Raw genomic sequence first — 125,237 nt, forward strand, 5'->3', positions numbered from 1 at the left:
AAGTTGAGGGTGGGGAAGTGACAAATTATTGTTTTCTCTCCAATTATTGGCTATCAATCAAGCATAAAGGTGGGGCACGCTGATGGGGTTCTCTTTATTTTTTCTTGTATGACTGAAAGAATCTGCTAAAGAAAGAATGTTACCCCCCTTTTTTCCCCGCCTCCTAAATATTACATGGTCAGGGGAAGAATGAATGTTTCTCAAGGACATGTATCCTTTTAGACCTATTCAAATGTTCCATTTTGACTCCCCCTCCACGTTAATGCTTGCAGCGTTTACCCTTTTCTTTCAATAAAAAGTTTCCAGGAAATGCCTCTTTTACTAACCAGCTGCATAGGAAAAGAGAGGGGAAGGGAGGCAGTTGCAGTCTTTTGAAAACAAATCTCCCTCTTTTCCTGCATTACAGAGTAGGAGCGTTGCTGACGGTCACTCAATGGTCTTGGTAGATCTTCTCTTCTTCCCCTTTGTGATTTATGGGTTCAAGGCATAAACCAAGGGTTCAGTGCAAGCTAGAAGAGAAAACGTGTCAAAAGACCTTTTTTTTTTTTTTTTTTTTGAAAGAAAAGGGAAGATGAAGAGATGTTTGTTTATTTTGATTGTTAAAAAGAGTCCAGGAAATCAATCCTTCCGGAAAAAGGACGTCCAGATATGAGACGTTACGCTGTACTATGAAGTTAGATGTTTTAATTGGAAAAGTGGCTTAAAGTAAAGTAAAAGTGACTCTAGTTAACGGTAGGCTACGAGTCATAATTTTTTAGTTTGTTTCTTCATATCATTATAATGTATGCTCTAAAAATCCATCTAATTTTCTTTTTGGACCATTATTAGACTTGTTATATATAAGTGTGTAAAACTTATATGCATCTATTTTCTAAAATTTTTATGAATAATTTTATTATTCTACAAAAATATTTTTTAAAATTTATATTTTCATGAGTTATATTATTGAGTAAATTTATTTTAAATGAAATATTACCATATATATATTTCTAATGATACATAATTAGAAATGAAAACTGGAATTACAAAATGTCGAAACTAGTATTTATTTTAATGATAATGTTAATACTTTTCATTCAGTAAGAATTTTAATGTCAAATAAGTTGGAGTGGAAGAGTAAACTAATCTATCTAACATACTGTAATTATAAATCTCCACAGTTGAACACTTTTAACTACTAACTAAACACCTCTGCTTTTAGCCATAAGACTTACAGTCTAACCTCGCTTTTATGAAACCCATATATAATGAACACTTGGTTGTAGTGAACTTCCACCTGAGTTGCTGTTTAACTAATGTTATTTCATGCACTTATAGTGAACTGCTGAGAAACTGGTAGTTCATTTATAGTGAACTTCCAGTGAGTAATAGTGAAATTTACTTTTTGCTGCTATTTGAATAAATGTTATAAAATTTTTTAGTCTATATGATAAGTTCAAAATATATACTTAACGACTTTTAGTAATAATGAAGTTATATTATAAGGAGAGCTTTAAAATAGTTATTTTGTTTAAATGAATAATGTGAATGATTCTCCAAAAACTTGCACTTGGGAGATGGAATCGGTTGTTCAAAAATTTCAGCTTTTAAATGCAACTTCTTTCAAAAATGATGAGAATAAGAAAGATAAACATCTGAAGAATGTTATAAAGAGACTACCATTTCGTTACGTGGAGACTATTTTAAATGTTTTGAATGTAGAAATTCAAAATTTTGTTATAGGAAGAAATTTACTGTATAAAGAAACCATGTTGCAAGGAGACTGTATATATATATTTAGTTAATAATTCATAAAGCAAATTATGTACTATTGCAATCGCTATTTCCAAAAATACTATTGCAATCACTATTTCCAAAAATACTATTGCAATATGCTAAAAATATTTTTTTTAAATATTTTGAATGTAGTGAACCATTGCTTACATACTTGTTGGGTGTTGCAGATGGTTCAGTATTACTGAGTTTCACTATATTTGACTTATTAAATAGCTTTGTCTATGAAATGGATTTTGGAGAAAGGTTTTTTTTTTTTAATATAAATGCCATGCAGTTAATAATAAACTAATAATTTTTTAATTATGCATTACAAATATATTTTTCCAGGCTTTATCTTTAATAGTAACCTATCTATAGTATACTCAGGTCATTTTGACCAATAAGTAGCTATTAAAGGTTAATTAATACCTTTTATATAAAAGATAATTTTTTTACAATTTTAAAATGTATAACTGTTGCATTTTATTTTCAGTGAAATTAATATGTTCTAATTTGTGTTTTTCTAAATAGGTGAATGATCCCAGTTGTTTCTTTAAAGTATGTGAAACTCCAAAGAAATCATACTCAAGTATTTCTGACTGCCTTAAAGCGAGGGTATATATAAATTTACAATAGAATGAATTTACAGTTAAGATATTTACAGTTTAATGCATGATAGATCTGTATCATATCCACTTTTCAATCTTACACTGAAACTCTAAGAACACAATATTACATTAAAGAAATCTAGTGTCTAATTCTTAGCAAATCAGAACTTTACTGTAAGATTAGCTATGTATCTGCAGATCTATCTCCAGGCTTCTCTGTTATAAAAAATTTTTGTTCGATCAAATTTTAAGTTATTTTATAAGAACTTTAGTCGCACACTTTAATACATTTTGTGGGTCTTATTGTATATCATTTACTTTTTTTGCACTAGCAACTTATTCAACTGTAATGAAGGTTCTCAGAATCTATAGAAGTCTTTTATTTTTAACCTTAAATCTTGATAATACCCACAACAACTGTAAAATTGCAAAGTTTATTTCTACATGAGAAAGAAAAACTGCATGAATCTATAACTCATTGCAGAAAATGATATTTTTGTCTGTGTTTGATATTGATATTTTCTTTGTGTTATTTTTTTTTCATCATATTTAAAGGAATCATATTTAATCTCATCAAATTTAAAGGAATGTTGCACTTTGATTGACGTGTTTTAGTAGTAGTTCTATCTGGACCAGGATATATAGTTTTATCGACCCTGGTCAAAACATTGAGGCCTTTTATCAGATTTGATAAAAAGTTTATTTTGTTTTGTTATTTAAATTTGTTTTGTTTAACAAATATATATTAAACATTGGATTTTTTTTTATTTGAAGCAAATTTTTTTTTATATTCATTTTGCACCAAATGATAAAAAATCTGATTAAATGTATAAATAATATTCTCTATATTATTTACTGCAACTTAAATTGTTAATACCAATAATAATAAAAATGTTAATATTATCATTTAATTATTGCAAACTAGTAGCAGAATGAATAAAGTCTTTTTTTTTATCAGACTCTGAACAAGTCTTTATTTACTGGTAGATATACTAACTACATATTTAATAAGTTTTTTAATTGTTTCTATTTAAATAAATGTGCATAAAATTAAATGGGTATAATTGAAATACATTTATTGATAGTAAAACAGCAAATTATTTTACATACTACAATGAGCACATTAAAATATGAAATAAATAATGCAAAATGGTATAATTTGAAAGTTACATTCTTATCTACTTTTAAGCTCTTAAGCAAATAAATAAATAAACAATAATAATTTTTTTAATTAATTAACTCATCCCTCATTCTATGAATAAAACAATTATTGTCAATGAGATTTGACATCAATGATTTATTATCACAGCTTTAAGTATATGCATATTAAATAATGCAGTATTGTGTAAATAGTATTTCCTAAATAGTTCTATTATTTAAAAAAATCACATGATTTAAATCTATAATTTTTTTACTTAAATGTATTTAAATCATTCCAACCCTGTTTTTTTTATTTTTCTTGACATTTTCCATTGCAGTTCTAAGGGATTGCCCTCCTCACACACTCGCAAATGTGCAATAATTGAAATTTTTAATATAATTAATTTATATAATATAATAGTTGAATTCGTGTTATTTTAAAGATTTCACTTCTGACAAAAAGGAACATTAATTGAAATGAAATTAGAAACATTTCAAAAATAAATTAAAATAATTTGCATGAATTGTGGAAAAGGAATAGGAAAAATATATCCAAGATTTAATTAATGTAAAGAAAAACTTACATATAAGTATTAACCTGTCCAGAATTTTTGACAGCCTTGGGCAGTCGTCCAGTTCATCCACCCATAAGCTCAGCCCCATCTGGCTTGACAAAGTGGTCTTCTTCCTAATACATTCGACATATTTCTTGCTTTAAACACCACCACTATTTCTTAGGTTTAATTGAACAACAGTATGCATTTACATTTAGAGAAAAATAAATCCTCAAAAAGCAACTTATGAAACAGGAATTTCTAGTTTCAAACCATATTACGTATTTACATAGATATAGTTCAGATATTATTGAAATTAATCGTGTTAAATTTTTATAACATATGCCTTGTTTACAAAGCTTCATTTTAAGACCATTTCATTAAAAAAATCTAATCTTTTCAGAGAGACTTTTGTTTTCTCATTTCTAGTAATAATGAAAAAATAAAAATTATATATTCTCTATAATATTCTAAAATTATGAAATATTTTCCTAATTCTCAACATCTTCAATGTTATTGTTTGTTTTAAAATAAAATTTGTGTGTAAATACGTGATTTTATGTAAAACTTCTCTGAAAATATTGCACAATTTTGTAATAAATATTTACTTATTACTTTATAAATTCCAATATTTTAGCTTTTCTTATTGCCATTTTATGTCTGAAAATGTGCTGCCATCTTTGGACATACATGGCAGCACATCAAATATATATATACAAAGAGAGAGAAAGAGAATAAGAGCAAATACTCGGAATATGTATTATATAATTATAAAAGGTTCTGATAAATGCTTTCAAATGACTAATCCCTTGCACCCTTTTTAAAAATAAAAATAAAAACTTCCCTGAGTTTTAAATATTGGCACTTGAACCCTATTAATTTTTTGTTCTTTGTTGTTTCTAATCCCCAAGAGATCCATCCTAATTAGACCAATTCCATAAGTCCAGAAAGTCTAAAAACAGATGAGGTTTTGAAAAAACCTCGTCGATCTTAAAATCGATGCAGTTTAGAATATGCTCTGGCGAAGCCTGAGCAGTCTTACATTTAGTGCAAAGTCAAAAGTCTTTTGCCCCTGAACATACGAGAGACACCTCAAGTGACCGCTTGCAAAGCGAGACAAACAAGTCTGCTGGCTTCTAGGTCCCCCAAAAAGCAAGGCACTTTTTGTTCTTTTTTTCATAATAACAGTTTTTAATTTTACCTGCAGATTTTCTTATTAAGGTGGCACTATTTATAAGATAGTTGTTGAAGAATTGATGAACAAAGCTCAAATTTGGCAATAAAAAGTTTCATGAAATGTATAGTTGTCTAATTTTATAAAAAATTTCAAAGCAAACTTGCAACAATTTACTGAAAATAATTCTGTGGGTGATACTTTTTTTTTTAATTTTGAGATACTTAACTCTTTTAAAATTTCCTACTGATATTTTATCAATTACATTTTTATCTACAAATTGTCTTTTTTAATGTGTGAAATAATTATAACTATATCTCCCTAAGTCACTTTAAAGCTTTTAATTTACATGCTGAAGTCACATGTTTTTTAAATGTTGATCAAATATGTTATAATTAATAAAATGTCATTATGCAGGCCATACTAGTTGACATGGAAGAAAGTGTAGTTTCCAGAATCCTACGAGGGCCATTTCGAAACCTTTTTGATAAAGCAAAACTAGTAACCGATGTTTCAGGTTGTGGAAATAATTGGTAAGGGCATATAATGACAAATACTTAGAATTTCATAGTTGTTTTTGTGTGATAAGTCAATTTTATCACTAGTTTACTTCTTACAAAAAGCTATTCTAGGAAATAGGTTTATGTTTTTCATAGCAAATAATATGCAGAAAAGATATGCCGCTTAGTTTATTTGTAGTAAAATTCAGTGCAAAAGGTATTGAAAATAGTATAAAAAGGCCTTGTTTTGGCTCAGTCATGACTTCTACAAATTTTTTATACTCTTTGCATCTTTCTGTAGGATATTATTTCTAAATTTTTATAATGAAGCTCTAATCTCTAAAAGAATTTTTAGCCTGCATTGTTAACTTTTAAAATTCTGAACATTATTTTCTCACAAACGCATTTTTCAAACAGGTCTCCATATTCTAACAAATTTTCTACAAGCCAATTAAATATTATTAATGAATGAGTGTGTTTCTTGTGCATGAAATCAATTTCCCGATTGTGCTATCCCCTCTACGGACAGGAATAGAAATGCATAACAGGAAAAACAACCTTCAATCGAAAAATTTTGTTCCACTATCGTCGGTTATGCGAGCGGGGCTTAAGAATTTCCTTCAAAGGAGTTCTCGTCATAAATGCAACTCAACTTTTAGTGTGTTTTTTAGATCGTGCTAATTGAGAACATTGCTTTTAAAATTAAATTTTGAATTTTTTTTTCACTTATGATAAAAGTGATAGTGGAGAACAAAAAGTCTTATTGCTAAACCTCGGATGCAAAATATTTTAAGAAATTTCCATTTTTAAAACATGTGAACTTGGAGAAAAGTATACATTCTGTCAGATTTGCCATAGTGATTTTACCATTTCTCAGAGTGGCAAGTTTATTAATTTATATCATTCATCTATTAAGCAATGAAAACGTGCAGAATCAGTTCACACCTGTTCAAAATCTTAATTTTATTTAAGATGCTTGAAAGACTTAGAATAGTGCAATTTTAAGTGATAAATTGAATGCAATCATAATATAAAGAGTGCACTTACAAAATTGTAAGATAATTTTTGTGTTAATTAAATTGAATTGAAGTTAGTTATTTTATAATGTGTATGTAATAGTTTTAAATGTATAATTTTATAATATTTATTTATCGTTGGAAAATATTCTGTAATTACTTTCGTAAGAAAGTGTATTGTTTATCCTGATTTGTTACTGAAATTTTTAAAATTTTCTGTCCTTCATTCGTCAATAAAATCTAGGATTTCTTTACTGCTTGCTGAAACTAAAAAGATATATTAATATTTATTTCCTTATAAGTAACACTTAATAAAACAACATTTTTGTGTTAGACTGAAAATTTTCTATTTCTGTAGATACATAAGTGAAATGTTGGCTGTTCGTTATTTTACATATTGAGTTTTTTTTTTTTTTTAACACATTTTTTTACTCTTTTAAATTAGCAGCTATGTTAAACTTGAGAGAGCTTTTTTTCAACTTGCCCTAAAGGGCCTTTTTAAAAATTGACATAACTTTATAAAATGCACAAAATTTTAAAAATTAAATGCAAACAATCAAATTTCACTAACAAATTATGATGAAATGATGCTTTAATCTTACATTGTTTACAATGTCAAAACTTATTTATAATGAGCATACAAAAGCAATTAAAAACAGGTTGAAACATCAAAAGAAAAAGTAATGTAACTTAATATGGATATTGGTACTTTTTCTTTTTTACAAATTGCATTAAAAAAATAGAACAATTCTTAAAGAATTAGAAATTTTAAAGGAAACAAAAAATTTATTTCATGTTTGCTGTTCAACTTAGCATTATGTATTAGTATTTTTTAATAATACATATTTTTATTAATTTGCCTAACTTAAATTAATTCCCATCATTAAATACCAATTTCTCTCGTGTCTATTTTATTTTCAAATATTTTTAGATATTTTTAAATATTTATCATTTCAGGGCAGTTGGAAATAAATTTTATGGTACAAAATACAAGAGGGAACTTATTGACTTGTTTAGAAAAGAAGCTGAAGAATGCAATAATCTTCAGTGTTTCTTTGTAATTCATTCACTTGGTGGTGGTAAGATTTTAATACTAATTCTTACTTTTTTTATTTCTTTTGTACTGCTAACAATAACATTTCTAAATTTGTTCGATGTTAACTATTTTAGCTGCATTGTATTCTTCATCTTATTATAAATATTATTTTTATAGATAAAAAAACCAATTAAAATATACTGGAAATTGAAATTTTTATTAAAATTCACTGTCTAATTTTTATTTATTTGAATTGTTTAATAAAAAAAAATTTACAAAGTGTTTCAATAGGAAAAAGAGTTTAGCTTTATACCATTTAATTTTAAGNCAATTAAAATATACTGGAAATTGAAATTTTTATTAAAATTCACTGTCTAATTTTTATTTATTTGAATTGTTTAATTTACATTTCCTCAATGCCAGCCATAATAATAAAAAAAATGTTACAAAGTGTTTCAATGGGAAAAAGAGTTTAGCTTTATACCATTTAATTTTAAGAAGCTTATTTTATGGACAACCTCCTAGTAATATGATAAAATATGTATAATTAATTAATTATTATAAGGACTTGAAATATTTTCATTCTATTTCTTGAATTGTTTCACAAACTTTTCTTTAGGTACTGGCTCTGGTCTTGGTACTGCTATTGTTGAGTACTTATGTGATGAATTTCCTAAAATTCCTAAGTATGTTTATATTTTTTAATATATCCTCAATGTTGAATTTCTTTAAACATGAACATCTAGTGTTATATAAATATATATTTTCTGTATTGTGCCTCATTTTATAATTGTATTAGATTAATATATTAATTTTCAAAATTGTTTAAGATGTGAATGAACAATTGCCGTTTATTTTTTAGTTTCATTTTATTTTATTCAGAATAGCTTAAAATCCTCAGAAAATATTTTATTACCTCTCATAGTGCTAATTATTAATCTTTTCTTAGTTAGAAAAGGCTGTATTTCATTTTGAGCTGAAAGGGAAACTATGTGTTTTCTATCATATTACATGTTAAAATTTATACATGTTTTAATGGAAAACTGCATGTTCAGGCTTCAGAAAACAGCTCTTTTTTTTCTCTTTTTTTTTTTACTGATTCTGCCTATGACGGTCTTTCTTTTATCTGTGTGTAAAATTATCACACATTGCTTTTTCCCATCTTCACTGACGTTCAGTTGAAAGTTTGAAATTCTTCTTGAACATTCTAATTGTAAGAATATTCAAAGTCATCCCAAGATCATCCACACCCATTATTCATCAAATATTCATGTATTTTTAACAACCAGCTGAAGAAAAAGGGGGAGTGGAGAGGCATCCCATGACAGAAGCCATGACATATTTCCTGGAAAAAACAGGGGGAAAGTGTTTGTTTTGCTGCTGATTTTATTGCTGGCACCACCCTGATTAAAATTCATTCATTCCTTTCTTTCCTTTACCTCATTCTTTTCTTTCATTCATTTCTTTACCTACACTCAACAGCTGTTCATATGGCAGAAGGGAAAGAGAGACTTTGTTCTCTTGTTTACTACAGTCTCCAGAAAGTGATGCCAAGAAAGAATGGAGGAGGGGAAAATTCCAGGTGCCTTGACCATTCTTTGGAGTAACATTAAGCATGAAAAAATAAATAAAAACCACTAGTAACAGGTGGAAAAAATTGTGATGAAATTTCCAGTGGAGCTTCTAAAAAGCAAAAATTTCTAAAGAAGAAAAAAAAAAGTAATTCTATGTAGGCCACCCTGTTAGGTACGCCTTTCTGCTAAATTTTAAAGTTTTAAATCAATAACGCCATGGCATATTTCCGCAAAATTACGGTATCTTTTTCCATGTTTTCTCTATATTTTTAAGTTTCATATCTATGTAAAGTAAGAAATTATTTCAAAGGATTTTAAGTAAAAAGTGAATAGACTACAAAAAGAAAACTATTGCATGCTTTTGCATATGACAATTTTGTCATATGCGCTAAATGAATCTTTCTAACAAACACACTCTTCTACTTTTTCATATTAATGATAGCCATACAAATATAAGTTAACAGGGTTCACAGTGTAATTAGAACTCTGTCAAAAGTGACAATTTAAGTTTAATTTTGAATGAAAAATACTTTAATAAACATTTCAATACTAAACCATTGATTAAAAGATTTCCTTTTCTCTCTTCAGAATAATATTTATTGGCTTCAAAATCTTATGAGCATCTTTTTTCTCTTTGATTTGATCTTGTGGGAGCTAAAATAAGTAAATATGCACTAAAAAGTTTTTAGATAACTTATACTTTGTCACTGGCTTTCAAAACTCTATTTTTGATATGTTTAAGAAAATCCCACTTAAACCGTTTTTCTAGCACATCAAAATAATTCTGTCTCCATAAAGCTTCGCACAAACTTGTTCTGAATTTCTTTTTCTTTTTTTTAGTCTTTAAAATAAGGAACTTATTCAGTAGCTTTTCTGACATCCTTTTTATTCTTTCTAATTGCTCTTTTATCTGTGAAAAAGGAATTCCTCCTTGATTCAAAATCAGAAGGGTGGTGGGGTGGGCAAAGCAGGGAAATGGTTGTTAAAGGAAGTATGGGAGCTTAAATTGTAAAATTTATGAGTGGAATTATTTATCAATTTTAAAATTATCCAATCATTTAAAGAATGTTACACTACACAACTGGTTAGTTATTCATTTTTCTTTTTCTTGATTCCGGTGAGCTGCAAGATGCTTCTAAATCACAAATAACAAAAAGTCTGGATATTCTGAATTTGATTTTTGGAGCAGTGGACAGTGTCAATTAAAATGCCTTACAAACTTCTCGGGATTAACTGCTTCTCATAATCTAACAGTAGCATTGACCCTTTGGAATAAAATTGCGTGCCTGAATTTCTTCCAGAGTCAATGGCGTGTATATTGACCGTAACTCACATTCCTTTACTTTCAATTCCTTCAATATCTGATTAAAGGCCTACTCCCAATGATAGTAATGAAAATAATGGAGATAAGCAAAATATAAAAATCATTGTATGTATTAGTATTAAAAACTAGTAAAAAATTCGCAAACAGTAGTAAGTATTGAGAGGGATATTGTTGAAATTCTATTTAAGATACAAAAACCATGTAAAAATTACACATTTTCTTAATAGTTCATCTCATGTCAATTTTTTCGAAAAAATATACTTTTTTTCCCCTGATTTTACGGTATCCTACTTTGTGTATTTTTTAATGCTAGTCTGATGAAAACCTAAAAAAAGGGTTCCACTGTGTATATATATATGTATTTATATACACACACATACATGCATATTACTCATTCTTAAAATAAATAATTCATTAAATATTATTAACATTCTTATTTATTTTGAATGAATGTATTTTAAATTTTTCTTCATTCTTTTCTTTATTTATTTTTGAAGCTCCTGCAATAAACATCATATTCTGTAAATTATTATAATATGTTGCACGTAAGTTATTTTTTGTTATTTTATTGCCTTTTTTTAGTTTATTTCCATTTTTATACTTATGACAAATAGTAACACAAAAATAATCATGGACACAATGTGTATACTATATTAATATAATGTGCATACTATATTATGTATGTATATATCTAAATGACTACTATTATGACTAAAGTAAATTAATTTAAAAATATATATTTTTTCATTACAAACATTTATCTAGGTATTTAATAAAATTTGTTTCAGTATCTTATGAAATTAAATATAAATATTATTAGATAATAGTTTCCTATTTGTTAGTCATGTTCATATTTTTTATAGTTTTGAAATTTTAATTATTACAAGAACCTAAAGTTACAAATTATTTTTTTTTATTCAGACCAGTTAATATCAGAATTTTATTTTCTAAAGCAAATAAAATACTGATTTTACTTATAATGTTAATTTACAATCAGCATTATAAGCTCCAAATTTCAATAAATGTTGTAACTTACTTTGTAAATTTTATATTACAAAATAAGCAATTAAGTTTTATAAATGCATATAAAAAATTCCTACAGTGCATGAAAGCATTATCGTGTCAAAAGATACATTTCATAATTCAAAGTTTAAAATTTTGACAGTTTATTCATTTGATCATTTATCATTATACCATTTATACAAATTATTTTAAATAAAGATGCACAGTAAAAAGGTTCAATACTTATTTAGCATAGCACTTAAAATTCAAAAGAAGTTGTAACAGTTTTAATTTAGTTGACTTTATTCAGCACCATGAGCAACAATATCAGCGATTAAAAATTTGTTTGTAGATATTGTAAAACTTAAATCCTGCAATTTTATAACCTTAAGGCAACCAGTATTCTATTTCTGGATTAGGTTATTTTGAAAAATTAAAAATAATTTTCATCCTAGTTAAAGAAGTTATCTCTAAATGATTCCAGTGGTTATATTTTAGTGGCATTTGGTTTTTAAGAGATTTAGAAAAGAAATATTGATGAGATGTCTTAAAAAAATAATAATTGTTGAAAATAATAATTATTTAGTGTCACCTTTTAAATTAAAATACATTACAAATAAAGTAAAATTACACAAATTTGAATGAAAAAATTATGAATATGTAATAATTTCTTGTATTTTCCCAGTTGAGACACTACCATGCGCTGAAAGTTTAATTGAGTAAGTTAGAATGTTTGGAAAAAATTAATAGCCTAATAATTCACTAGATTTATAACCCGCAAACTACAAGCTGCTATGAATCATTGTAAAAGTTTAATTTGCACACTCAATGTGCCGTTTCAAATAATTTTATCACATCATGTTAGCATGTTATATAATGTTAAAATATGTGTCTTAAATCTCAAAATTTGTAAACTAAATTTAAGATTGTTAAAACACATTTTTTTTGTGTGTGTGTATTTAAAGTAGTTTCCTCGTCAATGATATCTTTAAACCTTATTTAGATTTGTTTTTGCGGCTTTTCCTTCCTATCAAGATGATGTGATAACGTCCCCTTACAATGCCCTGCTTGCAAACAGTCAACTAATTAAGTATGCTGATTGTGTTTTCCCGTTTGATAATAAGGTACACATTTTTCTAGAATATTTGCTGGAGTGTAAGATGTTCCCAAAATTTAAGCAATAAATAGTGACATGATTAGTTTTTATTTTTGTTAGTTTTTATTATACTAAAAGGAATAGTCACAAATAACCTCTTTTGCCGTTTGAATACCCAACTTTTTTATTGTTTAAATAATTATTTTCATAATTCAAACAATAATTTTTTGAACAATAGTTCTTTCCTCTTTTTTTTTCAGTTAATGTTGATTGTATTTCATGTTTTATTTGTTAAAGAGCATTGTTCATTTTTTTTTAAATTGTTGTCATTTAAACTCAAGTTATTAATCTCTTTCTTTTACTAGTTTATCATTCATAAAACAACACTAACAAAAAACTTACATAAATAGTGTTTTTATATTTTTTATGTTTACTTGTTTTTATTTATTAATATTAAACTAATTTCATTAAAAACTTGAATAATTGTAAATTTTTTTTAGTATTTAACTCTTATTTATGAATTAAAATTTTAATTTATTACTTCAAATAGCTAGATACAAAAATATAATTCTTCTTCAAAAGTTTTAACCTAAAACTAAAATGGTGCACATTAAAATTGAAATGTAACTAAGGTTGTTTTTTTTTTTTTAAATTATAGTTTCTTTTTTTGACATGTTTTCAAATTTCAGTAAACTATTGGACGGCAAAAAAAATTCCTTTTTTTCTATATGTTTAGCATTTTTACTTCTGTTATTAACACTAAAACTAGTTACCCGTTTACTTACTTTACACTTTATGATAATTTGTGTTGAAAATTCCCAATATGTTACAAAATAATGTTTTGGTCTAGTATTTTGATTTCCAGTAAGTAAAGAATGTGCTAGTTTAGTCCAGTTTAATAAAGAAGGCAATGATTTTTTTGATAGTTATTAAATATTTAAACTAAATATTACTGTAATATTGATGAACTTCTGAAAACAGACTAATTGCTTTCAAAAATTATGAATTAAGTTTTACAAACCATCTATATAAATTTTGTAACTGTCTGCATTCATGAATTTGCCCACTGGTGAATCGTCTCNCTGGGGCAGGTTTACCGTGACACCAATTTTGTAACTGTCTACATTCATGAATTTGCCCACTGGTGAATCGTCTTGGAGAGTTTACAAGTAACAAGGAATATCCTCAAGTTATAACAACAAGTATTCTTTAAGTAAATGGTTTTTAAATTTCTTCAGAAATGAAAAACAAACATTCCAAACCTTAACATCTAGTTCTGTATTTTTTAACTTCAGTTAAGGCGGTTTCTCAAAGATTCTTTTGTCCCATGGTATAGTACTTTTTAGTAAGTAACATGCTATTTTTATAACTGTTATGAATTCATAACAATTGTTATGCTTGTTAGGTTAAGCTTGTCTATTTCTGCCCAGCTCTCTATATTCTTAATGAAAAGATTACAAACTTCTAGTGTAAAGAAGATCCACATTTTTTAAGGATAAAAATGATTGTTATCCAGTTTCTTATATTTGAATATTATTTATTGTTTTTTATCTAAACAAAAATTTCTTACCAATCTGGCAATTTTTAAAAGTAAGTTAAATATGTTTGAAACCTTTCAAATTTTTGTCTATTTTTAAGTTCAATCAATCCTTTTTTTGCTTAAAATAGTATGTACAGTATTTTACTTTACTTTAAGAATAAATCATTCAAACTAAGGTATTTATTTGATATTCATTTATTGACCAAAAAAACTTAAATAACCTGAAAAATAAATATGCACTCAATTCAAAAACAATTGGTTCTCCCAATAATAGCCCTTCTCTCTCCGATTTTCACCGAAAGTAACAGAGATTGTTTGGACAATAATCATATTCAAAATATGAGATCAGTCTATTGGAATCAGTGAGTTTCTTAACAACTTAAAAATTTGCTTACAGTCTAAATATCAGCACTAAGTGCCCCCAAATTATTCCTAGATGAATAATGTTTATTAAAATAATAGATTGGCTACCTTTGATTTAATTTCTTGAAAGTAAAAATTACCTCTTATAAGTTTAACTTATAGAAAGATGTCTTTCCTTGATTTGTGGCCATCCTGAAAAATTAAATGTGTCTAAACTGTTGAATATACTCAAATTATATTAGATAAATGTTTTGAGAAAAAAAAAATCTTGTTTATATAATATTTCTTGTTAGCATAGTCAATATTAAGTTGAAGAAGTTTGTTTCTTTTGAATAATTACTGGGATTCAGTATCCTTAGTTTCTGTTGTGACTCTGTCAAGGGACAGCAATAAGCCTGACTATTATTATTGTCTATTATTATTACTGTCATTATTATTGTCATATACTGTCATTATTAAGTAACAAAATTGCAAATATTAAGAATGCTTCTTCTATTATTTTTTTCTTTTTGTCATTAAACCATTCCATTTCAGCACTATATTGCAATTATTGTTCATATGGTGTACTATGAAGGGTTCAATCCAGGATTATTATCTTAATGTCTATTTTCTTGTATAATTTTACTGAATTTTGAGAATAATTTTATGCAATGATAATGATTCAAAATAATTTGATTTTAAGTTTTAAAAAAGCAACAAGGTGTGGCATATTTATATAATATTTTAGACCAATATCTTCTAAGCTGCCCAAAAATTGAAAATAGGTAAAAGAATTTCATTAAAAATATAATGAAGTAACTATATTTTGATATAAAACATTAAACCATTTTTTTGTTGCACTATAGCTTTATAGCAACATCTAATCACGATGTAAAATTATAATATACCTAAATGATTAATACTACTTGAAATTTTTTTATTATATTTTATTCTAGAAGGATTTTAGTTTAAAACGGCTTTTATTCATTCTTAAAATATATCAATAAAGCTTATATTAGTTTGTAAGCATTTTTGAGAGAATACAAGTACTACCCGTTTCTTAATGTTTTGAAATCTAATACTTTTGACTTTTCGAATTTTCAATGTCAACTGCAGAATGCAAAAATTCAAAATATGTCATGTTAATATGGTAGTAAGTCTTTAAAAAAATTCAGAGGTGTATTTTACTTTATGTGATTTCTGACAAATTTCAGAGATGATTGTGCTCCGGAAATCCAAGGTTCAGAAGTTTCAAAAAATCATCGATCACATTAATGTATAAAACTTCTTGTATATTTTATTTAAAAATATTAGAACTCGAATTTATGCTTGGCATTTCTTTCATTTGTTAATATTTTTTTCTGGTAGAGTAATAAATGTGATTAGAGATAAAAGTAAACTTATTTATAATTATTAATTTAAATTTTGCTGCATATAATTTATTTAGAATTACATGTTGTGAAATATCAATGATTTAAATTTATAAGGACATTAATTTTTTTTGAAATGCCTCATTAATGATTTTACTCTAGAAATTTGCCGGATTTTTGAGTTGGGCTCACAATTACCCCTGAAATTTTAAAATATGAAATTAAAATTATTTAATACAATGTGAATTATATTAAATAAAAATGAATTATGTATAAAAAAATGTTATCCTTTCAGACTTTAACAGAAATGTGTTTTAAATTTTCAAAAATAAGGAATTCACAATCTCACCTGAATGCTGCAAAATCTCGTCCATTCTCTGCTAACACTAGTGGTAAAGATGCAAGACCTTTTGAAGATATGAATGATATAGTTTCTAATGCTATCCTAAACCTCACATGGTATACCATTTTATCTTTATCCACTCTAACTACTTTTAATTATTTTAGAGTTTGCATGTTTTTTTAATCTAGCTTTGTAGTTTTCATAATTATTTCTCATTACTTTGTAGTTACATATTTACAACTGTTTCAATATTTTAAAAAAATATCAAAAGATGCTGTATGCGTTTATAATTAATTGCCTTTTGCTCACTGAAAATCTCTTTAAGAAATTTATAGATTAAATTTTTAAATTCTTAATGAATTTATAAACCTCCAAAAATATTCAGTATTTCAAATCCTTAATGCTTTTATTGCCTTCTCTGGTACTCTTTGATTAATTTTTTTGTCGAAAATTTTATTCTTTCATAGGTTATTTGTAAGTAATGATTTGATAACAAGAAAAATTGTAACTTTAAGATGATTTCATTTTATATACAGTTAAAAGTTTGGTATATTTTATCACAGAAACTTTTCCATGCATAAAAAATAAACACTCTGGGCTTGCACTGCCACATAATCCAGAGTTCTCCCTAAGAATAAAAAAAAGGGCATGGTGCTTCCTCTTTGAAAAGGGCACCCACTTAAGACTGTAAAAAAATTTTAATATTGTGTAAGAACTGAATTTTATCCTCAACAGTTTTTAAACTACCCTCTTATACTATTTTAGTTGTATATTTCAAAGAAGAGAAATTTTTAATTAATGAAAATAATTAAAGACATGCTAAAAGACAATCTTAGAGCATAATTTTTTTTCACAAAAAAGTAAAGTAACAAAATAATGATTAATTGATAAACTACTTGAAAGCTTTTTTCTATAATTGAAACTGAAAATTATTAGAAAATTAACATTTAAATGTTTATTTTCTTTTAATAAAAAAAGGTATTTATTGAAAAAATAGTTTTAAAATTTAAAATCACTTTAATTTATGAATATCTCAACCCCTCCTCCCTCCAAAAAAAGAGACTTATAAAAATTTTACCTGTTGCTAATAATCCTAACAAAGTAAATATTTGTGATAGTAATCAGAATTAAACTAAAAACACAGAGAATTATAACAGTGTGTAATTATTATTTAAATAGTGAGTTAATTTTTTTTTCAAAATGGTGTATGAAAAAAGGCAGTGTTTTTAAGGGATGACTGCTTGTTTTTACACAAAGGGCATAGAGGGTGCATTTATTGTTATCAAAGGGCAGGCAGGGTGGGTGGGCTTTCAAAAAAAGCTTATGGGGAACACTGTGTAAACTATAAACTGAATTGAACTCTCTGTTGTCAAATTCTTTTTTCAGTTACTAATGTACTCTTAGTACCTGTTTTCATCTTTCTTCATACAAATATTATAACAAGAAATAGCTAAAGTAAAAATGTACAAAACCCATTGAGGCAGGGTCACGTTATGTTACAAATTAACATTAAAAAATCCTTAAACAACAGATACAAACATAAATGTCACAACTTTATTTATGCAAATGGATAATACACCTACCTGTTTTTGATGCAAAAGTACAGAGAGCAATAAAAAAAAATTTATGCAAAATCTAGGTTATTAATAAGCAAAAATGATTCTTGTCTACTTAAACTGCATTAAAATTTCACGATGTGTTTAACATTTTGTAAAAACATAAATATGGCTGTTATCTTTTTTTGTTTAAGATAAAATTATAATTTTGAGTAATAATTTTGATTCAAATAATCAATAACAAAATGTATACCTAAATATTTTTATCTTGGTTTAACAAAGTTGATTTATAATGACTTTGACTACAACTGCATACATATAATTTAAATAAAAATATACATATCCCTAACAATGTTCTTCAAAATCAAAAGTACTGAGTTAAAAAAAATTACTGCTCACAATTGTAAATTTAATCGTTATATCACTACTAAAATATATAAATTAGAAAGCAACTTCAGGCAAGCACCAAACTTAAACTTACAAAACAATAAAAATAAATTATAAAATTTTTATGAAATTATTATTACTTTTTACAGGAAATAAAAACTATACCCATGATGAAATGTAAAAAAGATATGTCATTACAAAATTCTTTATTTTTCTCTTTAAAATTTTTTTTATAATTTATTATATTTCCATTTTTATCGCTTTTCTATTATTCTATATTATTTATAAATTGCCTATTTACGTTTATATATTATCATTACTATTATATATTTACATTTATAGTTTATCTAGATCACTATTTCATATTTTATTCTGTGTAGTTTGCAAGGAATCTAAAAAAACGAATTTAAAAATAAAGGCCGAACCTCATATAGCAGAATCATTTTTTGAAACTAATGTTATAGTTACATTGTTCAGTTTTCCTTTGACCATATGTCATGTCATGTGACGATGACACAGTGTAGTTGGCCCTCTATCATATATCACTGTCATTTTGACATTATTCTTACAATTATCCCCTCTTTAAAGACAATGTTTCCTAAGTGTTAATTAATTTAAATTTCTTCTCTAGGTACTGGGTCCTCTTAAGCAGTATTCAATCTTTTAAATAATAACAAGAAATAATCTTGATGTATAACATTGTTTACTTTGATTTTTTCGTATTCTATAAAATATTTTTGATGAAGGATTCTATCAAATTTTTATTCTCTTGCTAATAAAAAGAGATTGTTATGGCATGTAACACTAATGAAAGATAGTGCACACAGAATTTAACATTGTTTTCAATAATGACCCATTTTACAAATAAATATCTCTGTGGTGACAATATATAAGGAACTAGATCATGTATAGTGGAATAAAATAATTAAGAATAGTGTTGTGAATTATCTTTAATGAAGGGTAGCATAATAAAATTGACTACAAATAAGTTTTAGAATAGTTATCTAACTAAAGCCTTGCCCAGATCACCAGCAACAACGCATGCATACACAAAAATAAACACATTGTGTAGTATAAAAATCATAAAGAATTACTAATTTATTTTACATCACTTTAATGCTAAGAAATTTGTCTACTTTTCATCAGGGCTAAAGAAGGGCTAGTTTATTCCTTACTCAAAGCTGAAGCTTCGATTCCCCACCTTGTGACGCCACGCCGCACACAAATCTCAAAAATCGCAACTAAACTTATATGAAAACTTTGCTGTTTACACTTTCCTTAAGAAATAAATTGCATATTTGAGACCTTTCTGGCAATAGCTATCAAACTTTACATTGCTAGCAAATTATTTCTGTTCAAAACTATAGTATTCATCCATTTTCTTGGTATTCCTCAAATTATTAAAAAATAACATTTTAAGTCAGAAAAAATTTTCTATGGTCGTCGTCATCGTTTCTTTATCTTTTTCTAATTTCAGTTTTTAACTTTTGCTGTTAAATAAAAAAACGTGTAGAAAGGCACTTTTATAGTTACATATTGTCCGATAGCAATAGTTTATTAATCAGGGTGCCTAATTTTGATATATTTTCATATATATATGTAATAGCAATTTTTTTTATACATTACCACTAAGAAACAAAAACCTCAAATGCTAATTACTAAAAAAATATAATAATCCTTGATCATATAATAATGGAAATATTACACTTGGTCATAAGTATTTAAAATTAAGGCGTTAAAACACATAAATATTTTGAATAATGACATTAAAAAATGCATTATGAAATTGGAAGTGTTAATAATTTTTAGTTTTAAAGTTCAGGATTTTTCTTTCTTTGACCTTTTTCTATTCTGTTTAAAGTTACGAGATAGTATCAATTTCAATGACCTAATAAAAGTTCTTAAACGTCTAAACAAAAAACATACTGCTTTTTTATTCACTGAAATTTTTCTAGTACATTTTATAGTAATTTACGTTTGTGTTTTATAATAATTCAATTATTTTGTGTTTTATAATAATTCTTGCCAGTGATATTTGACTGTTAAATTTTTGCAATCAGATGCGAGAATTGTCTCAAAATAAAAAATTATGGACAACAATGAATGTATTGAAATAAATTTAAGAGAAGTTACACTTGAAACAATTTATTTTTAAAGCGAGAGGTTGATGCTGCGCTGCCGTGACGTCACTGACTGAAATCAGAAGCTTAGATCGGCACGAGTCTCTTCAAAGGAGTGACACCTAGCCCTTCTATTCTCTCTTTAGCCCTGACTATTCATACCGCCATTGTATATATTTGACCATGTGGGAAAAGTAATATTATATATCAAGTCAAGCAAGGTAATTCATATATAGCAAGCAAATTAGAAGGATCACGTAAATTTAGAATTATAAAAGTTCATTGCACTGCAATGAAAATTAACAAAAGTCATATGAAATTGAATGAATATTTAAATCTTATCTCTCATTGTAGGCCCACTTCTTCTCCTACTCCCTTTCCTCACTCCCTCCAAAACCCTCTTCTGTTGTCTCGTTGGCTAATCCATTATCAAAACATTCAGTAGACAAGTACTGCCTATTTTTTTTTAAAGAAGAACATCTCAAAACTAACTTCCAAGGCGGAAAGAAGCAGGCTAAGACTCATGAAAAAGGAACTATGCAATTTTGTTTTAATATAGCCGTGCAGCCAGGGGAAAAACTGTGTATGTAAATTGTAGTAGAATTTAAATAAAAAGGGTGTTTTAGAAACACTACACTCCTTTTTAAACTTAATTAAATGATTTTGTGAATCCAGCCACAAATCACTTATGTTTATTTTAAAAGATATAAAGTTTGCTGATTACTAGGTATAAATTGATTGAGAAAACTTTGGTGATTTCAAGCTACAAACAAAAAGGAAAATGTTAAATGTTTTATGTCACATGTATATGACATTTTTAGGAAATTAGACCAGCCAGCATGAAAATTTTAAAATATTTGTCTTAAAAGTTTTTTATAATATTTGTATGAAACCTCTGTTTTAAAACTAAAATATTTGCCCTACTAGCTTCTGAAGTAGCACCCCTTAACTGACTAGTACCCATTATTAGCTATTCCTCTTAGCTTTTGCTCATCAATGTTAAATTTTCTGAACTAAGTTTGCTTATTGTGCAGTCTAAAATGTGTGACATTTCATGAACTTCTGTAAATTTATTTATGCTATAAATTTTTTTTTTTTTTAAGTTTAATGCAAAGAAAAAGAACTTTTATTATTTCATTGAAATTCAGTTTATTTCAGCTATTCCAGGTTTCCTGGTGGCCTAAATATTGACATTAATGAAATTGTAATGAATATGGCACCTTATCCTCGTCTGCACTATCTTATACCAAGTGTTTCTCCAGTATTTTATTTTGAAGACTTATGTCAGTAAGTATTAAATTTATGCTAACTATAAAAATTATTGTTTACATAAAAATGTACATTATTATCAACATTTTAACTTTTCCATTTTCACTACTAAAAAACATTTTGAATTATCAATAACCACTATTCTGTTAACTTTTATCTGTTACTGTTTAAGGTAGAGGGAAGCAACACTTTGACAGATTGATTAATATCTGTATAAACTTGCATTGATTTTAGTGGGATTTTAATTAATTGATTAATCAATATAATTTGCTTGTGCTAAAAATATGTAAATTAAGTTAAAAGTATCTATAAACTGCATTTGATTGTGGTTTATTTTTATTTAAATGTTTTGCTTCATTTAAAGGACTAAATAATTTTTGTGGGACTGAATTATAATCTAATTTTAGCTGTAAACTCTACATTTTTACTTTTTTATTCTGTAATAGTATTTATACTTAAATCTCTTTGAAAACATACATATTTCTTCAATTTAAAACAAAAACTTTCTTTAAAATTATTTAGTCCCATTACTTGCTTAATATATAATTTGACATTAGTGAAGTCAAAAGCTTAAGCATCAAGACATGTTTATCTGAAATTTTCTTTTTAAACAACCCTTTTAAATTGAATAACATTGGTAAATACAATTTTGTTGTTCACAGAATCAATCGGGTATATAATGAGAAATTCCAAAGCATGCTTATAGTTCAAAAATAAACTGAAACGAATTACATTTTGTAGTTGAGTCATAGAGTAATTACAAAATTTTAATTGTTTTCTCCTTTGTGATAATTATTTTATTTCTTAGAAAGCCTGATGAAATGTTCAGTGAAGCCTTTTCAATGTCACATCAGTTATTTCAGTGCCCTTTGAGAGAAGGAGTTTTACTTGGGTGTGCCATTCTTTGCCGAGGTCGAATTTCCATGTCTGATACATTAAGCAATGTTGAAAGGTGAGATAATTGTAATCTTCTTACAGCATAATACTCATTTGAAATATATGGGTAAAAGGGGCACGATGCTCTTGAAAAATGTATTATAGTTTTTTTCTGAATACAGGTATCTATATTTTTTGCTAATATGGAGTTCTTCGACTATAGTATATATAACAACCTACTACAGTCTAGATGTAATAACTCAAAATATGATAACTCTAATATCACTTTAAACACTATCTTTTTCTGTCCCAACCCCTTTATTTTTAAATCCATGTTCTTGATTGTTATGTCAATCTCGCCAGTCACAAAACCATTCTTTTATGGAATTCTGATTACACATGAACATTTACAATCATTTGACATTTTTTTTTTCATATTTCTTTTTATTACTACAAGTATTATTTTTGATTTGGGACTTAGATTTAATCATGAAAATCTGAATTATGTCACTTTTTTATTTATGTGATTTTTATTTCTACATGCCATTTGGGCTTCATTTATTCACAATGATTGATATGCTATATTTCCAGTGATACATACTTTGCAATAAACTTATGAGATTTCCATGGTAATTTACAAGTGTGAGGCACAAATATTTTATATTTGCTAAAAAATTTTAATAATTTTCAAAAGAGCTGTAGCAGGTAGTTCGTATTTTGCTTCAATTACTGATTTTTTCAAAAAACCTATCACTTACATTATATCAAATCTTCTGCTTAATTTCTAAGCTAAGAGGCTATTTTCACAATCAAGGATCTAATAAAACTAGAATCAACCACAGGCTTGCAACCAAATGAAATTCTCACAAAAGAATTACATCAGCAAGAGGAAAACAATGCAATTCATATCTCTTTTCCTGCATCACCATCAATGTCACTCACTTCATTGTCAAAAGTCCACACCGCCTCCAAAGTTTAGTTGGTCGCATCACCAACTGCAGATTGGTGTAAACTAACTGTGACTCCCCACCTCAGTTCCAAGGACAAAGGTGCTATCCTCACATCTTTAATTCAGGAAAAGGAGTAAGGTTGTTTCAACAGAGAAGGTTACTGCAAAGTTTGCCATAAGGAACACAGTTATATTAAATTTAAATATTGTAAAATTTTCAGCATTTTCCTTTTATAAAAATAATTTTAAAACCTAATATTTAGTCATTCTTTGTTGTACTATGTTAAAATACAATAAACTCTAATAGAATAGCAATTAGATTGGTAAAAAAATGAATAATTATTCAAATTTTTGTTAAATAATGGTTAAAACCTTACTAGTAAAAAAAGTTTCTTGAAAGATATTTTTCTATGCATTTATGTCTTAGTTAATAGAATTTTTTTTATTTAATTACACTTTTTGATCATTTTAGATTAAAAAATACTCAAAAATTTGTACCTTGGAATGAAGATGGTTTTAAGATAGGATTTTGTGATGTACCTCATATTAATTCTCATCACTCACTTCTCATGCTTTCGAATACATCATCAATATCAAAACCATTGAATTTATTGAAAGAAAACTTCATGAAAATGTATCGTAAAAAGGTATGTAATCAATATTTTGCAAACTTTTGTATGTTATTGCTGTTGTGACACAAAAAATTAAAAAACGTGAAAAATTCAGAAACATGCAATTTTGTAATCATAGTTACTTAAAATAATGAAATTTTGTTGAGAGTACTTTTATGCACCTTATGGGTAGAATTGAAGCTTACTCTCTATCTCTCTCTGTAAGTATTTATAAAAATTTTAAGAAATTTAGAATGATTCTAATGGAGGAATGTGAAAAATATTTATTTAAAAAAATGTAATATTATGTACTACAAATTTATGCAAGCAGCTTTGTGGTTGTATTAAACTTCGAAAAATATTCACTGAAGAGAAAAGACTGCAAATTGGAAACAAAAAATATTAAGTAATTCAAAGAAATGGATTCAAGCACACCGCGTTCAATGCGGCTATTGTTTCACAAAGAACTTTGCAACTATTGGTACTGCGACCGGGAGAAATAAATTCAGGCAAGGAGAAATGTTTTTTTGCTTAGGTAGTAAGGATGTTGCATTGAGCAAAAATAATGGTACTTTAAACTTCATGTCTACCAGTGCTTCATTTACTGCATTAAAGATTTTTGCTAAATGTCTTAAGTGACTTTTTATTCAGAAGCAACACTTCCAATTATTTCACTGAGGTACATTAAACTAAGATTAGAATTCTTTAGAATAGTCTAATTCTTTGTCAGAAATCTAATGATAATAACAATTAAAAATCTGATACCCCTTTACTGAGTTATTCAGTTTTTTTTTCTTTTTTTTTATATAAAACACTAGCTACCTTGTTATTAGTTATCATTAAATATATTGCACAGATATAAGAGCAATAATGAAGAAAATTTCTCATACTACTAATGAAATGCGGTGAAAAATGCGCATGACTTTTAAAATTTATATTGGATTAATTGGGAATTATTGTATGCTATGATGTAGTTTAACTAATTTTGTTCTTTTGTATGCGTTATTTTAATTGAAATTTTAAGTTTTTTTAAAATGTTAATTTTTTTTAATAGGCTCATTTACATCATTTCCTGGAAGTAGAGTCAATGGAGAATGATAACTTCAAATCATCACTTGCTGATTTAAAAGATCTTATCGAAGAATACAAATCAATGGAAAATGTTTCTCAGAAAACAGAATTACAACGCTTAAATGTTTTACTATAAATTAAATGTTATATTTTTTAATTGTGATCTCTATTATGTGTTCTGTGATATTTTTTCACTGTGATAACTAGTAAGGTAATTTCAAACTTTATACAAAAGATAAGTTATTTAAGTACAATATTGGGGATTTTCATTGTCAACTCTTTTATTAAGATCATTGATCACACTACATAAGTTATATTTACATTTATATTGAGTGGAAATTTTAACTTTAAAAAAAAAATCCTGAAATAAAAGAGTTCAATTTTTAAATTGTCATTTTTTGAAATATTTGACACAATAAAGAACATAATTTAAAATTATTCAAATTACTTACTTCAAATATTTTCTTCTTTTATCACTGAAATTAAATGGAGAAATACTACGTAACTTTATTCTTTTAGTATCTGAAATTTTACTTAGCAGAACCTAAGCACAATGTAGAAATTTTTCCAGAGAATGGAACCAGGAAAGCATCTAATGATATGAAAATTGCTAATAATTTCTTATAATGTAAAAATAACTTTACATGGGCACATCAGATAATTATTTTTTTGATAATTATTTAAAGGTGCTATGTACTAAACCAACAATCTTGCCAAAAAAGTTACAGAGCACTTTAATTTCAAGACCAAAAAATGCAGTAAATATTATATTTTATCTAAATTAAATTTGCACAAACGTATAATTGCATGCAAGAATGAGACTAAAAGATATAAAATTTTTACATCTCTTAAAAGCTGCCTTAGTGTGAATGATCAAAATTTTACTACAATCAATTACTATAACAAAATAGATTTTTGTTGAAAACAATTCCATTGCTTGTATTTTGCTGATTATAGATTATGCATTATGAACATAAATAAGTTTTAAAAAAGGTAGATGTAATATGTTAACATTTTAAACAGAGCTTTTTAAAGAAAAGAAATTCAAGAAATGTACCAGATGCTGGAGTCAAGTTTCTGGTATTTATGAACTAGCCATATAAAAAACCTATATAATGCATTTAAAAAGCTTGTTTTCTCAAAGAGTATACACAACCTTACAGATGAAAATATAAACAAAATTCTTCTGTACATTGGTTTAAATTTTTTGTTTTGACAATAATATAAATGTTCTTCAACTAAATTTTAAATATTAGGCAAAGAAATTTTTACTATTATATTATTTTAAACGTGATGAAAATATCTATATACTTCTCAAATTTCAATCGAATAATTCAAAATTAAAGTAATAATTACAATACTAGTAGCATAACTACTCATAAGCTAGAGTTAATGTGGACTTCTCAACTGTTAAGTGTTGAAAAAGTTTTTTAGCATTCGCGAACTGACTTTGCTTTCACTAATATTTTCTTGTGTTTTCTGGCATAAAATTGCATCGGCTGAAAAGGATATTTTACAAATTTTTTCGTTTAACCTTCAACTTTTTATGACTTTTTGAAAGAAATGCTAGGAAATTATCACTAGGAATCATTTTGTTAAATGATTAATGCTCTTTTATTTTCCCAAAGAAATAAAGTACATTAAAAATTATAAAGTAAAATCTGTCCCCTTCCATTGGAATAACATGCTTGTGTTCTATTAGTGTTTCAGGAGTAAACAGGGCGCAAAAAAAAAATTATGTACCACTCTGAATAACTTTTAATCCAATAACTGGATCTTCAGTCCCGCAGTGGACTGATCGTTAAGACACGGTTCCCAGCAGATCACCGAAGTCAAGCATCACTGGCTACGGTCAGTGTGCGGGTGGGTGACCACTTGGATCAGTCTGCGTAGGGACCGAGGGTGTGCGGTATTGGTCCTCGTTAAACTGTTCTATCGTAAAGTGCTCGACTTCGCGTGCAGGTCGTCGGGCTACCGAAGCGGGGGTGCCATCCCCTCTCTGCAGAGGATCAAAATTGTGATGGCATGTCTTCGGATCATCCTCAGGGGTGTTTCCCAGACCGTCGCCAATAGCCCATCGTGCAGCTCTAGTGCGACGTAAATTAACTACGACAACAACTGGATTTTCGCGTTCTAAGTCTCAATCAAAATGGTTAGAAGGGATGATTTCAAATATGCTAATTAATTTTAAGATACAAAATTATACAGACAAACACTTCTCTGTATAAACATGCCTTATATTCAATGGATTCGGATTTCTGACCCAAAAATGCAGATGATTCCGGGAAATATGTTCCCAATAGTTTGGTTAGGAAAGTGTTCCAAAGTTTAGACCTCTTAATATTAATTTTATTCTGTGAGTATTTCAATCTCGAGAACATTTTAAGCGAATTGAAGAAAATTTTGCACACAATTATCAAATTCATTTATCCAAATATAATTCCTTGAAGAAAAAAAAAACTTGTCGTGAGTTATTATTTTATTTAAAAACAGTCGGGGGCGTTAATAAAATCCTAAGCGAGAGGATCGGTGGATTTTTATTAAAGAGATAGTGAAATATGATTGATAACTACTTTTGTTGTGTAGAAAAAATCAAAAGTACCATTAGAATTAGATTATGATTATCCCATTTATCCTCAATCTTGTCATCTCACTTTCCGATTTTGATGTAGCTAAAATAAGACAAAATCATTTTAATAGTACATGTGTTCCGTAATGCCCTTTCTTAATATATATTTTTCTCTTGATGATAAATGTCATATTCTTCAATACAAAAAAAAAACTAAATGGTATTTTTACTTATTAGTGATTAAAAAAATTCGTGGTTTTTAGTCAAATTTTTTTTAAGATGATATTACTAACTTTCCTGATCTCAATCAAAATATTAAATACCCTATTTATTTGAAAAATTTAATGTTATGAAAAAAAAGTTGAGGTCAAGAAACTGATTGCTTGTTTTTAAAAATAACGGAATTTTTCGGCTAAGAGCCACTTATTATTTTTTAATATCAAAAAACAACTTGATTTTTTATGTTTAAAAGTATGATATTTAACATTGGGCAAAAAATTTTTAAAAAAAGAGGTAGTAAAGGACGTGATTTATTCCTTGTAAAAAATTTTCCCAAAAATTATTTCAATAACTTTTTTTAAATTCTTTATTCATTTGGAATGAACCATCTAAATAATTATCTAAAGATATGAAGAAGACAAAAGAAAAATGAACGAAAAGCAGAGCGCTCGTTAGTATCACCATCATAAAGTTTTTAGACAACGTGTACTTAACATTTTACTTGATAATCGATTTTGAACAGCCGACCCATTTCTGAGTTTACGACTATCAATGTTCAACTCCGTAGCCTTGTAATTTCGAACCCAATCCAGAGGAAAAATGAACTCCTGAATCAAACATTGGCACAAACTAACCTTTATAGAGGACTTTTTTGATGGAACTACTCAGCATTTGCGTTACATGGAGAGGAAAATCTCCCACAGTTAGCCAGGCGGCAAGAAGACTAACCCAAGATCCTTCTACTCTTGAGGATGTTTTACGTCAGCACTATGTTTTCGAAGCAAGGCGGGTGAGGAATTCATATCGACCACCCATCACTGGGAATCGAACCTGGATCATCATATATATAAGCCGCGCTCAATCCCCTGAACCATCACGGCTCTCTACAACATGTACTGTGATTTGAGAGTCAGCCCCCTTGTAGCATACACCCTACCCTAAGCTACAATCACTCTTAAAAACTCTACGTCCAAGCGCCGGAATATTTCAGAAAATTTTATACGTGTTGCATTTCTGACCAAACTACGGACAAGCAAGTTATATTATTCTACATTCTTTACAATATAGATATCCCATTTATTGTTAAAACAAATATTCCCCCTCAGACACGAAGCTAATGTTGGAAAGAGAATGGCAATTTGAAACCGTGAACATTTCCCGAAGTAAAATAGATTGAACATGCTCTGATATCGATTTACCTCACTGACCTTATAGTATTGCGCTTTTAAGTAATGAAAGAACAATTGTTTTACATTTTTTGAATGGAAAAACAGACTTTTATCGACATGGTAAAAGAAGCTTTTAAGTGTTTTTTTTTTTTTTTACCTAATAAGAGTTTCAGCTTTTTTTTTCAAAAACTAGTAGTTAGAGAAAATCAAAAATTATCATGCATGATGGGGATGTTTGAACCCCTTCCTTACCTACCTCCATGAGAATCATTCGTGAAGGATAACTTGAAGGCACAAAAAATTAGAGAGAATTTTACATCGAAATTGTTTCACTTTATAATAAGTGCCTAAACAGTCATGATGACAGTATTGTAAATTAAAGTAAGGTACTATGACTTTGTAAATAAACTTTTGCGTTGTCTCTTTTAACTTAGCTTTGCTGATGAGTTCTTTGCTTTCTAAATGACCTTCGTGAGTTCTTTGCTTTCTAAATGACCTTCGCCTTACAGAAAAGAGGTACAGAACCCGTTATCCGGAAATCGGAAAACCAAAAAACCGGAACGAAATTCGATAAAGTTTCCCCGCCATTTTTTAAAAAAAAAATTTTTTTTCCTCATAAGATTTTTGGATTTTTCTTTCTTTTTCGAAAGATGTTTACCGTACCATCATTTTAGAAATAATCATTACTGTATTACTTCATCGTTTTTTCTTCTTTTTGAGATTATTTCCTAACATTTTTTTTTTAGTTGGGTTTAACAATAAAAAAAAACGGCTTTTTGTAGCGATTCAGAAAACCGGAAAAATCAGTTATCCGAAATAGCGATGGTCCCGACTGTTCCGGATAATCGATTCCCTACTGTACTTTCAAATTAAATGGTGGTCTGAACAGGGCCGGTCCGAGGAATAAAGCTGGCAACAGTTATGTATGGCTCCAAAGTGTGGTAAGGTTAGATAATAGGCAAAAGCTTTTTACGATCTTATTTTTTCCCTTTTTAAAAGCTTTTTTTCCTTGCCAGCATGTTAAAAATAACAGATAAAACGCACTTATTTTCCTAAAATGAAATGTTGAAAATAGTTTTGCAACCAAATAACCCTGCAAACCGTGTACATCCCTTGTTTTAACAGTGTCGATGACATCCTGCCTTGTGACAATTGACCATCTGCAAATACAGATGGTCCCGCAGTGGACTGATCGTTAAGACACGGTTCCCAGCAGATCACCGAAGTCAAGCATCACTGGCTGCGGTCAGTGTGCGGGTGGGTGACCACTTGGATCAGTCTGCGTAGGGACCGAGGGTGTGCGGTATTGGTCCTCGTTAAACTGTGCTACCGTAAAGTGCTCGACTTCGCGCGCAGGTCGTCGGGCTACCGAAGCGGAGGTGCCATCCCCTCTGCAGAGGATTAAAATTGTGATGGCTTGTCTTCGGATCATCCTCAGGGATGTTTCCCAGTCCGTCGCCAATAGCCCATTGTGCAGCTCTAGTGCGACGTAAAATAACAATAACAACAACAGCAAATACAGATGACAATTGAGTTAAATACTATCGAGTTTTTTTTATTTTTAACATTTCTTCAAGAAAACCCTTTTGGGGAGGGAGAAAATTGATCTACCTTTAATAATGCCCCGCTATGTTCTAGGAAAAACTTGTTTTCTTAAGGTAGGTAAAATAGGAAGTTGTGATTATTGGTGTAATATTGACCTATCCATAAAAATTATTAATACAAAATTTATAAGAAAAAAGAATTAAAAGTGGTTTTTAATTTGTCAAAAAAATTAAAAAATTGCTTTGTTAGAAAAAGGGAATAACAGACACATTTTGAATTTCCTGCAGCACAATGCTTTTTGAGAAATCATCTATCTAAAATTTTTACTTGTTTCTCAAATTCTAAAAGTACACTGGTGTTGTTGTAGTTAATTTACGTCGCACTAGAGCTGCACAATGGGTTATTGGCGACGGTCTGGGAAACATCCCTGAGGATGATCCGAAGACATGCCATCACAATTTTGATCCTCTGCAGAGGGGATAGCACCCCCGCTTCGGTAGCCCGAGGACCTGCACGCGAAGTCGAGCACTTTACGGTAGAACAGTTTAACGTGGACCAATACCGCACACCCTCGGTCCCTATACAGACTGATCCAAGTGGTCACCCATCCGCACACTGACCGCAGCCAGTGATGCGGTGTTCGGTGTGCAGTGATCGGTGTTCTTCTGGGAACCGTGTCTTAGCGACCAGTCCACTGTGGGACACACTGTAAGAAATATAGAGAATTTGCAGACTTGGTGGATTATCACTGGAACTACTGGACCGATTTTAACTAAATTTGATCTGTACATACATTGATACAATATAAAACAAATAACCATTCAACATATACACACGCATTATCGTGTGTAATACTCGTTGGAGTTGGAAGGTATGAGATAACAGTTGCAGTATAAACAAAAAAAAATGTGTTAATAGGGAGTATAGTCCCCTCTTACAGATATACTAGCATTGCAGCGTGATTTCATACTTGAAATAAGGCAGTTTATCGTTTCCTATGGCAAATGATCCCACTCGTTCAGCAAGACTGTTTTCATTCCCTGGCAGGTTCTCGGAGGGGTAGCGAGCTGCAATTGCCCTCACCCACCAGAGATTCCAAGACATGCTCCATAGGACTGATGTCTGGAGATCTGGCAGGCCAATCCATCCGACAAATTTCCTCACTCTCTAGAAATTCGTCTAGTAGAAGAGCTCTATGTTGCCTCGCGTTATCGTCCATTAAAAAGAACTCAAGGCCAACTGTACCCCTAAAAGAGTGAAGAGCGACATAGAGCTCCAAGACCTCATCCTTATACCTTACACCAGTCACAAAGCCTCTTTCAAAGACATGGAGGATGCGCGGGCCATCCAGTATGATTCCTGCCCGGACCATTAAACCTGCTCCGCCACATAATGGTCGATTTCACGGACATTAGAGGATAAGTAACGGGTCCCTGGTTCTCTCCATCTGAACGTACGGCGAGATTCGGTGTTTAGGCTGGACCTGGACTCATCAGCGAAGAGAACCGTCACCCACTGATCCATACTCCGATCTCTATGCTTTCTGCACCATGTTGAACGGACTCTCCTGTTCGTATAAGTGAGAGGGACGCAAACAGCAGGTCTTCTTCTTCTTGTAAACAACCCTCTCTCATGAAGCCGTTGAAAACAGTCACCTTTGGTACAAGGGCTCCTGTGACTGCATGCAAGTCACGAGAGAGTTGAGAAGCTGTAGCTCCTCCGTTACGCCTTGCTGTAATGGACATATGGCTATCTTCTCTGGCAGTCGTGGCTCTTGGATGACCTTGCCCAGGCATTTTCTTGATAGATCCGGTATCCTGGAACTGTTTCCATAAGTTACACACGACGCTGAGCGCTAAATTGAATTCGCTACAAACCTGGATCTGAGATTGACCTGGTTCTAGCCTCCTCACAATTCCCCACCTCATTATATCATCTAAACGTTGGTGGTTACTCATTTTTACTGTTACAATTTGAATTTAACCTATTGCTACAAAATAACACTAAGAAATTCACCAAAGTGTGCTAGCGAACGAAATGCGTCTTAACTTACGCGCACTTATAAAGCATGTTTGTCTACTGGCTTCGCCTACACACACGTGCACGCTTACGTATTTGACGTACAAGATTTGCATTTTTGTCTAGAAGCAGAGGTTTTACATTCAGTTCAGTTCTTTTCATGAAACTCGATAAAATATGCAAATTCTCTTAATTTATATTACCAGTGTATATCAGCAATTGTAGGTTCAAGTTGTTTTTAAATTCATCTTTATTGTAAATACAAAATTTAATACTCTCTTTCAGTTATTGTAACAATAATTCATTTAAATGTTTTATTATCATTTTGCTTTCTTTTATTTTTTTAGTGCGTGATTTCATCAAAACTCTTCCATTTTAGTTTTAAAAAAATTAAAAAACATACATTTGTTTTCTTTTTAATGAATATAAAATATAATATGAACTGTAAGATTTTCATCGATTTTTTTTTCTTCGAAATATGCCATTCTATTNGTTTATGTCGTTTTATAGTGTCGTGTCCCGTCACTTTCTTCCAGTATATATATATATATATATATATATAAATACTGCTTTTTTTTATAATACTAATTATTTTAAAATATTGAAAAAATAAAAATTTGTATCACTGAATTTAGTTCTTTTTTCTAATGATGAATAAAAATTTTGAAATATTTTTCAAAGTGTCAAGTTTTTATTCCAGTTTTAAGCATTAAATTTACATTTATTTTTAATTTTCAATTTTTAGTGATTAATTGAATCTTTCTTACAAATATATTAGGTGAACCGGAAAACAATATCTTTTTTGATGCATTATATAAAAATATATTTTAACAACTTTTTATTTTAGTCAATGATGTAAATATCCACGTTTTAAGAAATCTTTTGCATCAAGCTTACAAAATTTAAATCAGTTGATAAACATCAGTTGTAGTTTTAAAAAGTCTAAAAAAAATTATGAATTAGGGGGGGGGGATTCTCCAATCACCCACCATATTTGCCCAACATTGCACCATCAGATTTCTATATATTCTGACCGCTACATTTTTTTCGTGACAAAAAAAAAAAGAGAAAAAAAAGGAATATATGGATGGTATTCAAAATGCCATCTTTTATTATTTTGCTCAAGAAACGATTGGTTTTTATTAAATAGGCATCTAAACGTGCTGACAAAAGACTTCTGATGACGTAGATAATGCATAATTAATAATTAAAACCTGTTAATTCATTAAAATAGGTGCTCAGAAAATGGGCGCCTATTTTTAAGCGCTTGAAACATGTCGATTGTTATTTCCAATTTGTAATTTTTTTTCATGATGTTTTTAATCAAGTAAATATCTTACAGTTTTAGTTTCTTAAGATTATTTGACAAACTAACTGAATAAATTAATTAATAACGAAATAAATTTTTCTCAATTTCTATGAAGTTTGTTGCAAGAGCATAGCACACATTTATTTCGATCCTAGTTTTCCCTCTCAAAATTATGTATACTTAATGACTTTTGTTTTTGAGAGAAATGTATTGATTTCATGTACAAACCACAATAAATAAATGGACCACCCTGCATAACTTTTGACCTAATGATTGGATCTTCTCGTTCTAGGACTCAATCTTAACAAATTATTAATATGCTAATTAATTAGTGCAAACAATATTTTAAGTTACGAAATCAGATACAAAAACGTACTTTCTTTGAATAAACAGACCGTTTCTTTCTGTGGATTTGGATTTCTGACCCCCAAAATATACGGGGTAACCGCAATTTGGGAAGTATGGTTTCCATGGTTTCATCAGGAGAGCAATTCAAAGCTTGGACCCCTAAAGTTAATTTTACTTTTTGTGTATTTTGCCATGTCTCGAGAACTTTTAAAAAGTATTGAAAAACTTGTGCACACAATTGTAAAATTTGTTTACCCAAAGATAATTCCATGCAAACATAAATTTTAGTATATATTTATTTATTTTTTTATTTAATAATAGTCAAAACAACTTTTGAATTGTAAGGTATGCATTTTTTATATCATTTTAAAGACTACAAATTTTAAGAGCAAAATACATAAATTGAGCGAAATCGATTCAGTGGATCCTAAGAAATAGAATTTTGAAAAAGTCGTATTTTTAAAATTTGCTTTCTCAGGAATTATTCGACCGATTTTCAACTATTATTAAATAAAACTGTACAAAATAATAAATATCTTCTTACAGTTATATCTTGCATAGTATTATTTTTGGATAAATGAATTTTATAACTGTGTACAAAAGTTTAAAATTTGATTATTATCGAGATATGATGGAATACGCAAAATGTAAAATTAACATTAAGGAGGTTCAAAATTTGGATCGCTCTCCTGACCTTACTATTGGGACCATATTTCGTCGGAAGAAAAGGAATTATTCAGAGATATTACTTTTTTGTGACTGATTTCGTAACTTAAAATATCGTCTGCATTTATTAATTAGCATATTTGAGATCACCCTCCCTCATCACATCCACTCTGAGCCCAGAACGTGAAGATCCGATCATCCCGCATTTTGCGTACTGTACGCATTTATGTCTTACTAATCATTACAGACCTTAATAATTCCATTATTTTGCTCTGTGGAATTTAGAATAAAAATACATTATATAATTAGTTAAAATTAGTTAATGCCGCATTTTTATTAAAATATAAAAACTGCCGATTTTGACTTATTTTTAAAATTGTAAATAACATATATTTTCCTTCGTTCATATTTATAATCCTTAATGGGGGGGGAAGCCAAAAATATTCTTGCTTACACTTGAAAATTAGCTCTGGCCGGCCTGGGTCTAAAGAGTTATTTTATTATTAGTAAAAATTATTCGTTACAGCAGTATTTCAAACGAAATTTTTAAATTTATTTAGATTTTCCTATTACTAGGGCAGCAGAAAAAAAATCTATTTTCTTTTAAAAGACATCCCAAATAAATCATTTAGCTGTTAGTGTAGTACATCGAAAGAAACAATTGCTCCCTCTAGTCTTTTGACAAGTCTAGGATTCGGTGACAGTTTCCAGAGCACGAAGAAGCTCCAGGACAAAGTGGAGACGATTCGTGACAGACGAGTTTCTCACATTATATCTTTTACAAAGACCGCCAAATGAAACGTTAAAAAGGATGCGTCGCAGTATTAGAGAGCCTTTTAGAGAATAAGAGCAAGACTCTACACCTTTTGTAGTAAATAAGAGGATAGCTTTTATGCGATTTCAATAGGACCACTTGAAAAGCGTCGCTTTAATATTAAATGAGGCGGTCGGAGTAAGTGCTGGGTCGCGTGTCAATAAATGGAAAGGGCTCTATGTCACAGATACAATGGTCCGCAATCTTCGCCACTGACAAAGTTGAAAAGCTGAATATTTAATGTAGTCGACAAGCTCCCGAATCAGCGGGTACCTGTTGGCAAGCGTGGCAGCGTCAATTCATCTTTTTTTATCTAATACCTGTTCAAAGAAGGCGTTATTTTGAAAAATAAGGGGTTGTACTAATATAAATTTAACACTTAATTGAAATAAGCACTTCACAATTAATTAGATATAGGGTAATTTTTTTTCACTTTAAGGACAATCGGAAATAGTAATCTTTCATTCTTTAATGCATGTTCTTATATACACATATAAATGTGTCTCTCATAAATGTTATGGGATTAAATATAATTAATTCAAGATTTATTTTTACACCTTGAAATGAAATGATACATCGTATTAAAGACTAATGAATGAGCCATCAATATAGATTTATTTTCAAGGTTTTAAATCTTTTTCTTTTAATATTTGAACTCCGTAGAAGATACAACTGGATATCTAAAACCGATCTAAAATGAAAATTTATTAAATGAATATATACATACATACATACATATATATATATATATATAAATATTNCACGAATAGAGTAAATACATTTTATATAAGAGATTAGAATTAAAAGGATTTTGTTCACGTAAATAATTTAGCATAAACAAATCATGTCGTTCTGATAAAAATTCTGTTTGTTCCAAAAATTTCTGTCTTAGTTTACTAGTCTGTATAAGTCTGTTACAGTACTAGTGTGATGCAGTATTTAGTCTGAAAAAAAAAGATTATATGTATCACAAAAATATCAAATTTTGAAGGGTATGTATATAGTTCAATTCTGAACTTTTTTCTGTTTTTTAATTTTTTAAAATTTTCTTTTTATTTTGTTGAAATTCACAAACACTGATCTGGATGAAATTGTAAGTCCATGAACGTAAATTGAGCGAAAATTCATCCATTTTTTTAAACTGGCAAATTATACTAAATTATCTTAATGAAAATGCACAATGCAAAATTTTATTTTCGTAAATTTTTCCAAAAAAAAAAAAAATAACTATCCTTTGAATTTCTAAAATAAATTGTCCATAATAATAATAATATGCCCTCAGTAATAATAATATGTCCATAAAAGGGGTAGATAAATCTTGAAAATGCAATTATTATTAAATGCATTTTTAAGATGTTACACTCCATTCATATGTCTCTTACGGTTGAGTTCAGCTGCTAGTAAAAGATACTTTCATGAATAAGTGTGAAGAATGTGCATTGTTTTGTAACTTCAACATTTTATTAAAATTCTAAAAATACTTATTAAGAGCTGTCTTTGCAAAACACCCTGTAAATGTTTTACTAAATTTAATGCTTTTTTATAATCAAATTGTAGAATAGTAATGTTAGAATAAATATCTTAATAGTGATAATTATTGTAGTCGTCAGATAATTATCATAGGAGATTCTAGAATATATTCATTTATTTATTTTTTTCATTTACTGAGAGAGAAAGAGAGAGAGAGAGAGAGAAGGGGGGGGGGCTGCGGCTCCCAAGCATTTAACTAAAGGGGACATCTAATTGACGACTAAAACTTAAAATCTATTGTCATTTTTTGTTCTGAAATTAATTATTTTCAGGCAAATACTTGTTTTAAGAAAATTTTCATGAAAAATGAAATATGATTTTCAAACAAATTTATTAATGAAGATTTAGATCTTTAGACATTCCTTGCATTAACGAAACACAAATTAAGAATAATTTATTGATAATAATCCATCTTATAACTTAGAATAATTTCCATTTATATTACATAAAAAGGAATATGAAATACGGATTTGGATAATTTTTTTAATTAAAATGGTTTTTTCCCTTTAAGTGGTTCCACACCTCCTTTCAAAGGCATCCAAATAACTACTGAATTTATAACACCGTTTGATTTCGTTACCTTCAGTGCATTTTAGGTCAATCTCTTCGTTTTAACTTTAAATCAATTAGAAAATAATTTTAAATTTCAAACCTTATTCTAATTGCTTTCGAAACTGTTAATGTAAGGTGTGCAAACAAATAAACACCTGGAATAACTTTTGGTTGAATGATTGGATTTTCACATGCCAAGACTCAAACTTAATGGTGCACGGGATAACGTCAAATATGCTAATGAAGTTGTGTTGATGATATTTTAAGCTACGAAATCAGACGCAAAAATGAACTTGCATTGAATAATGATACCTTTTTTCTATAAATTTGGATTCCTTATTATACTCAAAATATAGAATGGCCCCAGATTGTAGTTAATTTGCTAATTATGCTTTTTAATTTTGCGGATTGTTTGATCCCCTTAATGTTAATTTTACTTATCACATCTTTCGTTATAACTGGAGAACTTTTAAAGCGAAATTAGAAATGTTTGTTTATAATTATAAAATTCGTTTATCCAAAGAAAATTCTTTGTGAAAGAATAATTTTATTATAATTTATTATTTTTATTACTTTATTTAATAATAGACGATAAAAATTTTAATTCTAAGATATAGGGTAAACCAATCAGTGAAGGAACACACTCGAGTGAATGAACATTTCATAAATATTTTAAAAAAAAAAAATTTTTTTAAGTTTTTATTCAGATTTATTGGTAACAGTAACTTACTACCTAACAATAGAAAGTCATCTAATAATGCATTGGGTTACCTGATCATATTGTCTTCTCTGGAAAGTTTTTTGAACTTTTTAGCATCTGGGTAACACTTTGTCTCTTTGACAAAATTATAAGGTTAGTGTTTGTAGTTATGCTTTTAAAGTGCAATTAATTGCAGGTAATTGTTTTATTTTTCTCACTGTGAAGAAGAGAATTCAAAATATGGCTATTGAAGTTACGTTTTATTTATTTTAATCATCATAGCAGAAGCAAGTACTGAGATTAGTGGGTGATTATTAACTGGATTACCAAACGATGAATGAACAAGTGCTAATTTACTGGGATTTTCCTATGTTAATGAATATAAAAGAATAAATTTTATTTTCTTAAACCTTTAGTCATATTTCAAAATCTGTTAGAAAATTCTGTTAGAAATGCAAGACACATCTTCTAACTAGTAAAGGAACAGGCATGTTCCTTCACTGGTAATAGATTTTCCAGTGAATGAACAGTGTGTGTGAAATATGATTTTACATTTACTTATCTTTGTAAATGTAGTGGTTAGTTAATCATAAGTTAGGCAGCTTAATAAACTATATTTACTAATCGAAAACTAAATAAATATAATAATAAAAACTTGAATAGAGAATTTATTTGCTGGCTTTTGTGCTAATAATTAGCTAAATTATTTTCCTAATGCGGTCTCTATTAAAATCTATTTAAAGGCAATCATCCAGATGAAAAATTAGTGAAGCTTTTTTAAGGCGAAATCTACTGATAACTCAGAGCAATACTAAGATAATTTCAAAAAGCAAAGCTTCCCTTACAGAGAATAATATTTGAAAGTGGGTTAAAGAACTTTAGAGAAATCTTGAAGAAAAAAGTAGCCCTGACATCTTTTTAGAAAGTAATCGCATCTACAATGCGAACGAAACAGGAGTTGAATACTGCCCTTAAACAGGAAAAATCTTAGGCCCTAAAAGTTACAAGGATTTATATTCTATAGTACTTAGGAATGAGAAAGAAAGAACAACAGATTTGACCAACATTTCTGCTAGTGGAAAAAAAGTAGCTCCAATGGTAGTTTTTCCTCACTGAAGAATTTCTCAAAGTATTACAAAATCAGTCCCTGCTACACTGTAAAAAAAACTCGGTAAATATTTAACCAATACTTGATGAAAAGTTTCTAATTGCACCATAGATTGGTTAAATGAAAAATTGCTTTATTTAGGTTGCACCATAAATGAGTAAATATGATCGAGAAATACATTCATGACGCAATCGATTGCACCAAACTTTCGTACTATGAGAAGCACAAGCTTTAACTGTGACCGATAACTTATTTTTTAACTGTTGACTGATGGACGATTTTGATATTGAAGCTTGCAATCATCGCATACAAGTTGTCGTTGAAATTGTCAATTTCTTTTGCAGGTAAGTAAACCTTTCTTATTTTTTTGCATTAATCACAGTTCATTTCTTTCATAGCGTCTTTAAAAATTTTGTTATCTGTTCTGAGAGACTTAATTTCAAATTTCTTCTAGGAAACTACATTCGTTGCATGAATAATTAAATATTAAAAAATCTATATTAGCTCTTTTTCAGTAAATAAGGAGATACATCCGTTTCATGAGCACAGAAAGTGCAATACTAGTGACAAATAAACGGTAAATACGGCAATCATAAGCAGCATAGCTTTCCACCAAATTAACAGCGGGTGAAACTTTTCTAGCTCCATGTTTTACTTGCATTCTACAAAAAAAAGAAAAAAGAAAAAGCGAGTTTCTGTTAGGATTAAAATTTTTATCAATATCTGTGCTTTTGTTTTAAATTTCATGTTCTATATTGCTCATCTTTGTTTGTAATGTCACATAATTACACGAATTTTTGTCTATGCATTCTTAACTGCCTTTGTAGTAAAATTTTCAAGGCGAATTACACTCCGTTTCACCTCAAGTTGGCACTGGAGAGAAAGGCAGGAAAGCCGTTGTCATGGAAACTGGGTTTCTCTTTAAGTTGGTTGGGTGCACGAGGTAGGAAAAAGCAAAAGAAAGTGGTCAATATTGGAGCTAAAAGAACAAAGTGCTAAATTTCTTTATCCGCCAAGTGTCTTACTGAAAATTTGAACTAAATACCGACAGGAACAAGATTTGTTTAGAGCATTTAGAAATAAGCTGAATTCTTATTATGATTTTTTAAAAAACGGATTTTCTTATTGATATTTTTTAACTAAGCTAAACAAATTTTAAATGAAACAAAATATCGTATTTAAAACGTTAAAAAAAATATTTTTTTTTTTTATTAAGTCTAAGTTTAAAAAAATAACTAGATGCTCATAAATACTCTGCCTTAGATACTTATTTTTTATGCATTTTTTTAAATTTTATTTTATTGTAGATTGATGTATATTAAATTAGCCCACATTGGGGTTTTGTGAGGGAGGGTAAAGTCAACATAAGCATGAAATCGAGCGTTTTCATTGATCATGGAAAAGGTCATATGTATTCTTTATAATATTAACAATTGTTCTTTTTTCTTTTTTTTTAAAAATAATAACTATTTTAAGAGATTTTTTTTAATTATAAAGGTAATTATTTTTATTCTGAAATATATCTGCTTCTATGAAGCAAAAGAACTTTAGTAAAAACGACAATCATCACAAAAAGTATACTTGTGGAGTTTTAATACCATCCATATGAATACTGCTTGTGTGTTTATCAGCTGCCATATCCCGCCCTCTTAGACTCAACATGAACTCTTTGACCTATCCAAGTGATGATCATGTTGTTCATTTAATATTTTAACAGTTGACAATTCCTCTCGCAATTTTTTGCGGGGTCCCCCTGAATAAAATTTAATTCACAAATTCTCATGAGGAGAAATTCAACTTGGGTGCTTAGGCACATTTTATCAATAAAAAATAATTATAATAATATTTAAAATATCAGAACCTTCCTTTCCTTTCCAGGATCTTCGTGAGCAAAAAGAGGCTTAAGATAAAATTCCCCCCCCCCGCCCATATGAACAGTTGGTCATGAAATATTTTTTCAGATTTTTCTATAAAATTTTGTTATAACCAGTGCAAAGCTTATTGATAAAAATATTTATTCTGTTGAAATTACCAGAATTCTAGAAGGTTATTAACAGTTTTTTCCAAACTTCAAAAGCACAAGTTCCAAGAATAGCTTGCAAACAAGGAATGTGTGTGGTTTCAAGTTTTGAAAATGAAGAACCTGTGTTTGGAAAAATAATTATTATTTTGTGAAAAGGCTGAAAAAGTTTTTTTTTTTTGTGTGTGTGTAATCTTTTATTGTGTTTTTCTCGTAAGGGGTTAGCAACTGAAAAAATATGATGTAGTTAAAATAATAGTTCCAGAAAACCTTTTAAATTATTATCCTCTGTCAGATTATAAATATTGGAAAGACAGTGTCAGCATTCCAGAACATTTATTATTTGATCATGAATAAATATTTAAATATGAATTAAATATGAATAAAATTTTTGTGTATATAACATACTATAACAAACTATAACATATATATATATATATATATATGTAATAGTTGGAATCTGAAATTGCAAAGCTGTAAAGCCCTTTTAACTGTGTACCTTTTATGTTAAAGCAGTCTATATCATCAGCTCAAAAAACATTTTTAATATATATATTACACAACAAATCTAAATTAAAAAAAGTTTTTTTTATTTTTACAGATTTAAATAATTAAATTATAATTTGATTTATATAAATTCTTTGCTCTACTTGCTTATTAAATAATAAGGAAAAGTTACACTATAGTGTAACTTTCCTAGCACCTTTTTTTATTGGGTTTCAAAATAATTTGGGATTAATAAAATACCAATTTATAATGCAATCTTCTCCTCGTTTTTATTAAAAATACGTAATGACGGTGCAACGGTACCCTACTTTTTATCACTTTAAAAATACCTAATAATGGTGCAGCGTTCCTTTGTTTTTAGGCCCTTTCAAATTACCCATTTTTGGTGCAACCTTCTCCCGATATTTGGAGCAGTTAGTGAAAGCGCCATAGTAAAACTGAGCACCACTTTATGCATCCAGCAATTGAATACCAATATTTGGTGCAACATTGCTCGAAATTTTTTACAGTGCATGTAGTTCATAGGAAAGAGTGATTGAGAATGGATGGCATTTTACGAATTTATTGCAAACTGCTTCTACCCATGACTAATTGAAAATGATATCAAATTCCAGATTTTGCTTCTGGCATAAATCTTATATCAATTGGGCATAAATCTTATATCACTTTGAAACTGAGCAAGTTTTGTTCATCAAAACAAATTCTCTGTTTTATATCTCTACCTAATGCTACTAATGTATTCCAACCTTGTGATGTAGGCTTATTTCGAGCTTTGAAAGCTTCATGAAAATCTTCCTTTAGATCTTGAAAGCAAAAGAGTAGCTATAAGACAATATGTAGAGAGAATTTTTCACCCATTTTTAAATAAGTTTTTGAGGCATCAATTGATGAAGTTAAAGTTTAAAATGTTTTTAAAAAATGTGATATTTCTCCATTTGATGTTGAAAATGTTGACTTAAACAAATGCATGCAAGACAGGCACAAAGAGTTACTGAGCGAGAAGGCTTATCAACGAAAAACATACTTCGAAAATAATGCACAATTTCTTCAAGAGCTTGAGAATAAAATCTCATAGGTTGCAAATTTTTAAAGCAACATTGACAGAAGAGTCTAATCTCCCAAACAACCAATAGCCTGATTTTTCTAAATATGAAAGAATTTATTGCAAAAAGAACATTTGGTTAAGTCAAACTTTGACACCGAAGCTGAAACAGCTAACATTGATAATGAATAATATCTTGAAAACTGATTTTATTGATTCTTGAAACTGTCATTTTACTTCATAAAGAAACAAATAGTAATCTGGAAAAATATTTTTTTAGATATTAAAGAATATAAAGGAAAATAAGAACGATTTATCGGAATGTGCGATGTAACGAGGGGATACAGTTAAAATTTAAGTAATAAGGCTGATATCAAAATACGCGCTGTATTGAGAGGATTGCTGCAAAATAAAAATTCAGAACTTTGAAGACATGTGTGTCCTGAAGGTTTTCAAAAACTACAAGTTTTGCTTAAATTAAGTTGTGTATAGATATATGTGTGCCCAAATTATTTATAAATAAGAATAAAAATGTATCATACTTGGAAACGTAAAAGGTAACAAGTTGCGCGAAACGAAATATTTTTTTTATTTATATACCGTCCCTAATTTACTGGAGCGATGCTTTTCGTTTTTTATTGATCGCACGCATTACTATGACAAGTCGCTAAGAACTTTTGCTTTCATACCGGGAAAGAGACTTTTATCGTTTTTCTCCTTTTTTAAACGACGGCTCTTAACTGTTTATAAAATATTCAACCGTTAAAACGTATGCGTGATGATGTGTGTTAGTGTCGACCTAAATTACCATTTGCTTTTTTGAAAATTGTTTAAGTCATTTTGTCAATTAAATATGCTGAAAGTTACAAAACGAAATACTTATATTCAGAATAAAAAAACAAAAAGGTATTCGTTTAAGAGGTATGAGCTTCATAAAGATAATCTATGTATATGTATACTTTAAAATAGTATTTATTGTTACGACTAAGGATTTATAAATTTTGCACTTTTCCAATTTTTCCTGCATTATTTATTATTGCGTATTTAATTTTGTATGCCACGAAAGGGAAGGCGAACGGAAAAATATCATTTAATTTTGTAAAAAGCATTCCCGCATTAGCCTGTTGTGTGCTACACAATTAAGGCTACACAATTTTGGAACCAACGGCATGAGGGTGGAAAAGTGGTCAGCATTACTCACCAACCGCCTTTACTTCCCAGAAAAGCTACACATCGATCTGAAGCTGGATGGGCTTAGAGCTGCCCCTCGAGATCGAACCTAATCCTGCATAATGACAGCTCAGTTCAGTATCTTTAATCACTAAGCCACTGAGGTCCCTAATGTAAATAACCGCTTACTATTAAATATATTTCGACCCAGTGCAATTTATTTAAAATTCAGAGCTAAAGCCATTTTGGTAGATTCAATCCATTCAATCTAATCATTATTAATTAGAGATAATCCTTATTATAACATTTTCTCATACTTCAAAATATTAGTTTCTGCACATCAGTCTAGCTTTTAACTCACAGCCTAATTTTATGATATAAACCAAGTTTCAAGTGTGATATAGCCGAACTCCAGGCTAACAAATTAACTTAGCATCGTGGTTTTATTCTAATTTGCATGTAACGAAAAAAATTCCTAACCCCACTACTTTTTACTTTTGGAGAATAAAGTCATATTCTAACGGAAAAATTCGTATGCAAAAAATTTAACGCCTCAAACAGTTTGAAAGACAAAATAACCAAAATTAGCGAACAAAAAAAGTAAAGCTCTGAACAGTCAGTTGGTGGGGCCAAGATGGTCATAGAAAATTAGGCTCTACAATCTCGAGACCAAATGCATGATAGGGACACCAGCCGCTTTTGCTTCCTTCACAAGCTGGTATCTATTTTATTTTATAACCGTCGTTGAACAGCCGACCCAGTTTTGGGATTACGATTACTAATGTTCAGCTAGGTAGCCTTGTAATTTTGAACTCAAACCAGAAGACAAGGGTACCTGGATCAAATATTGGGAAAAAATTTGTCTTCGAGGAGGACTTTTAGACGGAACTAATCCCACATTTGCGCTACATGGTGAGGAAAACCACAAAAACTTCTCACGGTTAGTGTCGGTATGTGGACTCTAACAGCTGATCCGTCTACCACTGAGGATATTTTACGCCAGCACTGTGATCAGTGCGAGCCGTGTGAGGAATTCGTATCGACCAACCATCACTGGGATTCGAACCGGGTTCACCTGATTGAAAGGCGAACGCTCTACCCCCTGATCCCATCACGGCTCGCTGGTACCTATTGATCGAAAGCTGAGTGGGCTTTAAGTCACCACCCGGAACAGAACCCCAGTTCTTCGCAATGACAGCCCATTACCTAAACCACAGTACCATAGAGGCAATAGTTAATGAACAAGCTTAAACAATATGTTAAAGCTTGCTCCATAACTAATTAGGTCAATTAAAATTTAAATAATAAAGTGAAGAGTATGAATAACTTGGGACGAATTGTGCATTATTTGTTTCTGCAAAGATGAACTTTAAAAATTAAAATAATTGAAACTTATCAATAACGCCTCGCGTTTATATTCGCATGTTCTGAGGAACCTGATCTTACTCGAACAACTGCACATGTAAGGAAGTTTAATTATCGTTATTTAGTGTTTACAGAGTTTATTTAAAAAATTTATTCAACCGATGGGTAGCTTATATTTGCTCAAAACACGTTTACATAGCTTTTTTACATTTTAAATTTGTCACAAATATTTTAAAAATAGACATAACTTTGTCAAAAATCTGCAGCTAACAAATGAATTCAAAACAGTCATTCACTGACAATTCAAAGTTCGCAAGAAAAGAAAAAAAACATTGATTGACAACGAATTCAATCAAAGAAGAAGAAGACCCGTTATGTTTTTCAGAAATATTCAGCAAGTGGTGATTTTTTCCCTTCAAATTTTTGCTCTAAAATATTCACCAAAATGGTAGCAACTACTTTTCACTAAGTGGTGTTCCACTACAGCAGGAACCAATAATAGTTCCTGGAGTAGTGAAACGCCAAGAATATTCTTTTACACTAATTAATGCAAAGTAGCCGCCCCCCTTTTTGTTATTCAGCAACACTAAATTTTATAATTATTGTAAGATGTGATACTCATAAGAGACAGTAAAAAAATTTATGATACAATATAAAGTAAGAATCATTAACTTAGGATGAATACATACAATATTTCTTAAAATAAAACTAGTTCGTTAATTAAACATACACACAGTACCAAGAGAATATTAATATGAATTCGAACTGGACTTAAAAAAAACCGAAGTTAAATGTTATAAAACTATTTAACACATTTCACAGATTTATGTTAATCTTATGAGAACAAAAATATCTTTATTATGCAACTGAGTCCCTTTTATAAAAGTTTACATGAATAGTATTTCAAGTCAATCCGACGAGAAAATTGAAATTACTTGACAATTAATCAACCTCAATCAATATTCTTGATAAATCAGTCAAGAGGATTGAAACTTACTTGGTATTAAATAAGCTATGATCTTATCAACCTAATCCGAAAAGGAGGTTGAAATTATTTACTAATCGATTATAATTGTGGAATTAGCTCTCTCGTAGGTAGTGGGGTTGGCAGCTAAGCCTAGTTAGGCTTCCATATCTGCCACAAATAAAACCACAGTTTAGCTTTATTTTCCGAAATTTATGGAGCATTCAAAAATGACAACAACACATCCTCCAGCCTGTTGCCAATCATTAATGGGATAAAAATATCCGAGTTTATTGTAAGCTTAATCAATTATTGGTGTTGAGGTATAACTACACCCTGTAAAGTGTGAATAAACGCTCGATTTGATACATAAACTTGAAATAAAGCTATAATTCACACAATTTTTGGAGATTTTAAGCACCAAATTTGGATAGATATCACACCACAGTTTTATATTTCACTTTAAGCAAGCTCCCGATAAAAAAAATTAAAAAAATTCTTTAAAAAGCTGCCATTTAGAATTTATTTGAGGAACAGAAGCGAAACTTAAACTTTGCTGTCAAGACAAGTAAGATTTTGTTACTAATATATTTTTTTACGTTTAATCGAATGAAACCAAATTCAAGTTGGTAGGACTACGATTTTAAAAATTAAGCTTTTGTATAAATACTATAAAATGTTAGACTTTTAGCAATATACGCGTCTAACACATGAGAAATAAGGAAATGCATTTATGCTGCAAGTAAAAATAGCTAATATTTTTTGTAACAGTTCTTTCTATTTGTAATAGATTTGTCCTTTGTATAAATAACAAGCTGCGTTTATAAAATAACTATAGCAGTAGCAATATTACTTTATAATAGTTGTGATGATGTAAATTAATAAATAGCTTATATTCTGAGATTGCCATCTAAGCATATAAAATATTCTTTCCTTCTTCTTTATTTTCATTGAACTAATTGAGACCAGAATATAGACGAATATAATTCATAAATAATAAAAGTTTTTATCTATAAAAAGTAAAGTTTTATACTTACACCTAGTCACTTGTTTGACATTGTTACATATTTGTTTTAGGTCATATAGTATAGTAGGTCTATAGATATGTGAAGAGTTTGACCTTATGTTTTGTTTTACACTGAATAGAATAAAACAAAATCCAAGCCGTTAAGACTAATAATTTTGATATATAAGGCTTTTATTTACGAAATCTATAATTTTTCTATATTCTTTTACGCATAAAACTCTCTTCAAACTACAGAACTATTCGTTTTATCAACTTAATTAACTAAAAAAAGGACCATTGTATCCGTGACATAACTTAAAATTAACTAAGAAAACTATCAAAAAATTAACTTTACCCGTCTGGTTCTAATATATTTCAAGCAAACGTGAAAAAATTTACAGCATTCAATAACGCGTATGACACTCTATTTCATTGACAATTCGATTGTCAATAAAATAAAGTGTCATACGCTTTAATAGGTTAAAGTATAAGACTACTTTTTATGTATGAAATATTTTATAACTTTTGTACGACTTTTGAATAATTAGTTCTATAAACTTTAATTTGGTCTCATTTTATTCAACATAAAAACACACGAAGGAAACAATACCACACTTGTCTATATACTAAATTAGTAGCAATGTCTAAGGTTCGCCCCTTTTAAACTCATCTTCCCAGTAAATTCGAGACAGCAACTATTGCTCACTTCGGGTGAGGGAGCAAACTTGAGATATTCATATTGGGCTTGAACTACAACTTTTAAATCAGTTTTTTCAGCTTTTCCCTAATTATTTCCGTATTCAACTATTTAGGAACTTTTTGTTTCTTTTTTTATGAATTACGTGCAAGGTTACGTGCCAGACATTTTTAGTGCATTTACTTATAAAATGAGCTTCAATAAATTTTTAATTTTTAAAAAATATAAATTTTTTGTTTTTATGAATTGCGTTTGATTCTTCAATTTTTAAGAGTAATGCCTTTTTTAAAAGACTAAAAATGAAATATATATAGCAATTAAATCAAGTGATACATGCAAAACGGAGCTGAAAATTTATAAGTGTATTTTTGGAAATAAATACATGAATTAAGCTAACTAAAAAATAATAATAATAATAATAATAATCTTTCTTTTCTTCATAAAATATAAACGTTTGCAAATGCTTCGCTGCTTTGCAGTCGTTTTACTAATGTTATAAGCCATTGTAATATTGCAGTTATTTTTTAAATTTGTCATTGGTTCGTCATAGGTGGGACACGGAGGAAAAACAGGCAGTGTCCCGCATGGGACAGTTCATAAGGAATCACCTTTAAACTTACTTGAGCTCATTGTAAACCTTCATTTGTAAAGATTTACATCGTATTAAAACATTTTAACATTAAAATTATTTTTAACGGTAACTTATTTAATAAAGATAGCAAAAGTCAATCTTTATTCCTTGTTTCAATGCAATATGAAACAAAAAAGTAAAACCAAAGTTCTCCCCCAAGACTTACGATATATTTTTTTCCTTAAATCTGAATTAATCGCGGTTATTGTCATATATCAGAGTGGAAGTTTTTTTTTACTATCATTTGTTTCAAGTGTGATACGTCGTCATTTATAAATTCCAGATGTACTATTTAATACATTGATGTTTGACCGATATCTGGACTTTTTATACGTATTATTTTCCAAAATAATTAAAAACAAACAAAAAAATTACCCCCATTTTGAGTGATTATTTTTTTATCATTGGAAATTATTTCGATATCATTAGATCGGCATTGAATTTGCAATTAATTTAATCGTCGTCCCACTGCATAATGTATAACTTTATTTCGGGAAGATTTAATACTGTCTACCCCCTTACATTTCAATTTAATTTTAAATTTATTTCTCAACTAGAAAAATACTTTTTTAATTTTTCACATGAGTATATGGTAATTCAGCAAACTCTCTTTCCAACTGAACTACATTCCATTTTGTGTGATCATTTTAAGTCGAATTAGGTGGTCCATATTTTGACCAGCATCACCTCTTTGGTATGATGTAGCAATGCCTTTACACCTACTTTTGCAGTAAAGTTCCTTATAGTAAGATTTCCTTTGTCAGTAAATAAAATAATTTTCTTATCAAATTGTACTTATGCTTCGATCAAAGCCAATCAGCCCATGATATCTTCTTTTTTTGTCATATATTCTGAGTAGGTATACATAAAAACTTTATCGGATAGGAATTAAATGTAATAAAGTATCATGTCAGTACATTTGGCTTAAATATCCATGCAAATTACGTAAGTTGTGTACAAACTTTTTTAAAAAAATGAAAAATAATATCCTACCTTGAATAGCAGAGTTGCAGTTCTACTCCAGAGGGAACTTCACCTTACGTACGTTGTAAAATCTAGGGCTTTTCTTTTTTTTTTTCAATTTCAGCGTGTAGAACTCTTGTTGTTGTTGTCATCGTAAGCTTGTTAAGGCAGTACGAATGCGATTGCTCTTGTTTTCCAATGGAGCCATCTATGGCCAAGAATTTGACTTCTGCCACTCTCATACGTCACACCCGTTTATATTACGGACTCATTCATACATTCATTCATTCCTCCACAGATCGTTATTTTGACCTGAACCAGAGAGCGATCAATCTCCAATTCCCTATCCCCAGAGGAATTGATTTGTTACAGGAACATGGAGGACTTTGTGACTCGACAGATTCAGCGTGCACCAGTCACCATTTACTACACGGGAAATCTTCTGCCGGTTGGATTCAAACTCCCGTCCTCACAAACGTGAGTCCAGCGTCCTGCCAATCATGCTATCCCGGCCTTGTAGAACTCTTTTGATGTTTGAAATGTTTCATGATTAATGGTAATATTCTATCATTTTGTCATGCTATTGATTATGCTTTAAATTATTATTCATCTTCCCCCAAACTACATATGCAGTTGGCTCACATAGTTTGAGTAAGAATTAACTATTCAAAATATGCGTGTTTTTCTCTCTCTAACACACACACTTTTTTTTTGGTATAAAGTGCTAAATTTGTGTTCTGTCACGTTCATATATTTCCATTCCTACCTTTTGAATCATTTATTTGCTTCTTCCTTTAATATATTAAACCATGAAATTTAATTTTCTCCATTTTGGAATTTTAGAAAATACTGATTTTTTTCCTTTTATCCTTGATTCCATTGGCCTTTCCTCTTTTTCTTTGGGTTTTTTTTCCCTACTTGTGATTTATAAATTGTAAGGAAACAAAAATACATTGAGCAATTATAATTTCTCATCTTCTTTTATTTGAACATATAAAAAACATAATTTTAAAAAACTTGAAATAACTAGCAAAAAAAATCGAAATATTACTCTCTGAAGTTTTAGAATCGATGTCCTGTGCAAAATTTAGTTAACAAAAGAGCTAATAATTATTATTATTGGTTATCTCCCAGTGGTCTGTCAAAATATGATAGTAAAATTCGTATCCTGAAATTTAATTCTTATTTTCATAAATGTATCATAAAACATCCTTAATAGCCACAGTAATCCTTATACTCATGAACAACATCGCTTACATAAACACGCTTAACGTGAATTTCATTTAACGTGAGCTAATTGTCAAATCCTAAGCAAATAGCAAACGGGCTAATGCTTACTTTAACGTATAAAAGTACTTAAGCATTAAGTACTTTTAATTCACGCTTGACGTAAAATATCTTTTAAGGTGAACTCAAATTACAATACGCTTTGAACTTTTTTATTTTATTTAATTTGAAAAGAAGATTTATTTACCATGTTAAATGAAGGAAAACATGAATCACAGTTCTTTACCTATAACAGAGAGTATTTGCGGAAAATATTCCATGTTTTGTTTTACAATGTAGATAATTGTAAATCTGATACATTCATCCGAAAACTCATTACGACCAAAGATAAGGGTTTCTTTTCCAAGATAATAGATAAAATTGTTAAAAAAATATGTTTATAATCCTAAATATGAATATGTCAAGTCCGACACAAATAATAGGGTTCTGCCTCCACTTTTTCCAAAAATTATCGTCCGAATATCAAAAATTCATTCAAACATAAATTTCAAATTATCTTTTCTTCGAACAATAAAACTGCTTTCTCGTATTTCAAACAATCGACTGATTGTTTTAACAGAGAAAATTTACAAAATTTCATGTCAATGTGGACTTTCATGCGTTAGGAAACTAAAAGTGCCCTCAAATATAGTCTGAACGAACATCAAAGCTACATCAAGAATAAAGAACTCCACTGCTCAACTATTGCAAAACACTGCTAGACAAAAGGCTATAGGTTCGATTTTTCCTCACCTTATATCATTCATAACTGGATTTCATATATTGATCTAGATTTCTGGGAGAGTTTCAAATTTATCAAAAATTAAAAATTATAGTGTTAATGATCTTACTGCTATATCATATATGTCAGAGAGTTGGAAATCATTTATTTTTTAACTCTTACTGTCAGTTTATTATTGTTACCTTTAACTGTATATTTTTCTTTTTAGCATGTCGTAACCTTTGGCGAAGGATATCAACTCTGTTTTATCACCACTGTCATTTATCATACTGATGATGGTGTGTGTATCAATGTGAAACCGAATTCTGCATGAGTTTTAATAAATAAATAAAATTTTATTTGTTGTTTTAAGCGTTGTTTTTAATGAAACACAAATTTTCCTTATTTCGGATTACGTTGTGAGCAGGTTAAAAGAAGAAAATAAATTATTTTTAAAAATTGTGTTTTTTTTAACTCTTACTGTGAATTTATTATTGTTGATTATGCTGTGTGCTGGTTAAGAGAAGAAAATAAAATTTAAGAAAAATATAAAAGCAGCAAAAAATATCTTTATAATCTAATAAAAAATCTTTCGACAAATAAATGATAGACTTTCTAAAAGGAAAGGTGTAAATATTTCGACCTCTGATTCGCTAGTTCATATGATCTTACCTTTCTGAGATCAACCAATGGTAAATGCCGTGGGCGGGGTAACTCAGGAAGTCCCACCTGTAGGAAAGTTACTTGCTCACGGCAAAAGTGGTTCTATAATCAAATAAATCAGCTTTCCGCCTAAAATGGGTAAGTTTTCTAGTCGTTTAATTTGATTATGATCTATTAGTCAAATATATATTCCAAAAATAGATATTTACTACATGATCCTCACAAGAATATCGTTAAATGTCGAATAATATTTCACTTATAGCTAATTGCAATGATTAAATTCAAACCTAAAATTATATTCCACTTTTAAAAGAATTTTTTGTTAAAAATGGTAGAAAATTATTACTATAAATAATTACGCAACTAAGAACAAACACAATTAACTGTTATTATTGAATATTACAGTTAGCCAAAGTACAAATTTTCTCAAATTGTGTCTGTGTTTTTTTTAAATCCAGTATCATGTTTAAAAAATAGTAAGTAATTAAATTCGACTATTTTACATTCCATAAACTACGCAAATTATCATTCGTTTCATTGATATAATGTTTTTGAAGCTTGTTTATGATTAATTAGATTATTGGATGAAAAAGTAGAGGGTGTCAGTTAAATATTTAAAGGAAAAAAATACAAAAAAAGTTATCATATCTGACGAAGCATCAAGACATATCATATGAAATGTGAAAATGAAATAATAAAAGATCAGTATATTTGTCGGAGGAAAGTGAAAGATGTTCCTAATAAACTTTATTAACTTGGAGTATAATTATTAGGAAATATCATTTTAGTTTCATTGGTCAAATAAACTTGTTTCGTTAATTAAATTTCATCTTTTCTGTAATTGACGTTGGTAATGCTTCTTCATATTTTGATAACATATTTGTCTTCTTATCACTAACGTATTAATTTCAGACAACTTTTTTGGAAGTGATTTGTGCTAATAAAGCCCACACAATTTATAGTTCTTCAATGATTTTTTTTAATTTTTAAATTAAAGTTTATTCTATCTATATCTTAAATTTACTTTTTGAATGAATATTCGCTTAAATAAATTTAACAAAATCTTTAGTTTTTGAATTTTCTATTTTCCAAAATTGAAACAAATAAGATTATCTAAAAATTAAGTTATTCGGATTTTTACAGTTCAATCATTTTCAAAGATGTAAAACGAAACAAAAATGACATAATAAATAAATATTTTAGTTCAAGAAAGTAACAAATCGACGATCTCAAACAAAAGTGCGTTGATTCAATTTGGAACAATTGATTTACGTTAATTGTTGCAGTAAATGCTCGATTTATCGAGTTCGGCATCTAACGAAAACACTGTAAAATATGAATTTTCAAAGTTCACGAAACTTTTTTTGTTTCTGACGAAACCGTTTCCTGGTATATGCTGCGACCAAAAATTTCGTCAAAGTGACGTCAAAGAAACATTTCCTCAATCTATTATTTCCAAAAAAAGAAGAAGAAAAAACGTCGCAGTGCCTTATGTATCTAATTTTTCCAATAATCACTTGATCGTGGGCACCATATAGGTGGACCAATGACACCCAAAACAACACAAGAAGTACAGCTAGAAGACTGCTCGAAGCGGGATTCGAACCTGGGATTTTCTTGGTATGAGGCAAACTCCTTGATCACCATACAGACGGTCGGTTTATTTCATCACTTTATTTTTGATGATGTAGTAGTCTTCATTCCAGTTTCGTCATTCTAGTTAGCAATCTCTCTAATGCACTGCGTTGAGGTTCCGAAAAAAGAAAACATTTTTGTCATAGATTTGAAAGTTCACATTTTGTCACAAATCGATTGATTTCATGACGAAATTATTCCTAAAATTAACGTAATACAGTTCAAGGATTGCTGTATCGTCAAAAGTGAGAGTTTTATTTCTGAGAGTGAAGTCCGCTATTACGACAAGCTTCTAAGTCATCTTCAAAATGCTAATGATAAAGACGAAAGAAAAAAATCGCATGCATTAACAAGTTAAAATTACTAGCCTTCCTCTATTACGATATTTCCCCCCCCCCTTTTATGAGGGAAGTTCTTTTTTCTGCTGCAATGTCGTTCGGGAATACTGAAAGGGGAAAAACAAAGATATAGTTACCCCTTATTTCGTTATTACAATCTTAATCTTTAATGTTAATGAAACAAACGTGCATTGGTTATCCTTCAAGTCTATCAAGTTATCTTAATCCTGAGAAAAGAAAAATTCTTTTGTTATTTTAGGAATCCCGTTATCCATGGTCTTTTGGCCCACGGTGGGCTGGTGTGAAAATAAATTAGAAATACGAAAATCTCCATGTTTTAATCACCATTAATACCACCTTAGTTCAGCTATGTATCATCGATATTTTTAGAGTAATAAAAATTTGTGAATTTATTTAATTCATTGACTACTTCGTTTCTTCTTTGAAAATAAATAAAAAATAATCTTATCAAACACCCATGTTCCAAAAATAGAACATCATTAAACACATTCAAAAAAAATTTCGTTAATTTTTTTCTTTTTGTTTTATTGTCTTGAGATATTCTTTAATAGTGCACTTATCAAATTCTAAGCTAATTAAATGATCCCTTTTTAATTCAGTATTTAAATGGAAAATATATACAAAATTTTTGTCAGAAATTAAGTTAAAAAAACCTACACATGAAGGTTATTAAATTAATATTTTAACGAGGAAAAACACTTTCAAAATTTGACGAATTAAGAGTGAAATAGGCAGAAGAGAAAAAAAAATAGTTGAAATACCTGTTTAAGCATGAAACTTTTCATTAATTGCTTTTCACAATTAATCTCAACTCACTGACTGTTATAAATAGATTTGGTTGTTTTCAATCTCGCCTTTCTCGTTAATGATTTGTCCTGTTATGGCTTTTTTTGTTTTTCTCTGTCCTAAATAATAACTTGCGACTCCCTTGTGTATTTCGTTACTTCAATTTTTACGAAAATTCTGAATATATACATTAAAGACAGTGATTACGTCTTACCCGCATCTGAAACACCATTTAGTGATTAATTAATATAATTACTTTTTCAGGGCGAACATTACCTGTTCCTGTATCTTGTTTAGTGTGTGGAGATAAATCTTATGGAAAACATTATGGTGTATTTTGCTGCGATGGGTGCAGTTGCTTCTTTAAACGCAGTATAAGAAGAGGCATTGTTTATAGCTGTATTGGTAAATAGACATTCTTTACCACTTGCAAAAAATTTTAATAATGCTTTAACATAGTCAAGCTGTAATAATAAAAATAATAGTAGTAAAAGCAATATAACCACTTACGACCCTCATCTGGTGCTGAGGTGGCCAATATTATTGGAGGAAAGTAACTTATCTAAAATGAAAAAAAGGAAAAATATGGGTGCCATTTTAAACTTTTTTAAGGAGCCAAATTTTTTTTTAGAAATAGAGTGAAAGAGCTGTGAAAGCTGAGGGATAGAGCGTTCGCCTTCCAATGAGGTGAACTGGGTTCGAATCCCAACGATGGCTGGCGGATACGAATTCCGCATCTGGCTGGCACAAACCACAGTGCTGACGTAAATTATCCTCAGTGGTAGACAGATCATGGGTTAGAGTCCCCTTGTTGTCAAGCTAATCGTGGGAGGTTTTCGAGGTTTTCCTCTCTATGTAACGCAAATGTGGTTTAGTTTCATCAAGAAGTCCTCCATGAAAGTAAATTTCTCCCAAAACGTGATTCAAGAAATCCCTTGTTTTCTGCATTGGGTTCGAAATTACAAAGTGACGGAGTTGAACATTAGCAGTCGTAAACCCAAAAAATTGGCTGTTCAACGACGGTTATTAAAATAAAATAAAGTGAAAAATTCTCTTTATAATCTGATCATATGATTTTCGCACAAATAGTACATTTTGTTTAAATTATTCAGAGTAATAGAAATTTAAAAACTAATATAATAAATAAAACAACTGTTTAAATTTTGGGTTTAACGTTAATAAACATTTTAAAACGTTGAACGTTGGTTATGTAAAAAACAAAAATTAATATCTTGATATCTTGAAAATTAAATTTTAAACAGTTAATTTATTAGAACTGCATCAGAATTAGTTCTTGAAAATGTTAACAAAATTAGGTGTTTTAGACAAATATCAATTAACGTTATTTGATTTTATTGAACTATATTTTGATTTTATTATGGTCATAACAGAAAATCAACACAAAATATCGGGCTCACCTTAGAATCGTCTTAAAGATAGCAACAAAAAAAAATTAAGTCTACTAAGTTTTCTTAGTTTCAAAGATAGCAAATTTAGTTTCAAAGATAGCAAATAAAAAAAAATAATAAATAAATAGAATAAAGTTTAGTAGACCAAGTTTTCTTCCGCTATCCTTACTCTGTTGTAATTCATATTTTCTACTTACGAGATAAGAGCATTGATACAGAATTTAGCTACTAAATCATGGATGGCCAAGCTACGGCACGCACCATAGTATAGCATGGTGGAGTTTCAGCAGTGCCACGCGAAGACCTAAAGAAAAAGTTTAAAAAATTGAAGAAAAAAAATTTCTTCAAGAACTTTTTTAAAATCTGTAAAAACGTTACTCATGAGCTACTGAATACAGCCGTGGCAGAAAGCGGTGCTGACGCCAGTACAATGATACGATAAAACAACGTTGCGTTCCGCTGCTAAAAGCATACCGTGCCATAGCCTGATCATCCATGATTTAGTAGCTAAATTCTATAACAATGCTATCGTCTCGCGTGTAGAAAATATCAATTACAACAGAGTAAGGACAACGGTACGAAACTTGGTCGACTTAATTTTTTTATCTTTTTTGCTTTCTTTGAAACTAAATGCGAAGTTTGGAAACTAAGCTAGTCTGCTAAATTCTATCTACTTTAACTTAAATAAATTTAACTGCATAGCTGACCATAATCATAGAAAATGAGGAACACCAAATTAATATTCCATAAAATATTAAATATAAACTTTCAGTCTAAGTTTAAAAATTTATAGCTCCAATAAAAAAAATAAAAAACTAAAAAAAATTTTAAAAAATGCTTCTTAGACCAGTCACTGCCGCACAGCTGTTCTCGAAAAAATCTTTACGAACTTATCTTAATTATTAAGTAAACTTTAATTAATTACAATTCTCATTTGACTTTTCCTTTTTTTCCTTCTTTAGCAATGATAAATAAAAAAATTTCATTAAGAGCATTATTCCTCCGAAAACTTGCTACCTTGAACAACTTTTTAGTTAGTACAATTTTTAAAAAAAATCGAAAGAACATGTCAATTATATTTTGGAGGGAGACATTTGAAAAAGCCCTTTAATCAATCGGATGACAAATATATTCTGAGATAAACTCTAATATGTAGTAAATATGGTTTAGCATTTTAAATTTTCTTTTAAAAGTAACGTCTAATAAAATTTTTTTATTGTATTAATGTTAATTAAAACTATCAATTTAAGATAAAGTGTTGAAGAAAAACCTATTTAAAGTAGGATTGGTTGAGAGAAGTGGACCACTGGGGTAAGTGGATTAAACCCCCCAAATTGAAATATGCATGTAAATTTTTTCTGTTAATCATGTCACATTTTACTAAAGTGATTGGTTTTGCTTCATGTATTTTTATTCCTGATTGTAAAATCAATGTAAGATAAATTTCCAGAAAAATATTTTTTTGGAAAGATTTCAGGCAACATTTTTCCTGGTTAGTTCTTATTATCTTTTTAATGTTTATTATACTTTTAAATATAGTTTAACCTAAAGTACATACTGTAATTTTTTTTCGAAGCATTATTAAGTGTTTAAAAGTAGGGGTTCCACTTAGGCCGTAATTTTTCAGTACCAGAAGCAAACGGGTTTAAGGAATCCCAGTTACCCCAAGAAGTAAATTTGAATAAATTTTTCCATTATGGCTTAAATAAGGTGCCTTAAATTACTATAATGCAAAATTACTATAGCTTTCAATAAATTTCATACACGCAATTGTTTTGTTTTTTATTCTATAAATACCCGTCATTCAGATTTAATGTCCATAGATAACTAATAAATGAATATATTTACAAATAAATTTTTCACACTAAAAATTTATAAACTTTATCAAGTAAAACTCACGTATCCTTTTTTTAGATATGCTTCTTTAATTTAAATAAAGAGTTAACCGCCCTCTTACCCCTTCTTGTGTAGTAAGTGGGACTTCCATCTGATTTTTTTTCTTAAAAAATAATAATTAAAAATATTTAAGCGTTATTTTAAGAAAAAATGATAAAATTTAGTTTATTAATGAAGTCTAAAGTAAAATAAGTTAATAAATAAATTTTTTCATTCAAAATTTTCTTATAAGGCTTCAAAAATGAACTGTTCGAAAAACGTTCGACATACCTCAACCAGCTCTAATATTTTGTTTTCCAGAAGAACGTAATTTTATTGCCAACTTAGTTAAATTCGTACGGATTTTGTACACTACAGTATATCATAAACATATTACTTTTAATAAATATTATTAATATAAAATGGTGCAGCGGAAACGTTAATTTTTATTTTTTTTTTTTTTTATTTTGGTAGCTCGGTGGTATAAATAAAGCTTTGACATAATGAGCATGCAAAAAACAGTAAAAAGAAATTGGAAGAAAAAAAAAAGAAATTTGTATAAGACTATAACGCAATGAAGAAATAAATTTTTAAAAAAATATTTCTGACGAAAAATAAGAAAAGTAAACAAGATAATTTGAATTTATTTTAGTATTTTTCTTGAAAGACCGTAATAAACAAAAGTTTCTTTCATTTCTGGCGAATATTCTTGGTGCGAATGTGATCGTAAATCACGTAATCATGTAATCGCAAATGTGAATAAGTGATCAGAAAATGATAATAAGTGATCCTGATCACGATCATGAATGAGAATGTGATCATAAATAATCAGGTAGAACATTTATCTGAAAACGTTCTACCTGATGATTTAAAGAGAGAGGGATGGGCGCGAGGTTTTGAGCGTAATTCTAAAACTCATGTCAAGAATGGATTAGATATTCGAAGCGCAATTGAGTATGCTTTAGAAAACCACTAGGACGATTCAATATCACAGCATGTTTTTGAGTCACGCGTGGTATATAACACCATTATTTTGTTGCATAGAATATCGTTTGTATATGGAGCAATTAAATATAGCTTCCAGTTCTTGCGACATGAATCTCAACATTCTTCCGACTCCTATTTTTTCAAAAAAATACGATTAGATTATAACCGTATGTTTCATTAAGAGTAGAAAATTTAACTCTTTATAAATAGGTTATATTTAGTTATAAAAAAACTCATTGCAATTTTTTAATGTGACCATTTAACCAAAATTTAGTTTGAATTCGAACATGGTGAAGCTAATTTTAATTTAAGAAAAAGTCAAACGTTTATGCTAATGAACTCGCGATCACTTAAAAGTCTAGAAAGTCTTATTAGTCACAATTCTGATGTGATTTAAATTTCAATGATAAGAATGAATAATGATAATATGTAGCAAATGAGTACAAATCTGAAGTGGGCAAGTGTGTTTACGGGCATTTTCCAATATTTTAGTTTAAAAAAAAAAAAGAAAAATTCTTTGTTAACGAACACGTGATCACCTGGAATCTAGAAGAAAGTTATACTGTATCATGGAGATCCGGTCAAAATTGTGTTAAACTATAATTAGAAATTCCATTAAAATAATGCATAATGTAGGAAGTCCGAAATGCATATTTTCCAGAGGTGTATACGGGTACATTTAATATATAGAAAAAAATCTTTATTTAGAACTTAAAGTTTTCGTTTTTATTTGAGCACCCTAAAGTCTTATATGCATTTTGTATTTAAGCTTTTTCTGTATTGATAAGAATGCTATTTAATGTTTGAAAACTAACTTTTCCAATTTTTACAGCTGGTACGGGAAATTGTGTCGTTGACAAAGCACGACGAAACTGGTGTCCATTTTGTCGCCTCCAAAAATGTTTCCGTGTCAGTATGAACAGAAATGGTAATTATTATACTTTATAATTTAATGAAAGGCTATGAAATGAGAAATCATGATTCTTTTAGACCAGGGGTTACCAACTGGCTTCCCGGGAGCCGCCTCCGGCCCACGAAGCCTTTTTTTGTAGCCCTCGAACTAAAATATATTAGTTGTCCTTTTTTTGCGGACAATTTTCGTAAAAAATCTACATTTGTTTAAAATACTTTTCTCGTTAATTAAAACCTAATTTCTTCGTTAAATTTTAACTCTGTGAAATTTAATATACCAACGGTACAAACAAATTTATTTCTCAGGTTTTGCATCCAAGAAAATACTTATTCAAATACAAAAATAATCGCGTATGTTGCTCTTTTCTATTTAATTTTTTTTCGTATTTTGTGAATATAATATAACATGTGCGTATCAGAAATTTTCTCGAAGAAATTCCCCGTTTTTACTTTTTGAAACCATTCACTTTGGACGAAAATATTTACACACACATTTGTAAATTTTAAATTTAAAATGTAAATACCTATTTTCTGGTGGTTGCAGCAGACAAACCTCAATTTTTACATTGAATATTTTGTGTGCTACTATATAAGTTTTAATACCAACCTTTTTAAAGTTTTCTATCTTAACAATTTGATATCTGTTGCACATTAATTGTTTAATACATCGGTGCACANGCCTCCAAAAATGTTTCCGTGTCAGTATGAACAGAAATGGTAATTATTATACTTTATAATTTAATGAAAGGCAATGAAATGAGAAATCATGATTCTTTTAGACCAGGGGTTACCAACTGGCTTCCCGGGAGCCGCCTCCGGCCCACGAAGCCTTTTTTTGTAACCCGCGAACTAAAATATATTAGTTGTCATTTTTTTGCGGACAATTTTCGTAAAAAATCTACATGGGTTTAAAATACTTTTCTCGTTAATAAAAACCTAATTTCTTCGTTAAATTTTAACTCTGTGAAATTTAACATACCAACGGTACAAAAAAATTTATTTCTCAGGTTTTGCATCCAAGAAAATACTTATTCAAATGCAAAAATAATCGCGTATGTTGCTCTTTTCTATTTAATTTTTTTTCGTATTTTGTGAATATAATATAACATGTGCGTATCAGAAATTTTCTCGAAGAAATTCTCCGATTTAACTTTTTGAAACCATTCACTTTGGACAAAAATATTTACACACACATTTGCAAATTTTAAATTTAAAATGTAAATACCTATTTTCTGGTGGTTGCAGCAGATAAACCTCAATTTTTACATTGAATATTTTGTGTGCTACTATATAAGTTTTAATATCAACCTTTTTAAAGTTTTCTATCTTAACAATTTGATATCTGTTGCACATTAATTGTTTAATACATCGGTGCACATTAAAGTTATTGTAGCCTGAATTTTTATTATTTATTTAATATTTTTAAAAATATTATTAATAACAATTAAATATTTTTAAAAATCTACTTCTTATTTTAATTTGTAATTCAATACTTTTGCTTTGTACAGCTTGGTAAAAATCTGACAGTAAAAAATATAAAATGTTAGCAATTTATCCCTCATTGTTTCAACCATATTAATGCTCTTTACGTAGCATGATTTGGACTAAACAAACGCTTCTTAAAAATTTTAGTTTTTTTATTTCTTCATATTCATGAATATTTTTGAAAAATTTGACACTTACTTTGTAATCTGAAACCTCTTTCAAATTAATTCCTTATTGGCAAAAGTTATAAAAAATTCACAAACCATCCTTCACTATGTTAACAATAAATATGCTTTTAACGTGTAATATTGTTTGGAGTAAACAAATCCTTCTTAAAACTTTGAGTACTTATTTCTTCTCAAATATGGGTATCTTTGAAAGAATTGACGCTCACTTTCTAATCTGAAAAAGTTTCAAAAAATTTTCGCATTGCAAAAATTTTAAAATTCCCAAAATAAATTTTATTATGATTAATAAATTAATAAATTTAGGCTCATTCAATAGCATGGCTTGGAATAAACAAATGTTTCTTAAAAATTTTCAGTGCTTATTTCTTCACAGCTATGGGTATTTCTTTAAAAAATTTACACTTTCTTTTTATCTGAAACAAGTTTTAAATGAATTTCTCATTGTAAGAAATTATAAAATTTTAACAAAGTGCTCTCCATTATGTTAACAATATACTTAACGTGACATGGTTTAATCCAAACAATATCTATATTTATCATTATATTTATTATTTTTATTATACTTATATTATATTCATTATTATAGTATTAGTATTTATATTTCTTCACATATATGGGTATTTTTGAAAAATTTTAATGCTTACTTTGTAATCTGATGCAAAATTTCAAATTAATTTCTCATAGGAAAAGTTACAAAAAATTCGCAAAATGTACTCCATTATGTTAGTTATATACATGCTCTTAACGTAGCATTGTTTGAACTCAAAATTGCTTCTTAAAAATTTAGGGTACATATTTCTTCCGATCAATGGGTATTTTTGAAAAAGTTAACGCTCAATTTTTAATGTGACTTTAAAGGAATTCAAAAAATTTGCGAAATGTCTTCCATTTTTTTTAACTATATAACAGTATTTTACGTAGCATGGTTTAGACTAAGCAAATGCCTCTTTAAAATTTTGGGTATTCATTTTTTACACATCTATGAATATTTTTTAAGCATTAGACGCTTTCTGGAGCTTGCCAGCAACTAAACCATGCATCGTTACGAACATATATATGGTGTTAATATAATATAATATATAATATAATATAATATAATATATATTATAATATAATATTTATTAATATAATAAATGACAAATAAAAGGCATTTATAGTTAAGGAAAGATTTGAGTTTTAATTAGCTTTCATAAAATGTATTCGTTGAAATGCTTCATTNTCATACGTCATTTTTTTTTTCAAAAATGCCAATATGTTTCAAAAAATAAGTACTCAGAATTTTTAGAAATTTTTTACTCACAGTATGAGCATATTTATCGATACCATAATGGAAGACACTTTGCGAATTTTTTTATAATTTTTTGCAATGAGAAACTTATTTCAGATTGCAAAGTAAGCGTCAAGTTTTTCAAAAATGCACATAGATGTGAAAAAATAAATACCCAAAATTCTTAAGAAGAATTTATTTACTCCAAGTCATGCTACGTTAAAAGTACTAATATAATAAACATAAAAAAGGATAATTTGCAAATTTTTTATAATTTTTGCAATGAGGAATTCACTTGAAACTTGTTTCACATTAGAAAATAAGTGTCAAATGTTTCAAAAACACCAATAGAAGTGAAAAAATAAACACTGAAACTTTTTAAGAAGCATTTGTTAAGAACCATGCGACGTTAAGAGCGAATATGTGGTTAACATAATTGAGGACACTTTGCTTAGTTTTATAATTAATTGCAAAGAGGAAATCATTTGAAACTTGTTTCAGATTTAATAGTTAGTGCCAATTTTTTTAAATATGCCCATAGTTTTGTGGAAATAGATACCCAAAATTTTTAAGAAGCATTTGCTTAGTGCTACGTAAAAAGCCATGGTGCGTCATCCCTACTAAGTTTATCAGTGGAGTTGAACTCTCATCCATACTGAGTGAGTGGGGAGAAGCGCTCATCCTATAGACGAGAAGTCATCGATCCGAAGTGGGTGAAGCGCTCATCCTATATCACTATAGTAAGAGAGGTTATCAACCCCAAAAGTGGAGTGTAGCGCTCATTTCCCCCCTACTTATAACTTTGCACAAAACAAAATTTACGTTTAGATTCCTTTTATAAAATTTTTTGTAAAATATTTTTTAAATATCTTTTGCGATTTCCACAGTGATCAAAACTCTAGACCACTGAAACACTTTTTTAAATTATTTCTTTCTCCGAATTTATTGAAAATGCATTGCATTTCATTTTGAATCGTAACACTGGGACCCTTCTTTAATCTGTCTTTCTGTTTACATATTTCGTGTTTGTCTGCGTATTGATTACAGTTAAATAACATTAATCACGGATGAAGTTATGTGACACTATTTTCTGCATATTAGTCAGTCTACTTGAAAAAAGTGATTTTTTTTATAAAAAAAATTATGTTAATATTTTGCCAAATGTTGATTTTTGACAATTTAAAATTAATTTCAGCGGTGCAAGAAGAGAGAGGACCACGCAGCAACAAGAAAACATCGAAGGATAGCTCAGTAGTAAGACGTCATTCTGAACCAGATTCTACACAAATAGTAAACAAGACATCAAGCATTTCGAACGGATGTGATGCTCCAATGAGTGCATTTCGACCAGTTTTACCAGGTCCTAGGTTTTTAGAAATGACTCACACTCCTCTTCAAACTAGATTCATGATTGGTAAGAGGCTATACATTTGATGTCGAAGCTTCTTAGGAGTAATGATATGATAAATTTTAAAACAAACCAAAAGTTGTAATAAATAAATAAACAAATAACAATAATAATCAATTTTGAGCCCTCCACGAATGTCAGAAATGAGACATCACAAATTTTGGTTAAATTTAGAACATTCGAATCCAACAGACCAAATATTTTCATATTTTTTAAATTTTTTTCATCAAAATTAGTATACATATAATCATTGTTGGGTTGAAATATTCATTGGTTCAGGATCAGCGAAGGGGAAAATAAGTGTTTCCTAGCTTCCTCCAAAAGCCGAAGAACACACGCACGTACGGGACCGGGTGATTTTTCCCGCTAAGCCTAATTTCTCTCAGAAAATCTTATAAAATCCTTACCGCAATTGAATACGCTAAAATTTAAAAAAATTTTATAAGTGGTAGTCCCTGAATATACTGTAATAAAATGTACACGTTATTTCAAAAACTGTCTCAAATCAAAACATACAAAATACTATCTAGCAAACCCCAAACTGTTAACAAGTCTACACCCATATAAACGAATAAGTATTCTTTTTCCCCCTCTATCAAAATGTAAACAGAAACCAGAGCGTAATTCAAGTGCCCGAACATACGCAGTTGTTTGCATGTTTAAATATTCCGAATCAAATCAAATGAAAAAAAATTAAATAAAACTCGAAACCCAAAGGGCATATTGAATTATTATAGATTTCAACCACAATTCAGTGTCGTTTAAAAATTGAAACAAAACGTTCCAAATTGAAATCACGTCAGTATGATGATGGGTTGCTAGTGTTAGAGAGGCTCGTTTCGTATATGATACCGTGAATCGCGAAGGGAGAATCATCTCAACACGTATCACGCGTGATTCGCTTCACGTGATTTTTCTTTTGAACGGAATAAAAATTAATGTCAAAGTAACACAAACTTAATACATTCATGCATGCGAAAATTATGTGTAAAAGTAATCGCAAAAATGTTTGCCAAGATATTTATATGGTAAACGTGATCCAACACATGTGAAATATAAAGAAAAATAACTTGTTACATTTTAAAATGGAAGATTGATTCAAAAACGAGAGTTACAAAGGTACAGCATAATATGATGAGGTTACAAACGTTTGTAATGTTTCGTATTTAATGTTTAGTAATACTTTGGACAATTGCAGAAAAAAAATGACATGTCGTTCACTTAGAACGTATTATACTTTTTATCGATCAAATTTAAATAAAGTCTCGCTCACTTCATGTTACATGAATTACCTGATTATTTTTACCTTATTCCACCAAGTACTTCGAACAAAAATTTGTTTAATGATGAAATCATTGCTATTTATTTTTTTATTTTATTATTTATTTATTTATTTTTTGCTCACAAATAGCATAAAACACTTATTTAAAGTTTAGAAATTATTTGAAAACTTATCGATTACGAATTACTTAGTTTTTGAACTATATGTTTTTGTAATATAGAGTAATATGTGTCAGAGTAATAAGGCAGGAGAAGGCCAAAAATATTGAGGAAAAAAAAGGTGCGACTTCATTTATGAACAGCAAGGTGAGAAAATTTTCATAAGAATTTTTTACCATTTCCTTTCTTTTTTCATATATATTCTAGGTTCTGAAGTATTCCCAGAAGCCAGTGTAGTTTTCAGGCAGATAGCCGCTCATATACTTCTGGTAAGCTTCCGAAGAGCTCGAAGTAATGAAATGTTTTCTTCTTTACCTCCTGTGGATCAGTCAGTGATTTTACAAGATGTTTGGGGTGAATTATTTCTCTTACAAGCAGCATATTGGCCAGTAGATATATTAACTGTAGCAAAGCACGTAGAGAACTATGGAAAGGTATTGATATTTGAATTTCAATAACATTTATCGTATCGCTCATTAGTTCATAAACATATTCTTGGAATGCATCTTTATGATATTTTAACGTTTGTAAGCACTGATTAAAAATAAAAAAGAAAAAAAGAAAAATATTAGAACTCTTTTTATTAGCTTCTAATTACACTTAATTAATACAGGATGGAGTAGCGTAACAAGAAATTTTGCACGTTGCATCTATTTGATGTCACCAATAAGGAGTAAAGATACTACTCGCCGTAAAATTATAAATAGCATACTTTTATGAATGAACTTTGAATAAAAATGTTTTCTTGATTTTAGTTATGCATCTATCGTTACTTCAAAATTTTGTAAAAAAATGTTTTAAGTTGTTATCGTCACATTGGATCCACACTTATGAGATATTGGTGACGGTCTGAGAGTTAGCATTTATGATGTCATGAAATGCATGCGCACACTTCACTACTGCAATTTAGATCAGAAGTTGGCAATAAACACCCAAACTTTCCAATATGCTCCCCAAGTTTCACCACTGTGCAAGGACTTTTCTGGCGAAAAAAGGGGTCATTACTATAGAATTACTTCTGGGTCATTACTTCTGGGGTCATTACTATAGAATATTCCGAGCTACTATGATATGATTGGAGAAAGTTAAATTCAATCAGCCAGCTCTTAGTATGAGGAATTGAACACTGGCTTGAACCAACATCTTCTAGAAGAGAGAAGCCCTTCGCACTGGTTGCTATAAACGTGAAATCTTTTTTTTTTAGTAGCGAAATCTTTTTTATTAACCCCAACTGTGCAGTTTATGTTCATTACGTCGGACTACTAAATTGATAATTGATCCGCGTGGAGGCCTTTCTTCTAAAAGGTGTTGCTCGAGCAGCAGTAGGAAAAAAGTACCCACAGAGAAGTAGATATTCAGAAGAAAACAGAGCAAGCAAAGTTAAGAAGCTATAAGTCATGCCTCTAACCCAATACGGCTTTGTAGTCAATGATTTCGGTAGATGTTAGATACTAAGACTTTAGTATTTCTCCCGATCTTCAGAAGGAATGCTTAATCGAATCATTTTGGGCTTGATACCAAAATCTTTATGTTATTCTAAACAAAAAGTTCTTTTTTCAAGAAATTAATAAATTTATTCTGAATGTGGAACAATTGACTGTAGATTAACTGGTATGCAAATTCTAAAGACTTCGCTTTAAAAATCATTCTAAAAATATCTATTGAAAGTGGTTATTACTCTCTGTAAGCGTAATTCGAGGGGAACAGTTTTTACTCTTTCTAAATTAGTTTTTGCATTTTTTTACCACAATTGTACTCTCATATGACTTCTTTTCTTTAGCCAAAATACTGATATTTTTTCTGCGTTTCAAAAAACATCTTCAACAGCTCAAACATTCTCATTCATTTATGTCTTACACTAATCATTCTCCGCATTAACACTCATAATATATCAATTGAGTTTGTTTCTATTCAATTTCGTTTTTTCTTCCTCGAAAATTTCCGATTTACGTCATGTATGTAATATTTAATGTATGAAGGCAAATAGAAAAATATGACTCGCTACAAATGTTGCCGACATTTTGCAACGCACCAGGCTGATTGAAAAATCTTCAGTATTTTCTAATCTGCCTAAAAGCTTCTAGGCAATTTTTCAATCAGCTTATATGCCTTAGAGCTTAAAAAATTTCCGAAGAATTACTCAGTCACACCGATATTTACTTATGATCATTGTAATAAACCTTTAATAAGGTTTTTGACAAGCTTTCACTACTCTGGATTTGCTGCAAACTGCCCGAAATAAATCAGGCTAATCGAACTGTGAACGATATGTTTTCTAAAAAGTCTAAAGGTATGTAGGCGTAGGCTAAGTGCAATAAGCTAAAAAGTGTTAGATTAGTTAAAATAAAATACAGGAGGCTTTTCCATTTAGCCTGGCGATTGTAAAATTACTGGCGAGTTGTAATTCCCAAGGAATTGGATTATACAATTAGCTTGCGACATAAACACGCTGAGAAATTTTTAAGTAAATTAGATGAAAATTTAAAACGAGATATTTATGTCAGCGAGCTTGAAAAACGCCATTTAAAGTTTGTCAAAGCTTATTTGGTCCATACTACGTGCGACAGTGAGAAAACCGTTGTAAAGCCTATATTGTGATTTCAGACTTTTACAATTAAATCAATGTTCTTACGTTAGCTACTCTCAAACCAGGGGCCCCCATCAGGGGGGAAGGTGGGCGCACGATGCGCCCACTTCAAGCTTGGGGGGGGGGTTTTTACACTAAATAAAACGAATAGTTTGGGGGGGAATTTAGACACGAATTGTGAATGCGCCCAAGAACTTGGGGGGATGGGGGCCACTGTCTCAAACTATGTAAAAAATAGTAATGATATAATTTATTGAAATTTTGGAGTGATGTTGAACCTTAGTAACGATTATATTAAGCGATTTTGTAAAAATGCTTAAAATAATATACAAGATTTTTAATTAACAAGATTGTGTAAAAAATTGCTTTCTTAAAATATATTTTATTTTTTCCTAATTAGCCTAAATATGTATGTCTCTTTGCAAAAAACCTAAAAAAGTGTCGGGCTGATTAGAAAGCATTGGAGACTTCTCTAATTAACGTGACAAATTACAAAATGACTGTGGTAGTTTGCAAAGAACCGGGTTATTTAATTAACTTATGACATATATGTTAAATCAAATGTTAATATCGTTTCTTTCTCTCTCTCTTTCTTTTTTTCAGATGCTACCAAGGAGAATGGTGTCAGCAATAATAGAATGTCGACAGTTGCAGTTGGATCTTTTGGAAAGATCTTTACTGGAAACAATTATTTTAGCTAGAAAAGGTATGTAAGTTACAAACCTATTTCATCAAAATTTTAAATGATTATTAATATTCCAAACATTTTCGAGATTCTAAAGTTTATGGAATTTGAATCATTATAAATTTGCCATCAGCATCTTTTTGTTATAAAAAAAAAACCATGGACCATCTTCTACGTATACATCTTCATCTTCTACGTTCATTTCGACCAATAAGATCACGCAATTTAAGAAGAGAGTGGAAGGGCTTTATAAGCTCCTCCCTCTTTTTCTTGTTGTTAAATTCTCCCCGACATCGACATGGAGGACAACAAAACGATCCGCCGGTCGACTCACTTCAAAGATCATCAGATTAGAGTCGTTAGGTTCCATGGAGGGAGACTACAGATTCGGTGTTACCGCTGCCAAGGCTTCGGCCACACGCTGCGAACTTGCAACTACTAGCCAATATGTGTTAAGTGTACCGGTAGCCGCTTTTCATATGACTGCAAAAAGACCAAAGAAACGCCAACCAAGTGCTGCAACTGTGAACAAGATTAACATTGTCGATAACACTGGCCCACAAGTAAAACTAATCTACCGTAAAGTGCTCAACTTCGCACCCAGGTCATAGGGTTACCATAGCAGGAGAGCCATACCCTCTGTAAAAACTGTGATGGTATGTTTTTGGATCATCCTTAGGAATGTTTCCTAGATCGTCGTCAATAGCTCATTGTGCAGGTTTAGAGTGACATAAATATAGTACAACAATACTACTTTCTATTTAGAAGAATACGAGTTTCCAATTTCCAGTTTTTACTTTTTTGTTCATTGCAAATTCTTTCTAGTATTATTCCTCAGGATCAGGAATGTTTCCTTGACCGTCACGAATAGCCCATCCTGCAGCTCTAGCGACTACTATTAATAGTAAAGTTCTACTACTGCTCATATTTACCGCTTTGATCAGCCTGCGAACGAACCGAGAAAATGTGGTTCGAGCTACCAAAGCATGAGAGACATTCCCTCTGAAGAGGATCAAAATTGTGATATCATGTCTTCGGTTCATCCTCACAGGGATTTTTCCCAGACCGTGCCAACTACCCACTGTGCAGTTCCTGTACTACTACAACTTTTAATTAGATTTGAAAGCGTTTTTGTTTTCTCTCATTTAAATATTGATTTCCGAAATAAAATGTTATCTCTCATTTGCGAGCAAAAATGCGTAATTTTTGTCCTTGTGTTGTTTGTTCTCATTCACTACGGAATCGCATTCAACAGTCGTTGGTGGTGGCCTGTTTTCCTGACTTATTACTTCTAGCTAAATTGGCAAAAAATTTTGAATTTATTTTAAAGAAATTTCTCTGAAATTATTTCATCCTCTTACAAAAAATTATATGTCATTTTATACTTTACAGAAATTATCAAAACTTTAATTTTGTGGATGTAAGTAATCTGAATAAATGTATTTTTAGCCATTGAAAAATGTGATAGCTCTTGGGAGGCATTGATATATTTCATCTTTAAAATTTCATTTTATTAAAAATAGGAATTAATTTTATAACATAAATTTCGAAAGGCTCACAGATATAACTTCTTTAACTTTCATCCAACCTTTTTCAAAATTATACATTGAAGTATTTAAATATAGTTTTCATTGCATGTAGAATGTATTTATTTTTTATTTTTTTAAATCCTGTGTCAATAATTTTTTAATTAATTAAATGCCGGGATGGGATTCGGTCAGTACAGACTGATACGCGCGTTCTGATTTATAAAATTATAAGATTAAAAAATGTGTTGTAGACATATAAAAGCGCGAAAAATTAAGCCCGAAAAATGTTTAAACCTTGATTAAGGAAAATCATTACTTTAACTCCTAAACACAATTTTTTTTTATAATTTCGATACTAATTTCTTTTTTTTAATAAAAGATCCCGAATTTTTTTTAAGCGTACCAGTTAGAGAAGGGTTTGACTTACTTAATGAACTTACTCAGTTACTAAACTTATTCACTTACTAAATAGTAAAGTTAAACTTTTTAAAAAAATGTGTTTAAATCGTGTTTGCACACATGGTATGGAAAATACGATTACATATACACTTAAGAGCCAAAACATTATGACCACCCCTACATTTTGCAATGAACTCTCCTGGATGACGTGGAAGGCAGGTGATCAGGTGGAAGTGGTATTTAACTGCTGCTGGAGTGTTTGAAGAATCATTCTTTCACTTACTTTTGTGTGTGATGGGAAAGGCTGCGGATCTAAGCGACTTTGATAGAGGGCAGATTGTAATGACTCGAAGGCTCGGAATAAGTATTTCCGAAACTGCACGACTCGTGGGTTGTTCGCGATCTACAGTTGTTAATACTTATGCAAAGTGGACGAATGACGGTGAAACCAGCAGTAGACGACATGGTGTTGGACGTCCACACGCTATCAAAGAAAAAGGTCGTCGGGCACTGTCTCGTTTGGTGAAGCAAAACTGGAACCAGACAGTGGCCCAACTGACAGCCCAATACAATGCAGGGTCAAGTAGAATAGCATCAGAGCACACAGTTCAGCGGACACTGTTGGATATGGGGCTACTCAACAAACGTCCCACTCGTGTGCCTTTGCTGACCAAGCGTCATCTCCTACACCGCCTGCGCAGGGCCCGGGAACATTACGACTGGTTCATGGATCAGTGGGAGAGAGTTGCCTGGTCAGATGAATCATGGTTTGTCATTCATCACGCCGATGGCCGTGTCAGGATACGCCGTCTTCCAGGCGAACAGTTGCTCCCTCAATGTACAGTAGGTCATACACAGGCCGGTGGTGGCGGTATTATGCTTGGGGGGGGGCGTTCTCTTGGGTGTCTCTGGGATCCGTGGTTGTGGTAGAGCAGACCATGAATGCTACAGGGTATCTGAACATCATTGCGGACCAGTTGCACCCTTGCATGGCCTCTGTTTTTCCAGCTGGAAATTAAATTTTCCAACAGGACAACGCCCGGAGTGGTTCCAGGAACATGATGTTGAATTCCAGTTAATGTCCTGGCTGCCTAACTCACCGGATCTCAATCCGACGGAACACATTTGGGATGTCGTGGAACGGCAGCTCAGAGTTCAAAGACCACTAAGTCGCAATATCTCGTATTTGAGTGACCGTTGCTTAAACATCTGGTACAATCTGTCTCCGGCCATCTACCAAGGACTTGTGGCATCCATGCCAAGGCGGATTGCAGATGTGTTGCGGGCTAAAGGTGGGCCAACTCTTTACTAAGAGGTGGTCATAATGTTTTGGGTCTTGAGTGTAATTATGCTTATTAATTTTAAAAAAATTTTTAGGGATCATTAATGCATAGTCTTATACTTTCCCAGATTGCTATAAGCCTCTTGTTGCTCCAGGGCATGTTGATTTAATATTAGAGCAAGCTCAAACCAGACTAGAGCAGCACATGCTTCGGGTGAGAAACAAAGAAAGTGGAGCTTTTGGACGAACACTATTAGTATTGCCATGCTTACGTTCAACTCCTCAATCATTGTTGTTAGAAAATGTTATTGGACTGACAAATGATGACATACGAAGGCTTTTCTGACAGTGAAGATCGTTTTTTTTTCTTTTCTTTTTTTTTTCTTCTTATGTATATACGAATGTAAAATAAAATAATATGAATAAAACTTGTTGTTCAATGTACTAACGAACTTGTAATTATTCAATTCCCTTTGCTTTCCACTCTTCTTTTTTGAAGGCTGTACACATAAGTGGTATCCAACTGGCATCCGTGAAGGTAAGTACAAATTAAAATTTTAAATTTGTTTTGTGAAGATCCATATCGGTTTCAGATGCTTTATATTCCTGGACAAATTTGATTTAGCTCAGATTCCATGAAAATTTATGCGACAACTTATATTCTAATTCGGCCAAAACAAGGGGAGTTATTTTAATTTATTTAATAAAATAATGATTTCGAAATCTGCCGGAATTTGGCGAAATATTTTCATCAATGTTTGAGAGAGCGTATTTGTGAGGAAGTACGAGTATTTTTTTATTTATCAAGAACCACAATAAGACTCCATGCCATCTTACTACTTCTTTTTTGTTCCATCTCCTGAGACAATAATTAAGATAGACATCTTTACTTTTGCTGGTAAAGTTCATTTCACTTAATAAATCTATTTTGTAAACGTTTATTTAAGCATACTCTTTTTATAGTTGCAGAGATTTCATATAATTTTAATATCTGATTACCTGCTATCAAACTAAAATTATTTCAGACTAATTTTCAATATGCTTTCAAAGGTGCTTCAATGCACACATCTTAGTTGATACTTAATTCGATACTTGTTTTGTATAACTTTATATAACTTGATGAAAGTTGGTTCATGAACACAAAAGAAAATTTGACTATCGCAGTAACGGAGAAAACATCAGACCGTTCATTGTTCGCTATGAGAAAAACTGCTGAGCTTTTTAAATCTTTGTCGAAATTGAATTATATTACTCACCAACACAGTTAAAATGAATTTTCAAATCAAAATACAATTTTAACAAGTTTATTATGTTTATTAAAATATTTATACCTACCAGGCCCGGACTGGGATCTAAAATCGGCCCGGGCATTTTAGAGATATCGGCCCTCTACTTCAGTTAAACACCGCGTGCGCGAAGTGTACACGGCTCCTAATGTATCATTTTTAGGCATTTTTTACTTATAAATTCTCATGAAAGTGAGTTAATTTATCGAAGTAAGAAAGTAGATAAAGTAGATAAAAATAAAGTAAGAAAGTAGATAAAGTAGATAAAAATAAAGTAAGAAAGTAGATAAAAATTGCTTAATAATCTTTTATATTTCAGTTTAAAATACATGGTTCTTATGAGGAAACATATAGGTTGATAAAATCAAAAAGGTGAAAGATGAAGAGTAAATAAAAATATTTGTTATACTACACATACATGAATGATTTATCTAAACATTTTTTTAAAAATAGATTTAATGCTTCTTCAAAAGTCATTAAATTAAAATTTAAATCAATGACTTTTGAAGAAGCTCACTATTGTCTGTCACTTTATCGATTATGTCGTAATCCGTAAATTTTCACCTATAGCTGTTTCGTCAAATTTTAGTAAGGGTTTGCTTAACTCATTTAGTTCGCCAGATTGAAGCTTGTTAAGGCGTATTTCAGGATCTAGATAGAAAAAATCGGCGTTCAATTTTCCATTTACGGGAAACCGGCGTTCCATTTACGCTACAACTGTGCTGAAAATAATGTTACGGACGTTTACATTAAATGCCGTGGTTTCATCATCAGAAACTGTTTCATTTGACGCTATCTTACCCGACATTAATTTCTTTTCTTCACTCTTTTTTATGGAAACTTTGTTTGAATTTCTATTTCAGTTTCAGTTTCTTCAAATTCTTTATTTGCGCGAATAATAAAAATCTGTAACTTTTGCGCGAATCTGTAACTTTTTGTACAACTTCAAAATCTCTCACTATTTTTTTTAGTTCTGAACACGTTTGTGATACCATTCCAAAAGCTTTTAAGATGTCTAAACCAGAGGTTTGCAAATTTTGGGAGAGCGGTGTAGTTAATTCAAATATTCTTAAGAATATTTTGGCGGTGATTACTGTTTAATATTTGCAAAATGATTCTAAAAATATTTTGCCTTTGCACGGATATCTGGCTTAAAATTTGAATTTTGCTGTATAGTTTCTAAACTTGTAATCAATGTGACATATAACGGCTTTATAGTTGAATCTGAGTTAAAAAATGAACCAAAAATTTTCTTTAATGCAGAATCTTTGGACTACCAACGTGTTTCTCCAATAGTTGTGAGCCTATTTTTATTTCCGTGCTCGTTACTTTGTTCCCAGAAGTTCATGCGTTGGTATTATTCACGGAAAAATACTGTGACGCTATTTAGTAGGCTGTAAAACGATGCACTTTCAATTAGTGCCTTCGTGGTACCTCCTAAAACTAAATTTAAGAGATGTGCTTAACACCAAACATGAATTTGACCAAGGGACTCTTTGGAAATCCATGAAGAAATTCCTTTATATTCACGTTGCATATTTGCAGCCCCGTCAGTTGAATTACCGATGCACTTTGTTATATCTATATTACAAGACTTTAAAATTGAATCCACTAAAGAAAACATATTCTGTCCAGTTGAAGATTTACACTCTACAACAGCGAGAAGTCTTTCATCTACACGATCGTCTTTCACGTATGGTACTATAATTGAATATTGCATGAAATAACCTGTGTTGTATCCACTTGTAACGAAAACATACCAGCTACTTGTACTTCCATACTAATATTCCGTGTTATAAGTTGTCCAATCGATTAAATAATTTAATTAATGGTGGATTTGGAAAGAAACGTTAACAAAGACCCTCTGCCCAAACTCAAGACCAGGGGGAACTTTAACTTTGATTTAAAAGCCTTTCAGAGTGTTGATCAAGTTTGACGCCTTCTTTTTTTATGTGGGAATTGAAATCCAAAAGGCAAAAAAATTACATAAATTCTTAAGATCATTTCTGTAAGAATGTTTGATAAAGATATATAAAAAATTTAAAATGTCAACAACTCAGGAATTCCCATTCCAAACTTTATTTTGATTTAGACCCCTACTTAAATATTTGTGATGCTCATGTCCCTCTCAACGTCACAGGAAAAGTTTAAAGGAAGTACAATTTAAAAATATGATTTTTATGTATTTTAGTACAGAATTCTAACAAAATTGAAAAGACTTTTATATTTCTCTTGTATAAAGTAACAGACATTTATCTTTAGCAGTTTACAAGATTAAGAGCCCATTAAGAATAGCTGTTTCATTAAAATTCTTTAATTTTCCAATCAAAATATGAAAAAAATATTGCATGAATAAATACAATATGTATTAGTCAATTTGCTATACAAACAAATATCAACTTTATTACTATTTTTACTAGAAGACAATGAAGTGTATAGTGTATTCAAATAGGTATGCTACTGAATTCTGAGGTTAAACCAGTTTTTACTTTTAATGTTTTAGTATACGGTACAAATTCGACAATAGGCCCCCAGAACCCCTTCGTCATTATAGACTCCCTTTAAAAGTCCTTCGACTGGTTGGGGGTCGATACCATAGAGTAATAATGTAGAGTAGAATGATACCGTAGAGAAATAATATTTATAACTCTATGGTCGATATCGATGAACACAACTTTGATTTTTTAAAAAGAAACCTATATCTTATTTGGCATCATTGGTGAGAGTTTTTGAAAAGAAATAACTTTTACTTAAAATATTTTTTAATATCTCTTACTATTTTCAAGATAATAGATTAGAAAAAATACATATTAAAAAGATTTTGACATATTCACTAAAAAAACTTTTTTTCGTCATAATGCCTTATACCTTCATTAAAACACATTTGTGCTTTTCTTCCCACGTTTTATAAAAATCGAAGCGATTTTGATAACTTAAGTTAATTATTTTTGGTAAAAATGATAAATTGAAGCAAATAATTAGAATTTTTTCGTATCTATTATCTTGAGAACAGTATGAGATATAAAAAAAAGTCAAGTAAAAGTTACTTTTTTTAGAAAACCCTCTCCAGTGATGCCAAATAAGATATAGGTTTCCATTTAAAAAATCAAAATTGTGTTCAAATTCCGGTACTTCTGGGAATTAACAATATCTCTACTGAATTCCTTGGGGTCGATTTAGTTATTAGATTTTTTATTTCAAATCGATTATTTGCCCCATTCTTGAAAAAATAAAAAAAAGGGGTGACACGCATGGTCTGAATCACCCTGTAAATTAAAACAATATTATTACTACATATATCATATATATGTCATTTAATAATATTATTATTTGCTCAATATTACTTGAAATTCATGCGATGTATAAAAAAAAATTTGCGCTACTGGCTCGGCCCAATTGGGTCGAGCCAGCAGCGTATCTATTAGCAGCGTACCGGTCTGATCTGAGGATCGGTTAACCGGCCCTCAGGTCAGACCGGCCCACCGGGCTGGCCAGTAGGCCCGGACCGGACTGGCCAGTAGGCCCGGTCTGCCTACTGGCCAGTCCGGGCCTGATACCTACTAGAAACAAACATTACTCTATTCTGTTATTTAGTGCAATAATTCTGTGATATTCTGTGATTTAATGCTGTTTGGCAAACGGCAATAAAGTTGATTAAGAAAATTCTAATGCTCGAGAATAATCTTCAAATTTTAAAGACATGAGCAGTTTTTACTTTATTGTTAACGTCGCTCCGAAAGACTGACAACCAACTGTCCACAATCAGAGAGGTACCCTTAATATCTTATCTATAGACAATGCAGGCGCAAACATAAGCTCGCACTATATTCAACTATGTGAGAAAACAACTGGGTAGATTGGTAGAAAACCGGGTGGATTGGTAGACAACCAACGTGATAAATCGGATTCTGGACCACCACTTTCGAAAAAAGTATAATCCAATCAGACACAATTTCTTTACCGCGAAAAAAATTATAGTTCGAACCCTTAGTGTTATAATAGCTCCATTCATTAATTTATATTGCAATTCTATTTCAACTCCATATCTCATTTAAAATATAAACTATTGGAAAAGGAAGTTCAGGAAAACCAAGAAAACCACAAAGTTTTGAATGCCAATTTTTTTTTTNTTTTTTTTTTTTTTTTTTTTTTTTGAAAATACCAAAATGCAAACAAATTATTGGAAGAGAACTACCCCATTGCGTAATCCTAAGTTAACTTCTCATAATTTATTTTCACTCAGATATTTTGAGAATTTCTTTTCAGTATTTGAAACTTCATTGCTTAGCTTTGGTTTGTCTGTACTCACTTTTTCTGTAGAATATATTTTAAAATACTTATGGCTGGGAAAGAGAATTTGTGTTGAAAAGTTTCTCCCGTGGTACAGCATCCTCTTAAGACACGCTTCCAAACATAAATTATAATGCTCGAATTTCCAAATAATAAACTCAATATTCGATTACCATTTCAAGAAAAAGCTACAACTTGAATTTATAGATCCATTTTAAGGAAGAACACACGTACAAAATATTTACGCACATTGTTTATGCTTTTAAAATGAACTCGGCTGTATATTATACTTTTTGAGCGATTTGAGAAAACCACTTAAGCATACTCTTACAATCATCTTTCAATCGAGCACTTCTTTTAACGTAATAATGGAAAAAAGCTTAAACTTTCAAAATTTATTCATTTATTTAATAATAATTATTGTCTTATAGATAAATCTATCATGCTTACACCAATAATTTCGAATCAACTCATTTCGGACTACTGTTTCGAAACATATCACTTTGTAATAATGTTCAAAATAACCTTTCTGAGAAAAGCGGTGTGCCATTTATGCAAGATATATTTTCCAGAGTTGGTTACCTCTTTGGTTTTAAAATATCACAGTTCCGTAATTTTTTAAAAATCGAAATATAGGTATTTATTATGTATATATGTTATGGTTAACACAAATGCCTTTTTTCTCCCAGAAAGATTTCAATAATTATATAATTTATAAAAATTCATGTTAGCATTGGCCTTGAATGGGTGAAATGATGAAAAAAATAGATTACAAGAGTTTCAAAAACTATTATTATTTCCGTAAATATATTTTAAAGTTCAGGTCCCACAGTGAACTGATAGTAATATATGTTTTCCAGAAGATCACAGAAGTCAAGTAACACGGTCAGCTGTTAGCGAACGGGTGGGTGACCACTTTTATCAGTTGCGAAGGAACTGAGGGTGTGCGGTATTGCTACTCGTTAAACTGTTTTTCCGCAAAGTGCTCAACTTCGTACGTAGGTAGCAGAGTAGTAGGCAGGTAGCTAAGCAGAGGATCAAAATTGTGATTTCATGTCTTCGGATCATCCGAAAATCTTATCGAGGATAATAGAAAAACGAGTTGTCAGATTTCGGTAGGGATATTTTTTTCCATCCAAATAGGCATTCATGAGCTTGTACATTGAGCCCCCCCCCCCAAAATGGACCACCATGAATAACTTTTGATCAATTGATCGGATTTGCACGTTTTCAGACTCAATCTTAATGGCTTAAAGATGTAACCTCAAATAAGCTAATTAATAAGTGCAGACGATAATTTAAGTTACAAAATCAAACACGAAAACGTACTTTCTCTGGATAAACATGCCTTTTTTTCCATAGATTTGGATTTCTGACCCCCAAAATATAGCTGCAATCTGGGAAATATGGTCCCAATAGTTTGGTCAGGAGAGAATTCCAAAGCTTGAACACCTTATAATATCTTAAAAACTTTCGAGCAAATTTTAAAAGTTTTGCACACAATTATAAAATTTGTTTATCCAAAGATAAATTCATGCAAAAAATAGCTTACAGTAAATTATTTTTCTATATTATTTTATTCAATAATAGTCGAAAAATTTTGAAATGTAAAATTATATAATTTTTTACGTCATTTTAAAAATGTCATTTTACAAAGCAAAATGCAAAATTTGAACGAAATTGGTCGAATAGTTCCTGAGAAATTGAATTTCAAAGACACTTAAACACACAAAGTTAGACACTTAAAATTTGATTTCTCAGTAACTGTTCGACCGATCTTGCTCAAATGTAGTATTTTGCCAAGTAAAACTACATTCTTTAAAATGTTGTAAAAAAATTGTATACCTTACAGCAGTCATGTCAAAGATACGGCCCGCATCCGACCCCAGGTTCGTATCAATGCGGCCCGCGATCGCGATATGTCACAGAAAGAAGAATCGTGTTTTTTAGAGCTTTTAGACTTCACTCGATTCCTCTACGGAAGTTTTAAAATGTGCACACTACATTTATAAGTAAGTTCAAGGGCAGCGCGTGCCTAGACAAGCGAGAGAGATAGACAGCAACGACATTTCTTAGAAACAGGCGAAATCTTCGACTGGAATATACTTAGCAGCATAACTACGGATGGCGCTCCTGCCATGGGTGGCAATCATTCGGGCGTTGTAACTAAATTAAAACAGAAAANAAGTACCTGTTAAGGACTCAAGCATTTTCCGAAAGTCTTAAGTGGTTTTTATTGCTTCGAGGTAAAATTTAAATAGAAAAACTGAAAACAATGGTTTCTTACCTACCCAATGTTTTTATGTCTAGTGCAATAAAATTGATTGACGAATGAATTTATTTATTTTGAATAGTTTAAAACATACATACAGCCACATATTTAGCCAACACATTTTTTACACCAATAGATATTTTCTGTTTCCCATCACTGACCCATCTGTCAAAAAGTTCAAGCTATGTTGTACAAGGTATAGCTATCCGCATGCGGCAAACTAAAGCTAATATAATAAGCGTAGGTATTGTAGTAAGTCATTATCATCAGATTTTTCAAAATTAATGTTTTTCGGTAATAATGTATCGGTTATCATTTGGTAATCTGGCAGGAACTAGGGGGCCCCATTCGATCGCGGGGCCCTGGGCACGTGCCCATAGTGCCCAGTGGGGAAGAGGGGCCTGTCTGCCTTACAGCATACCTGCCAACTTTTAATTCTTTCGAGGATGCTTTTCCCCAGTGGTAGTAAAATGTAATTTAAATTACAATTTCAGACCGAAACATACACTGTATTGTGAAAGCGCTTAAACGGAGTACCTCGACAGAAATACATATTAATATATATGCTTAACTTTCTTAAAAATAGTGGTGGTCAAAAATGATTATAAATTAAGTTTATAAATGCAAGGAATATATAGAAAGCATACATTTTGCTACCACTTTAAATATAGAAATAAAATTTTACGCCAAATGCGTAAAAGTTGGCAGGTATGCTTACAGTTCAAAATATTTTCTACCATTATTAAATAAAATAATAAAAAATAATAAATATTTACTAGTATATTTATTATAGAGAAAAAATCTATAGAGAAAGATATCAAAATCATATTTTTGCTTTTCAACTTACTGACTTTAAAATTATATTATCATTTAATTAAGATTGCTAATATAAACTGTTTAAAACTTGAATTTAATGCTTAATTCTTCTGAATTGAAAAGGCTTTTTTTTCAATCTCTTCCCTCTAGGTTGGAAGAAACCTATTTCAGGGCTGTTGCTTCCACTGTGGACGAAACTTGCCATTCTTGAATGATTATAAAATGACAATAGTAAACTAATAAACTTTAAAAGGTTTTGGTCTTGTTTTTGTTTAGTTAAATGTCTACAACTCATTCAGGGCATGAATTATGCCAAGGCCTGAGAGGAATGGGCTTAGGATCTCTTCATGTCTGGGAGCTAACTAAATGTTTAAAAAAAATTTGTGTGTGTGCGTGTTTTTCCTTAAAAATTAGAATTATGTGTAAACAAATATTTAAATAAATGTGTAAGCACAAATATATTAAAATTTACTTATATTACAAAAAGTTTCAAAGTATTTTGTTATTTTGTAAATGAACAACGTGTAAATTTGATTATTAATGCCGGCAGCAGTTATGTGCCTAGGGTTCCCCGATTTCTAAATCAAGCTCTGAGCAAATCTCTAATTTTTAGTTTAAATAAGCACTTAAACTTTAGTTATAATAAGAAAACGATGCCTTAAGCAAGTAACTGTATTTGAATAAGCGTCCCGCAGTGGACTGATCGTTAAGACACGGTTCCCAGCAGATCACCGAAGTCAAGCATCACTGGCTACGGTCAGTGTGCGGGTGGGTGACCACTTGGATCAGTCTGCGTAGGGACCGAGGATGTGCGGTGTTGGTCCTCGTTAAACTGTAAAGTGCTCGACTTCGCGCAGGTCGTCGGGCTACCGAAGCGGGGGTGCCATCCCCTCCGCAGAGGATCAAAATTGTGATGGCATGTCTTCGGATCATCCTCCGGGATGTTTCCCAGACCGTCGCCAATAGCCCATTGTGCAGCTCTAGTGCGACGTAAATTAACAACAACAACAACAGTATTTGAATAAGCAAATATCTTTTCTTCGGTTGAAATTTACCCAAACTCTGAAAACCGAAACCAGGCAAAACCGATACTTTAGTACATCATTACGCGTATTGAATAATCTCTGGATTCAAAACGTTCAATAAGCAATTAATATATTGCAAGCAGTTTAATGAACATCTTTGAGCAATATACAAAATAGTATATTGGTTTTAAGAAGTAAAAAAAATCTGAATTCAAACTAAACAGCGTTGAAATGGTCTAGGTAGGCATTTTAATGGTCTAGGTATAGACTTTGCGCGTCTGATCTGATTACGCGCAAAGCCTATATTTACGGCTGGGATCTCAGAAAATAGTCTGAGCCCCCCCTTTTTCTGAATAAAACCGGTTTTTTACGGAACCATGGCAGCCCGAGACGTGGTTCAGACTGGTACTTCGAGTCATAGAAAATTGCAAATATTAGNTGGATTCAAAACGTTCAATAAGCAATTAATATATTGCAAGCAGTTTAATGAACATCTTTGAGCAATATACAAAATAGTATATTGGTTTTAAGAAGTAAAAAAAATCAGAATTCAAACTAAACAGCGTTTAAATGGTCTAGGTATAGACTTTGCGCGTCTGATCTGATTACGCGCAAAGCCTATATTTACGGCTGGGATCTCAGAAAATAGTCTGAGCCCCTCTCTTTGTGAATAAAACCGGTTTTTTACGGAACCGTGGCAGCCCGAGACGTGGTTCGGACTGGTACTTCGAGTCATAGTAGCTCAGTGGTTAGAGAGTCAGATTTCGGTTTAAAGGGACCGGGGCTCGATCCTTTAGTCCCACTGAGTGCGTGCGATATACAAGCTCGTAAAATCTGAGGAATCGAAAGTCTAGTGGTTGGTCACTGATCATGGGCACAGGTATCGGAAGAAAATTACCTTCCTCTTCAAATCTATGTCTAAATTGAGGAAGTGGCCCCACAAATGAATTCACCCCTGCTGCGATTTAAAATTGTCACGGCATGTCTTCAGATCATCCTCAGGGATGTGTCCCAGACCATAGCCAATGGCCCAGTGTGCTGCTCTAGTGTTACGTGAGCGATCCACGCACCTCTGATCGCCGTCGAGAGAAAAGGAACACTCTGTTTTTCGCGGGAAAATATATTGCATCAATCACGCCCTTGTTCTCTCTCGACGGCTGTCTAATTGGAGTGAATTACATGCGTGGATAACATGCAGATGGCGTGAATTACATAAAGCAAGAATGGCCTTTAAGAAAACTGAGAATATTGTTCAGAGTTCGTGATTGAAGCAGAGAAAGATAGTCGAAAGCGATAGATATTGATAATCACTCATGTACAAAGAAAACAATTAACAAAACTAACATCCTTAAATTTTTTATGTGTTTGAATTTCTATAAAAACGTAATTATAGCAAATCATGGTAACACATCTCATTCCTTGTTGTAAAGGTTTGTTTTCTGCCAATGTGTTAAGGTTAAGATTTTTTGTGCTCAAGTGCATAATTTTGTAAGAAATATGATCATGGCAAATACGAAAAATTTCAGTGTGTTTCGCTTCGATTTATTTAAAAAGAAAGTTGCAATTGTGACTGGTGGGGGAACAGGAATCGGAAAAGCAATTAGTACTGAACTTTTATACCTAGGTAAGATATTTATAATTAAAGTTAGATTGCCAATTGAATAGTCAGTGCTTGTAACATCAACATCTATTTTTATTTATGATAGAAACTATGAAGAGGTGTCGACGCTTTCTAAATGTTTTTACTAGTTAAGACGTAGTTTGATTATAGGTGAGCTATTTTGTGCCACATCATCGACCCATATTGCAATTGGTAACCCAAGGGCGATGTAACTGTAATTTGAAATCCGAACCAAGGTGTTTTGAAGTAAATTATACATTTAAATACATGGTCTCATATTATATTTAAAGTAATTCAAATAGTAACCCTTTCTGGCATGATAGAGCAAAAACTCTCCAATTTATTTTTGACAGTAATGTAAATTTGTAAAATTATAATAGGTTTTACTTCTTAAACTTAACTACGTAATTTTTACAAGGCTGCCAATTTTCCTAGATTTTTCAGAAAATATAGGAGTCCTAGCAGTATTAAATTTTATTTGTATCCATACCTTCCACTATTTATTAAGAGTCAAATCAGACATTTTAGTTTGAAAAGAAGACTCCATAATTGTTATTAATACTGATAGTTTGCTTGCAAACCTAGAGTAAAAGTAAAATGTTCCTGCTATCAGTATTTTGTCTTTAATAAGGTTTAGCCGCTCTGTAATTTTCTATGTTTTAAGTTAAAATTATGTTATGAGTTTCTGTTGACATTTTTATAACCATTTTTAACATGTTGCTTTATATTATTCTGCCCTTGGAATGGTTATAAAAATATTTAACAGAAAAAATTGATTGCTTATCAAAGCATTGGCTTTCATCCAGAGTCTGCTTAATAACCTTTATCTTCCTCACCTTCTTAAGCCCATTAGACCACTGAATAACAGAAAGGGAAAAAAAACTATCTATATATTTTAATACATATTTTATTCTAAATAAATTGGAGGAAAAATTAGAATTCTACTTTTAAAAGCAAATGTTACCAGATTTTGGAGGTGCAGAAGTTTGACTGTGTAATTATTATCCAAGCGAGATTATAATTAACTTTCAATATGCTTTTCATAAAAAGTAAATATTATGTTTTATTCAAAAGTAAGAAAATTGTTTGTGTACTTTCTAACTGAGTATGTCGATGACCAGAGTCTATTTGTCCTAACTTTGCCCTTCACACTATTATGAGGTGCTGACATACTTTACTAATATCTTGAAATTTCAGGTTGTAAAGTGGTTATTGCTTCAAGGAAGGAAGAACAACTTCTAAAAGCTGCTGAGGAAATGAAGAATACGTTAAGAGAAAAGTCTCCTGATGTTATAAGTATTGTCTGCAATATTAGAAAAGAGGAAGAGGTTTGTTATTAAGGCTGCCCTGCATAGCAATTTTTAGTTTATCATCTGTTTATTTAATATGTTTCCAAAAATGTCAAAATCAGAGTTAAAAATGTGTATATAAATTTTTCTGCATTAAATTTTTCATTCCTTTTTATGCATTTACAGTTTTACTCATAAATATAAATCTTAATAAGAATTTCAATGTACAGTAAACCCCTGATTATCTGCGTTTCACTTTTTTTTTTTTTTGCAATGATGAGCAACATAGCATTTAGAATTGAAAATAAATACATTCGTAGATATGGAATTATTTTAAGAGTTTTTAGAACAACTTACTAGCAAACATTCATGTTCATAGCCCAGATGTTCACAATTAATGAAGTAATGGGTCTACATATAAACATTACTGCTTCAAGTGCAATAACTAAGTCAACAGCGTAGATAGACTAAAGGGCACCCCCATGCGAGATTTAAGTATACATTTTAGCTTAGACTTAACATAAATTTTAAAAATTATAATATGAAACTACAACACAATAGCAAGACATTTGGGCATTTATTATCATTCATTTTATTTTAATTTAAATTATTTTAATATTAATTAATAAGAAATTAAAAATTACAATGGAAAAGCGGAATTTAGAAAAGGCACTAAATTAGAACAGTGTCTTATCATAGTGAAATGAAATTAATCTTAAAAATTTGCAAAAATAACTCTTTATCTTACAAAAGTTATAATCAAAATTTAGTTATAAGTTATTTTTTAAGTGAATTAAAAAATATTTTTATTTATTAGGGATGCATGTCCAAGTATTAAGACTTGTTGACGATAAATATAATAATTTTTAGGAAAACATTGATGTATCAAACAAAATTCTTTTTAACTTTTATCCTGGAAATTAGTCTTAAATAATTCTTTTTTTTTATTTTGTTAGTTCTGTTTATTTTTTTTTTATCAGCTTAGGAATATATTTCCATAAAAATAAATTCTTTTGAATATTAAAATTCATTCAAAACTGAAGAATACCAAACTGATATTTTTCACAATAGAAGTATTTACTTTTGATCAAAAAAATAGTTCTATCAAAAAGAAAGAAAGAAATGGGGAAAAAGTTATGGTTATTGTTATCACATCACGTAACGCAAAAGTGCATTTTAAAATAAATTAACTGAAATGCTCTTGAATTAAATAAGAAAAATGAATAGATATTTTATTGAGCTACATGAATGCAAATTAAGCATTTTAATTAATGGGATTGTAAGGGGTTTAAAATGATTTAAAAAAAGAAGGGAAAAAATGCATTATAGCTCAAAATAAGATTCAATTATTCAGTTGTAATCTTATTTCAGGCTATAAAGAGATCAGTCTTTAATTCATGCATACATTTTTGCTATTATGCGTTTGAATTTAGTACATATTTAATTTTACGACATATTTAATGAATTATGCAAAATTTTATGAATTCTTAAGACCGTTTTCTTTTAACTCTTTTTTTTTTTACGCTTCAAAAAATTAGAAATGAAGTTCAAAAACAGTAAGCAGTTTACAAACCCACATTATGTAATAATCATCATCATATCTGGCTAGACAGCCCAGGGTGGGCCAGTGCCTTCCTTTGAATTCGAATCCACTTCTCTCTACTTTTGACACTTGTTCGCCAGTTTTTCTCCTTTAGAGTAAGGAAATCAGTCTCAACTAAATCCAGCCATCTCAGCCTGGGTCTACCTCTTTTCCTGTTCGTTAGGGGTTTGTGTAATAGGATTTTCTTTAAATTTGAGTCATCATTCCTTCTGAAAATGTGAGCTGCCCAGTTCATTCGATTTATTTTAATGAATTTCACAATATCTGGCTCTCTGTAGATTTTATACAGTTCAGTATTATATCGTCTTCTCCAGGAATTATTTATTTTTATCCCACCAAGGATGGCCCTCAAAACTTTTCTCTCAAAAATGGCAATTTTATTTTCACCAGCTTGAGTTAGGTTCCAGGTCTCAGAGCCATAGGTAAGTATTGGCCNAGATGGGGAACATGGATTTCAGCAGTCTCATACTACTGCACAAATTTTGAGGAAGTTACTCGAGTCCTTACCAGCTTTTCGGATGAAGAGGCAATATCCATAAGAAAAAGTAAAAATCTGCTTAGCAGTTCTAAAATTAAAAATGAACTGACTTTTATTTCAACTTATTTTGGGAAGCTCCCTGGAGCTATTGAACACATGGAAAAAAGAAATATGTCTTTGTCCGAGTCACTAAAGATTTTCGACAATACTATTGAAGAACTAATGTCTGTGCCTGAACCAGCTGGTGACAGAATAAGGAAGAAATGTGAAAACGTCAACTCTGCAAATACAGACTTTGAATGCATCAAGGACATTGCAAAAGTACTTTCTGGTGATACTACAGTTGAACTTACCATATCTCCTACCATGGCAAGTTGTTTTAGGTATGCGTCCATAACTTCTCTCGAAGTAGAAAGATCCTTCTCTTTGTTTAAAACTATATTGACTGACAGGAGACAAAATTTCTCTTTTGAAAATTCGAAAAAGCATCTAGTTGTGATTTGCAACAACAACCAATCATCAGAATAAATTTGCATACAATATTATTGTAAGTATGAGTTTTCAATTTTTATTTCACACTTACGCAGTTGAGGATTTTTTTTTTTGTGCAATTATGTCCACTTCTTTTGTACTATTGCTACGACAGTCGAGTAAAATGAATATGTAGGTATACCGGATACTTCTAGCAACTTTTTTTATACCTTGGATACCTAAATGGGCTTTTAGGCATTACCAACTAACATTTTGTTCCAATTTTAAGTGCCTATTTCAAGCTTTTTAAATGCCTTTTTGCCTGCCTATTTTTGCATTTTTCATTGCCTGAAATTCCGGGCTTTAGTGATGATTAAAATGCCTGATTTGAAAACCCTGTGGAAAAGCAAAGCAATAACTGTTAAAAGAACAATATGAAGAAGAAAAAAAACCTCTTGGATTTGTGATGAAATCGGCTCAGTAAATATAGCGCATATTTAAATGCATGAGCAGAGTTCTTACTAAAGTTCAAAATTCACACATAATTTTGTCATATTTAAAGTATTGGGATTTTCAAATCTATAGAAATTTGCCACCGGATAATGCAATGAAATATTTAGATTCAGCACCTCCATAACTGAAATGCATAATTCAAAATGTTAATTTTTTTTTATTTTCAAGAAAAAGAAATATATGTAATACTTGTTATTATTCCTATATTCGCGTGTCGCACACGAAGAGCTGGCGGGCTACATGATGTGCACCCCTATCGTGCAGTGTATTATTTATGGATCGTGTGCCCTAAAACCTTGTGCCTCCCCAGGCTCTTCGGGGGTGTAATTTATGCCACTGAACTAAGTGAAAGCAAGCGTTGAAAGGGTGTAAATAGCGAGGCATTCATAAAGAGCAAGAAAACGTGAGTCATGATTTACGGCTATCGCATCACAAATGCAGGATAAAGTTTAAATTTCAATTAATAGATTTGGCACCCACCAAAACAGTTTCTTTTCAAAGCAATGATATTGATAGCAAGTAAATTTTTTTTTTCTGTCTTGCCTTCATGTGATGAATGGGAATGAGTTATCGTAAGTCATATATTTAATCATCATCTAACACATCTCAAAACACTGACTGAGAATGAAAACATTAATTGAAGTATTTCTTCCCTAAATTAAAAAACACAATTCTAATTTTCAAAGCAATTGTGAGGTATTTAAAATAAATGCCATGATTTGTTTTTTTTTAAATTGGGGATCTTATAACTGAATTATTAGGGGCCAGGAATTTTAAAATAATTCTGTGTTCAGCAAAAATATAAAATTTCTTGCCAAAGACTCTCTTATGACCGAACTCTCCTTGGGCACAGGGAGATGTTTGAAGACCAATGCGGTTTTGCGCATCAGTGTCCTGGAACTTAAAGAGCTACTTGATATAAATTTCTGTCTCGAGCCACTAGTTTTACTTTTGGATCCAACTATTCATAAATACCACCTAAGTATTTTTCAAAAGAGATCAAGACATCTCTATTTTAAGGACGCTTGCTCTAGAAACGATTAGCAACCAACATCTTCGAATGCAAAAAATATCTGTAGAGCCTGTTTGTGTTCTCTAAAGAAATTGTTCTGCATTGGATCCCGGGACACTGCTGTATACCTGGTAACGAGTCAGCAGACTACCGCAGAGCAGGGAGCTTCTATCCTACAAATATCAACAACAAAAAAAAGCTGCCTCTCTTGCTAATGCTTAGCTCCTAATCAAGAAAAAGATTAAGGATCTCACTTTTAACCAAATCACAGAGCGAAATTCCAGAAAGATTTGGTGGAATAATCTTCAAGATCACCCTATGTGGCCAAGACGCAAAACAGTCGCTGAGTTTCAGCTAACCACTGACTGAACACGACTTCCTCCTTAAACATCTTCATCAAATTCATGTTGCGCAGGCCCTTTGCTCTGTGACCTTCAGAACTGGATGGATGCAGACCACCATCCCCATTGCCCAGCATCAAAGGACATCTCTTTATGCGACCGCTACTGGAGCGCAAGGGACTTATTCAGTTCATAGATTTTTTCTCGCCACTCCTGTTATGTTTTTCTCCTCTTTTGAGGTGTAGAGGTCTTTCTGTAACTCTGGAAAATAAAAATAAAAAGACTTGAAAAAGTGAGAGCAGCCTGTTGAAACAAAAATTTATAATTTTATTTCTTAATCCGAAACCTCATTCAGAACTTTTCAAGGGTCAGGTATCTTAAAATTCGGAATTTCTTTAAAAAAAGCCGAAATCCTTAATGCATAGACTTTAATTTTGGGGTAATTCTAAAATATGACTAATAATCGAGATGCTCAACCTGCAGCCCACAAGAGCTTCTGAACACAATGAAATTTGAAAAAAAAAAACTTCTAATATTTTGAGTCATCACTTTTGATGCGCTCAATTTGCACAGATTTTATTATAAATCTATGTTTCTCAATTGCTTTTTCCATGGTAATTGCTTTGGAATTCCACATAATTTTTCAAAAATCCAATATTTTCAATATGATATCTCAATATGCGAATTTGAACTTTTTATCTAACTTTATTTTTTCCAGTTTCATCACTAATTCAATAATTTTTAAATTTTTTTGGCAGTTATAACTACTAATTTCCATTTGGTTTTTAAAATCCTGATACATTTAATATGATATATGACTTGAAATTATAAATTGCACATTTGAGCGATTACTTTTTGAAATGTTTTATTTTGGGCGATTTCATCGTTAATCTAAATGATTTTTTTTATTGCTGCACTCTTCGACTTGATTATGAAAATCCTGTATTTTTTACCAAGAATCCTGTATTTTTTATTTAAACATACGAGTTGCAAATTACGCATTTGAATAATCACTTTGTTTGTGCCCATGCCACACAGTGGGACAAAATCAGAAAAATGAGGCCAAAATTAGAAAATTAACTTCAATGTTCTAAAAATTGATCACCTATATGTTTTTTGGGTCGCTGATTTCAAATATGAAGTCAAAATTTAAAAAAAAAACAAAATGGCGGATGATAATTGAAAAAATTGTAAATAAATAAATAAAAATTATTTACTAGTAGTTTTTGAGATCTTTGATTACAAATTTGTGGTTAATAATTTTAATAAATAAAGTAATGGATGTAAAATCGCAAATATTGATCAAAGCAAATTTAAACTAAATAAATTGAATAAAAATATTTAAGATTGTTAATTACAAATTCGATTATCGAATTTAAAAAAAATGATGAATCTATTTTGCTAGATATAAAAAATTTTGAAAATGTTATAACAAAAATGATAATCTCAAGTTTATTTTTTTTAATATTTTCATTAATTTTATCATTATTATAAAAATGACACGAACTATAAAAATCGATATATCAGCCAAATTCGAAAATATTCGCAGCTTTTTTTTTTTTTAGTTCTTGAGTATATATACCAAACAAATGTAGACATTTTTTTTTAACCTCGGCAACGAGAGCACCCTAAAGTTACAATTTCATTGCACAGGGCAGAAATAGGGAAATGGCTCTGGTTTTAATAGTATTTATGTAAAATAATGAATTCATATATATCTTAGAAATACATTTATGTATAAATCATGCATAGCTTTGATATTTTTATTTACTATAAGGATTTATCATATTAATAAAAATTTAACTGAAAAATTTAATTTTTTTTAATTCGACTTTGTTTCCATTTAATTGCTATTTTCATTAATAAACCGAAAGAAAAAAGAAAACAAAATACACCATCATATTCCTTGGACATTTTACTACAAAAAACCATATTGAGATTTTTTTTTCATATAACTTCATTTTTTTATTTTTGACTGCGAAAAATAATTTTTGTTCCACAGTGTGCCATTGTAAATCCAAGTTATTTTTTAACCATGTTTGTAGTCAGTTATTGCTCCACATTCCCATGTGGTTTTAAAAATTCTAATTTTTATTACACTATGCTAATTATAAATAAACACTTTTAGATAGTTACTTATTGACATGCTTTATTCATCCTGATATCATCATAAGCTTAAACACGTTTTTTTCCTACAGTTATTGTGATCTGTCACCATGTTATTTTTACCTTTCGTTTTTTAACTATGATGTTATTATGACAGGCCGGTACATTTAAATAATCACTTTTCGATTCAATTTTTTGTTTGTTTCATCAGAAATCCAAATTGCTTTTTCACAATTTTTTTGACAGTTAGCACAATGCTATGATAATAAAAAGAAATCAAAATATATGTTAAAAACAGCTTAAAACTACACTTTCAAAGGAAAATTGTGCAATGCAAAAATTCCACAAGAAAACTGAAACCAATAGCAAATTGTAAACAAAGAAGAAAACAATAAAAATTATGACAAATATAATAATGACAAACTGAGGCTGAAGTCGTCAGGGGGTAACAACCTCAGAAATTTAGCAATAAAAAAATCTAAATCCCTTTTAACTGATAAAATAAAATCATTATTTTTAATTTTTAACCTTGGAAGTTAATAATGCTGTAAACTTTCTGAAGTTTAAAATCATTTTAAGTCCTATATTTTTTTTAATTAAAATGTTCATTTTAAATTTATATTACTCATTAAAATGTGTATTTATTATTTTTTTTGTTGATACTTTTATTCTGTGAGCATCAGTTTTTTTCTTCCTTTTTGTTAGAATTTATTTTAAAATAAAATTTTGTATTATTCGATATGTTAAAAGAAAAACCCATTTCTTTTCCCTAATATTTATATATATATTTTTTAAGATATCAATTTTTGATAAAAAGGGTAACAATTGTGTAAAAAAAAGTATCAGCTTTTTCATTTTTGAATAAATTCTAATAATTAAAAGTATTTAATTTTCTATAAATATATTACCAATTTTAATGATGAAAAATATTTAGTGCTTAAAGCACTAATGTTTTGAATAGAAATTATCATATTTGTTGTCAGCATGCTTAAATCCAAATGCAGCCTTTCGTTATTCAATCTGCTGTGCAAGTGGCCCATCACTGAAAAAGGGTGTGCGCCCTTACTAATAGTAACTATAAAACATTTGCTGGATAGTATGTATATCACTCTTGTGAAATCAGGGAAAAAATATTTTAAAATACCAATATATTTTAAAGTTACCAATATAATTTTTTTGTTTTGAAGATAAGCTTAAAGTATTAAAATTTGGCACTTTTCTAATTTTATGCATTAGTGAATTTTTTGTAAAATATCTTATCTTAAATATATTGTATTTTATGAACTCTTAAAGTAAATAATGTGATAAGATCATAAGTTCTATTTATTCCCTATGACCACAGATAGATTGTAATCTAATGGCAATTAGTAATACAAAAAGTTTTTTAATTTGGCTCTCTTCATTATTTGCGGACCCCTTTTTTCACCTTTGCCAATAGGTATTTCTAAATTTTGTCTGCCACAGAAGATAATGCTAAAATGAAAAGAAAATGAAGTGTGAGTTAAGACTGAATTTCAAAATCAGATGAGCCCATTTTGAAATATTCAGTGTTTTCTGAGCTGAGCCTCTTTTTCAAACCCTATTATCAATTAAGTCACAGACTATATTGTTTTAGGTTAAAAATTTAGTTCAAGCAACTTTGGCCAAGTATGGAAGAATTGATTTTTTGATTAACAATGGAGGTGGACAATTTCTCTGTCCAGTTGGTGATCTAACCACTAAAGGATGGGATGCTGTCATAGAAACAAATTTAAAGGTCCAGGCAGGTAAATATTAGTTTTTCTTTAATGTAAATTTTATCAAGTTCTTGTTTTATATTATGTACTTAATTAAATGTTTTATATCCTAAACTAGAATTAGAAATACTATTTTTTACTGAATATTTAGTTTTACTTTCAAGGATGTTGAATGACTACCTCACTCCCCTTTTCTAAGTGTTCATACATTAAATTTGTTCATTTGATTGGGAAAAAAAGTTTTTCTAATTATTGATATATTTTCAAACTACAGGTTAACTAAGTTTTTTTTATTTGCAGAAATGTAGTTTCCATTTTTTAAGAAAAATTTCCGTAAGGAACAAAATTTTATGTTGTATGATTTTAAATTTTTCCCCCGAGATATTTTTACCAAAAATTTAAAAAAAAAAGTTCTCACATAATTCAATCTTTAAAAAAATGAATTAATCTATAAGCTTAATTTTTTTTTTAATTTTTTGAATTAAACATGGAGGCTAGGTAATTTTAATTGTTTTTTGCTCTTATTCCACTTAAATTAAGAAGAATTCTAGAAACATTGCTATGCAAAGGTGTAACTGCTCCACAGTGTGCTAAGTAAGTCAGTATTAAAACTCCATTAAATCTTTCTTAAAAAAGAATTCAATTCAATTAATTTTAAAAAAAATTTAAAATCTAAACTACTGTAGTCTCTGGATAATCCGATCTAATCAGAACCAAAGCTAACTGACATTAAGCAGATTTTTCTATCTTAGATATATTAAAAATAAATACAAAATTGAAATGTGACTATGTATTTTATAAGGAAATAATACGTTTTAATACAAAACAAATGCACTTATAAAATTGCAACCATATATCAATAGTTTAAATTACAATTCTATGCTTAAAGTGCTTCTTTTAATACAGGTTTAGTATTTTTTACCATAGTGTTTCCTTTTTCTCAAAAAAAAAAAATTGTCACTTAACATATCCTCTACTTTTATAATTATATTTATATTCTTCATTCATTCTGTATAACTAATGAATATAAATTTTTTATTCTTTTGTTTATCAGATGAATAACTCGTTAGTTTTAATAGATTTATCATGGTATTAAACTTCTAAATAATCAGTAGTCATTCAGGGGCATTATATAAGATACTCCCCTTGTTGAAGTAGTAAAAAAACCTGATTTGTTAACCTGAATGGAAAGGCAGAAAGAACCACAGAATAAAATCTTATATAATTTCATTAGTGACTGGGAATCATTATTGTGGAAAAGCATACTTGTACAACAAATACTATTAATTAAAGATGCTTATTTGATTATGACAGGGGTGGTCCAAGCCTATTTTCAAGTGTAAGTAAGAATATTTTTTGTGGCCGTTTCCATTATGGATGATAAATATGTATAGAGAAAGACAAATTTGATTCATAGTTTTAAAAATAAGTTAAAATCTACAATTTTTATTTTTTGAAAAAATGCAGTACCTACTGCTTATATAATGTACTTTTATCTTAACAAAACTTGTATAATGAAATAAATATTATTATGAAGCTCTGAAATAATGAAGAGATAAATACATATATGATATGAATTTACGTTTATGATGTAAATACATACGTATACATTTCTCTCAAAAACATAATTATTATGTATCAATAATTTTAGGAGGGAAAACTAAGATAGAAGGATATATGTTTTATACTCTTCCAACAAACCTCAAAGGAATTGAGAGAAAATAATTTCATTGTTATTTTATTTATTTTTATTTTGTAAAATTTTACATAATATTTACAGGCTGAAAAAAATAATGAAAACAGAGTGCAAAAGTTAATCAGACTGGAAAATAATGTTATATTAAATTCTATAAGAGTTAGCAGGTTTTAATTATTAATCTATGATGCATTCTCCACATCACCAGAAACATTGTCATATAGCGTGCAAAATTTAAATATCGGATTTTGAATATCATCCACATTATAAAATTTTTTGTCACATAGAAAATGTTGTAATGACCTGAATATATGATAATCTGATGGTGCAATGTCGGGCAAATATGGTGGGTGATTGGAATATTTCCACCCCTATTCGTAATTTTTTTCAGGGATTGTTTTGCACAGTCTGGTCTTAAATTATCATGTAAATTTTAATGATTAAAGGTCAAAGTACTTCAATCACTTATCATAATTGACCGACCTTACACCATTAGATTTCATATATATCACTATAAAATTTTCAAAATACCTGCTTCTAATATACCTTTCAAAAATATTACTGATTTTTATCAATCCAGAATTTAAGTTTTGCAGGTTAGACAGCAAAAGGTTTCTGATAACGTTTACATCATTGATTAAAGCAAACAACTTGCTGAAATATATTTTAAAATTTAATGTAACGAAAACATCATTACTTTCATGTTCGCATAATGTTCAATTAAAAAAAAGAGACAAATAATCCATAATACTAGAAAAATTAAAAATTAGTGTAATTTAATGTTTAAAAATAAAGTGAAAACAAATCAAACATCACAAATCAAATGCCTTAAAAAGTGATAACTCAAATTCGAAATTTAAAAGTCGTATTTAATCTTATAAAAATATTGGGAGAAAATATAAAAAACTATTTGCAAAAGCCCGATAAAATTATAACTGCCAAAATAATGGTTAGGTTTTCCAAAATCAATTCTAATCTAACAAGTTCACATCATTTTATAATTATTAAAAGGAATATAATACGTTTTTTAATCACTGACACTTACATTTATTAATCGTAGATATTCACATTTGTAGTTAACAATTTAAATACTTTTCAGTATATGATAAATGGATGAAAGACAATGGTGGTGTAATCATCAATATATTGATAGATTTTGAAAGAGGCCTACCACTAGCAGCGTATGTTATTATCTTAGTAATCATTTTTTGAAATTATACTATTAAATCTTTTATTAATTAATGTTATGGCTCAGGTTAATTTTAAGAAAATCATTTCTTTTTTTTTCTCATTTGTTTCATATTGAAAAAAATCTCTAGTAATTTCCTAAAATAATAATTAATAAGTGGACAGGTAATAGTAAACATTAGCCTACATTGTTTCATTGTAATAAAAGTTAATTACTTTAAAAATATTATATTTTTGCCTAAAAAGAAAAATAATCCCTTTTATATAATTTAAAATCACTTTAACATGTCAAATGTCATTAGGATCATTAGTGAACTAAATTTGACCAAAGAGCCATGGTAGTAACTGTTCAGTAGTAAAGATGGGTTATAATAGTTATTTTTTATTAAAATGTTATAACTGTTACAATTCAAAACCATAACTATTATAAATTTCTGTTGCAAAGTAACTGGCCTCTATATTAATCGGAAATAAAAACAGCTGTAGCATATGTTTCCTTGTCTGTTATGCAACAGAGGGACAGATCCATTAATAGAATTAAGAGAAAAATATCTTCTATTATGGTTTTTATTGATTGAACTGTTTTCGACTGTTCAATTTCAAACTATTAAAGCCCAAAAATAAATCTTAATCATAACATAATACAGTGATAAAATATATTAAGCCTTTTTGTTTTGTTTAAAACTGCTTTAACATTAATGAAATAAAATAATAACTCTTATAAGTACATTAATTGATTAATATTTTATAATAAACATATATAAAAGTATGCTTATAAAAAAAATTCTTTAACTGATCCAATATAGCTGTTATGAAAAATAGTAGCCATCTCTACTGCTGAACAGCTGAGAGATCATAATAAACAAGAAAACAAGAGGCAAACTAATAACAATAATGTGACAAGAGGCAAACTAATAACAATATAAAATCCATTAGTTCACTTCGTTCTAATGTTTCATAGAAGGTTTGCACACAAAATGATTGCTCAACAATGTAGTGTTCTTGTTTAGACTTTGCAAGAAAACTAAATTTTGCATCATATTTAAAATTGCATAATTTAGACTTTTAAATTCATAGTTGAGTTAGTCAGCATTGGACTTCAGCTACAAAAGAAAAAAAAAAAATTCAATGTTAAAAAGTTCTTTGAAAATGATAAATATAAGTAAGTATTTTTTTAAAAAATTACTTAAAATAAAGTATTTTGCGATAAAGTTTTTCTTTTTCATCTTTGCAAATGTTTAGTTTGTGTATGCTTTAGTTCTCAAATTTTCTAGAATTCATATATGTTTTGTACATAAGTGAATTCAGTTGACTCAGATTACAACTTCATGCCATGAATAAAGTTACTGTTGCAAAATAAAATAGTCCTTATATGGCATGTTTTTATTAAAATTATGTTGCTTAAAACTATATAGCCATTCATTAGGCTATGAAAATCCTGTGTAACCTAGCACAAGAGCTGCTTTTTGTGTAGTTTGGATTTTCATTATAGGCACAGTTATTGACAAACTAGAATTTCTTTGTTTAACAAACCATTTTAAGAGAGCTCCATCAAATCCTTTATCCTGCTTTTTTTTTAGCCTTCCACAATCGGTTACATTTTTTTCCTACACTTTCATTAAAGCCTTATTGTTTTTCAAAAGAGATGAAATTCCATACTGCTTACATTTTACAATTTTTCTTCTTTTTCTTAGAGTTTTATAATTTCAGCTTCGCCTTTTTTAGACCATACTTTTCGACACTTAAATCAGCTCAATGAAGAATGCGCTTTCAAAAAAATTTTTTAAAAGTAAGCACAAGAAATGAGCTTTTCTTACATGTATCTCTGAAACCAGAAATGCATTTGCAACCATTCAGGTACTTCTCTCATGATATTCAAACTTCTCAAATTTTATAGGAAAGAGAAAAATGGGCTGATCTAGCTTGCAGTCTAGTTGCCATTTACCCTGAAGGTTGCATCGTTGTACCTGTTGACAATAACTTTAAAAAATGATTTAACTACTTCTAAATAACCCTGAAGCATATTTCAAAATTATTATGCAAAAAATACTTCTAATAATTTTTTTTACATTTGCCACTAATTCTGTTTATTTTCATGCTTCCAAAATTATTTCTCAATAAATTTGACAAAAAAGAATAAAAAATTGCTCATGAAAAAGTATGTTCTAATGCACATATGAAATTTTACCAAACATGCTACAGTAAAGAACCATTTATCCGGTATCCAGAAAACCGGGAAAATTTTTGATCGGTTTTCCCGTCATTTTAAACTAGAACGATTATGAAAAAAGCGGAAATTTAACTCATCCTTGAAGTTGAGTAGAGGAAAATGTAAGGAAGGGGAGAATTTTTTCCCCGTTTACCCAGAGAAACGTCATTTCCTCCGTGACGTTAAAGGCAGGGAAGGGAGGAATGTTTTATTTTCTCCTTTAGGCCGTCAATCGAGCTCAAGGGTGTGGCATGCTGATTTCGTTTTCTGTTTGATTTACAAGGGGGGTGGGGAAAATGCATTGCAAGCATATCAGTGAACGGAAGATGAAAGAGAAAAATATATTTATCTATTTGACATCGATTAATAAAAATAAAATCTTTTTCTTCTGAATAAATTTTCATTCTTTGGAAGTGCGGTATCATTTGCAAGTTTTTATTGATGTGGAATCACATCTGCTGTGATTAAATATCGTGTTTTGATCAGCAAAAAAAAATAATAAAAGGAGAATTATTTATTTATTTAAACATAGGATTATTTTATGAAGCAGATTGCAGTTTTGTTTTTCTGATTCCACTACGTTTGATTTTTTTTTCTTTTCACGATAAATTTCGCACTCAATAAATTAATTCTTTTTATTCATAAATTTTATCATTAGGTTTTTTTTTAAAATTCCGTTGATCTTGCCTTGTTCCAGGTTTTAATATTTATGCTAGTGCCTTTTTTAACTATCGTTTCGGTTCGATAATTTTCAAGTGTTTTTATTTAGATTAATAAGTTTTCCTTTTATTTTATCGTTTCCCCCGTATAATTAGGTATGAAATATATTGCGTTATTTAATCATTGGTTTTGTTTATATTATTTAATTTAGGAATTGTAATTATTTTTAAAAAATAAATATGAGAATTTTGTATTTTTTAAACTTGATTTTCTTGTCTAAACTTGCAAATTTTTTTATTCTTTTAAATGTTATATTTCTACCATTTTTTTTTTTTTTTAAAGTTAGGAGTACCTTTCTTTTTTCTCTTACTTTATGCATTACACTTTTTCCTTGTACTTCGGGTTCGATAAAACATCGATTAACGACACTTTTTGGTCGATCCAGAAAACCGGGAAATTCAGACATCCAGGATAGCGATGGTCTCGAGCATCCCGGATAATTGGTTCTCTACTGTATTAAATTTAGCTAGTTTAATCAAAAATTTTCATAAATGTGGGCTCATGGTGAGTGGTTTTTCTAAATTGAAAAATTTACCTTTTATAATGATTTTCAAGATAATATTCTGCATTAAATATTTATTCAGTTTGGATTATTTGCGTAGTGATGCTTTTTCTAATGTAAACAAACTTTTAAAAAAACAATATTTTTTTATAGGCATTCAGGAGCTGCTCGAAGTGGATTAGATAATTTGACAAAATCTTTAGCAATTGAATGGGCATCAAATGGCATAAGAATTAATGCTGTTGCTCCTGTATGTTTCAAAATATTTCATTCTATTTGTTGATTTTTTTTTGTTTCAATAATTTTAATTTGTCTGTTTTTAATTTCTTGCATTATTAAGGGTTCTTCCATATATTCTGAAACAGCTGCTAAGAATTATCCCATTAATATTTATGATATGGTTAAAGAAAATATTCCTTCCAAACGCCTGGGGGTGCCTGAAGAAGTAAGCATTTTGCCTATCATTTCTTTATATGTATGTTACGAATGAGCAATTTGGAATTTAAAACTTGAAGAGCATTTTGATCGTAAAATTTACTTTATATCAAACATTTAAAATGAATCATTGCTGTCACATAAATGACCAAAATTATTATGCAGGCGGTGATCGCCATATTTAATAATATAGTGGTAGTTGAAGTATTGTCTCAAGAAAAATGAATAAAATTGTTTAAGTAAAAATTTAATTTATTAAGTAAGAATTAGTATATTCAAAGTGGCCATATTTAAAATATACAAATCATAAGGAAAAGGAAGTCCATTAAAGGGATCAAGACAAAATTCTCTACGTCGAGAAGTTTTGTTGACATGAATGATATTTTAACGGTTGGGACTGGGAGGCCCAAAAGGGCACCCATAGTCGCCACAAATTTGAAATTAAAATTGAATGAATTTGTTCCTAACGGACACAGGAGCATGTAGAACAGATCCAAGATTGGCAAATTATTGAAAGATAACATAGCCAGAATAAAGCCAACCCCCCATAATCAATATTAGGTTTGAAAATACTTTGGCGATTGAGAATTATTATAACCATGTAACTTAAACATATTTGCTGTAAGATATTGATAATAAAGAGTTATAAATAGATTTTTGTTTTCGATTAGGCGCAACAGTGAATTAATGAGTACATTAATATTGAAATAAAAAGTTAGCTGTTACATTGATCAATAAGAAAAGAATAAAATATTTTATGTTCGCTTTTATAATAATTAACTATTAAATTATTAACTAATTGATTGCTACCATAAAAATTAACTCATTGATTTAATTTAATTATAATTCGATTAAGAATGATTAAAAAACATAAGTTTAAATAATTACAGATATTTTAAAAGCTAGGAAATATGTAATGCCAATAGTGGCATTGCATTTATAATTCACAATTTGAAACTTAATAAACTAAAACATGCACCATCTTTTGCGATACCGAAAAAGTGGGGAAAAGTAACAGGCGGGACCCTCATCAGATGAAGTTTTGTTGTTATTGTTTGAACAGTTTCTACTGGTGAGTAAGTTTAACAAAATGCTAATCAAGACCCTTGACTATTCATAGAATATGATAGTAGAATAACTTGAAATAAAAACGATTAAAGAAGGAGGCTTCAGGTCTGAACTTGCAATACAAGTCACTAGTAAAAGCACACATAAAATTGAATTGAAGTGAAAATATTTAAAAATATCTATTGCCACTATGTATATCAACAATTTAAAATTTGTAACTAGGTCAAACTGATAAAAAAATGAAATTATAAGTATTAGACAAATTTCACGTTAAGACAAAATAATTGGATTTAGAGGAAATTAGACCCAGAGGCTTTTAACTTAGTGAGGAAGGCTCAAATAGTATTGCTTTATATGATTTGAGTGCCTGTTTGCATTTATGATCTGTTTGTTAAGTTTCATCGTCTTGCTTTTGTCTCTTGGTCTAATTCTCATCCAAATAAACGATTTTGTCTTTATGAGGCATTCTTTGAAATATTAAAATTTAATATTGATACATTTTCATATTATACAATTTAGTTCGGCTGTGTTGCATTTTCAATTGGGATTTTCCCATCTTTTGGATATATTGTTTGTTTAAATAGTTGTTTGCCTGTATATTCAATTACCTTGATTAGCATTTTGTTGATCTTGCTTACTAATAGAAAGAGCTCATGCAATAAACAGTTGCCAAAGTTCCTTTTATATTCTAGTGCTGTCAACTTGTTCTTTGCTTTTCTTTATTTTAGTTTTTTTTTAAAAGGTATTTACTGCATTTTTTAGCTTATTTTTCTTGTTACTTAACAGTTAATAAATTTCTGTGTCTGTTATTGTACCTGACTGTTTCTTGTTATTTGAGCTTGTTATTAAAATCAAAGATATTTAGTTGAAATTGAATTATGTATTATCTCTCATTAGGTCTGCATCAAAAATATTTGAGTAAATAGGAAAATAAAGTCATTTTTATAAGCTTGATTTCTGGATAATATAGGCATACTTTATTTACGACTTGTTTTTCCTTGCCGTTATGTTTTAATAATCATGTATTTTAACCAACTGTAATGTTTCACTAACTGCACTCAAAAATAAATTTTTTTTTAATAATTTAACAAAAATAAAATTATTTTTTAAGCATAGAGAAATTTGGACCATTTTTATTTTTTATCTGTTTAAATTCCTTTACTGTGTATAAACATTTCTATTTTTTGCTAATTTTAAAATTTAAATTCATTTATATTATTTTAAGAAATCATCTCCTGTTTGCTTTTTACTTTCTCCTGGTGCATCATTTATTACGGGGGAAACATTTCATGTTGATGCTGGTGGAAGACTTTATTCTCCTCTACTGTGGAAAATTCCTGGTAAGAATGCAATACACATACAAAAAATTATGGGCTATTATGAAAGTAAATGATTTGCATAGTTTTTAATGTTCTGAAGAAAGGATAATCAAGTTACATTCAAATCCTTTTTGGATAGTGGTCCCAAGAAATTTAGAAAATATCATGTTATTAAGTTAAATACAAAAAAAAATGTTATACAAACTGTAGTTGTGAAAATATGATGTAAACTTAGATTTTGTTTGAAAGTAACATTAATGTCACCACTAAACACGCAACTTGCAACTAGTTTAATTAAGTGTTAATAACATAGTAATAAAAATATATCCAATCTAAATATAAACAAATACAGGTACAAGATTAAAAGGCAGTTTATTAAGACTAAAGATGAGTTTTATTATTCAAGAAACAAGACTTGTTACTACAGTGTAACGTCCCTTTTCTGGAAGGGTCGATTTCCCGGACACTTTTTAACAATCAAAATAAACAAACATCACTTCATAATCCCCTCTCTTAAAAAAAGAGGTCTTTTGACATGTTTTTACCTTTTCTAGCTTCTAGTGATTTATGCCATAAATCTCCAGAACGAGGTAGAGAAGATTTACCAAGACCATTGAGTGACCGTTAGTGACACTCCTCTTCTGGAATGCAGGACAAAGAGGAAGATTTGTTTTCAAAAGAGAGCAACTGAGTCCCCTCCCCCTTCTTTTCTATGGCTAGTAAGAGGCATTTCTTGGAACCTTATTATTAGAGTGTTAGGGAAAGAAGAAATACTGTGGAAAAGGGTTAATGTGGAGGGGGAGTCAAAATGGAAAATTTGAATAGGTCTAAAAGGATAGATACACATCCTTGAGAAACATTTGTTCTCCCCCCTGACCATGTAATATTTAGGCGGGGGGAAAAAAGGGGGTAACATTCTTTCTGTAGTATTCATTCATTCATTCTTTCTTTAAATTAATAAGAGGGTAACATTCATTCTTTCTTTAAATTAATTTACCAATTTCAGCCACTCATACTGAGTTTGAAAATGAAATAAAAAGAACTCACCTTGTGTTTAGGTATGATATATTTAAAATATAAAAATTATATGTAGTTAAAAATTCATCAACTGTTGATTGTTAGTAGGTTTCCTATTGCTCGTCTTCAATTTTTCTATGATGATACAAGAAGATCGTCAAAATTTTTTAAAGTAGAGACTGAGCGATGTTTAATTAACTCCTAACCTATTGTTATGATTTAAAATGTCTATTGTTTGTTTTAATGTTAAATCAGTTTGCTTTCTGTTATCCAAATCGTTGAACTCTACTAAGTGAGCACATTAAATGTCTGCATGCTCGTTCTCAGTATAGATAAGACCCAGTTCTTTTGAAACAAAAGGAAAATTATCACATGGAATTAACAACCAATTACCACTCTCCTGTTTATGTGCAGTTGGAAACCACTTAATGTGTAATGGGGTTAATTCTCTGAATTGCAAACAGCGCAAGATAAGAATTTATTTTTTTCATGTTTTAAAGAAAAATTAAGAGGTCAAATCTAGTGATATTAATTCTGTAGATTATATATAATATTTTTTTATAGTTGATATTGAATCTGGTATTTTTTTACACTACTTTAATTTGTAACTCCCAATTTGCTTCCCTTTTTCTCATGAATTTCAACAATGGTTCTAAAAATATATATCAATGGTGGTCATTACAGAACACTATGTCTAAATATCCTTTAAAATTGTATATAATATAATTAAACATAAGAAGAAATCTCAGTTCAAGATTGTATAATTTTATGTTTAATTATTAAATTTCATTGGAGTTACCTTCAAGGAATTTATAAGAAGAAAACTTCCAAAAAATAATTAAAATTTAGGTGACATAGCATTATGTTTTTGAATTTAAGTGAGCCTTTATTGCATAAACTAAAGATATAAATTTTTATTAAGCACCGCAACTTTATTAATTATAATTGAGAATAATTTGAGCAAACTGAGTTGTTTCCTCAACTTGAGAAATTTGTACATGCATTCTACGAGATTATAATTTAAGTCTTAAATATCTGGTGTGGAAAATAATAGACTTTCAATTATTTTATTTTCAGGAGATTTATTTAAAATATTTACATTTACTTTATTATACCCTCTCTCTCTCTCTCACACACACACAGACACACATATATATTTCTAGTATTTATATTTATGAAGTCACTACCTCATAATATACACACACAAAAAAAACGAATATTAATGTTTACTTCGTTTAGTTTAATTTTTACCCAATTTTATTTAACCAAGCAAATATATAATGGTTACAATTATACTTCTTATCAGAGTTGGCCGGTTAAATTGAATCTGAATTGGTCTAAGCTGTTTTTTTTAATAAACGTAGCCTGTTTTTTTTTTTTTAAACCTTTTTAATAATAATTTTTTTTTATTATTTATATAAATACTTTTAGATGAAGAGGACCTATGTGTAAGATTAAGAAATACATTAAAATTTGGTGTTAAAAAATTTTCAATTTGAAATTTAATTTCTAATGGGAGTCTGCATTACTTTAAATGAACATAATTATGCAATGTTTAATTGTTTACGTGCCTTTGTTTTCCTGCGAATATAAATATATTAAAAATGAACTAGGATTAATATCAGTAAAAGTTAAATCATGATGTCTCTAAAAAGGTGGAATATAAAATTAGAGTGCCATAAATTCTAGTTCTGAAAGATTTTAAAATAAGATATGTAATGTTATTGAATGAGCTAAGATAAAGAGTTAGTGAAAAAAAATTTTTAATCCCATTAAAAAAATATTATGCCACAATCAAAAGTATGAATGGGAATGATGTGTTTCACCAAATGTTACGTTTTATCTTTGTAAAAAATATTTTTTATTTTCAGTGTAAGCAAATTTGAATCGTATATGAATACATTATGTTTTTATTCATTATTTTAATATTTTCAAAATGCATTTTTTTTTTATAAAAAATAAACATTTTAGCAAAAAATGATTCGAAAATCATTTTAAATATCTTTTATTGTCTATTATTTTATTTAATGCTGCCTTTTGTTAATAAGCATATTGTTAAATTTGAAGTTCCATTTTGTTAAAATAAACTTTTTAAATTTTTTTTTTATTTATTTATTTACAAACTATTAGTACTAAAACAGCCTTTTACTATTTCGTATGCAGCCCCTTTTTATTCCTTTTCATTATTTTCAATTATATTTTAATTTAAAAAAAACATATTGCCTTAAATATTTTGTATTAAAATTCTTTTATTGACTTGTTAGATAAAAATAAAGAAATTACTTACAGCTAAATAATAATATTAATATAAATAATGCTGTAGCACGACCTTTTCATATTAATGACATACAAAGGGGGAATCACTATTTTGCATGTGTTACTAAAATAATATTTAGTTGTTGAGTGTTTTTTTTTTAATGTGCATATTAAATGAAGATGTTAGGTGATAATAGCAACCAAATCAATCGTTTAAGTTTATCAAATCAAATAAAATTAAGCTTTGAAGTTAAATTTTTTTTTTCATCTTACATAGAAGAAATAAATACCTGTTGTATGCAGTAAAAGCCGATACATTAAATAAAAGTACACTTCTTATTTAATGTTTTAGATTATTTGAAAAATGCTGAAAATATCAATTTTACCATGTTTTAAGCTAGAACACAAAATTAGTAAATAATAAAAACTTCTTAATTGCGATTTATTGATTCCTGTTTTAATATTTTATTTGAAGTACTGCAGAACTTTCACAATATTTTCAACTCTGATTTTCATTGGAGTGTTATGACTTATGCTTTGTGAGACTTTTCTAGAAATTTACATGCATTTTTGCAATAATTTATTGTTCTTTTTTTTATTTTAAAGATTTTATGTAATACTTTTTTGGATTAAGTTGGTACTGATTTTATACTTTTTTTTTTAGATCATGATAATTTACCAGTGTTTGATGGAGAAAACTCTTAACTGTGATTGGTGTATATTAAAAGTTTATATTTTTGGTTGGAAAAGGTTTAATTATAAAAATTATTTAACATGTATTTTTTTATAATACTGTCATACTGTTTGTTTCTAATTAGTAAGAGTGTCTTTTTTTTACATAAAATAAGTGATAAATGTAAATTAAGTTTGCAAAATAAAAAAAACTACTGAATATTTTTTGTAACATATCATTATGTGACTATTTTTAATGTAATACGATTTTTATACTGCTCTTTTGTATATTAAAATAAATTTATAAAAGATATTGTTTTATTTCTTTCTGATTAAAAAAAAAATACAGTTATACTTACTGGTTATAAAAACATAATTGTGTTGCTAATTAATTTCATTTTTAATTGAATCCTTATTTTTTTAACTTATTATCTGTGTTGATACACAATTATTATTTCTTACATGAAAATTGTATGGCCATAATACTCAGTATTTTCATATACTAGTTTTTATACCAATTATTATTTATTTATTTTGGCATAAGAGCATAACCCTTTTTAATTTGTTCCCGGAGTAATAAAGTTCTTTTGATTGAAAATCAGATGAAATCTTAGTTTCCAAATTAGCATGTTATATTTTTTCAGTCTATTTCATGTCCTTTAATCATTTTAAATAATTCTGATCAAAAATAAAATGTATTCATTTTATTTAAACATTTAATTAAATTCAGCTTTTACATTTTATATTTTTTTAAAAACTAAGTAATGAGTTTGATTTTTGTAAAAGTAGAAAGGATTATATATCTCATATATATCATGGGTTATATATCATGGATTTCGATATATCTCTATTTTTATTACGCTCCTTAAAAAAAATTTTGCAATATCCTTTGAAAAATATATATACGGTGTAACGTCCTATATCCGGACGTCCCTTTCCCGGAAGGGTCGATTTCACGGACACTTTTTAACAATCAAAATAAACAAACATCTCTCCTTCTTCCCCTTTCCTACAAAAAAAAAAAAAGTCTTTTGACGCATTTTCTCTTTTTCTAGCTTGCATTGCACTGAACCTCTGATTTATGCATCCAACCCATAAATCACCAGAAAGGGGAAGTGAAGATCTACCAAGACCATTGAGTGACCGTTAGTGACGCTCCTCCCTTGGAATGTAGGAAAAAGAGGGAGTTTTGTTTTCAAAAGACCGCAACTGAGTCCCCTCCCCCCCTCCTTTCCCATGAAGATGGCTAGTAAAAGAGGCATTTCCTGGAACCTTTTTATTGAAAGAAGAAATACTGTGGAAAACGCTAAACGGGGCAAGCGTTAAGGTGGAGGGGGAGTCAAAATGAAAAATTTGAATAGGTCTAAAAGGATACACGTCCTTGAGAAACAAAACATTCGTTCTTCCCCGTACCATGTAATATTTAGGAGGCGGGGGGAAAGGGGGTAACATTCTTTCTTTAGCAGATTCTTTCAGTCATAGAAGAAAAAATAAAGAGAACCCGATCAGCATGCCCGCCTTTATGCTTGATTGATAGCCAATGATTGGAGAGAAAACAATAATTTGATACTTCCCCACCCTCAACTTAAATGATCTCCTCTTTACACTTATCTTCTTTCACAAATACGAAGGAAATGAATTTTTCTCCTCTACCTACCCACCTTAATGAATGACGGGAATTTCCCTTTCTTGCTTGAATCATTCTAGTTAAAAATGGCAGATTATTATTTTCATAAGTCAATTTTTTTTCGCTTTCTATATTTTAAGCAATAATATTTTTTTTCTAATATTTCATATTTTATTGATTAGATATTCTAATTCTAAAACATTATTCCCCTTAAAAATAATGTTTATTTATTTTTTGCTTCTTAGATTTAGATCATTTTAAGCTTTGTTCCAGAATTTCCCCTTCCTGCTTGAATCGTTCTAGTTCAAAATGGCGGATTAATATTTTCGTAACTGTTAAATTTTTTTCGTTTTCCATATTTTCAGCAATAATATTTTTTTTCTAATATTTTATATTTGATTGATTAGATATTTTAATGCTAAAACATTATTCCCCTTAAAAATAATGTTTATTTATTTTTTGCTTCTTAGATTCAGATCGTTTATTAAATCATTTTAAGCTTTGTTTACCTTGGGGGTCTATTATACGGAAAAATCTATTATATGGACTTCTGGAAGTCCCACCGATTCCGGATACGCGACTTTACACTGTATTTCTCAGAATTCAAGAGATACGGGAATATATTATGTGAATTCATTGCAATTTAGAATTATAACACTTTTTAATAGCTTCAGTTATAAGGCTTTATTAAAAATGTTAAAACAAAATTTATACATCATACAATTGTAGGAGATAGTTTTTTTAAACTCCCTTTAAAACACACACTACTGGGTTACATTTTAAAAAACACATGGCCCCCTCTCAGTCACTCGTTGCCACCCTCAGCAACAAGTGAAGGAAAAATATCACTATGTTTTGGTTGGTTGGCGCGGGGCCGGAGGCCATAGCGACCAACCCGTTTGTGATAGAATACAATTATTCATATTATCTATTTTTTTTAGATGTAGCATTGGGAATAGGGAACTAACCATCTTTGGTTTGGATTGGTACCAAGAATGTTCGTTTTACTCTGATTGTGCAGGTTGGTTTCAATTAAAGGTACTCTGTTTAGACCATATTGGTGGACAGATGTTGATGAAACTTGGTATGTATTTTATATGGATAATAGGAAAAAAGAAATCTTTAATAAAAAAATTTCATATTTCTAACGATAGGTGTAATTTTTTATGTATGAAATAAAACTTTAATGCAATTTTGAACAGTTTTAGAAATCCATTGTTACTGCCTATAATATCATTCTGCACCTTAGCATTACAGAAGAAATAATTGCAAAAGTTGATTTCTTTTCTGAATTCAAAGACAATAGGGAATTACAGGTAGAGGTGTGTTGCAAGAGAAAGGTAAAAGTAGCTTTCAAATAGAATTGAATTGAAAGCAAACGTGATACAGCCAGGTTTCTGTAATAGATCAAAGAACCATTTGTTATGAATTGGTTGAATTCTGTTTATCATGTTTTGAACATGTGTTTTGGTAAAACTGCAATGCACATTGATTATGCCCTATGTTTAAATAAAATTTCACTTCACCGACATGTTTTTTATGTGTACCTTTTTCTCATCAAGTGGTTAAAATGCGAACTAATATTTTTTTATTGCAGATTTCTTTTTTCCCATGTTTTATATTATTAAGTATGTACTAAGTTTCATTAACATACTTCAACCAGAAACGAATCTGTGTTGGTCTTAACAGGGGAAAGTGTTATTTAATCACCCTGTTTACTAACAAAATTTATCACAATATCCTTGTACTTTTTTGTTTCTCTAATTTTACACTTACCTTAATTCTATCTTGCATTTGGATCTATCAACTTTTTTTGGCTCCTAAGAAGTACAATATATTGCATGCTTACTATATAAAATGCATTTAAGCTCACTTTTAGCAAGCCCCCAGATTTAACAAACGAATCTAGAATACTTGGTTGGTGCATTAAGTCTATTGGAATATAGCTCGCTTTTAACGCCCACAGTATTTTTGTGATTCATAAAATTTCTATGTACTTCCCCCTTTACAACTTAGCTAAAGACTTTTTAGAACAATTCCTTAACAATCCAAAGACAATTAAAAGTAAATGATAATTCATAAATTCAGCAAACATTTGAACCTTTTTTTAGAAAGCAGCAGTGCAAATGATGTTTTTAGGGCAATGATTCTTCTCCTAAGAATAAAAATGCAACAGTCAATAAGACAGTTTGTAGCAAATTAATTAACTGCTTTTCTACGGTACTAAAATAAAAATGAAGAAAGTATTTTATTTATTGTTTAGAAAATATGCATAAACTTTTTCTTGAGCCCATCTAATAAGAGCATTCTGTGATAACGAGCAAATAATGCGATCCCTTTGTGCTTGTTATAAGCAAGTTCGGTTATATTTATTTTAAAAAAACACACTTTTTATCTCCAATTAAAGCAGGTGTTAGCTACCATTTTGAAGGTGAAAGCTACCATTTCATATTTTTTTTACATGAAAATAAAATTTGCGAGAATGTATATCTGAATTTTTTTCAAGTTTGCAAAATAATAGCAATAAATGAACTTTTTATAGATTTTTCTATTTGTAGTTTGCAAATAAACTCAGATTTTTTTCATTAAATTTTAATTAATATTTTTTTGACTTTTTTAAATGCATGTGTACCATTGTAATAATGTTTTTTTTCTTCTTTTTATTGTTTGAAAAACAATTTTATGCTATTAAAACTTTCCTTAATCTATGGAGAGTTTGATCCAGAGTGGTGACTTGAAGATCACCCATCTTCAGATCAATAGGTACAAGTTTGCCTGGGAAGTGAAGGTAGCTTAAGCATAATGATGATAACATTGACATCATCTTGATGATCAGGAAATTGTAGAGTCTTAACCTCCGTGACTCTCCTGACCCTCATCAAGCTTTTGTAGAAACTATAATATGTTGGAAATATCGTTAATTATGCTTAATCAGTCAGATCTGCGTTTATACTACCCTTTTCTCACTGTTCATAATGTAAACATTAAGTTCGATGTTGACATTTTTATGATGAAGTAACAAACTCATAGGTGATTAATTATGATTTCGTCAAAGAGAAGAAATGTTTCAACATAACTTTGCAATGTACCTCACTAAGAGAACAATGCAAATCCAAAAGAACACTAACATGGTTTACTAATATCACAGAATTGTAAGTACAAATCTTCTCTATTATTTAACAGAACAACAAGAAGTCATATATTCATAGGAGTAACAAAAACACTTTTTGTATCAACTGGGATTCGAACCCAGTTTGCCTCATTGAATGGTGAACGCTCTATCCCCTGAGCCATCGCGGCTCAGTTTGTATGTATTCTTATATCCGTCGTTGAACAAACATGGAAACTCCTGGATCAGTACCTCCATAGGTATTCATTTGTTATAAGAGCCTGGAGGACTTTTCGACTCCTCAGATTTAACATGCATCTGTCACCATTTAGGGAGTCTTCAGCCGTCAGGGATCGAGCCCACGAACTCTTGAGCGTGGGCCCAGTGCCCTACCAACCAGGCTATCCCCGCCTTGTTTGTATATATTTTATTTTATAACTCGTTGAACAGCCGACCCAATTTTATGTGTTTACGACTACTAATGTTCAACTCCGTAGCCTTGTAATTTTGACCCTATCCAGAAACAAGGAATCTCCTGGATGAGTACCCCCAGAGGTATTGATCTGTTATGGGCACATGGAGGACTTGCAACTCGACAGATTTAATATGCATCAGTCACCATTTACTACACGGGTCATGATTGATAAAGTCATGCCCATATTAGTTTGTTGATTTCATGATTGAATGGAATTCTCTAACTATCATTTTCTCTAATTGAGCCAAATATTTATAAAATATTATTAGTCTTTCTTCATCTGTTTTTGTTATTGGTCGTCATTCACTGCCATGCAATATGATCAAATATAAAGATTTCATATAAAGTAAGTAAAATATAAAAAATAGTTATTTAAGAATATTTTTTAAACAGGAATTGTGAACCTGGGTTGAAGTCCAGACAAATAAAATTCCTTTTAGACTAAAATACTAAGATAGTCAAATCTCTGACGCAAAGTATACATTTTTCCATCCGTAATGTGTGTTCAAATATGTAACTTCATCGACAAACATTTTTGGCATAAAAATGTCAAATTATAAATAAATTATTTAAAAAATTATTCTTAATTTAGTAGACATAGAGATTAAAATAAAAAATACTTTAAATGAAGTAAAAGCAAATTAATTATAATGTTATACAAGCTTGTTTTATACAGGCTTACAGTGAACCATGTAAAATTTGGAAGTCCTTTTTCTAAAATTATTTTCTTAAACTGGGCAAATAATTTTTGCCAGAACAACATGATTGCTTGGTTTTTATATTTAAAAAATGAAANGGGTAATAGTGTACCCTACCACAGGAAATAATTATAGGTCAATTAGGGGGTACACTATGTATATCTTATTGTTATTTACATATTATTAAACATAAATATTAAACACTGAAATCTTTTTTAACAAAATCTTTTTCTTTCAAAGAACATTTTTAAGAATGTCTTGGCACCGTGCCGATTTTTGGTTTAATATCTTAAGAATTTAATAAATAACTTTTTTTTAAATAATAAACAATGTTTTTTGGTGCAATTTATTAAGTAGAATTAGCATGTGAGTGTTTCCCAATATAGCTTTTTTTTATAAATTATTTCGCACATTCTTTAGCTTTAAATATTTTAAATGTAACTCAAAATAATCGAAATAAAAAAAAAGGCAGGAGATGTTGTTTTTCATATAACTGCATTAAATTTTCTATTTAGAGCATCTATAACTTGTCTCACATTGATTATTTGCCCTATATTTTGAATCCAAATATGTATTTAAAAAATATATGTTTATTCAGAGAATGCACGTTTTTGTGTCCGATTTCGTAACTTAATTAATAGTTAGCACTAAATAATTTGCATATTTAAGATCACCCCCAAGAACCATTAAGATTGACACGTAGTAGGTGAAAATCTGATCATTAGAACTAAAGTTATTCAGGGTGATATCTTTTTTTTCGTTTTCCGACTGACTGGAAAGATAAAAGAGAACGGTAACAAACGAGCAAAAAGACATGGGCGTTATCAGAAAGGATATTTGTCCATTCGAGACGCATGAATCTGAGAGTTCCTGATCAGTGTTGCCAGAACTTAAGATTAAAAAGTAGCGAATGGGAGCTCCAAAAGTAGCGGATTCGAACATTTTGTAGCCCAAAAATAAATCACATATATNACGATACCAAAAGTTACACAATCTGATTTACTCATCGTAAGAAAACTCACAGAAAGTACTCAAAATGGTGACTTACTTTTCCTTTACATAAAGATGCATTTACAGGATTCCATGAAGTCTTATTTTCATCTAGAACACATTCCCTCGAAACAATAGCTTCAAGTGCGGTATCTGGAATCCCAAATGGACATTTTACTGTTGCAATTGTTGAATGATTTGTGGCATTCCAATAGTAAACTCCTGAATCAGTATCCGTTCTTCCTGCTGCTGCTGTTGTTGTTAATTTACGTCGCACTAGAGTTTCACAATGGGTTATTGGCGACGGTCTGGGAAGCATCCCGGAGGATGATCCGAAGACATGCTATCACAATTTTGATCCTCTGCGGAGGGGATGGCACCCCCGCTTCGGTAGCCCGACGACCTGCGCGCGAAGTCGAGCACTTTACGGTAGCACAGTTTAACGAGGACCAATACCGCACACCCTCGATCCCTACGCAGGCTGATCCAAGTGGTCACCCACCTGCACACTGACCGTCGCAAGTGCTGCTTGACTTCCTTGATCTGCTGGTAGCCGTGTCTTAACAATCAGTCCACTGCGGAACCCGTTCTTTCTGCATGACACTGCACTATAAAAATAAATGTTACTCAGTTTAGTGGTATGTATTAAAATTTATCTATAGGAATATATATATATAGTATATTAATATTTCTTAGAAGTTAGTGAAAATTGTTAAACTAAGAGACTAGGACATTGAGAGTTTTTACACTATTATGGTGATTTTTTACAAACTTGGCTTAGCCTATCTTGTATTTTTTTAATCATTTAATTGTTACAAATATTTTCAAAAGTACGTATACTTGTAGAGAAAATAAATAATACAAAAATTCACAATAAGCTCTTTAAATTAAATAATCAAATGTTATTACATATTTTGAAAATTGAGCTCCATAGTTCATATGGGCTGGTGAAAAATGTTTAATATAATTGTGTTAAATTGCAATTTTATTTTATTTTTACGTCACAGTTAGATAAGAATAAATTCAGACATTTATAAGCTATTAGAAATGAGAAGCTTATTATAAAAAAGAAATTTAAAATACCTTATGCAATGATAAACAATACTCGTTGTTACATGAAAATTAGAAAAAGGTACAATACTTTAGATATTTTACCAAAGCAAAGTATTATTTACTGCAAACTTCGAAGCAGAATGTAACAAATTATTATAAAAGTTCCAAATTGTTGTAGCCTCACGTTCATGGTGAATGAAAAACATAAAAATAATTTGTCGAAAATTCTCATAGAATAGTTTGACTTGTGAAATGCGAAAATAAAATCGCATTATTTTATATTATACGGTATACAAGTTAATCTATAAATAAATGAGGGAATATTTTCTTTAATTATTTATATCTTTAAACATGACATATACCCATATTTTTAAGAAATTTGTTGATAGAAAACTAGTCATTTTTTAATTTGACAATTTTGATGCAACAATTTGATTGGATTTGGTGTAACAATTATTGTAACAATTATTTTGGTGTAACAAATTTAATTTTGATTGGACAAAATAATTAAAACATTTCAATACTGACACATTTTTTTGATGTTTCTCAAAAAAAAAATACTTCGATAATCATTTTATAAATTTCTAAGTATTTAGGTTATGCGATTTCTCATACTTGTCAATGAAGTTTAAAGCTATTAGAGGCTTGAGGGGCCGACAGTAAATTACTAAGGGGAAAATAGTGTTTTTGAACACACTATGCCAAAAATAGTAGCAGTAAATTTTTACCTTGTAACAATTATTTTGATTATTATATGCAGTAATTGTCCGAAATTTCGAGAATCTAGCTTAAATATGTATAGAGAATTAGACATTTTTGATTAAAAAAAATATTTGGTTTACGTCTTTTTGCTATAACTTTGAAAATATTCAATGAAATGAAACAAAATTTTTGGAGAATTTGAAATTAATGCAAAATTATTTCAAAATTTAAAAAAAAAAATTTGAAACTGCGAAAGATATGAGTATTATAATTTTTCTATACTGTGCATGCACAGAAGAATTTTTAATTGTTTTTTACTTAATTTTGTAGTGAATATCTCAAAAATTTAAAAAGTAACTTTCTGAGTAGTTTTTGTACTCTTTAAAAGATAGCTGTAAATGATAAGTGGTCTTCCACAAATTTCATTTTGTTCTATTAAACAAGATTTATTAAAAATGACGCAGCAGTTGTTGGGGATCATTCCCCATAAAAGTAACTTTTCTTTCGCATGTTTTCTTTCCTTATACAATCATATTTTGATATATGAACGTTTATTGTAAGGTTATATCTATTCTTTAATTTTGTCTTATTATATAAACTAATGTTTAAGGAAAGCCTCTTTCATTTTGAGTTTCTTTTAAAAAGTACAAAAACTACTTAGAAAATTGCTTAAAACTTTTTACATTTTTCAGATATTCAAATCACATTTTTTTTTTCATTATAAGCCAATTACGCTTACAAAATTATCAGAAAAAAAGGTTTTTTTAATTTTTTCCACCCATGATATAATAAGCAGTATAATAATAATGATATAATACAGTATGAAATAGCTGCTTTAATTACTTATATATTGCACAGTTTCCAACGAATATTTTTCAAATTTTAACGAAAAATTTTGTAAGTAATTTTAAATTGCTCTAAAAAATTTTTTTTAATTTTATTAAATATGTTTAAAAATATAGCAAAAAAAAAACAGAAAAATTTGTTTTTTTTCTTTTTTAGAAAAATATCCATTTCTCCATAATTATTTAAGCTATGTTCGCGAAATTTTGTGCAATTATTACATATAATAACCAAATTATTTGTTACAAATTTATTGCTACATTTTTTGGCATAGGGTGTTTGAAAATACTATTTTCCGTTTGTAATTTATTGTCCGTCAGTCTACCCTCTAGAAGCTTTAATTTTCATTGATATGCATGAGAAATCACCTGATGTAAAATTTTCTGAAATTATTCTTTAAGTATTATACTATTTGTTCCATGAAAATGTTTTTTACTGTGAAAAATTGTTTTTAAAGTGTTATTTTGAAAACTCTTTTCGTGAGAAATTAACCGCTGCTGTCTTCACCCAATTAACGTATGTTAAAAAAGTATTTACGTTTCTTTCATAAAAATGTTGATTTCCGTTTTATATTTAAGTTTAAAGAATAAAACGATATTCAATCAAATAATCCTTTGATTGATCATTTTAAATATATTGTTGTAATTTCAACGGAACATTGCATCAAATGCCACTTTGATTGGCAAAAAAAGATTAAATTAAAATTTCAATCAGAATAATTAGTATTGGGAACGTAAATAGACGATACCAAAAGTTACACAATCTGATTTACTCATCGTAAGAAAACTCACAGAAAGTACTCAAAATGGTGAACACGCGTGTCGTTTATAACATTGAAAGAACGACTGGCGCACACTGTCGAAGATTCCTGGCGTTGCCTTAATTTTATCTGTGGCAACAATTTTCTCGCAATGAGATTTACTGCCAGGTCTAAAGGCGTTTCGTACACTGTAGAGTTCATGCTTCCGTAAAAGAAAACAATCTGTTGGGTTGAGGTCAGATAGGTGTGAGAAAGCCAAGCAAGAGGCCTTACTACTTCTTTCTGACTCTCAGCTTAGAATTTGACTCTATGTGCAATGGTAAATATTGCTTGTACTATCATCCTTCTTATTTTGTAAATATATGGATCATTTTTACCATATGCATACATTTCTCACCTTTCCAATCTGTAACTAAATAAGATGAAAAAATCTCGCTCAATGGTTCTTTTGCTTTTCTGAATGAATTCACCTTGAGGTAGAAAAACTCAATATAACTGAAAAAGCTAATTTCAAATCTATTGTTATCAGTCAAACTTGCAATTGGTAACAAACTAGTCAATCACGTCAATTTTTTTAAGGAAAGAAAAAACTCTGATTTTCTTATAGGTTATCTCAAAAGCATTGTGACATCATAAGAATTGAGAGATTTTTATTATAAAATATCATAAGAACTGAGCAATCATCTCACTACTTGAATGATACTATTCAACTATCATGAGAACTCCTCTCGACCAAAAGTTTGAACTTATTTGCTGTTATTGAACAAGAGTAAAACCATTTCTTATGGAGGAGAATCNAAAATATAAGAACTGAGCAATCATCTCACTACTTGAATGATACTATTCAACTGTCATGAGAACTCCTCTCGACCAAAAGTTTGAACTTATTTGCTGTTATTGAACAAGAGTAAAACCATTTCTTATGGAGGAGAATCGTAGAAATTATATGACTCTATCAGCCAAACCAATGCAAAACTGTTAACTTCACATCCCTATTTGAATAGATGAACTTCGTGACCACATTAATCGCCATCAAGGCTCTTGTGATAAGTGGTCAGTACTGTTCACTTAGCTCTATGTGGGTGCTGCTAGGTGCCTAAATCGTGATTCACCAAGATTTTTTGTTGTTGAAGATTCTTAAAGCTATCATCGCACGCTATGTATGTATTAAAGCAATGTATCACAAACCTGTTGAGACTACTATTGAACTTGTAGCAAAGAAACAATAAATGAGATCATTAGGTTCGACTGTGTCCGGCATGCATACCTTCCGATTTAGAGTATCTATTACAACGTAATATACTGTATTAATATATTACACTATTTGTAATCCTGATGTCCAATAAATATTTTCAATTAATCACTCTCCTGTGTCCTTTCAGATTTCATGCATCTACAATTTTCTCCTGACATTTTCGGTCATTTCAAATCTCAGTTCAAAAATCTATGCCATTCTTATGATGTGCGCTACATCACTTAAAAGTTCGTCGTAATATTTTTGAGACCCTCTGTAAATCACATAATTTTAAAAATACTATCTGAATTACAGAACGCCTTCTTAACAGCTAAATAAATACTAATCGCACATAATTTTTTTAAAAATTTGTTTAACAATAAAAACAATAGCAATGAACTTTATAAATAAATATTAATACTAAGCTTGAAGTGAATTGATCTAACTTGTAAAATGAAAAAAAATGTCAAGTAATTTGTCCGGTGACAAATTAAAGCTTTGTCATTAATTTAATTAAATAAAACTTCAATCGTAGAAGTAATTTGCTTTTAAAAAAAAAAGTGTTGTTAAACTGCAGTACATTAACTAATTCTATAATAATGGTGAATGATCACGCAGAAAAGCAACACATTTGTTGTTTGTGTTGTAACGCTAACTTTTTAGTAACACGAAAAAATGCACTAACCTTAAATAGGCAATTACATTTAGAGAGATTTTTTGTATTGTTCTTATACTTTTTTATTTACTAAAGATCGTTTTTCAAATTTATGGAATTAATAGGAACATTTATAAGTTTTTTTTGGAAAAATTGTAATAAAAATAATTGAATATAGTAATAACAAGGGATTTTAAATACTTCAATGACTTAGATATTCCATATGAAATATGAACATTAAATTATCATTACAGGTTCAGTATGATTATCAATACGCTAGTAATAAATCATTATTGTGAAATGCTATTTTAAAATTACTTTATGAATTTTTGAGCCTTTTTGAATATGAAGGCTGCAATACATGTTCAATAGGAATGTTTTGCTTGAAATAACTAGCGAGAATTCTTTATTTTTCATATGATATTTAGTTCCATTTCTTTAAAAGGAAGTAAGGTATCTTTACAACCAAAAAAAAAATTTTTTTTTACCTTATGAAAAGATGGTTTTTTACTAATTAATATTTAAATATTTTCGCAATCGTATTTGTAAGAAGTAAAAATTAATTTTATACAATAAAATTCAAATTTTGCTTGTAATGCTTAGAAGTTAATTTTTTTACGAATATTTTAAATATTGTAGGCATCCGTAAAATCAAAAAAAGGAATTTTTTTTCGAATGTTAAAAATGTTTCCAAAGAAGGCTTCATGTGGGTATCAGTTTTTGAGTTTTAGTGGATTTTTATGAAATGAAATGCCTATAGTATCATGACGTACAGATTTCTTTTGTATAGATCGATATTTGCATGGAACAAATTAAAGATGAAAATGAAAATAAAAGTTAAAAATCTTTCAACATTGCAATTCTCAATTCTATGGCTTTGCGATTCTCATGATGAGCGCTACATCACTTAAAAGTTCGCAATGACATTCTTGAGGCACTCTGTATTTCGGATAATATTAAAAATATTATCTGAATTACAAAGTGTCTTCTTAACAATTAATTAAACACTATTTGCACACATTTTTTTAAAATAATTAGTTTAACAATAAAAACAATAGCAACGAATTTTATAAAAAAAAATAATAAGCTTGAAGTAATTTGATTTAACTAAAAAAGAAAAATGAAACTGCCGATTTCTCCAGCGACAAATAAAAGACGTATAATTAATTTAATAAAAATTTTTTTTTTATTATTTATAGTCTTCCCTAAAATAAAAAAAACTAACTTTTTGGATATTAAAAAATTTTCTAAAGAAAGTTTTATATCGATATCATTTTTTTGAGATTTAATGAATTTTTATGAATTGAACTGCATACAGTTTCATGGCGTACATATAGTTACATTCTTCTGTATGANCATTTAATTAAGATTAGAAGAATACTAATGTTAAAAAAAATTTTATTCTTTATTTTCATTTTCTCACAAAAACAAGTGAAACTAAATTTATAAAACACAATCTTATAAATTTTCAAGCACAGTTTAAAAATATTCTAAAGAAAATATGACAGAATAAACATAAGGGAGGTTTGACCAATCCGATTCTTTTTATATTTAAAACATTCATTTAGATGATACAGATCAGATTGCTATTAGAAAATTCTTGGAAAGAGCAATTAAATAAAAAATTTTAATTGTTATTTTACCACATTCAAACAAAACAGTCAAATTACCATAAATAAGATGGTATTCAAACTGTTAACTGTGAGAAAAACAGTTTATTAGCTGCGGTTAAACCATCTGAATTTTATCGCCACTTGCAATTGCGTAAATAGTATAGCCGAGAAGGCTAATCTGTCAGTCTCATAGCCGACAGACGAGTGATTCAAGTTCAATCGTTCACATCACAAAGTTTCCTTCATTCCCTTCAACACATGAAGAGTTTCCAGTATCCTGCACAGCACTCCCCAATTTGTGTCCTGCACTTCCCAATGCCCACTATCGAACAAAAAGCATAGCTCCTATGGCCAGTTAATTTTTTTTTACGGTTTTGAAATTATACTAGTTGTAAATGGTTAAAAAAACATTATAGTTTTGTATTCAGGGTTTTATATACTAGTTTTAAACGTTTTCAAACCCGTAAAGGTAGAAAATTTTCATTGCTGTAAACTTCATGATCAACTGGATGGAAAGATTACTACTGGTTATTTTACTGTAATTTTAGAATGAAAATTTTAACAGTGTATTAAGTAGACTCACATTTTTCCATCAACCATCTGCAATTAAATTCAAGGAGAAATAACTCACATTATTTTTCATCCTGGAATTTTGTTATTTTTTCATTTTGTAAGCTTTTCTCTCCTGTGCCATTTGGCATTAACATGTATTAAAAAAAAGTAGAATTTGTTCTGCTCTTTGATTAATATATTTAAAACCAGTATACTTATGGCTTACTTTCTATTTTAATGCGTTTTTAGCTGCTGATTTATAAAATGTTTGTTGAGGGAGATTTGACCGTACATTCTAAATCAAGGATTTTGCCAAACACCCTTGTCAAAAAAGAAAGCGAGAAAAGGCGAATTTAACCACAATTTCAACTACGGAATGTCAACAAGGACATTATAGGACAAGGAGTAAGTTCAAAATTACAGAAATAAGAAATGCATTTTATTACACCCACTAAGATGATAGGCTGTCTATTAAGAATGATACGAAAATGATAGATTATATAAAGAAATTGATTCTGATCATGAACATTTAGCAGGAATTTTAATATCGTCAAGCTAACCGTGAAACATTTTTGTGGTTTTCTTTTGCATGGACGCAAATTCTGGTTATTTTCATACGAAAATAATAAAAATATAAAAGTATCATTTTCATTCAAAGAAATTTCATTAAAATAATTTTCCTCAAATAGTTAAATTATGAGTTTCCTTAATTCCAGAGCAAGGCTCAAAATTACAGAAATAAGAATTGCATTTTATTACATCCACTAAGATAATAGGCTATCTATTTGTTGTCGATTTTATTTTTACGAAATTGATTTATTATTAAAAAAAATTGATTCTGATGATGAACATTTGGCTGGAATATACTACCGTCTAGCTATCAATGAAACATTTTAGTAGTTTTCTTTTACATTTGAAGCAAAGTATGATTATTTTCATTCAACATTGCTCCATATAAGGAGTTACTCGTGCCTTTTGAATTAGGTTCAAATTTGCAAAAATAAAGAGAAGATGATTTAATTATTTACAATTCACTATAACAGAATAGATTGCTTATCGAGAACAATAGAAAACGATTTGTCAGATTTCGGTAGGGATATTTTTTTCCATTCAAATAATTGTTCGTGTGCTTGTACAGTGCACCCCCCTCCCCCTAAAAAAATACGGACCATCCTCAACAACTTTTGAACAAATGATCAGATTTTCACGTTTTAGGACTCAAGGCATCAAGGCCTTAAATATCATCATAACCTCAAATATGCTAATTAATAAGTGCAGACAATAATTTAAGTTACGAAATCAAACACAAAAACGTACTTTCTCTGAATAAACTTATCTTTTTTTCGACGGACTCGGATTTCTGACCCCCAAGATATAGGGGATAGTTGCAATGTGGGAAATATGGTCCCCATAGTTTGGTCATGACAGCGATCCAAAGTTTGGACAATTAATTTTACTTTTTGCATTTTTGCTATATCTCAAGAACTTTTCGAGCGAATTGAAAAATTTTTGAGCACAATTATAAAATTTGTTTATCAAAAGATAATTCCAATCAAAAAGTAACTTTTAATAAATATTTTTTTTTAGTTATTTTATTCAATAATAGTCGAATAATTTTGATATGTAAGACATATAATTTTTTAACACTATTTTAAAGAATGTTATTTTACATGGCAAAATACAAAATTTGAATGAAATTGGTCGAATAATTCCTGAAAAATTGAATTTCAAAAAAGTCAGATACTTAAAATTCGATTTCTTGGGAACTGTTGAACCGATTTATCTCAAATTTTGAATTTTATCAATAAAAATTACATTTTTTAAAATGATGTAAAAAACCGTATACCTTACAGTTCAAAATATTTTTGACCATTATTAAATAAAATAATAAAAAGTAATAAATATTTGCTAGAATATTTGTTATAGAAAAAAATCTATATAGAAAAATATCAAAAACATATTTTTACTTTTCAATTTATTAAATAACTTGAAAATAGTATTGCTATCATTTAATTAAGATTGCCACTATAAACTGTTCAAATTTTAATTTAATACGTATTATTTCTGTATTAAAAAGACTTTTTTCAATTTCTTCCTTCTGGGTTGGAAGAAACTATTTTTTTCAGAGTTTTTGTTTTTACTGTGGAAGAAACTTGCCATTCTTGAATGATTATAAAATGACAATAGTAAACTAATAATAAGATTTAAAAGGTTTTGGTCTTGTGTTTGTTCAGTTAAATGTCTACAGTTCATATAAGGTCTGATTTATCATAGCCTAAGCCCGTGTCTCTCATAGCCTGGGAGACATGGGCTAAGGGTACCTTCATGTCTGGGGACTCTCGAAATGCTAAAAATATTTTCTGCGTGCGTTTTTCCTTAAAAATTGTCCATTAGAATTGAGTGTAAACAAAATTTTAAATAAATGTAGGCACAATTTTGCAAAATATTGTAATTTACTTATATTATAAAAAGTTTAAAAGTATTTTGCTATTTTGTAAATGAACAACTTTTAAATTTGAGAATGAATTAGGCCTACAACATTTATATGAGTTGAGTTCCCCGATTTCTAAATCAAGCTCTGAGCACAACTCTAATTTTTATAATTTTTAGTTTAAATAAGCACTTAAACTTTAGTTACAATAAGAAAACTCTGTTTTAAGCAAGCAACAGTATTTGAATAAGCAAATATCTTTTCTTCGGTAGAAATTTACCCAAGCCCTGGAAATCGAAACTAGGTTAAATTGAAACTTAAGTGCATCATTGCGCGTATGGATGGTGTTTTTTACACTAGGGAACGCTGCAAGCTCCATACCGCCTACACTTTCGTGTTACTGTTTCCAGTGGGTTTTAAAGCCATTTGGCTCACAGCGTGATCATTGTGTTTTGATATTCTTGCAAACGTGGTATTTGATTACTTATTACTCGTGTTTACAATGCTAACAATATTTGTGTTTACCATGCTACCTTGCTGTTGTTGTTCATTTACGTCACACTAGAGCTGCACAATGGGCTATTGGCGACGGTCTGGGAAACATCCCTGAGGATGATCCGAAGACATGCCATCACAATTTTGATCATCTGCGGAGTTGAACCATGCTACATAACACTATAACGTAAGATGGTGCACAGCTTGCAACAAGGACAAACAGTAATAAACAAATGGAAAGAGGCCAAATCAGGACTGTCAAAAAAGCGAGATATTCAAAATCTAGCAACCATTTCGCCTTTTTTTAACAATATATCTATAAATAACTGGAACAAATTTTTACTTCAAACTCACCAGAATTACTTAATAACATTAATATCTTATGAAATAAAGCAGACTTGAGCTCAGAAATTTTCTAATTTATTTCTTTTATTGAAAACAAATTTATCCGTTTGAAAATATCGCCTGTCTTTTTCCGAACCATGGTAGCCTGAGCCGTGGTTCGGACCGGTACTCAGAGTCGTAGTAGCCCAGTGGTTAGAGAGTCAGTTTTCGTCGGTCTTACCAGTGTTGCCAGAACTTAAGATTAAAAAGTAGCGAATGGGAGCTCCAAAAGTAGCGGATTCGAACATTTTGTAGCCCAAAAATAAATCATATATATATATATATAAATTTATTTACTGCACTAATTTATTTGGCAATATTTCTGTAAAACAGCGCCGTTTGCCAGAAAACACTAAAATTATAATAACATTGGCTAGCTCGTTTTTTTCCAGCTTTTTTATGTGTAAAAATCAGTCGGAACTGTCTTCGATATTTTAATGTTGGTGCGGTCTTTGAGCTGCATAAGAATACTAAGAGGTTTCGACCTCAGCTCGCTTCGTTCCCCAACCTCAAGAACCTTAATTACTCGCACATAAAAATGTTCTCACTAGCTAATTTTTTTTTAATAAAAATTATCTCGCGTTTCGAGGAAATTAAAAATAAGACCTAACTAGGACCCAATCTCCAACAAGAAATTCAGAAAAGTTCAACTTCATGGGCCTACAT

General features: G+C 29.7%; 3 protein-coding genes across 7 annotated transcripts in view; all 3 read left to right on the forward strand.

The window, feature by feature from the left end:
• The window catches only part of LOC107440620 (tubulin epsilon chain), a gene marked incomplete at its 5' end in the record, with an annotated part of 29,694 nt that extends 4,324 nt beyond the window's left edge, over positions 1-25,370 (forward strand). Inside the window, 10 exon segments of the mRNA XM_043043935.2 lie at positions 2,287-2,370; positions 5,649-5,764; positions 7,705-7,826; positions 8,403-8,469; positions 12,687-12,807; positions 16,327-16,490; positions 21,596-21,724; positions 22,515-22,658; positions 24,004-24,178; positions 25,197-25,370. Coding sequence (XP_042899869.1) covers positions 2,287-2,370; positions 5,649-5,764; positions 7,705-7,826; positions 8,403-8,469; positions 12,687-12,807; positions 16,327-16,490; positions 21,596-21,724; positions 22,515-22,658; positions 24,004-24,178; positions 25,197-25,349 — 1,275 coding nt within the window. The 3' untranslated portion in view covers positions 25,350-25,370.
• Positions 25,371-50,324: 24,954 nt separating this feature from the next.
• On the forward strand, positions 50,325-73,368 carry LOC107440623 (Hormone receptor 83). Its single transcript, XM_071187777.1, has 8 exons — positions 50,325-50,603; positions 52,343-52,412; positions 55,821-55,961; positions 60,660-60,755; positions 64,875-65,093; positions 66,735-66,961; positions 69,718-69,820; positions 73,138-73,368. Exons 1-8 carry the CDS (start codon positions 50,325-50,327, stop codon positions 73,353-73,355), a joined length of 1,353 nt encoding a protein of 450 aa, XP_071043878.1. The 3' UTR covers positions 73,356-73,368.
• Positions 73,369-83,300: 9,932 nt separating this feature from the next.
• LOC107446647 (peroxisomal trans-2-enoyl-CoA reductase) lies at positions 83,301-110,108 on the forward strand. Of its 5 annotated transcripts, XM_043043943.2 has the most exons (9): positions 83,305-84,322; positions 85,517-85,647; positions 93,748-93,898; positions 96,664-96,745; positions 100,337-100,433; positions 100,524-100,628; positions 102,912-103,026; positions 106,943-107,028; positions 109,519-110,108. In XM_043043943.2, the coding sequence occupies exons 1-8, from the start codon at positions 84,196-84,198 to the stop codon at positions 106,981-106,983; spliced, it is 849 nt and encodes a 282-aa protein (XP_042899877.1). In that variant the 5' UTR covers positions 83,305-84,195; the 3' UTR covers positions 106,984-107,028; positions 109,519-110,108. The 5 variants fall into 5 exon arrangements, with proteins under 5 accessions (XP_071043527.1, XP_042899877.1, XP_042899876.1 ...); XM_071187426.1 differs by lacking the exon at positions 109,519-110,108 and having other exon boundaries at positions 83,301-84,128; positions 103,560-107,027; XM_043043942.2 differs by lacking the exon at positions 109,519-110,108 and having other exon boundaries at positions 83,434-84,322; positions 106,943-107,057.
• Positions 110,109-125,237: the final 15,129 nt, after the last annotated feature.

The sequence above is a fragment of the Parasteatoda tepidariorum genome, chromosome X1, assembly GCF_043381705.1.
Source record: "Parasteatoda tepidariorum isolate YZ-2023 chromosome X1, CAS_Ptep_4.0, whole genome shotgun sequence".
Lineage (NCBI taxonomy): Eukaryota > Metazoa > Arthropoda > Arachnida > Araneae > Theridiidae > Parasteatoda > Parasteatoda tepidariorum.

What these genes read in the sequence shown, in the direction of transcription:
- LOC107446647 (XM_043043941.2), top strand. Translation starts at nt 84,196, where the DNA reads ATGATCATGGCAAATACGAAAAATTTCAGTGTGTTTCGCTTCGATTTA. An exon ending in ATATTAGAAAAGAGGAAGAG is followed by an intron (nt 85,648 to 93,747) that starts GTTTGTTATTAA and finishes ATATTGTTTTAG; the next exon opens with GTTAAAAATTTAGTTCAAGC. An exon ending in GAATTAATGCTGTTGCTCCT is followed by an intron (nt 100,434 to 100,523) that starts GTATGTTTCAAA and finishes TGCATTATTAAG; the next exon opens with GGTTCTTCCATATATTCTGA.
- LOC107440623 (XM_071187777.1), top strand. Translation starts at nt 50,325, where the DNA reads ATGGAGCCATCTATGGCCAAGAATTTGACTTCTGCCACTCTCATACGT. An exon ending in CATTTATCATACTGATGATG is followed by an intron (nt 52,413 to 55,820) that starts GTGTGTGTATCA and finishes TTACTTTTTCAG; the next exon opens with GGCGAACATTACCTGTTCCT. An exon ending in TCAAACTAGATTCATGATTG is followed by an intron (nt 65,094 to 66,734) that starts GTAAGAGGCTAT and finishes TATATATTCTAG; the next exon opens with GTTCTGAAGTATTCCCAGAA.